The following is a 144,179-nucleotide window of genomic DNA, read 5'->3' as shown; positions in this document are numbered from 1 at the left end:
ATCTGTTAGCCCAGGGATAGGACTCATTCCATCAATGGTTGAGTGAAAAGGTTGCATTGGAAAATTAACACACTGGCGTGGAACGATGCAACGGTGCAAGACATCCAGAGAAAAGTTTAGTTAATAATTCTGGCATATATTTTTCACTAGTCAGTTCTTCACATTTACTGTTTCACTTTACGATTACAAACCGATTTGGATTATTTTCCTATTTTTTTACATTAACACATTACCAATGTCAAATTAGCAAGATGTTGCCGGAGTGTGGCAACTCGTTGCAAGCTACCCTCTGCAGATCTACTCATTACTTCTTCTATAATCATTCTACTCTTTTAAATTTAAATTCCATGTTACTAAGTACTACTAATAATGTTCTTTTAAATCTTCTTACAGGGCTGGTGATCTTCCGACTTCCAGGAACAACTGAGCAACTGATCCAACTCCCAGACCCAGATGGAAAATACCAGCGAGGCCTAGGATGGGCCCATCCACGTGGAAGCCTGCACAGGGTGAAAAGGCGACCCCACGTAGCCCCCACCATCGAGATCCGACTCCCGGACCCCACTGGAGCACACAACAATGAGACCTGAGGACCCGGAGTGAAGACCCGACTAGCGGGAGGGCCCGACGCCTACCCCTCTGTCCCGACCTATACGGAGGCCTGACCAGCTGAGGCCGAGTACCGAGGCCCAAACTGAAGTGAGGCCCGACCTGCGGGGACACCTGATGCTGGGGCCCGACACCAGGGCCCCTCTGGATCGGAAGTCCGACCCTACGGAGCACCCGGGGCCGAGTCCCAACGCTAAGGCCCCCTTGGATGCCCCCACTTACCTGCTGGGACAGGCCACTCCTCTTCTAGACCTTCAGACCTGTATGGGAACAACAACTTACCTCACAGGCCAGCTGAATCCACGACACAAAAAATTCTGCAGATGCTGGAATCTGGAGCAATACACAAAAATTGCTGGAGGAACTCAGCAGGTCAGGCAGCATCTATGGAGGGAAGTAAACATGCGACGTATTGGGCCGAGACCCTTCATCAGGATTCATTCCAGGTCTTCCAAGTCTGTTCACAAGCAGTCACTTAACTTCCAGTCCCAGTGATTCCTCTCCAGGTCTTCCAGGTCTGTCCTTAAGCAACCACTTACCAGGTGGTTCCACTCCAGGACCCATGAGTCGCACGCCACTTACGTTGGAAGTTTGGTAAGAGGGCTGGGCTGCAGCTGAGACTGAAACAGCGTGGGTACAAGAACCCCCCTCCCCAGCATATTACTAGCTAACGTCCAGGCCATTGAGAACAAAGCTGATGAACTAAGGGCAAGACTGACCTACCAAAGAGAACTGAGGGACTGCTATGTGCTACGTCTCACTGAAACGTGGCTTACACCTGCTTCACCTGACTGTGCCATACAACCTGAGGGCTTCTCAATCCACCAGATGGACCATACAGTGTCCTCGGGCAAAGTTATAGGTGGAGGGGTCTGCTTCTTAATCAATAACTTGTGGTGCTCGAACGTGATGGTCCTGATGAGCTCCTGCTCACCCAGCCTGGAATATCTAATGGTGAATTGTCGACCATACTACCTGCCATGGGAGTTCATATCAGCTATCCTGATGGCAGTCTACATCCCACCACAGACAGACGTGAAGCCTACACTCAATGAACTATACTCTGTGGCCAACAGCCTTGAGGCAGGATACCCTAGGGCCCTCTTCATTTGACTTCAACCAGGCTAACCTCAAGAGTGTGTTAACAAAGTACTACCAGCATGTCTCCTGTCCCACCAGGGGCCCTAACACCCTTGACCATTGCTATACAACCATCAAAGGTGCCTTCCGAGCCACCCCTTGCCCTCACTTTGGTAAATCAGACCACCAGACTGTGCTCCTTCTCCCTGCATACAAACAGAAGCTGAAGCAGGAGGATCCAGTACAGAGAGTCGTGCAGTGCTGGTCTGAGGAAACAGATGAGCTTCTACGCGACTGCTTTGATCCAGTGGTCTGGTCCATGTTCAAAGACTCAGCTGCCAGCTTTGACGAGTATGTCACCACCATCACGGACTTTATCAGCAACTGCATTGAGGACTGTGTACCGAAGAGGACAATACGGATGTTCCCAAACTGGAAACCATGGATGAACTGGAAGATCCACTCCCTACTGAAGTCGAGGACTGCTGCATTCCAATTAAGTGACTCTGATCTTTACAAGAAATCGAGATATGACCTCCGTAAAGCTATCAGAGATGCCAAGAGACAATACCAGTTCAAAATAGAGTCCCAGACCAACCGTCAGTGGTGGTAGGCCTTACGTGCTATAACGGGCTACAAAACAAAGTTGGGCAGCAGAGTCAACAACAGCGCATCCCTCCTTGATGAACTTAACGCATTCTATGCATGTTTTGAACAGAAGGGGATTGGTTTATCACCACCCGCCCTGATAGCCTCCAATGCAACTGAACCTGTGGTCATCGTTGAGCATGTAAGATCAGTCTTCCAGAGATTGAACCTGTGGAAAGCATCTGGCCTGGATGGTGTCCCTGGCCGTGTCCTCAGATGTTGTGCTGATCAGCTGGCGAGGGTATTTGCAGACATATTTAATCTCTCCCTGCTTCAATCTGAGGTTCCCACCTATTTTAAGAAGACCACTATCATCCCGGTACCTAAGAAAAACAAGGTAAAGTGCCTTAATGCCTACCGCCTGATGGCTCTGACATCATGAAGTGCTTCAAGAGGCTGGTCATGGCATGCATTAACTCCAGCCTCCCAGACAACCTCAACCCACTGCAATTCGCCTATCACTGAAACAGCTCTACAGTGGACCCCATCTCCCTGGCCCTATACTCATCTCTGGAGCATCTGGACAGTAAAAACACCTGTGTTAGACTATTGTTTATTGACTACAGGTCCGACTTCAATACTATAATTCCAAGCAAATTCATCACCAAACTAAAAGACCTGGGACTCAACACCTCCCTCTGCAGCTGGATCCTTGACTTTCTGATCAACAGACCGCAATCAGTGAGGATAGGCAGCAACACCTCCAGCACGATTATTCTCAACACTGGTGCCCCACAAGGCTGCATCCTCAGCCCTTTACTCTACGCCCTAGATCATCATGACTGCATGGCCAGATCCTGCTCTAACTCCATCTACAAGTTTGCAGATGATACCACCATAGTAGGCCGTATCTCAAACAGCGATGAGTCGGAGTACAGGAAGGAGATAGAGAGCTTAGAGACATGGTGCCATGACAACAACCTTTCCCTCAATGTCAACAAAACAAAAGAGCTGGTCATTGACTTCAGGAAAGGGAGCGGTGTACATGCACCTGTCTACATTAATGGTGCTGAGGTCAAGAGGGTTGAAAGCTTCAAGTTCCTAGGAGTGAACATCACCAATAGCCTGTCCTGGTCCAACCACGTAGATGCCATGGCCAAGAAAATTCACCAGCGCCTCTACTTCCTCAGGAGGCTTAAGAAATTTGGCATGTCTCCTTTGACACTCACCAACTTTTACCGATGCATCATAGAAAGCATCCTATCTGGATGCATCACGGCTTGGTATGGCAACTGCTCTGCCCAGGACCGCAAGAAACTGCAGAGAGTTGTGGACACAGACCAGAACATCACGGAAACCAGCCTCCCCTCCATGGACTCTGTGTATATCTCTCGCTGCCTTGGTGAAGCAGCCAACATAATCAAAGACCCCACCCACCCGGGTCATTCTCTCTTCTCGCCTCTCCCGTCAGGCAGAAGATACAAGACCCTGAGGGCACATACCACCATGCTCAAGGACAGCTTTAGCCCACTGTTATGACTATTGAACGGTTCCCTTATATGATGAGATAGACTCTTGACCTCACAATCTATCTCATTATGACCTTGCTCCTTATTGTCTACCTGCACTGCACTTCCTCTGTAGCTGTGACACTTTACTCTGTATTCTGTTATTGTTTATATCCTGTACTACCTCAATGGACTGTGTAATGAATTGATCTGTACAAGTGCTATGCAAGACCAGTTTTTCACTGTACCTCAGTACAAGCGACAATAATAAACTAATATCAACCAATACCAATATTTCTAAAAGCCCTCGACCTCCAAAATGAATGTGGTGAGATGATTTCTCCTTTTGCTCCGGTTTCAGAGCTCAGCAGCCATCCTGGGTGGTTTAGCAGAAGTATTTGCTTTACTTAGATGGCAAACGCAACGACCAGACTTCTGGCTTGTGAGTTGGAAGTTCCTATTTTATATTTGTATTCAGTGGGTTAAATGACTGAAGCAGATGGATTGGTTTTGAGGAGGAACAGGGTGCAAATCTGAACTCTGACATTTTCAGTGAACTGTAGTAAGGTGAATGAATCTGTGCAGGTATTTGAGACGAGTAAGTTTATTTTACACTAAGAACAAACTATAATTGGGTGGAATTGAAAATAGATTCTAGTGAAGAATCTTTTACTGAAGAATTCCAGTGAAAAGTTTTTTTCTGGAACCCATTTTGTTCCAGAACAAAAATGAATTTGTGAAAGTACTATGAGTCAGATGAATGTGATTTATCTTACTCTTTGATTCTATCAAAAAACCTTAACATGAACGACTTTTTCCCTGAATTGGCTGCAGCTTAAACTATGCTCTTGTTGGGTGCTTATTGAAATCTCCATTTTACCTGTTGATAGTAATCCGCCAGCCTTCACATTCACTCAAAGTCTGGCGTTATCCCTGCCTCCAGGTCTTTTCCGACACCTGATTGTCACATAGATACTGCACATGCAGCTAATGCAGTGGCGTTTTGCAGGATTTGATGTGTTGCTGAATGGGTTGACACGTTGGCAACAAGCAAGCTCATGGGGCAACAGTGAAGAAAAAACAAAAAATATTGCAGATGTTGGAAATCGAAAAGAAAAACAGAAAATGCTGGACCAGAACAGCACAGGACCAGGCCCTTCGGCCCACCTTGTTTGCGCCGACCATGATGCTAATCTATCCAATATTTCCACTAATAATCCTAATAAATATTTATTAATAAATATTAATATCAAAATATTTGATAAATACTAATCTCATCTATCCGCGCATGCTTGATATCCCTCTATTCCATGTGCCTGTCCAAATGCCTTTTAAATGTTGCTATCGTATCTGCTCCCTACAACTCTATGTGTGAAAAACTTGCCTTGCAAATCTCCTTCAAACTTTCCCCTTCTCTCCTTAAGTATATGCCCTCTAGTATTTGACATTTCCACCCTGGGAAAAAGACACTGACTATCTACCCTATGCTCCCTCACTGAAACTCTGAACACCTGGCCAGGCTCATTTCCCAACACAATGACTAGTATGGCCCCTTCCCTGGTTGGATTATCTATATACTGTTTTAAGAAACCCTCCTGGATGCACCCAACAAATACAGTCCTATCTAATCCTCGGGCACTAAGGAAGTCCCAGTCAATAATGGGGAATTTAAAGTCACCCACTGCAACAACCCAGTTGCTTTTACATCATTTCATAATCTGCCGACATATTTGTTCTTCTATCTCCCACTGGTTCTCGGGAGGAGTGTAGTATAACCCCATTGTGGTGATTGCACCTTTCTTATTCCTGAGCTCTACCCATATTGTCTCACTGAATGAGCCCTCCAAGATGTCCTCTCTCCCTAATCAGTTTGTGCAACTCCCCCACCGTCATTTACATCCCGCTCTATTACACTGGAAACATCTAAACCCTGTTCAAGTTCAAGTCTACTGTTGTCATAAGCATATATACACAGGTTATAAATGCTATACAAATCAGCTTCTTGCAGCAGCAGCACAGTACGTTACAAGACAATGGGTTGAGATGCTCATCCTGCCTGTTTCTCAACCAAGTCTCCGTAAAGGCCACAACATCTGTAATGGCTATGCACTAATCCAAGCTCTATGTTCATCTGCCTTGCCCGTAATACTCCTTGCATTGAAATAAATACACTTCAGCCAATCAGTCCCACTGTGTTCATTAACCTGGCCATGCCTGTTCTTCCTTTCAGAGTTACCTGACCTAACTTCTACCTTCCCCTCTTTCCCTCCACTTGCAGACTAACTGCTCTGGTTTCAAACACGCCAGCCATGCTGGTTTAATCCTTCCTGAGTGGCACCAGCAAATTTTCCTGAGAGGTTATTGGTACCCCTCTAGTTGAGGTCAGAAGCCAGCTTCCCCTCCATGGACATGCCTTGGTGAAGAAGCCAGCATAATCAAAGACCCCGCCCACCCGGGTCTCTCCTCTCCCATTAGGCAGAAAATTCCGGAACCTGAGGGCACCTACCACCAGGCTCAAGGACAGCTTCTATCCCTCTGTGATAAGCCTATTGAACAGTTCCCTTCATATAGGAGATGGACTTTTGACCTCACAATCTACCTTGTTTGACCTTATACCTTATTGTCTACCTGCAATGCACTTCCCTGTAGCTGTGACACTTTACTCTGTATTCTGTTATTGTCTTTACCCTGTACTACCTCAGTAGCACTATGTAATGAATTGATCTGTACGAACAGTATGCAAGACAAGTTTTTCACCGTACAATAATAAACCAATATCAATACCAACCTGTCCTTCTTGTACAGTTCCCACCTGCCCTGGAAGAGATCAATGTACCCGAACTGAATTGGAATTGTTTATTATTGATATTGGTATTAGTTTACTATTGTCACTTGTAATGAGGTACAGTGAAAAACTTGTCTTGCATACCAATCATACAGGTCAATTCATTACACAGTGCAGTTACATTGAGTTAGTACAGAGTGCATGGAGGTAGTACAGGTAAAAGCAATAACAGTAGAGGAAGTGCAGTGCAGGTAGACAATAAGGTGCAAGGTCACAACAAGGTAGATCGTGAGGTCAGATTCCATCTCATCGTATAAGGGAACCGTTCAATAGTCTTATTATTGTCACATGTACTGAGAGTACAGTGAAAAACCTGTCTTGCATATCTTCCATACAGATCATTTCATTAAAACAGTACATTTAAGGTAGTGGAAGGCAAAACAATATTCTTGGAGACATAGAATTTAGATAAAAGAGTAGAACGATTATAATGGAAGTAATAAGTAGATCTGCAGAGTGCAGCTTGCAATGAGTTGCCATGCTCCGGCGCCAAAGCCCTCCTTCCTGCACCAGCTCCATAGCCATGCATTCAATTGTGCTGTCTTCCTATTTCTTGCCTCGCTAGCACGTGGCACAGGGAATAATCCCAAGATTGCAACCCTAGAGATCTCATTTTTAACTTTCTACCTTACTCCCTAAAATTCTCTTTGCAGAACCTCATCCCTCTTCCTGCCAACGTCGTTAGTACCAGTATGGACCATGACCTCTGTCTGCTCACCCGCTTCTCTCAGAATGTTCTGCACCTGCTGAGACATCCTTGACCCTGGCACCAGGGAGGCAACACACCATCCTGGAGTCTCGCTCACAGCTACCGGAGAGGTACCAGTCTCCTGTCTGTGCCCCTGATGTAGAGTCCCCCACCACTAAAGCTTGCTTAAGCTTTGACCCACCTACAAAGGGTACTGGATGTGTGGTTCTAGTGCTCCACCTGGTCGCCCTTCCTGCAATCCTTCTGCGATTCACCCCTTCCACCCGTGTGCCTTCTAGTGCTTTTTATAGTTGCCTGGAATGTGTCCGGTGGCGTGGTCACACTGGGCACATTTAAAGGGCTTCCCTTGTGTGTGCTTCAATATGTGGCGCTTGAGGTTCCCGCTCTGGCTGCAGCTGCGCCGGCGGACGTGGCACTGGAGCGGCTCGTCGCTGGAGCGGACGTGCCCACACTGCTTCAGGATGGCCGCCTTGATGAGATTAGGGCAACAAACAATCTGCTGGAGGAACTCGGTGGGGCAGCATCTGTGGGAGGAAACAGACTGTCGACGTTTTGGGTGGAAACCCTGCATTAGGACCTGATGCAGGGTTTCAATCTCAAACGTTGACAATTCTCCAACCCCCAAAGATGCTGCTGGACCTGCGGAGTTCCTCCAGCAGACCACTTGTTAATAGAACCATAGAAAACTACAGCACAGAAAACAGGCCATTCGGCCCTTCTAGTCTGTGCCGAAACATTATTCTGCTAGTCCTATTTACCCGCCCCCAGCCCATACCCCTCCAGACCTCTCTCGTCCATGTATCTATCCAATTTACTCTTAAAAGTTAAGAGCGAGCCCACATTTACCAATAGAACCATAGAAAATCTTGTTGCGCCAGATTCCAGCGTCTGCAGCCTCCTTGTGTCCCCCTTGATTAGATTAAATGAGTTTATTGTCAAATACAATAGGATGCAATGAAATTCCTTGTTCAAACGCAGCTCACAGAGTAAAAGAGTATGCATGGGTAATAACAAATGCAAATACAACGACGAGCACAAACCAGCAGCGTAACTGCAGAGGGCGCAGTTGAGTGGTTTCTGAGCGGCGGGGACGGGGACCTGCTGCCGGAGCTGCTGCCCCTCCGCCGAAGTTCAGCCCGAGTATTTGTGCAGCTTGTGGCCGCCGTGTGTCTTCATGCGCCCCGCCAAGTGGTCGGGGTACCGAGAGGCAAACGGACACAAGCTTACACGAGGAAACCTTGTCGATTCCCTCCCCGCCCCGGGGTTGGTCTCAGCTCCCCCCAGCCCGCGGCTCAGGGCTGCCCGGCGGCCACGGCTTATCTGCCCGGGGTTGTGCTCCTGCTCACGGGTCACAGCAGCACTTCGGACAGGGGCGTGGATCCGTCCTCGCTGACCTTCAACCACCTCCCCCCCCCACCCCCCCCTCAACCCTCCGCCCCGCCCACCGGTGACAATGGAGCCTGCAGGTCAAACACAGGACGTGGTGTTGTCAGTGATTCTTGCAGCTGGAACACACTTTCTCCTCAGTCCCTGTTCTGCATTCGCTTCCGCACCCACTAGAGAGAGAGAGAGAGGGGAGGGAATCTCTCAGAGGCTGGCTCCTGCAACACTAACTGAAAGTCCAGGACGCCCTGGGACAGTGAACACTAAACACCCACGACTCATCCTAACACAGCACATTTGAGGGCTCCAGACGGAAGTTATTGTAGCCTACACATACAAAGCATTAGAAACCGCTTTGATTTCAATATCGGAGAACAATGCTGGCACGATAAAACAGCCGGTTTGAAATGAACAGCTTGTTTAAAATAGCAAAGACTTCACTCGTGGAACAACTGTTCTGCGCAGTGTCCTACATGTGCAGTTTATGCATTACATTTCCCTAGAATTCCATGATAAGTTTACACAATATTGAAACAATATTATTATATTGAAACAGGAAATACTGGAAGAAGACGCAGGTCGGGTGGGGATGGATGGGGTCAGAATCCATCTGTGGGCGAAAGATTCAAAATTTTATTTCAGATTTCTAGCATCTGCAGATTAAAAATATTTATAACACTTATACAGTTTAGTGTTTACAATAAATAATTTATTTCTGCACAGTTTCTCTCTATTATGTTTATTAATCTCAGAATCCTGTCCAGAGGAAAACTGTTGGTGTTGTTGGTGACATTTTACAGAAATATATTGTCAGTCATTCCTTTGCCAAATCTGTAATAACTCTTCCCACGATCTCTACACTGTATTTGGTTGTGTATTCACTGAGGATAGGGGGACCATTGGATCTTATGTGCTTTTTTTTCCATTGTTAATGTCAATAGTTGGGAAAAGGAATGTTTCCCAATTAAATCTGGAATTAGGTAAGGTTCCTTTCACTCCTCTGTCCTGTTTGTAGATTGAGCATTTTGCCGAATCCATCAGGACCTGGGCACAAGAGCAGTGTTAGCCCCAGGCAGCGAGGGCACTCGCATGGTACATAGTTGCTGGCGGCAAAGCCACGTGTAACAGCCTCTCAAACACTTCACTGGTAGCATGTTTGGGGATGAAACATTAACTGTGACATATTGTAATTAAATGTATTGAATTGCTTGGTACAGCAACGGAAGGCAATGACATGTCCTAATGGTGTTACAGTATATTTTATGAATAAAGTAAATTTTTGGGAAATAATACCTTGCTACTGAAAGAATACTTTGAATATCGTGCTGTCATTTGATGGCTCCTGTACTGTTAGATGGATGATGAGTCGACTGATGGATGAGGAAAGTTGGAATTCAAGAAAAACTCTAAATCTCTTGTACACACGTTTCCTTTGCTATTCACCACTGTGTTTGCCTCAAGTCAAGACAACAACTAACATTTTCAGTGTTGTTATATACAGGAATTACCTGGTATAAATTGAAACAGAACAGTATTATGGCAATAGCAACAGAAAATGCTGGAAATATTCAGCTGGTCACACAGCAACCATGGAAAGAGAAGCAGAGTTAACACTTCAGGTTGAAGACCCTTTGTCAGAATTAGGAGAGATAAAAAGGATCTTGGACAGCATTTTCCAGTTTTATTTAAGATTTGCAGCCTCCAAAAAAGGTGCCTGTTAACTTGTTTTACTGTTTTTTTTAATAGCCTTTTATGCGACATCCTATCAACGGCCGCCTGAAAGTCCAAATACAACACATACATTGGGCCTCTCTTATCTGTTGTGTGAGCTACAACTCTCAAAAAAACACAAATAGATTTGTCAAACATGATTTACCTTTCATAATTGCTCCTGTCTACATCAGTGGTGCTGAGGTTGAGAGGGCTGAGAGCTTCAAGTTCCTAGGAGTGAACATCACCAATAGCTTGTCCTGGCCCAATGTAGACACCACAGCCAAGAAAGCTCACCAGCGCCTCTGCTTCCTCAGGAGGCTAAAGAAATTTGGCATGTCCCCTTTGACACCAACTTTTATTGTTGCACCATAGAAAGCGTTCTATCCAGATGCACCACGGCTTGGTATGGCAACTGCTCTGCCTGGGACCGCAAGAAACTGCAGAGGGTTGTGGACACAGCCCAGCACATCACGGAAACCAGCCTCCCCTCCATGGACTCTGTCTAGGCTTCTTGCCGCCTCAGTAAAGCAGCCAACATAATTAAAGATCCCACCCACCCCAGACATTCTCTCTTCTCCCTTCTCCCATCGGGCAGAAGATACAAAAGCCTGAAAGCACGTACCACCAGGCTCAAGGACAGCTTCTACCCCACTGTTATAAGACTAGTGAACAGTTCCTCAGTACGATAAAATGGATTCTTGACCTCACAATCTACCTTGTTATAACCTTGTACCTTATCATTTACCTGCACTGCACTTTCTCTGTGGCTATGACACTTTACTCTGCATTCTGTATTGTTTTACCTTGTACTACCTCAATGCACTATGTAATAAACTGATCTGTGGGAATGGTCTGTAAGACAAGTTTTTCACTGTACCTCGGTATAAGTGACAATAATAAACCAATTCCAATAATTCCACATGGACTCTGCACAATCCCATTATGACTTTCTGCATGCCCTTTTACCACACCTTTGATGAGAGAATTGAGCATTTTCCTGCCACTAAAGATGTTAGGGTAACTGGTCTGTAGTTACCCGTTTACTCTCTCCCTTTCTTAAATAGTAAGGATACTCTGTGACCTTCCAATCTTTAGGAGTCATTCTGGAAACTATGGAATTTTGGAACATGACAATTTCTAAAAATGATATTGTGAGGGATCCATGTTAACTTTTGCTATTCTTGTTTTTATATATTTATAGAGCTTTTGCAATCTGCTTTTACATTTCCTGCTAGATTATGCCTGCATTCTAGGTTTCTTTTTCTTATCAATTTCCAGCTTCTCTTTTGTTGAATTCCAACATTTTTCTGATTCTCAGGGTTATTGCTCATTTGGCAACAGTACAAGTAATTTCCTTTGTTCTAATATCTAGCTATGGCCAGATGATATTTTCTGTTGGGTTTTTGAGCCTTAAAGGAATATATACAGTATTTGCTGTAAATTAGGTATCAATTCTTTACATTTTAGCCACAGCTCAGCTTTTAATGTCATACCTTCCTGAAAAACTGCTGACTGTTTTTGCAACACGTCCTTTTTATCACTGCTTTCCATTGAATTTGACTGAATTGCAGAACGGTGCCCCAAAATATTACTAGTGCATTGTGAAGAAGTTGACTTCATACAGCTTTCTTAAACCATATCAGATTTAACAAGTTCTTCAAGAACTGCCAGATCTCTTTGACAGCAAAACCTCAATGGGTTTGACAGATTGCAAATTCAGCCATTCATTTATCTCCTTACTGGAGGCATGAAATGAACAGTAGGAGGTGTTGTACTTCTGAAAAAGTCTTTATTCCAGGGTGTTTTTCAGCAGTATTACACTTAATTGATTTGTGACTTTTTTCATGTATATCAGCTTTTTAAAACCTGCTAACACTTTTTCTAAATCTGTAGGTTGGTATTTATTGGTATTGGTTTATTATTGTCACTTGTACCAAGGTACAGTGAAAAACTTGTCTTGCATACTGACTGTACAGGTCAATTCATTACACAGTGCAGATACATTGAGTTAGTACAGAGTGCATTGATGTAGTACAGGTAAAGACAATAACAGTACAGAGTAAAGTGTCACAGCTACAGGGAAGTGCATTGCAGGTAGACAATAAGGTGCAAGGTCATAATGAGACAGATTGTGAGGTCAGGAGTCCATCTCATCGCATAAAGGAATCGTTCAATAGCCTTATCACAAAGGGATAGAAGCTGTCCTTGAGCTCCTGTATTTATACATGGAGTTAGATTAAATTTGGCTTCAGCCAGTGAGATGCCAGTCATTTTACTGTAGTGATTAGATCTCAAAAGCATCTTCAATAAGAGTGTCTGTGGGCTCATTGGGTTTCTTTGGTTCACAGAGCTTTAAAAAGACAAAACAACTTGGTGACTGGAACAGGTTCTTGGAAATGTTAATCTGACAGCATAGATATCCATCTCTGCGCTAAGGTTTCATGGTGGAGCACCAGAAGATGATGCACCTTACACAAATTGCATGAGCCTTCTCAATAAATGGAACAGAAATTTGGACTGAACGCCTCAGCCAAGCCTAAAGCCAAGGCCTTTGGCAGCAAAGCATCCAGGACTACCTGGAGGAAGAGGACGTCTCTAGAGGGGATTTATTACCACCTTTCTCCCACCTTCCACAATTTGCAGCAAGTGTATCAGCATGCAATAAATTCCACGTGGATGCCAGGCTCCAGTATTTGCAGGTGAAAGGTGGGGAAGGAGAGGACAATTGGGTTTACACTGTTAGCTGAGGCAGAGTAGTACAAATCCAATGATGAAGTTTTCTGTCATTTTCAATTTTGTGCAAGATGGGGAGGAATTTCCCCAATGCCTTCCAAACAAAAGGACAAAGGGATAATACAGGAACTGGAAGTCAGAGAACTACTGCTGCTCTAGGAGCAGTATTTTGTAGGATTGATAAATGCAAGGCAATTAGTTGATGGCTAGGTGTCGTGTGGTAAATGAAGTTCACAAGTTCTTCAAGAACTGCCGGATCCCATTGACAATGAAACATCGATGGGTGAGACAGGTTGAGAATTCTGCCAATCATTTGTCCCTATACTTTGACGCATGAAGTGAAGGCAGTAGAAAATTGGCCAAACCAAACCAGTGAAAAGTACGCAAGGGTAATAAATTGATCACCATCAATTTGCCAGGGGATGACCAATGGATTGTCACAAGGATTGATGCTGGACCACTAACATAAATGATTTCCAGCTTGGCACAGAAACAGGTGAATTTTTCATATTGCAGGTGATATGGAATTGGTTGCAATCATTTGAACAACAGAGATAAACCAAAATGAAATAAGGAATGAAACAAAAATATTTTGTAAACTGGAAAGACACAGCAGGCCAGTCGATAATCAACTCTCTAATAGTGTTAATTGTCCTCCTGTCTCTTTTCTGATTTTTCTAGTTTCAGATTTCTAGTATTTGCATTTTTTTAAGAAACAGACATGAAGTAATTTCTGTAGTTTGGGAAACAATGGGGGAGGCAGTGGTGGGGTTTGGTTTTGGTGTTGATGAGACTGGTGAGCATTGGTGGAGAGCTCATTGAAACCAATTGTGCAATGTGTATCACCAATAAAGTGTGGTAGTCAGATCTTCGGCTGGATAGTCAGAGAGGTAGAATCATGAATCCTAGGAAGAAACAGTAGGTTTTCACCACCATCCCTGCTGGAGTACCGGGCATAATTCAGGGGATTGTGCGACCATCAATGATATATAGACATAAGTGCCACTGCAGGCAAATGTAACCAGATTGGATTGAATATAATTTGCTCCCTTGTGTATTAGTCACCCTTTCAATTAATCTGCCCCAGTAATTTATCTTGCAGATATTAGTCAGACAGCCTGTATTAGTTTTCACAATAGGCAAAATGCAAGAGGCATCATTAATAATCTCCAGTCTGTAAATATGCCAGAATTAGAGATTACTTGTTAAATCCTGACACACAAATCCATCATTGTGTAGGTGCAGGCAAAATTTCTAGTCGATAGGAGGATATAATGGGTTATGGAAGCATTTTAGGGAAAAGCTTAGATTGTTACAAGAGGTAGCATCGGAGTTAGAAAGAAATTCAGACAGCTAACAATACAAATGTTGGTGCTTGCCAGGTCAAGTGAGAGAGGAAGAGGTAGTTCAGAGGACAATTAAGAGTTAACTACATTGATGTGGCTGAGAGTTGCATAGAAGACAGACCGGACAAGAACGACAGACATCCTTCCTTATGGGGCACTGATGAACTAGGCAGGGTTTTTTTAGAAGATAAAAATAAGTCAATAACCTAATAGTTTCATGGTCCACCATTATCAATACTAGCTTTTGATCCTAAATTTAGTTAAATTCCCCAATTATTATATTGGAACTTGAACATATCTCTCACTTAATCTTCTGAGTTTCTGTATACTAATTTAACTGCTGTGCAGTCAAGAAAATACTTTAAGTTTAGTGACTGTTGCAATCCCAGCAACTAGTGTGCCACCAGACTCCACAAATGACCAGATGATTTGTATTTGGTGACATTGGTTAAAGGATAAATACTGACCAGAATCCTTGGTGATGTGCCTTTTTATGGATTTCTTTTTTCTAAGTTAACATGGATGATAATAAGCAATTGACTGTGATACCTTGATCCTGCAAAGGAGAACCTGTTAGAGTAAGATTTCCAGAAGGCTCTCGACAGAGTAACACATCAAAGGTTATGGCGGGAAGTAAAAGCCCAATGTGTACAAGTTAATACATTGGTAGAAGTAGAAGATCAACTGGCCGACAGGAAAGTAGGCATAGATGGATACGTTCCTGGTTGACAGGATGTGACAAGTGGTTTGCCACAGGGATCAGTTCAGAGAATTTTTTTTAAAAAACACAATTTATATAAATGACTTTGGATGAATGCCCTACACTATAGGAAGGATGTGATAGTCCTGGAGAAGGTGCAGAGGAGATTTACCAGGATGGAGCATTTTAGTGATGAGGAGAGACCGGAGAGGCTAGGTTGTTTTCCCTGAAGTGGAAGAGGTTAAAAGGGCACATAATCGAGGTATATAACATTATGACAGATATAGGCAAGGTAACTGCAGGAATCTTTTCTCCTTATCAGGTGAATAAAACTAGAGGACATAAATTTAGGGTAAGGGGTAAGAGATTTAGAGGGGATCTGAGGGGCTCCTTTTCCACCAGAGAGTGGCGAGTACTTGGGAAATACACTGCCTGAGGGAGTGGTGGAAGCGGGGATGCAGACAGCATTTGAGGTGTCTAGACAAGCACTTGAATGGCCTATGCATTGAAGGCTAAGGGCCAAGTGCTAGAAGATGGGATTAATACAAATGGGTGCCTGCTGGTCAGCATGGACATGGTGGGCCAAATGGCCCATTTCCCTGCTGCACAAGTCTATGACCAAAGGTACAGTTGCTAAATTTGATGATGACACAGAAATAGAGGGGAAAGTTGTAAAGAAGACAAAAAGGAGGCTACAAAGCAACAGAGATAGGTTAGTTAGGCAGGCAGAGATCAGAAAATATAGTGTAAACATGGGAAAATGTGAAATTGCCCATTCTGGAAGGACAATTTTAAAAAAGGTATAGTTTAAATGCCAAGAGGTTACAGAGCTCTGAGGTGCAGAAAGAAGTGGGTGTCCTCCTACATGGTTTGCAAAAGATGAGTTAGTATTCAGATACAGCAAACAATTAGGAAATATATCAGAATTTGTTACTGTTTATTGGGAAGGCAATGGTGTATAAAAGTAAGGAGCTTATGCTTCTGTTTTATGGGGCATTGGTGAAACATCTGGAATACTGTGTATTAGTCTATTTATGGATTGACACAATTGCACTGGAAGCAGTTCAGATGTATACCAAACGGATACCCAGAACAGGAGGGTTGTCTTAGAAAGGTTGGGCAGGCTAGGTTTGTATCCACTGGAGTTTAGAAGACTGGAGCCAACTTGATGACAACACACAAGGTGGATGTAGACAGGATATTTCTTCTTGTGGGAGAACTTAGAATTGGGAAGTCACTTTAAAAAAAAGCAGTCATTCATTTGAATCAGACGGAAGTGAAAGCTTTTTTTCTCCCTCAGCGGGTTGCAAGCTTTTGGACTTCTCTGCCTCGAATAATAATGAATGTAGTCTTTGAGTATTTGCTAAGGCAATTAAGTAGAGTCTTGGTAGGCAAGGGGCAAAAGTCACCATGGGTAGACAGGAATACAGACTTGAAGTTGCAATCAATTAGTCATTATTTTATTTAGTATCAAGCAGAATAAGGGACCAAGTGCCCTACTTCCCATTTGTATGTTTGTATGACAGAACTGCACGTTTAAAGCAAAATCAGCAAGTAAAATCAAAACTTTTAAATTGAGAAGTAATTTGAAATAATGAGAAACCAGGAACAGTGAAAATGAATCAACTCTGAATTTCCAGTTGAGGCTTGCAAACTACACAGAGCAAACAGCAAGTAGTGGGTTACAAAAAAAAACACACAACTTCCTACGCTTTGGAGGTCAGTTGCAAATTGAATAAATTTGTGATGGTCACCTAAAAATATTTTAAGATATAATTAGAAGATAGTGTTGCTTTATTACATGTATTTTTTTAACAGTGGTTATTTAAAAACAATATGTCTGTCACATGGCAGGGGTTGTATTGATGGGACATGAATTTGGCCTCACATTAACTTAGACGTGAAGAGGCCTGATGCTTTTACGCAGGATATGCTTGAGAACAGTCAAGGATAAATATTTCCCCAATGTGCATCTTCCATTGTGATTGCTTTTAGGGAGGTTTTGTCAGTGAAACCACCTGTGATAAAGTTAAATAAAGTTAGATAATGAAAAGAAAGTTTTAAAAATACTCAGCAGCATCTTTGGAGGGAGAAACGGAGTCTAATTGGTGCAGATTTAAAACTGATCAGTTTTAAATCTGCACCAATAACACCTGACTTGCTGAACATTCCCTGTTGTATGTAACACAAAAGCAGTTTTTCCCAGTTCTGAGGAACAGCCAGCAATCTGAAGCGTTAACACTTCCTTTCACTACCAACATTGCTACCAGCTCCCACATGGGTCGCCTGCTCTGTCATTACTTTCATAATTTCACCTTGTCTAGAGAACATATCTGGTTTGAAAGTATCAACTTGAATTATCATTTGGAGCAAGCCTTATAAAACAGGGAGAAGGAATTCCAACATTGTGTTTTGATCATGTAAAATGAGTAAACCATACACAGAAACAGAGAATAAAGATCCACAGTTTAATATAACCACAATTTTTTTTTGAAAGGACCTGCAATCCTGATGACATGCTCTCAGTTAAATAACCTGCTGCAGTATACAACTCAAGAGTTGACCAAGTTAACCACTTGCTTAATGGGCATGAGCATAGTAAAATGGCAGTCGAATAGGACTGCAAGGTTTGGGAGGGACAGAGCCCAGTGGAAGTGACCCAAAGCATCCTTCAAACGTGCAGGAACTCCAGGTCTAAAATGCAAACCTAAATTTGAGAAAAATTTAGAGGCTTCTCTGATGCAGGTCCGGCTTCTGCCCAGGCTTGTTCAATGAGGAGCCTAAACTCTCCTCAGTTTAGGCTTCGCAAACAAATTGCAGATTCGCCTTGACGTCTTCGGAACAGTTTACATTTCATAACAGGATCCCACTTCTTTCAAGCAAGGGTTCTACTCACCTGTTCAAATATGGGGACTCATTGAGAAGGAAATGGGATCAAGGACATTGCTAACTGACTCCTGTCAGTTTCATTAACCACATTGCTTCCTAGACAAAAGTGCAGAGTTAACATTGGCACAAATGACAGGACACCAAAGGGGTCCAGGGCTCCAATGTGTGTGGGGTCAGGGGATATGAGCAAGGTCCTAAATGAATAGAACATAGAACAGTACAGCACAGTACGAGCCCCTTCGGGCCACGATGTTGTGTTAACCTAATACTTCTCATCAGTATTCACCAGAAGGATGTGGAGGCTGGAGAGTTAAGGGAAAGGTATGCTGCTATTAAGGGGCACATCTATAAATCAGGAAGGAGGAAGCTTTAGAAATAAGGGGCGGGGAGGGGGGGGGTGGGGGTGGATTGTTGGGGCTTGAAGGGAGATTTTTGCATCTTCATTAGCCACAGGTGAGGTACCAGAAGACTGGAGCATATCTTATTCAACAAGGGAAGTAGGGGTAAGCCTGGAAACTACAGGCCAGTAAGCCTGACATCAGTGGTAGGGCAGTCAGAGAAGATTCTGAGGGACAGGATTTACATTCACTTGGAAAAACAGGGAATGATTAGAAGTCAGCAAGGTTTTATGCAGTGTGATCATGTCTCACAAATCTGATTGAGATTTTTGATGAGGTAGCTAAGAAAATTGATGAAGGCAGTGCAGTAGATGTGGTTTACATGGACTTCAGTAAAGCTTCTGACAAGATCTTACGTGGTAGTTTGGTCCAGAAGGTTAAGGTACAAGGGATTCAAGGTGTGTTGGCAAACTGAATCCAAAATTGGCTTGGTGATAGGAGACAAAGAGTAGTGGTAGATGGGTGTTATAGACTTCAGGTCAGAAAAACAAGTGGTGCACTGCAGGGATTGATACTGGGGCCTTTGTAATACATGTATACATCAATGACTCAGACAAGAATGTAGGTGGTCTGATTAGCAAGTTTGCAGATGACCAAAAAAAAAATGGAATCATGGATAGTGAAGATATTCAAGGATCCAGTGGAACATAGATCAGCTGCAAAGTTGGGCAGAGTGGTGGCAGATGCCATTTAATCCAGATGGCGTAAAGTAATGCACTTTGGGAAGTCAAATTCTGGTAACACACAGAGTAAATGGCAAGGCAGACACACCTCAGGGTGCAAGTATAGTACTCATTGCTAGAGGGATTGAATTTAAGAGCAGGCAGGTTATGCTGCAACTATACAGGGTACTGGTGAGGCTGCACCTGGAGTACTGCGTGCAGTTCTGGTCTCCTTACTTGAAGGATATACTGGCTTTGGAGGTGGTGCAGAGGAGGTTCACCAGGTTGATTCCAGAGTTATGAGGACAGATTGAGTCACCTAGAACTATACTTGCTGGAATTCAGAAGAATGAGAGGGGATCTTATAGAAACAAAATTACAAAAGGGATAGCTAAGATAGAGGCAGGAAGGTTGTTTCCACTGGTAGGTGAGACTCAAACTAGGGGACATAGCCTCAAGATTCAGGGAATAGATTTAGGACATGAATGATAGAAAAATAGGGGACTATGTGGGAGGGAAGGGTTACATAGATCTTAGAGCAGGATAAAACATCAGCACAACATCGTGGGCCAAAGGGCTTGTACTGTGCTGTTCTAATGACAGAGGAGAAACTGCTTTTCCCAGAGAGGAGAAACTGCTTTTCCCAGAGAGTAGTGAATGTGTGGAATTCTCTGCCCAGCGAAGAAGTAGAGGCTACCTTATTAACATACATTTAAGACACAGTTAGATAGATTTTTGCATAATAGGGGAATGAAGGGCTATGTGGAAAAGGCAGGTAGATGGATCCAAGCCCATGGCTAGATTAGCCACGATCTTATTGAATGACAGAGCAGGCTCAACGGGTCAGATGGCCTACCCCTGTTCATATTTCTTATGTTCTTGTATAACTCCCTAAAAATGGGAACACCAGTCACCAGGGTAATGAAAAAGGCATTTGGTATATTGGTCTCCATACAGTAGGTCAAGGCACTGCATATAAGAGGTGGGGCATTATATTGCAGTTGTACAAAACATTAGATAAACTGCATTGGGATTATTGTGTACCATTCTGGTCACCTCACTTCAGAAAGGATGTGCTAGCAATAGAGTGCAGAAGAGATTCACCAGGTCATTGCTTGGAATGGACAATTGTAGTTATAAGGTGAGATTGGATAGGCTAGGCTTATTCTCCCTGGAACACCGGAGACTGAGAGGTGACCTTATAGAGGTTTATAAAATTACAAGGGACATAGAAAGGACAGAGGGCACAGATTCAACATAACAGGAGAGAAATTTAAAGGGAAATCTGTGGGGTAGATTTTTTCCCCCTCACAGAGTGTGGTGATCATCTAGAATGAGCAGCCAGAGGAGATAGTAGAGGCAGATACAATTGCCACATTTAAAAGGCTATTGGGCAGGTACTTAGATAGGAAAGGCATCAAGGGAGATGGGCCTAATGCAGGAAAAATGGAATTAGCCTAGATAGGCATCATGGTTGGCATGGATAAGTTGGGCTAAAAAGGGCCCATTTTCGTGCTGTACAATTCTATGATTTTAGTGAAACATATCTAATTCACTTGAGCTATTAATCATGACCTGAAATTCATTAAAACATGCAGATTGTTCAGCAAGACCATGGGCAGTAATTGAGGCAAGTCCTTCCTGCCGAAGAGCCTGTCATTCTCTCTCAAATTTCAGTGATATTCAGAAATACATGTGTGAATTTGATCTATTAAAAAAAAATCAACAGAATGGCAACTTTAAAGCAGCTGCAAAGGGTTGCAGTTTAATAAAGTAAATATATTAAAGTATTCAAAGTTTACAAAAGAATAATTATAAATTATTAATGTGTAGAAATTTTTTGCAAGAAATTCTGATGCAGAATAATTGATGAGAAGGATATGTTTGAAATCAAAGTACATTGCCAAACACTATTAAGCAGCTTGTATTTGGACTTAAGCTGTTAGACGTTTCAGAAAAGAAATATAAATTGCTGATAAAACAAATCTGGAGTAAAACATGGTTTGGGTATGGGGACATTATTCAAATTTTTCAGCAAAAGCCACGTTCTCAATGAGTACCCTTATTTGTCCCTCCTTCAAGTTTCCAAGGCAAACATGCATAGGGAGATCACAGATTTGTCTGGCACTTTAATACCCACATTTGGCTCGGTTTGCTGCCATTTCCCCCTAATCATAGCGATTCCTATGCATGGATACAGAAAGCAAAAGAAAAAAAGACAGTAGAAATGGAAATGAATGCCATTAAAACACCCTTACAGTGCACTACTCAGATCTATTGACAGATTCAATGACTCTAATGTTCCCATATTAATTGAAGTGTTGAGGGAACAGATTTCATGCAGTTATAACCAAGTATCTTCACTGCAAAAAGTACAGTAACCCTTATTGTGCAAATCTGCAGCTAGAAAGATGTGCACAACTTATAAAGTTAGCAACTGAAAAATTCCCACATTGCAACACACACAAGTATTACACACAACCACCCTAGAGATCAACAAAGCAAAAACCCAAAATTTATATTGCAAAGCCTTTCCAGTATATCCAGATATGGTTTTAAGATTTCTAACATCTCAATGTGCAGATTAGTATACACAGAAGTTCTACTAATGTGTGCAATAATTTCACTTATGTTCGATTGTTGTAAATGCAAGAATTAGGGATAAATATGAAGCACTTATTGTGCATGCTACTTTCTAACTGATCTAAGTTGTGTATGAACTGGGAGTCTTATTTAAGCTATGTGGCCTTTGTCATTAAAACTTTAGAAGTGACAACTGAGTAATGCAAGAAAAGAGTTTTAGAGATTTGACCAGAACCAATCCATAGCCACAGTGCATGTATTTAAAACATATTTAAACCTAGCACATGAATTTAAATGCAAATACACAATACATATTTTAAGTAAATGAATACATCTCTGGATGACTCTCTCAGGTGGGGAGGGTGTGTGTTCCACCAAACTGTTTCAAAGAACAGCAAGGCAGTATCTATGTCCTGACCACAATTTTAAAACAATTTATCTGGCATTATAACATTGTTATTTGTGGGAGCTTGCTTTGTACATTTTGGCTATCATACCTTCTATACTAGAACAGTGATTACCTTAAGAAAGTACTTCTGATTACAAAGCTCTGAATATCCAAAAGGGGATGTGAGTGGTGCCATTTTATGATGTCTTTTGTTCTTATCTAACATTAATTACTGCACCCTGGTGTGCAGAAAACAATGAAACACTGTGGACATAAAGTTATAATCAAAGTCTATATTTGATATGCTGACTTGTGTACTGCTGAGGAACAGACCATTCTCCCTGGTTTGTTCTCATACTCCTGCAACGTAATCGGTAATTTTTGTGACATATTTGAATACTGGATTTAGGCCACCTCCATCACGACTACTAATTGCATAACAGCAGTAATAAAATTCTCAAGTTTCTCTTCAGATCCCTCCCTTTCTCAGTTGTCCCTTTTACCACTGCAACCCTCTGAAATCTCAACCAAGTTTGCCTACTTGTTGTTACTCCAGCTACAAATGCCCTAAACTCAGGAAACCTCTCCATCTTTTCCCTTTAAACCTCAACCCTTTTATCACTGCCCTAAAATCTACTTGTTTGGCTCAGTGTCAGTTATTTAATAATGCTCCTGCAGACCCCCTTACAATGTTTAACTGTGTTTGATAACTCTCGTGAAGCTCCAAGATATTCATACAAAAAATTACATCATAAATACAAGAAATAGCAATGACCTGAAACTATTTTTGTTTCCTCTTGCTTCAAAGATCTATTTAAAGGGCAAATTACAGCATTTTAAAGAGTCCATAGCTCCTGAAAGTGGCAACAAAGGTAGATAGGGTGGTGAAGGCAGTGAAGGTGTGCTTGCCTTCATGGAAGGAGGCATAAAATATAAAGAGTTAGGATCTTATGTTGCAACTTTACAAAACAATGGTTAGACCACACTTGGAATACTCTGTGTGGCTCTGGTCACCACGTTATAGAAAGGATATGGTTGTGCTGGAGAGACCGCAGAGGAGATTTATCTGGATCGAAGGACTTCAGTTATGGGGAGAGACTGAAAAAGCTGGACTTGTGTTCCCTGCAGTGAAGGAGGCTGGGAGAGGTATATAAAATTATGAAGAGGCATCAATAGAGTAGTGAGTCAGTATCATTAACCAATAGCAAAAGGTATTAAAAAGAGGACACAGGTTTGAGGTAAGAGGAAAGAGTTTTAAAGGCAATCTGAAGGGAACGTTTTCCATACAGACAATGGTTGATATCTGAAACTCGCTGTCAGAGGAGGTGGTGGAGTCAGATACAATCATGTTTAAGAGACACTAGAAAAGCACGTAAACAGGCAAGGCATACAAGTATTTGGATCCAATGTAGGAGAATGGGATTAGTATAGAAGGGCAAAAAGATCAACGTATACATGGTGGGTTGAAGGGCCCATTTCTGTGCTCTACAATTCTATGACTTGTAAAATTTAGTTAAGTTTAATGACAATAAAGATGACTACCAGAAATATGTTTTTGCAACTGTATTAATTGATCAGCCTAGGTTTATAACAGATGGGAAAATAAAAGCAGTATTTGATACAAACATTGTGAACTTCAAGTTCCAATGTCTTGTGAAGAAATTTAGTTTCCAAAACTGTACCTATAGTATCTACTACCTCCATTTTGCATGAGGAATCCTATAAAAGCCCAAATGAAATAAGATAGAGAGAATCTAGCATTAAAAAAAAGACAAAATTATAAATGCAGATACATTTTTGCTACTTTCCCCACCAGGGTAATTCTAGATTTATCATAAGCATTTGCAAACTAATAACAATCACAATCAGTAACACGTTTGTAGGTTTCAACGAGAAATAAAAAAATGTCTCAGTTTGACTTCACAGTTTAGATGGTCTAATTACTATAGTCTTAATATGGATCACAAAGTTACTGCGGCACATCCTGAAATGCTTAGAAATTTTGATGGAAGCTAACTCAGAAATAAAGGAAGGGAAAGACTGGATCGAGAAAGAAAATAAATTTTAAGGAAAACTTATTTCTTTCAAAGCTACAGAAAGTAAAAAGTGATATTAAGATTCCATGTTGCAGTTGTTGAATAAAACTTGTATAATCATTAAAGGTTCTTGGTGAGTGGGTAAGTGAAACCTTATGGCCACAAATGTAATCAACTAAATTTATTAAAAGCATTATTTTGCTAACTTTTGGCATATTTGATTAGTACTTTTAATTCTGAAGTGTTTCATTTAATTATTTCAATATTTTGCTTTATTTAAATATAGGTTTATGTCTAATACAAGGTCTGCGCTATTGATACTTTTGAGACTACAGACCATAGATCTTAAGAACATGGTTTGATTACACTACTGAAAAGGTACTACAGGTAGCTGCAGCACAGCAGCATGTGGTTTAAATACTTAACATCAAGTAAAAATTAATCATTTAGAAAATAAGATCACATTCCCTTTCAAGAAAGCTGCAAGAATAGATTGAGCAAGTGTTTCCCCCAGGGATAATTCCAAAGGCAAAGAGCTTGCAGTGTGTGAGGGAAATACATTTATTCATTCATTCATGTTTTTGATATCCAGACATTACTGACAATGGTAGCATTTATTGTCCATCCTTAACTACCCTCAGGAGCGTGGTAATGAGCTGGAGTCCTTCTGGTGGAGACATTTGCATTGTTGAACCCATCTCACCACCATTTCAAATAAATAGACCAATCATAATTCAACCTTGATTTGACAATGCAAAACTGAAAATGCTGGAACCACTCAGGTCAGGTCGTCTCTCTGAAGCAATAAAATTAATTAAGCCAAGTCAGTGTGAACCAGATCTCACATATGCAAACTTGACAAGTGGTCTGGTGACAAATCCAGCAGAACAGCTGTTTTGTACTGTTCCAGTATCTAACCACCCCTTCACTTTTGCCTTTTCTGCACTGGTTCCCAGTTCTAAATGGTTGGCACTTCTGGACAGAGCTTGTTTCAGTATTCAACTGGGGAAATGAAATTCTGTCTTTACAGGTCTGATTGATACATTACTGTCCATGTCAAGAGCATAAAGGAGATATACCATTCCTGAGCTGTTTGCACATATCCAGTTTCAAAGAGTCAGGTGACGGTGACATATCCAACACATTACCCAAAAATCACATCAAGTATCTGCCTTAGAACTTATTCAGGTTTATTCCAAAACCATTCAAACCTGAAAACTAAATCAGCACAATTTAATTTGCTTCCAGTTTAACAGTCTTCTTGCTTTCTGCAGCATTACAGCAACTGAGTTTGGATTTTCAAATCTGCAGCCCAGATTATTTCCCACAATGATGATGCATTGCATGTCATAGCGATATTGCACAAAAGAGAACCTCTGTACTACAACTAGACCAAGAAGGTTTTTTTGGTCTTACTGTCTGAAGTAGATATTCCACTTCTGGTGCATTCAGAACGAAACCAGAGCTGTTCAAATCCTAATAAAACCAAGTTTGAATCCACTTTTAGGGGATTAAATCCAAACTGGCTAATTTGCTATATTTATAATTCACAGGGAAGTTTTAAGGAAACCTCAATGATACATACAGAATAGATAAAGTGGTTTCATGGATGAACCTACAGCATGTTGTTTGGTAGGGTAACAGATTCAGAAACACATAATAATGATGAATTTTCTCTAATCATTACTAAATATATAAATAATCAAAAAATCACAACCCATGCTTTAGTATTTAATGTGATTGAACACTCTGCTCAAATTTAAACTGATCAACAACCCCAGTGTAAAACTACTGTAGTATTCCTGGGAAACCAAAAAAAGGCTCAGCCCCTCAAGAAAAAGAAATGCATGTACAGCTTTGTCTACTTAGCCATTCAATGATCACTGCTAGATTATATATCTGCAGTACCTCCTATCTGCTAATGTACATTCAATAGGTTATTTACCTGTTAATGCCTATTTACATCATTTTAAACAAACATAAAACAAGGATGTGGATGGAAGAAAAAAAAATCAGCTTCCCTCCTGTACCCCATTTGCCCTATTTTAACATCATGAATGCCCCTTATATATTTTCCGGTTATATAACCAAACATTTATCACCTTCTGAGTAAAACTCTTCCTGATATATCTACTTAAATTTGATTTTTCACTGAAAGCTATGGCCTCTGGTTTTCACTTTCTTGATTGAAATTTACCAGTTAAAACAACAAAATAAAAACTATTTAAGACAGGTGGACATCCCAAAGAGACCAGATGGGAAAACTTCACTCTACTGTGGGTTAAGCAAACAGAACTTATGCTCACACTGAAGTATTTTTAAGATTTACAATGATTTCAAGTATAGTTGAAAAGTGGCACACCACTAATGCTCTCCCCAAAATATTTTATCCCTATCGAGTCCCTTTAGTCTCTTGAATTGCTTGCACTGGAGGGCTTACATGCTCGCATACATGTCCATCACTGCACCTTTTTATGTTACATCACTGGGAAAAGTAACAGCAACATTTGCATGACTCTGCATCACTCCCTACGTCAGTGTTCTAAGATTCTGAGCGCTGCCCATCACAACAACCTGACTCGTTGAACAGGGCTCTTTGACCTTTCCAATGTAAGATTTCCCTTTATTGCACCATTGGACTTTGACTTGTATGAACCCTGGCATGTCGTTTGAGGTTAGTCATGGAAGCACACGAATAGTTGCACTGTTCACATTGGAAGGTTTCTCTCTGTAGATGGTTCCTCATATGTCGCTTCAGATTGCCCAGTTGGGCAGAGACATAGTTACACTGCGAACATTTATATGGCCTCCTGTAGTTGTGTATGTTCATGTGTCTTATGAGGTTGCTCTGGTACTGAGAGACAAAATTGCACAACTTGCAAGTGAAGACCTTCTGTTCTTTGCTAAGGCTGTTTTCATTCTCCCCTTCCGTCTTTAGCTCCAAACTTGTCACATGATTCCGTTTGTGGAGTTTAAAGGCCGCTTTGTTCTCGCACACAAACTCGCATTGGGTGCACTGGAAGGACTTCTTTCCTGCGTGTGTTTGAAGGTGTCGTTTGACATTGACCAATTGGGTGGAAGCATAATTGCACTGAGTGCATTTAAAGGGTTTTTCTCCTTTATGGCTCCTGATGTGTCTGTTGAGGTTCCCCATCTCTATAGTTTTGTAAGAGCATTGAGAACATTTATACTGTCTCTTCCGTTTCAGATTTCTACAGCTGGGAGCTTTGTCATCATTTTCAAGGCTTTCTTCCTGCGAGTATAGATCTTCTTCTCTCTCCTTTTTTATGTCCTTTTGTACAAGATCAACTGTATCAGAAGAGGAGGAATCAGTTTGGTTAGATGCTTGTTTCATATGGGTCTGTAAGTGCCTCTTCAAGTTTGCAAAATTAATTGAAGCATAGTCACACTTTTTACATTTATATGGCTTTACACCCAAGTGAACTTGGATATGGCGCTTGAAATTCCCACTTTGCTTGGTGGTGTAGTTGCAGTGGGAACACTGGTATTCACTATTGCTAGTGCTATGAGTTTTCATATGCGTTTTCATGTGCATTATGAAATGGTTGGGGTACTGGGTAACAAAATTGCACAACTTACAAGAGAAGATGTTTTCACTACTTTGACATATATGTACTTCAGTGGAAGGGGTCTGGGGATCACCAGATACAGAGTCCATGCTGTGTGTTTTTACGTGTTTCATCAAGTCATCTGGGTATTGGGTAATGAAGTCACACAAGTTGCAAGAAAAATGTTTCTGAGCAGTTTCAGTCTGGCTTTCTTCCTTGCACTGTAATGCCACTTCATTGTTCACGTGACTCTGCACGTGCACTTTCCAGCTGGACATACTGCAGGTACAGTAGGTGCATTGATCACACTTAAAAGGCTTTTTATCTGAGCAGTTCCTTTGGGCTCCCTCAACTTTTTTAGCCGCATCTGTGTGAGTTTTCATGTGCCTTGCAAGGATGCTGGGGTACTGGGCTTTAAAGTTACACAGTTCACAAGGAAAGGGTTTTTCGGATTTCACCGAACTGCTGCCTTCCCCTTCATCTGGGAAGGTCTTTTCTATATGAATTTGCCTGTGTCGCTTCAAATTTTCCATTCGGCTACAGGTATAACTACACTCGTCACATTGGAAGGGTTTTTCCCCAGTATGGATTAATATATGCCTTTTAAGATTACCTTGTTGCACTGTTGCATATGCACAGTAGTGACATTTGTACGGCTTCTCTGCATTATGAGTTTTCATGTGCCGCATGAGGTGCCCTGGATACTCTGAGACAAAGCTACACAGCTTGCAGGAATAAAGTTCCTGGGCCTTCTCATTCCCATCCTTGTCATCCTGCATCAGCAGTTCTTTCTTGATGTGACTTTCCTTATGTTCCTTTAGCTCCACTGCACTGCTGCAGGTACAGTAGCAGATGCCGCATTTGAAAGACTTGGGCCGAGTATGAGTTAATATGTGACGCTTGAGATTTCCTGACTGGTGAGATGCATATTCGCACTGGTCACATTTAAAGGGCTTTTCTCCCAGGTGAATCCGGATGTGCCGTTGCAGGTTCCCTGATAAAGACGACACATAATTACAGTATGTGCATTTGTAAGGCTTCTTTTCTCCACTTCCAGTTTTCTTTGTGTGCTCTTGTTGGTGTTGCTTTAGTTCTGTCATGTTACCACAGACATAGTCACACAAGCGACACTTAAGTGACCTTTTGTGCATGTGCGTTTGTCTGTGCCGCTTAAGGTGCCCAGATTGATAAGTTGCATAGTCACATTGGTCACATTTGAAGGGCTTCTCTCCAAGGTGAATTCGAGTGTGTCTTTGGAGGTTTCCCAGCAATAATGACGTATAATCGCAATATGAACATTTATAAGGCTTTTTATCCCCAACACCTGTTTCAGCTTGCTCGGGAGTTAGGGCTGAGACTTCATTGCTGACACTTTGCTTGTTCTCTGGATGTTTTTCCTCACCTTGTAGAAGCTTATCCTTTATGTGAGTCTCTTTGTGCTGTTTTAAGTCTATTAAGTTACTGCAGATGTAGCCACAGTGGCGGCATTTAAACATTTTTTCACGTGTATGCGTCAGCATGTGGCGTTTAAGGTTCCCCATTTGACAGGAAGAATAATCACATTTGTCACACTTGAAGGGCTTTTCTCCTAGATGGATACGTGTGTGCCGCTGGAGGTTTCCCAACAGTGGCGAGGCATAGCTACAATACAGACATTTATAAGGCTTGTCCTCACTATTTTCATTCAATGGAATTGTATCTGGTTCTGTATTTTGTAATAAACTTTTGTCATCCTTGTGATTTTGTTTATGCCTCATTAAATCGGCCATACTTTCCCCTTCGTATTCACACTGGCTGCATTTGAAGCACTTTTTCCTTGTGTGTGTCAGCATATGTCGTTTGAGATTACCCATCTGGCCAGATGCATAGTCACACTGGTTACAAGTGTAAGACTTTTTCTGGGTATGAGTTAGTTTATGTCGCTTTAAGTTTCCTGACTGGCCAGTTGCATAGTAACATTGGTCACACTTAAAGGGCTTTTCTCCAAGGTGGATGCGGATGTGACGCTGTAGATTCCCCATCAGTGATGATGTGTAGCTGCAATATGAGCAACTGTAAAATTTCTTTTCACTTCCCGCGGTGGCAGTGTCACTGCCAGCTTGCAAGGGCACAGGTTTCCTTGAAACAGTGCTCTCTTTTTGCTCCAATAAAGATTTGCGCATATGTTGCCTCTTGTGTCGAGTTAGGGTTATCATGTGATCACAGGCAAAATGACAGCAGGTGCACTTGAAGGGCTTTTTCTGTGATTGGTCAGGTTCATCGACATATCTCAAAGCCTTCTGTCCTTCATGAATCAGGAAATGATGCTTCAATTTGTCCGACTGGTCAGTTGTATAACTGCAGTAAGAACATTTGTACGATTTCCCATCATCTGGCACTTTGGTTTTGCTGAGACTTTCACAATACAATGAAGATTCCTCAAAGCCACAGTCTTCTTCCAACGTAACTTCCACGCTAGCTTCCAGGTGGTTCTGACTGACGAAGCCATTTGCCTGTAGAAAGGAAGCATCGTTGTGGTCTCGGGAAATGTTGGGTGGCTTTGCAGTACATTCCTCTTCGTCACCCACTGCCTCGACATCTGTTTGGGGATCTTTTTCAGTCTTGAGTTTTTTGCAGCTTGGAGGAAAATCACCATTGTCACCTGCACGAACAAACTCCGAGCTATCTGAACCTGCAAATAAAAACCAGCACAAGCAGTCAGTTTCCCAGATGTTGCTAGCAAGCAAATGCAAACAAGATTCTCCATATACTTTAAAAATAATTCCATTCTGTTAACGGAGCTGGAAGTTGAGATGGGCAGCAATCACAATGCAGAGTAACATTAATACATCAATGGGGCACTGGGATTTTTCTGCATTTTGATCCTATTGAAAGTATTGCAAATACATTTTATTTTAAATGGGGCATTTAACAAACTGAACTCAAATAAAAAATACTGATCGAGCTAAATAATATTGATAAGAAACTTCAGAAAAAGTCAAACAGGTCTGGACATCATTTCTCAAAAGTTTTTGCTCTCTCATTCGGGTTTGAATTCAGGCAAGAGGGAGAGAATGAAAAACTTTCATTCTGCCTCTCAACATGTTGAAGTTTACATGTTAGTGAAGAATATTTAAAAGCATTTTTGGTCCGAAAGTTCCAATATCACTCCTACTGGCCTAATAATTCATAATAGTAACTACACCTAAAAAGTGATTGACTGAAGTGCTTTGAGAATACTTGAAACTCAAAAGCACAATGTACGCGTTTCTCTCTTATGCTAACTTTAAGTCTTTTAATAGAAAAAAGATTGATTAACTTGTAGGCTTCCATGTCATAAAACTGCCAATAAAACTGTACAAAAGACATTACCATGGGTTGATCACAAATGGGCGAAGAAAATAATATTGCTGCTTTATTTGTGATGGAGGAATGCCTTTAAAGGAGTCTGGTGGGGGCCGAGACATGGGCAGGATTAAGTCAATCTTCTGGATGGAGTTCAGAGCTTTAACTTGTAGTCAGTTTGTGGCCATCAGCCAGAAGGTGTTCATCACAGGCATCAGGGGCAAACAGGGAAAGGTTCTCTCTCATTATATGGGTATGAGAAAAGTGACAAAAAAAAATGTAAATGGCAACAATTGTTTTAATAAGTTACCCTTGGGTAAAGATATTTGGCCTGGTTCTAGGGAAGAGTTCTTTGCTTTCCCAACATAAATGTTGCAAGTTTAGGTTCATTATGTAAAGATATAGGAATAAGAACTTTAACTCACTTCCATTTCATTTCTTTCAGAAGAAAGCTACAAACCATACTGATACAATTCTGTAAGCTCAAATCGTGTTAAGATACAAGATATTTATTTATTAGTCACATGTACATCAAAACAGTGAAATGCGTCTTTTTGCATTACTGAGGGCAGCCCGCAAGTGTCGCCACGCTTCCGGTGCCAACATAGCATGCCCACAACTTCCTAACCTGTATGTCTTTGGAATGTGGGAGGAATCCAGAGCACCCGGAGGAAACCTATGCAGACACGGGGAGGATGTACTAACTTCTTACAGACAGCGGCGGGAATTGAACCCAGGTCACTGGCGCTGCAATAGCATTACACTAACTGCTACACTACCGTGCCTTGGGGTCCAAGTCCACAGTTCATCGAAAGTTATAACGCAGGTAGATCGGGTGGTAAAAAAGGCATACGGCATGCTTGCCTTCATTAGTCGAGGCACTGAGTATTAAAGAGTCAGGAAATTATGTTGCAGCTACATAAAACTCTGGTCAGGCTGCACTTGGAGTATTGTGTGCAGTTCTGATCACCCCATTACAGGAAGGATGTGAAGGTTTCGGAGAGTGTGCAGAAGAGGTTTACCAGGATGCTGCCTGGATTAGAGGGTATGAGCTACAAGTAAAGGTTGGCCAATGCTAGCATTTAGGCTTTTTGCCTGGGGACAGAAATAATGCAGGATTACATGGGACCCAATCTCGCCCTCATACTCATTGGAAAAAGTTGATCGGGAGTGAGGGTCCATACCATTTTTTCCTTCTCACATGCCCAGGGTTAATAAAGCTGGGGTAATAACTAAACTGCTTCCCTAATGGAGATCAGCTAGCTGATTGCACACTGGAAATTTTAGCCTTGATTTTGCACATCAGTATAGCTCAATAACAAAGTAAATGGAATATTTGCACACAATGAAGCACTGAAGAAGCTAAATATATTAATTATTAGGCCAGTAGGAGTGATACTGGAACTCTTGGACCAAAAATACTTTCAAGTAATTCTTCACTAACATGTGAATTCAACATCTAGTCGGCAGAACAGTTTGGTAGACTGCTGTATTAAGATGGCAGTTTACTGCCATTTTTAGTGTGCCATCTGGCAGATAGTTAAAGCAAAATCGTTCCCAGGATCTTACTGTTAACTAAGCAGGGAAGTGATTACAAAGTAATGCTGGACATTCACTGGGCAACAGCCAACCAGAAGATGAAGTGACTACCTTTGCCACATTAGCAGAGAAAAAGTCAAATTGAAACATCAGTTCTGACAGAAGTATTGTTGAGGCATAGCGGTTAGCATGACACTATTACAGCATCAGCGATCAGGGTTCAATTCTTGTCGCTGCCTGTAAGGAGTTTGTACATTCTCTGTGTCTCCGTGGGTTTCCTCCCACATTCCAAAGACGTATGGGTAGGTTAACATGGGTTTAAAAGGGCGGCAAGGGCTCCTTGGGCCAGAAGGGCCTGTTACCGTGCTGTAAATAAAGTTTTATTTTTAAATCAAATTAAATTTGCACAGTTCTTTGATTTATGAAGTATAATAAAAGGCTTCCACTAGCAGCATGCAAATGAAAAGGAAGTTTTGGCTGTGCATCTTAAGATGCTAGTCAGATCCATTTTGTAAGGTAATACTCCTCTTTGGGTGGGTGTAGAAATGAGCAGTGCTAATTTTGCATGTTAGGAACTGAATTTCTGAGAATAGGATTTGAAAGGGGAAAAAAAGGGAACCGTTTGCTCAACATAGCAAAGCGTTCATAACTTACAAAATAGGAGAATCAATAGAAAGAAAGCTGGATAACTTTGAAGGGATCTCACCTTGAAATTTACTGAGCTCTATAAACTTTGCTAAGAAGGCCACTGAAGTGCACAATATTAACACGTCAAGGAAATAAATGAATTTAGAGCGAGTTAGGATGGCAATAAAGAACTGAACAGAGTAGATTGCAAGACTCAATTTCCTTCTCCTTTTCTGACTAATTCTTGTGTTAAGGTACTAAATTTCTTGGAATGATAGTTCTGCATGGCTGAAAATAAAATGTAAAAATAATTTAGCTGCGAAAAAAAAACTTAGCTGTTCAGATCACAGCTGCAATCTACCCAGCTTTTAAAAAACTGCTACTTCAAGTTAGCACAAGAATTAAATCAAGCACACTACCTTGGACAATTAAATTGTTCTTGAAAAAAAGTTATATTTTAATAAAATCTTCCAATACAAGCAAAAATAAAAAAGCTATATTGCGCTTCGGTGACTAGAAGTAATGCTATTCTGCTGAAATTTATCTTTAAGATTATCGTTTATAAACAGTGCAATTATTGTGCAAATGCCAAGCAATCCAGTGGCACTACTTAACATAGTGAATTTAACCTCAGAGTTTACTGAAGAACTGAAAGCCAAGCAGATAAATTGTTTGTTTACCTTGTGGACTCAAATATGTGGTTTTGCAAAAATCATACTCTATATGGTTATAGAACAGCTATGGCACTCTCCAATTAATAGAGAAAAAAATCTTGTAACACAAGGCCATGCAAGCACCTTCCTTTAGCTACGCAAGAAGGACACTTTACAAATACATTTGCTGTTAGATATGAATTAAAGCAGTCTTTTGCTTATGTGACCTGGACTAGCATGATAGCTTTAAACTGTGCAAATATTCAAAAACCCGCCACACTTCATAAACTCAAATCCAGCTGTGTATTGTTATTGCATTACTACCTACAATAGTCCAAACTTGTAACAACTTGACCAAGTTTATCTATCTTTTCAAATGTTATTACAATCATTATTTCAACAATTCTCACTAAATAATGGACAAGGACTATGTTCTAACATGTAGATATTCCAAAAATTTCTCACTTTCCTTGAAAAGCCATTACTGGATTACAAATTCATAAATACTAGCTGCTTATCGTTACCTTCCTGAAGTCCCATTCTTCACACATTAATTATTGAATAGCCAAATATAATGCTGGCTGCATCCTCAGTTTATGTACTCTTCTGGGAGTCATTGCAACTATGACCTCGTCCTTAATCAAACATCAGGTACCTGCCCCATCCGCAATCCAGAAACACTGCTGCCCTGTGCATTAAGTTTGGACTTAATGCAGTCACTCTTAAATCCCTTTGTTATGAATATATAACATTAAAGTATCTGAATCAGAAAAACAAAATGGGTCATTTTAATTTGAGATCCTTGCTAAAAATTCACAACAAATAGAGGTAAGAGATAACATTAGTGTGTTTGTTTAATTGTTGGTGTTTGTGTTTTAAACTGAAGAAAGAACGTAGATGAATTGAGCCTTAAATGAAAACAAAAATTGCAATAACGTGTATAGCTTTATGGTTAAAAAAACATTCAAGTTTCTAGACATAGTTAAGTGGACTGAAAAATTGCCTCTAAGCATGGTTGTATTGTGCTGATGTTTTAGCAGTTTCTTCAGCCCAAGAAAGTTTTATAGTCCAGTATAAAAAATGCATTGCACTGAAATTAAAGCAAAAGTAATTCCCTTCAAATACATACTGTTATTTGAATGTGAATAAAAGTTTAAATGTGCACAAAACCCAAAGATCATTTAGTAGGAAATATTTCCAGATGGCACTCTGCCAGACAAAATGATTTTTAAACTTTGAGTCTGATTTACGGACAACTGGGAATTCTACTGAACTCAAAACGATGGCTGGGTTGGACAATAATTGATGGCATTAGGAACTGTTGAACAATTCATGCCACACAGTCCATAAAGGTCTCTCTTGCATAAAGATTATAAAGTAATTTCCCCAAAAAGTTGAGTATTGGTTACATTAATTAATTTTAATTTAATTCATTTTTTCAGGTCCAGAAATCCTTGGCAAGGATGGCATTTATTGCCATCATGTTAGTTATGCAACCACCTTTTTGAACCACTGCAACCCATCTGGTGAAGATACTCCTGCATTGTTGTTGGGGAGGGAATTCAGGACTTAGACCCAGTGACATTGAAGGAACTACAATGTTTTCAAGTCGGGATGATATGACTTGGAGGGGAATACGCAGGTAGGGGTTTTCCCCATGTGCCTGTGGTTTTGTCCTTCTTGGTGGTAGAAACCATGGATTTGGGAGATGCTGTTGGAGTAGCCAAGGAGAATAACTGCAGTGCATTTTTTGCACATTGCAATCTTTGTGCATTGGTGGTGGAGGGAATGAATGTTTAGGATGGTGGATGAATGCCAATCAAGCAAGTTGCTTTGTCGTAGATGGTGTCAAGCTCCTTAAATTTTATTGGCGATGCACTCATCCAGGAAAGGAAAGCATCTATTAAACTCCCAATTTGTGCCTTGTAGATAGTGCAAATGTTTTATGGAGTTAAGAGTCAGATCACTCACCACCCAGAATACCGAGCTTCTGATTTGCTCATGCTGTCACAGGTATTTATGTGGCTGGTCCAGCTGAGCTTCTGAACAATGGTAACGGCAGGAGACTCAGCAATAATAATGCACTTGGAGGTCAAAGGTAAGTGGATTGAATCTCTCTTTGGATTTAGTCATCACCTTGTACTTGTGGTATGAATGTTACTTGCCCAAGTGCTGTCTAGGGCTTGTTGCACACAGCTGTGGATTGTTTCATTTGCTGTAGAGTCATGAATGGAATTTAACATTACCACTTCTGAAACTGAAAGGCCGGTCATTGATAAAGCGGCTGAAAATGATTGGACCAAGGACATGCCTCTGAGAATTTCTTCAATGTCCTGGCTTTGGGATGACTGATCAACATCCAAAATCAATTTCCATTGTGCAAAATATGACTCCAACCATTGGAGTTTTCTTTCTCCCCTTCACACCCATTGACTTCTATTTTACTGGGGGATTTTGATGCCACACTGTCTTAATGGCAGTCACTCTCAGCTCTGGAAGTCAGTTCTTTGGTCCACATTTGACAAAAGTCACAATGTGGTTTGGAGTCAAGTGGCGCTGGCAAAATATAAAAATTGAGAATTGTTGGCAAATACCAATGGACATAGAGCTAATTCCCTACAACTGTACCCTCAATCTAGGTGGTTCCTTTAACTGTTCCTAATTTGATTAAATTGATGTGCAAACTTAGTTTTAAGCTGTGAGAAATGAGAGTCACTTGATTTTGACACTTCAATTGTGAAATACAAGTACTGAAATGTCTTATTTTCACTTGGATTTTTGAAGCACAATCTTATTCCTAAAAGAGCAGAACGAGGTGGAAGAGGTAGGAAGTGCAGGTTCAAGCTAGTACCCACAGGGGAGACTGATGGGAGTGATGACACTATGAAGCACAGTACAACCTGTGGCATCTATGGGTGAGGGACTACACAGGGCAGAAAGAGTAGATGTATGAAGGCACAGAGCATTAACGCTTAAGGCATGGTGCAGGAGCTATTAGTTTCAGACTCTTGGGGTATTGGACTTGTTCCAAGGTAGCAGGTACCAATTCAGGAGAGATGGGTTGCATCTCAATCAGACTGGGCAAGCTCGATCTGAAAATGGCGTGATAGGGGTCAGAGGGTGGTGGTGGTGGTGGTGGAGGGATGCTTTTGTGATTGGAAGCCCGTTGTGCCACAGAGATCAGTGCACACACAGTTTGGATACTAATGCAGAAAGTATGATTAGAGAGTTCTCATATGATACAAAAATTGCTGGTGGTGTTGATAGTGAAGAGGTTACATCTACAGGCCAATATTGATGAGTTGGTAGGAGGAGCAGGGAAGTGATGGATGGACTTTAATCCTCAAAAATGTGAGGTGCTGCATTTTGGAAGGACCAATAGAATGAGGAAGTACTTAATGAATGGTGGGACTGTATGAAGCACAGAGCAGAGGGACAATGGTATACACATTTAAGAATCCCCAAAGACAGTGCACAGATGGATAAAGGTGGTTAAGACAACGTATGGATATGCCTTTATTAACTGGGGCATAGAACACTTGAGCAAGGAAGCTAATGGCACAACTATGTAAAACATTAGACTACAGCTGAGTAATGTTCTGTTCACCACAAAATGGGATTGATATCGATATGTACGATAACCAGCATGGGCCAGATGGCTTGCTTCTGTGCTGTAGTACTCAGTCCAGGAGATAGGGAGGGATGAAAGGGAGGAGGATGTGACAATGCTGATCAGTGAAGACTTTGCAGTATTAGAAAGAGAGGATGCCCTTGAAACAATGAGAGAGCTGATCTGGTTTTAGTAAGATGCAAGTGTACGATTACGCTACTGAGGATATACTATAGGCTTCAATTTAGTGATAGAAAATTACTGCATTGTGCAAGCAGTGTAGAGTGTAGTGTGGTGATACAGGGGGACTTTACTTGAACAGTATCCCAAATTGATATTCAGGTAAAGAGGAAGAGAAAAAGGAATTTCTGAGATTTGTTTAGGAGCATTGATCAGCTCCCACCCACTTTTGCTAACTCAGTTCTCAGTCTAGTAAAATTGGCTATTCCCCCTATTTTAAACTCTTTCTTTTTAATCTTTGCCCTTTTCTGTAATAATGCTGAATCTAATTGAATTATCATTATCACAACAATGTTCCCCCACTGATACTACATCCACCTGCCAATGGGAAATGAGGCGAGCCATGTGTTAGTGGATGAACACTCGTGTAAGATCATATAGTGTTTAGATTAGTAAAAGTAGTGCAGGGACCAATACAAAGTTGCAATGGAATTCAGTTCCACTGCTTCAAATGAGCACAAACAGGATTTGGGCAAGTCAGGAATTTTATGGAGGGGGTAAAAAGAAAAAAAAACAACAAAAAAAATGCTGTCTTCATTCTTTCTGCTTAGTTGATTTACCTAATAGATAGATGCAAGGCACAGCAATCTAGATCAGTGGAATGGACTTCAAAGTTCCCATATGGTATAGCATACTTTCCATATCCAAGGAAATGTCAGCTGGAGAAGCCTGAGCAATAGCTGGCGTCACTGTGATACATCCATAAGGCTGAGTATTTTGTGGATAGCATAATTCAGGTGGTCACCCCACTGGCCAAGAATGCAGACAGAAGACTGACTGCTGGACAGAAAAAAAAAGAAAATCTAAAAAAAAAATCTGCAGATGCTGCAAGCTGACGGAAAAAAAAATGCTGAAAACATTCAACAGGTAAGGCAGCATTTGTTGAAAGAGAAAGAATTAGTGTTTAAGGTTGAAGATCCTTTATCAGAACTGGTAGAGAGAAATAAATTAGTTTTAAGTTGCAGAGCAGGTTGGGGGAAAAACAGATAGGACAAAGGGAATATTTGTGATGGGTTGAGACCAGGATTGCTGTGGGAATGTTGCTAATGGGATGACAAGTGATTTCTATTGCAAATCGCATGTCAGGGTTTGCTAATAGGAGGAAAACAATATCTGAGCCAATATCATAGACAATGACTTAAATGTGCATTTCTGATGTAGGCAAAGAAAGTGAGTTATCCAGAAGTTTGAGAATTCGATATGGAGTTGGATCAACGGCAATACTTCAGAAGACCCCTGAAGTTGCCTTGTTTATTTTAGCCAGTTTTCAAAGTTCAATACTGATGGGACACCATGCAAAAGGCACAGGATATCCAAAACTGCATCCAGGAGAACATTCTTTGTCAGCCAGTATTCATCAAATATAACAAGAGGAGGCAGCAACTCTGGATTTAATGTAGGGAATGAAGCTTGCTAGGTGGATGTAGTATCAGTGAAGGAATATTGTTGTGGTAATATTCAACTGGATTCAGCATAATTACAGAAAAGGACAAAAGTTAAAAAGCAAAAGTTCCAAACTGGCAAATAGCCAACTTTACTAGACTGAGAACTGAATTGTAGGATACATAGAACAGTCCTAGATTCATTCCCTCAACTCTTGTTTCAGTACATTGATAACTGCCTTGGTGCTGCCTCCTGTACTCATGCAGAACTCAATAGTTTCATTACTTCTGCAACTCCTTCAAAGAGATTCAACCACCAGACACATCTTCCCCCTCCTCCCCTTTCTGCACTTTACAGGGACTTTTGTCTTCAACACTCCCTGGTCCCACTCTTCCCTTACCACCAACCACTCCTCTTATGGCACTTTCTCTTGCAATCAACCACAGGAGGTGCCTCACTTGCGCTTCTTCCAATCTAGTCTGGTCTACTGCATTGGGTGTTCACAATGTGATCTCCTCTACAAGAAACAAGACACAGATTGGGTGATTCTTTGTGGAAAATCCAGGTTTAGTCCGCGGCAGTGGGGGGGGGTAGGTACCCCAAGCTTCCCATTGCTGGCCACTTTAATTCATCATCCCACTCTGACCTATCAGTCTGTGCTGTCACAGTGAGGCCCAATGCAAGCTTGAGGAACAGGACCTCATTTTCCATGTGGGCACATTGTAGCCTTCTGGATGCAATGTGACATTCCACAACCTTTGGCAACTTGATTTCTTGGTCTGTATCAGTCATCCATATGTAATATTAGCTCAGCCTGTTTTTTTTTTCCCCTCTCTGGGACTGGAGGACATGTCTTCCTACTTTGAATTTCCCAACTCCCACATTTTTTTGATCTAGGTAATTTTGTCTGTGTTCCCACTCTCTAACTGCTTACATTCACTCATTGGCCAGACAACCATATTTACAGCTTATCCCCATGGTCACCCCAGTTTTACCCTATCAGAGACAAGCCCCTCCTCAATCTCCCTGCAATTTTACAAGCTTCTTTTGCCTCCTTTTCAGTTCTGATGAAGGGTCTCTGTCCTGAAACATTGACTGTTTCTCTTCCCATAGATATGGCCTGACCTGCTGAGTATTTCTAGTATTTTCGGTTTTTATTTTAGATTTCCGTCATCTGCAGTTTTTTGATTTTTACCTGCATGTAAAATTATAAGGTTTACAGCACCCTGACTTTGCTGTTGAAGGAAACTATCTAAGAGACAGGGCAGAGGTGGCTGCATTCTGACTTGTGAATAAATGAGGTGTGTGTTTTAATCCTGCACACATTCCTTAGATAAAGCTGCCAGCTTCCATATTGCAGAAATAATTTTAGACAGTCTCAACATATTCTGCAATGGGAAAGGGCACTTAACATTAATCTCCCCCCAGTTCAACATAGACTGAAGTCCAACAAATAAATATATAAATATCGGTTGACTTGTCAGGGAAAGATTTTCCACAGCATGTTACGGCAACTTCAAAAGAGCTTTCCTCAAATATTATGATGTTTGACCTAACCTTGAAACAATCCTGATAACAGTGTGGAAAAAGGAAAATATTGTACCCCTGAAAACTAAATCACCTACTTTAAATGTAGGTTAAAAGAATCAGAATAAATGACACCGATGTGGAACAGAATCATAATGATATAAGAGGGTATTAATGACATAAAAGCATATTAAGAGGACAGTAATTTCTGTTCCCTTTGGCTCAACTGAAGGAAGGGAGCTGGGAGAATTTTACTTACTTCAGCACATGCACATTATGCCATCTAAATTTGTTTTTAAGTTGATAATAATTTGAAAATGTAAATGCACACAAGTCTCTTGCAAACAAATCCAATGCAGCAAAATATCAATAGCTACAAATACCACAGTTGAGAAACATCAGGAAATACTACTGCCATACTCTGAAGCACAACCTGAACAGGACACTGGCATTTTCAGGTTTCACTATGAGACCTAAAACAAGGGCAAAAGGCCATTATCGAGTATTCGGCATACTGTAGAAAAGAGATTGAAACAAAAATCAACTGGTCTAAGCAAAGTGTAGTGTCAAAAAAAAATATGCAATTTACCACTGGATAAAGTGAGCTTAGATTCTTCCAGATATCAATCTATAACCTCACCATTGCCCTCAAATTTAGTTACACATTTTGATGTTCAACTACCACCTCACAACATATTTAAAAGTCCCTTCCAATTCAAATGTGACTGCAGATATAATAAATACAACTGTCTAAAATCACTGTCACACAATGTCACTTATTAAAACCAATGCAACAAAGTGTTCTGAAGAGAGTCCCCAGAATAAGTGAAAGACACAAGGCAGTAGATCCCACTAATCACATAAATTACACTTAAATTTCAGATTTAACATTGTTTCTCCCAGAATTATCTATCTTGGTTAAGTACTCTAATTGGCAGATACAAATGATTACAATATTTCTTCCCTATACCCAAGGTGCACTACAATCGATTCTACAATCATCCTCTCTCGTATTTGGGAGTGGAGATGCTTTCGTCTGAAGCTGCAGCCTGATTCTGTAAACTAAGAGCAATGAATTACTTATCACAAATTTTCATGAACACCAACCTGTTTAAAAGATAATGCAAATAAAAGCTTCCACATCTTGCATCAATATTTACTGGGAAATTACTAATGGTTTAACCTTTTAAAAATGAGCCACACAATGCCCAAAAGCTCCAAGTTAAATGTCTGGAATAAACTTTAAAATTTTAAAAGGTTGAGAGGGATGACTTTCAGCAGTTGAGAAGGCTGGACAATTTATACGTCGGAGTATTTGGCTTTTGAGATTTGTGCTCTGGTTATAGGCGCAATTGAAGTCACAACTGAATTGCTTGCTGGAAAAGTGGATACTCTGAATACACTTCATGCAAGTCTGCACTTGCTGTATGAGGTTTTTCAGATGGGTAAATGTGCATTTTTGTGAATGTTGCCAGGTGGTTCAGGTATCATGAACTGAAAGTGTGCAGTTGGGCAGCTTCTTGTCCTGCACAAAAGCAAAGTTCTCTAAGAAATTTTCTGGATTAAAGTTTAGACCAGCCATCCTACCCAGCTGTGGATCAGTCCACTGTTAGGCCACAGTGCTGGTACAAAAAAATAGATGAACATTTCAGAATTGCTTCTGCTTCCACTCTCTTGGTCTGTATGTAATTGCTTTATCCTTGTTCTTTAAGGTTCTCTGGATGGAAGGCTATTTATCTGTGGCATTTTTAATGAAACTTTATAACAACTAAACCTGAGAACAGAACTGAATAAAGTGTTTCTCCAAATACAGGACATTTCACTGAACTATGTAACATTTTAGAAAAATCAAGTTTATCCTGGATCCCATGTGATCTATCCTTCTGGATCAACCTACATGTGGAACCTTGTTAAAAGCCTTGCTAAAGTTCATGTAGATGTCTACCACACTGCCATCAATCCTCTTGGTCACTTCTTCAAAAAAAAACTGAATTGGTCTCAAATTCGATTTCCCACACACAAAGCCACGCTGACTACCCCTAATCAACCCTCGCCTTTCCAAATGCAGGCAGTTACCGTCTCTCAGAAACCCCTCTAGAAACTTTTACACCACTGACCTCGAGCTCACCAGCCTGTAGTTCCTTGGCCTGTCCTTGAAGCCCTTTGTAGCGACTCACCATCCGAGCAAGCGAACCGGCTCGGCGGTCAGGTCGTGCGTCGTTGGAGCGGTGAGGCCCAAGATGGCATTGGGCTTTCGTCTTCCCCGAGCGACGGGGAGAACCCGCGCACGGGAAAAGTTTGATGACGTAGCGCATACATCATTTCCGTTTTCGGTGGGCGGGAACCGTTTCTCTTAAAAGGCCCGCGCAAGGCGGGAAAATAAATCAGTTTTTGTTCTGCAGCCCACCGACTAGTGTCTTGCTTTCACATCGCGGTAGCAGCTGCTACACCTTCGTAAATAAAGACATAACATTAACCACTCTTCGAATACCTCACCAGTGGCTAATGATGATACAAATATCTCTGCCAGGCCCCAGCAATTTCTTCCCAGGCTTTCCGCAATATCCTAGGATACACTTGCCGATTCATCTGCTGGACAGATGAATCTTTCAGCTGTTGTTATTGAGATGAAGAGGAACAATGCTTAATTCTTTACCTTCCTGGCCAAAATCACTAAAATCTTAAATGCTGCTTGCTTTGAGTTCAGCCAATTCACCACAGACTATGAGGAATTATAGAGAGATTTGAAGGAGAAGGGGGCAGTGTCCAAAGAACTGTTAACATATCATCTGGAGTTAGGGAATTGTGTGGGCAACAACTTGGTTGAATAAGGTACAGGGAGCAGTTTCAGCAAAGACAAGCTCGAAGCAACTTGGGGAGAAAATGAGAGAAATTTAGGAGATGTTCGCTCAGGGCTAGGGCAATAAAGAAAAACTTCACTGGGCTAATGAGAGGGAAGGGGCAAAATCTGCTGCTCAGATGATATCAATTTTCATTACACCCCTGAGCACTTCACAATTGTTGCTAAAGATGATAAATTATTTATTTTTCACTAATTACACAATTCTGTGGCTTTTAAACATTCTGCTTTCGCATATTTCCTGACAGATTCCTCTTCAATGTACTTGCTTCCACCAGGATTGCTTCTTCTCAAATTGACCGCTTTTGGGCTTCCTGCTGGCTTCTCCCATCCACAGGAACTGATATCTTGTCGCCTTTTATATCCCAATTATTTACAACCAACACTGCTTGCTTACATACCACACCTGAATCACAACATCACGAACTGCCTGTTATTCTTCATTAACTTGTTTTTAAAACTATCCTCCAAGTCCCTAAGCTTGTTAGCAGTCTATTGTTTATAAGAGTTAGACACTTTAAGAATGCATTTGCCTATCTGCCTGTAATTTTCTTCAGATGCCCAACCGTCCATCATTCTTGACTGTCATATACAATCGGCTCACCCTTTTACTCATGCACAGCAAGGTCTTTTCTTATTTTACTCGGTCATACTCGTCCGTTTGCTTCCTCTGCAACTTTTCACTTTAAACTGAATTTGCTGTATGACGATAAACTCAACTTCAGCGTTTTCTGGTGTACCTACTTAATTTTTGATTTTACTAGTAATTCCAATGTTTTCCAAGCAAATTTGTATTTTGAGGTCTCAGATGCGCCTCAGTTGGCAACATGTCTCATCCGTGAGTTCAAGTCCTACATCAGAGACTCAAGCACAAAATTCATGGCTGACATTCCATAAGGAGTCTGAGGGAGTGCTGATCTCTCAGGTAGGCTGAAAGAATCCATGGTGATATTTGAAATAAGTATCTCTGTAAGCATCTCTTATTCAGCATCACCAAAACATTATCATTTTTGTTTTATGGGCACTTACTATGCACATGTCCTAAATTAAAATGGTAACTATACTTCAAAAGTATAGTATGAAATGCTTTGGGACATCCCGAAAGGGATACATGAAAGGTGCCATACAAGTGCAAGTCATTCATTCTTTTATTTGAGCCCAAATATCCCAATGGGGCAATGTAGTTGTTCACAGAAAATGCTACTTTCCTCCTGTGTAAAATTATAATTACTGAATTTTATTATCCTGGCTTTTCTTTTTATCCCCCACCCATCAGGTAATGCAGGAAATTAACAGTGTTTCCACCATTGCTTTAAATCGGGGCTGTCAATTAATCAGTTACTGCATGGTTCCATGTTCCTCTGCAGCCCCAGCTACCATTTTATTGCAGGCATCCCACACCTGACATCATCAGCAGCTACCAGATTGCCACTGACCTCCTGCCCACAAGCAAAAATTATTGCAGAGTCTACCCAGTCAACCCCTTTTAGTTTCCTTGATCTCCATTTATACCCTCAGGGTCAACTCAAAACATCGGTCCTGTTTTGGGCTCCTCTGATCAGATTCTTCATTTCATTCCACAAAAAGAAACAGACGGTTTGGTTAACATTATTCCTTGTGCATCTAGTTTTTGAAGATATCACAGTGATTTTAATCTTCTTGTCTCCTCCTTTAAGCTTCTGCCTTTCTCTTCATTTCTATCATTTTTTTCCTTCATCTCTATTACTGGATATTAACATCTAGCTTGCAAGAGGATCCTACTGAAGTAATCTCTTTGGTCTTCTAGCAAAATATCACTAGAAGTGACCAATTAATAGGCTTTCATTGCATGCTGACCCACTGCTTTAGATGGCTCACCAGTTAACTACTGGGCCAATCTTATTGGTACTCCACTTAAAATATCACTACTTTAAATGCTGGTTCTCTTGTTCCGTTCGTCTTTAGGAAACAGCTGAGCTGTCAAATGCATTGAAGGTAACTAACCAACATCAGTAGTACCCTCCGCTGCAAGGTACTTAAACTGATCAGCTTGTTTCACCTAGGCACAATGGCAAAGAACTAAAATTAATGCTACTGATCAGGGCAATTGATAGCAGATTACATTGGTATGGCACATTACAATAGTAGTTGAAAACCCAAATCCAACTAGGTCGAGTTGTGAAATTAATTTACGAGTTGGTATCAAAAGTAAAATAGAACCCTGAAAGGTTACTGATCTGTAACATGCATACACACCCTTTACTTAGGCAAAGGAATCAGCAACATTGACTTGGCCTGGCTTACAAGTGAGTGACTCTGTACATATTCTTCTCAGATGACTCAAAAGTCATGAAAACCACTCAGTTGTAAATGCTTCATCACCAGTTCAGAGGAAACAATAAAGGAAGTACAATTTAACAATGAAAACCCAATTCCACAGCCAAGGACAACCAGTAATATAAAAACTTGATGGTAAAGGTCTTCTCGTATTTGTTTCAGGTTAATGAGACATTGTACCTACAAAGTCTTTCATAAGGCCTCAAGACATTCAAAAAATTTTCTTTCTGTCTCAGCCTTTAGCTTAACCACATCCTGTTTGACCCATTCCATTGACTCTGAAAAGTAATAATTCCCTCAACTGCAAAATGGAAATAATTGCACAACCCTGCTTTCCAATTTGTTCGATTTTCAGTTTGACTCTGATTAGCCCTTCAAAGCTATATCAATTTTAACAATTTCTCTTCAAACACTTCATTTAATGTACATATACATATTACATCAACTTTTTGCATCGTTCCCTGTGGCAGAAGTGCTGCAAAAGCAAAGGTTCAGTGAATCAAATGAGATTAAAACAGAACTGTTTTCCAACATTTTAAGATACTGTGAAGCTAATTGGCTGGAGAGCAGCTTTTGCAATGGTAGAGAGGCTAGGAGAAATAGAGCTGGATCATTCACTTGGGATGGGACTTCTGACTGAACAGTTGCAAACATTTCAGCCCCATCTTTGACATAGTTGGCCCTTCCATCATTGTGGTCCTTCGACATATATCTAGTCATGAGTGATGGTAGACAAACAGCTAGCAGAAGGAGGCTCAGTCCTCAGTTTTGATCTGATCAGTTGGCTGTGAAATCACTCAGCTCTGTCCACTGGATGTTTTGCATGCATGTAAACTTGCATCACCACCTTATTTTTTTTTAAGGTATGCCTAGCACTGCTCCCAACATAGTCTGATGTGCTCCTCACTGAACCAGGGTTCGCCCTTGCCTGAGAAGAGTTGGAGGAGTGGGGGATATGCGGGATCAGGAAGTTCTGCTACACCTGATGGACCATAGCATCTCAGTGAAGCCCGACTTTAAGCTGTCAAATCTGTTTAGTGCCCATCACAATTAGCACAGTGGTATTACATACAACATAATGGGGGGGGGGGGGGTGGTAACAGCTTGGTTTGATGATACACATCTGCAAGGAACTGGAATAATATTGTCACTTGTACCGAGGTACAGTGAAAAACTTGTCTTGCATATCATTCATACAAATTCATTACACAGTACATTGAGGTAGTACAAGGTAAAACAATACAGAATGCAGAGTAAAGTGTCACAGCTACAGAGAAAGTGCAGTGAAGGTAGACAATAAGGTGCAAGGTAGATTGTGAGGTCAAGAGTCCAGCTTAGCGTACTAGGGAACTGTTCAATAGTCTTATAACAGCGGGATAGAAGCTGTCCTTGAGCCTAGTGGTATGTGCTTTCAGGCTTTTGTATCTTCTGCCCAATTTTTTTTTGGGGGGGGGGGGGCAGTGGGGAGTGGGAGAATATCTAGGGTGGATGGGGTCTTTTAATATGCTGGCTGTTTTACCAAGACAGTGAGAAGTATAGACAGCGTCCATGGACGGGAGTCTGCTTTCAGTGATGCACTGAGCTGTGTCCACAACTCTAGGCAGTTTCTTGTGGTCCCAGGTAGAGCAGTTGCCATACCAAGCCATGATGCATCCAGATAGGATGCTTACTATGGTGCATTGATAAAAACAGGTGAGTGTCAAAGGGGACATGCCAAATTTCTTTAGCCTCCTGAGGAAGTAGAGGCTCTGGTGGGCTTTCTTGGCCATGGCATCTACGTGGTTGGACCAGGACAGGCTATTGGTGATGTTCACTCCTAGGAACTTGAAGTTCTCCACCCTCTCGACCTCAGCACCGTTGATGTAAATAGGAGCAGAATAGGTTATTAAGTGGGAAGATGGGAATAGACTTGATGGGCCAACAGGCTGAAGGGGCTCTTTCCAGGTCTTTAGGAAATATGACAAAAACAGTAGCTTTCCAATGAAACTTGTTGGGGGGTGGAGGAAAGTGGGCGTTCATGTAACCAGACTGTCAAAATATCATGGACAGATACGGGAAAATATAAGTCAAAAAGGCCAATGGAGTGTAGTAATTATATATAGAGGACTAGAAATCAAGCGGGCAGAAGTTACGCTAGACAAAATTTAGTTAAAGCAGACCTGCAGTTCTGTGCATTATACTTTATGATGGATTCATTAACCTTTGAGAATTCAGGTTAAATTTTGTAGAACAATATCTACCTTCCAAGGTTAAATTACAAAGAGGGATAACACACAAAGTTATCTTCCCAGGAGATTAAAAAGGACATTTAACTGATATTTTTTCCCCCAAGAAATTAAGGGGAACTGATAAGATAGGTAAAGATAAACTAGTTCTGGTAGTTATGAAACGTCAGACAAAGGGAAGATTTGGCCTTAAGAGCATAATTAGTAAACTCCTCCACATGGAAAAGATAATTATGTTTGGAATTATCTTTCGCGAAAGGCAGTTGATGCATGATCAGTTCTAAATTTTAAAGCCTGAAATTGATAAATTTTGTTAATAAAAAAAAATTAAGGGTAAGACACCAAGACAGATGTGATGTGGGGTGAAAAAAGTCAATCTCATTGAATGATCGAACAGATTCAAGGTGCTAAGGTGCCCACACCTATTCTTAACCACTGAATTCCCTTCATCTACCCTGACTTTTTAAAATCACTGCTGACAATTCCATAAGGTTTATCAAGCAATACTAAGATCTAAGTAAATACTTATATTTCTCTTTATCTGACTCAATCTTAATTGACTCCACTATTTTCTCCACTACTGCAAATGTTAAGCTAATTGACCTATTACCACCCAGATTCAGCTGTTTTCCTTTTCATATACAGACACTGCATTGGCTACTCTCCAATTCTTCAGCATCTAGGTAGACTCAATGGAGCCTCAATACCATGATAAACTGGGAATTCTATGCACATTTAAATCAATCCATTTGAGCTCAATATTATATTCCAATACCAACCAACTTAACTTAATGAATGGCAAACTGAATTGATATGTTTCAATACATAACCACATTTGACATCTAAATAGGATGGTCCTGGGGCAAGTCAAAGTAAGACTGCACTTGGGTGGGTGTTCTCAAGTGATAGTGAAGCAGCCGATTCTTCCATCAATCCATTTTTAATTGAACACCTGAAAATGAGTTGAATGGCATCCAATCCCCCAACGTACACAAAACAAAGCTTCCTTCATTCAGAATGGTGGGTTACATTCACATCTTACAATGCAGTTTGTTCAACTAAGTAAAAGGAGCAATGCTTACAATGAAGTGTGTGTAACTGCCAGTTCTTCCCTGCCCTAGAGATATGGGTCCCACCCTACTTGTATAAATTTTCCACAAAGATAATACAGCATACAATGGCAAAATTACAGTGGAGTTTTTTTCTGTTGAATCAACATTCCTGTGCCAGTGTTTTTGTAACTTTTTATATAGTGGAGGCAGGGAGGGAATGCAGCTTCAGCTTGCTGCTCTCCAAGCTATTTTTATATCAGCTTCAGAGTTGTAACCATCATTATTCTCCAATCTCCACCTTCTTTTCCTTCTGGAAATGAGAAAATGCAATGGTATTTAACTAACCCAGAGAATAATCAAAGTGAGTAACAACAACATGAAAGGCTTGGCCGTTAATCTAAACATTTGGTCTATGAAGGCCAATAAATGCTCCCATCCTGTTATTTTGACTCACTGACATCAAGTTTCAGAGAAACAGGACTCCTATAATCACAGCAAAAAACAAAATGCTGGAAGAACTTAGCGGGTCGAGGAACAACTGTGGGAGGAAATGAATTGTCGCTATTTCAGGTTGAAACCCTGCATCGAGACTGATGAAAAGTCAACAATTCCTTTCCTCCCACAGATGCGACTCAGCCTGCTGAGTTCTTCCAGCAGTTTTTTTTTGCTTCAGATTCGAGCATCTGCAGTCTTTCATGTCACCCACAATTACATTTTGGGGATTAAAAAAAAGCATTTTTCAAATCTTCTGAATTTTTTTCCAAGCTCATGACCCTCTCAGAACCCTCAGATTCCAGCTCTTGCCCCGGCATCAGGTCACCCTCCAAGGCCAGCTCCTTTAGTCCATTGCATTCACAGTCATCCTGTCTCAACTGAAGAATTAAAATTGTTCACTGTTTAGCCAACATCTTCACTAGAATACTCTTTCACTTCCTTTATTACCTCTTCTGAGTATAGTGAACATCTGATTGAAACATAGAAGCATCTTCACACATGCTTAATGGATAGCCAACCAAAATGGGAGAAGGTACCTTAACACAATGCCTTTTATATATAAAAGCAGAGCCCAAGTGGGTGACTCGAGTGCGACACAGAAAAGAATCAGATTTATTATCGCCAACTTATATGACGTGAAATTTGTTGTTTGCAGCAGCAGTACAGTGCAAAGACAAAAATTACTACAAGTTAAATAAATAGTGCAAAAAAAAAAGTACTGAGGTAGTGCTCATGGACCATTCAGAAATTTGATGGTGGTGATCCTATGTCTACAAAGCCCTCAGTGATTCATTGGAAAGTGCATTTTTTTTAAATGTCAATGGACAAATTTTAATTCACACAACCTTTATCATTCAGCTCCATGCACAGAAGACTAAGCAGTACAATTTATGACCATCAGCATGCAAGTGCAAGATATCTTTGTACTTACAGGTATCTTTACCAGTGACGAGCAAATAAATTAAATAAATTGTGAATAGGAAGGATGCAAGGACAATACCCCATAATAGTAGAGGCCAATTTATACACAAGAACTTATTTGTGACGATGTTGACGTTGAACAAGAGAGAACTATGCCATAAAGCTGGATGACGTTAAAGAAAGTGGAGTGTACGAAGTAGTCAAACACACAAAAGGTAGCAGAAATCAAAAAGTAAAACCATGAACTGAGAAGCTACAGAGCTTTGTGTACCTTGTTTCGATGTGGATGCAACAGAAACACGACTGAAACTGGAGACAATAGGAAGAATGTGTAATCCATTATGTCAGAAGGAAAGGGCAGGTTAAAGAGAGGACAATAGTAGAAGCAGGGGAAAGGGAGCATGTTAAAAATTGAAACTTTTGGAAAGGATGTGGTAACAGTTATTTGCAAAATATAGTCATGGATTAGAGAAAGGGATCACTGTTGCCCAAGTAGACCTTGAGCTTTGTGCCAAGATTGAGGTCTTGGTTTTCAAGCACCCTTTTTCTCAGGATGGCTAAATGTAGTGCTGGCACACTAAAATTGATGGCAGCTTTTATCATTGATGTTTGCCTTTACCAAGGGGTAGCTCTCGAAATACAAGGTGATTCAAGTAAATCATTTAAATATTTGATCCCAGGTCTCTTTATTTAAATACGTGATAAGCTCCATTATGTTCTAAGGTTCTACCTGTCCTTGGTATTGTAAACAAAGGGCCTGGCCCCATTGCTGCGCAATGTTCCATTCAGTAGGACCTTGCTGCATTATCTGCTGTTCAGGGTTTCTGTGGAAAAACGCCTTTGACCACAAGTCCAGCATACAACGAAAAGTAAGGACAGTCCCGAAGACCTTGCAGGAGAAGGACGCAAATCCTGTGGGATGGTTTCTCGAGCAGACTGTCAAAGCCATTTGGCAGGATGCCTCATTGCCCCAACAAGCACCGAGACCTCATTTGGCTGGCAGTGAGAGGGGCCCTCGTCAGATCCTTCCTGCACACACCCAACACACACTTCCCTCGAGATGGCTGCAATGAGGGTGAGACAATTGTTCACCTCTTTGTGGACTGTGCATTTGCAAAGGTCCAGTAACAGATGCAAGGAGCTTGTTGAGAGGTTCATCCTGAGCAGCTGCATAATAGAGGCATAATTGATCAATGGAACATTCTGAGACAAACATGAACTGCCACTGAAGATAATCAACTAGTGAAAGACACATCAGTCTGCCCATAACTTCTTCCAGTGCAATGAGATGTCCATAAGTAAAATGCTACTGACTGATACTTTACAGGCTACAGGAGTATTTGCTCAGGGACACACTGTCGCTTGGTGCAGCCAGTGCAAAGGCTTTATGGGAATGTACTGCAATCTAGGGTCCCACCACCAAATACTGAGGGCAGGGTCATATGCAACAACCCTGCAAACACTTCATGGGTTTCTTGCTGAAAGAGGGAATAGGAATGGCTTTGATGCATTGTAAATATATTGGTATGATGGCAGAATGAATGTATTAATTTGATGACACCATGAATACAAAGAAAGACATACATTGTATTGCATTTCCAGCACAGGTGCTTTCCAGGTTACGGCAGGCTTCCATTATTGTAAACTGATCATAACCCAGTTTGCAAGTCAGAAATAAGGTCATGAATCAAGTTCCCACATGGCAGAAGATGCCTACAACCACGCAAATCCATAATGCCCAACTTGTCTATGGAGTGTACATCCCAAACACTCATTCGGATGTCCGGGCTGTAAACAAGTTGGGCAGTCGTAACCTGGGGAGGACCTTTTATAATTTTTGAATAAAGTTGATTTTTCAAAGAAAATGTAAGAAGCTCCCAAATACAACCGCATAATTAAAGTCTATGACAGTTTAATACTGGAGCACAGTATGGTAGGACATGAGCCACAGAATCTTACGAATTGAGGACAATGATCAATGCTAAAATCTCAAGTTTCTTGCACTACATGGCCTTCGCCCTGCTACGTTTATGGGAACTTCATCCAGTCAAGACTGAAATGCAGAAATGATTCCACAATTTCATTCCATTCTTTAATAAGATATTTATTAGTCACATGTACATCAAAAAAAGTGAAATGTGTCTTATTGCGTTACTGAGAATGTGCTGGGGGCAGCCCGCAAGTATCGCCACTCTTCCGGTGCCAACACAGCATGCCTACAGCTCCTAACCTGTACTTCTTTGGAATGTGGGAGAAAACCGGAGCACCTGGAGAACACGGTGAGAACGTACAAATTCCTTACAGATAGCGGCAGGAATTGAACCTGGATCGCTGGAGCTGTAATAGTGTCACGCTGACAGCTACACTTCCATGCTGCTGCAAAATGAAATTTCAGATTTTTATTTTCCCCATTCACCATGCTAAGAACTTCCTATCTTGGTAAATGGTCATTTAGGAAATTCCCAGAGGATGTGCATGATTTTTTAATAAAGCAAAAGACTCAGAGCTGTTTGGCTTCTCTAATCCCATAATATCTCCTGTTGTTGGTCTTGCAGTTCTCCAGATTATGAGCAACCAAAGCCAAAAGTTCAATTCAACATCAAACTAAAATTTTCCTATCAAATATCTGACGCATTTTAAATCATAAACATGCAAATACTTTCATTAACATGAACACCACATTGCATTGAAATCAACACAATACACATCTCAAAATAGTTTAAAAGTCAGTCAGAGGCTATTCACCTGATTGCAATAGCATCAGGTGTTTTCTAGAAGAAACTGGAATGAATCCCCTGCCCTGTCTTTTCCCTGTACTTTTCTCTGCCTCAGCCATTTAAGCACTCTTTCCTGAGAAGAAGCAAGTAGTCCCTTTCTCAATCATTCCCTAGGCTAAAGTATTCCATGCACTAACAACTTTCTGCGTGAAGAAAACTTCACATAAACTCTTTCCTCATTCAGTAACAATTGACGATTCACTTGTCAGGAATACTTCACAAAATGAATGCCCTTGAATTTAGTTATAATACCTTTGGAGTGAAGAATACAGCCAAGAGATTCTAACTGACTGGAGCCCAATTTACACTGTTTGAACTCTACAAGCTTGTTAAAAGAATCTTATTATTCTTCTTCCAATTCTGATGTCATAGCACTGATCTTAATTATCCTTCCTGAATACAACTTCTGGATCTCCTTACCTTGGCTTTTAAACAAAATAAGTGTGTCAAGCAGACAGTGCTTACTTGCATGGAGACAAATGACATGACTAAACACCAAAAACAAAATCTATTTTGCATATCCATTTTTTTTAAAACATTACCCAGCTTTCCTTTTATATCATATTTAGAAGCACGCAAGTGTCCTTTTCCAAAAAAAAGGACAAAAACATACAAGCAAAACATTCACACTTTCAGTTAAGTAAAGCATGTATTAATTCAAATTGCAGTTCTCAAAAGATTTTCTGCAGCCATCTACCGTTTCATTCACCAACATATTTTTCATGTCCTCTGATGTTCTCATCTGCTAATTTGATGAATTTACATAAGGTTATCCATGCAAATTAACAGCTAAAGCCTCTGCTTCAAGGATTGATGCTGTCTGTTCAATATACATGTTGACCCTGCTATGCCTTTCCCAATGAATGCCCATCACTAATCTCTTCAATCAATTTCTCATTCAGTTCCTGATCACTGAATTCCTAGCACTTTACACTTGCACAGCAGTCTAATTACCATGAAATATTACTACCTTTAGATTTGTTCAATGACAAAAATCTGTAATTTCTGTACTTCATAATACTTCTGTGTACTAGTCATATTAGCTGCTTATAAATGTGATATGAAATTACTTCTACATAAATGCTTATACTCCAAGCAACAAAGTCTGCTGGAAATCCTGATACAGGGTTTTGACCCGAAATATTGACAATTCCTTCCTTCCCACAGATGCCACTCAATCGCTGAGTTCCTCCAGCAGATAGTTTGTTGCTCCAGGTTCCAGGATCTGCAGTCTCTTATTTCATTTATACTCCAATACCTGTATTTGTTCATACTATACACATGATCATAGACAAATACTATCCTGATAATGAGGGGAAAACTAGTTACAAAAAAACCATTTAGATCATAAGTTCAGCTGACTCTGATCAAGTCCTGAAGCTCCACAATAGATTTGCTCAGGTACCTTAGCAGCATTGTTTTCTGCCCTCCTCTCCTAAAGGCACTGATTTCACAGGCAGTATTGCACTTTGCTAAGTGACATTATTCACAGCACTAAGTGTGACAACGAGCACTGGCAGGCTGCTGGATAAAGAGCATCGCAGCTGAATCCAATCTCAGTCTCATTCACAGACTCCACTGCTGCACTTCCAGCAGAGGTCACTCAACAGAGATCAGGAGTAAAAATATCAGGAAATTGGCCCAACCCGACAGTAATGATTTGTAGCACCTGATTAAGATGAACCAAGTGCAATGTGCAGATCAAAAATGGAATCTTTCCATTCGCAGAATTTATTTCTATTGAGTGGCACAAGAAGTCAGCATCATCACTTTGAAAGCACAGGAAAGCAAAGCACTGCTAGATTCTGTTTAATGACCACTTGCTAAGATGAGCTAAAAAAGTCATAAGAGCAGTCTTAAACTGGAGTATTTGCTTAATACAAGAGATTGGTGATGAAGGTGGAGAAATGAATTTATGGTCCACATCCACAAATAACTAAAAGCATAAGTGAACAACAAATTTAAGGAGAGTTAATCTTTATCTTGAGGGGCTAACGATTGAAAGTGAACTCAAATAGCCTTGGTCAAACTCAACCTGGACATGTTGAGCTTAGGACACTGAAAGTCACAAAATATACTAGATAGGTGTTACCAGGATGATTTACCAGAACAAAATCAATGCTGAAGGGGTTACAATATGACAGGTTACATAAACTTGCCTTCTATTCCCTTGAGATTTGTGATCTAATTAAGGGCTTTGAAATGATAAACAAGCACAATTGATTCATGGATACCACTTCCTCCAGTGAAGAAATCTTGAGCAAGTGAACGCAACCTTAAAAGTGGGAGCGACAACACAAGTGAAATCAGGAAGTCTTCTTGCACACAAAAATGTGGTGTATTCTCGAGTCCCTTCCTCTGAAAGGCTACAGAATGTTAAGTATTAAGGATTTGGAGGGAAACATGCAGAGAGTGGATCAATGATATATATCAATATATTGATTATCAATATATCAAAATATATTCAGGAAGCTGAATAGCTTAATACCATTATGTACCTATGTTAAACATTGCAGCTGCAACAGCCCACTCAGAGCAGAAAGTTAGTGGACAATTATAAAAAAAATCCCAAATGAACCAAAAGTTTAGAAAGACCAGCCATAATTTTTATCAACATGAAAAAAAGTCCTCAACTGCCTTACCGTGGTCAGCCACTCACTGAAGACTGAAACCTTGTTTTGACCCAAATTAAGTTTCAAACCTTGGTCCCTGTGCATCATTCAGACAACTTTAATTCACGCAATAAACCCACGTTACTTTTTTAAAATCTTACCAACGATGGGGCTGTTTGACTCAGGTTTTCTAATTTCTTACTTAATAATTTCCTCTTTGTTTTCCCAATATATTAAAAACTCAGCTGCCCACATACATAGAAGCAGCAGCAGTAAGTCATCTGGCCCTTCAACTGTGCTCTGCCATTCATCAAGACCATGGCTGATCTTATATCTCAGCTCTATTTTCCTGCACTATCCCCATATCCATTGATTCGCTTCATACTCAGAAATCTATTTTTAATGAATTCAGTGACAGAGTCTCCACAGCCCTGCAGGATAATGTCAAAGACTCATCACTATTAAGTGAAGAAATCTCCATCCTAAATATCTTGCCCCATATCCAAGGGTGTGACCCTTAGTTCCAGACCACTGTGCCAGAGGAAACATCTTGCTTGCATCCACACGAGTCCTGTAAGAATTTTGTAAGCTTCAGTGAAGTCACCTCATATTCACCTGATCCCTAGAGAACATGTGTCCAATCTATCCAAATCTCTCCTCATGTGGCATACCAACTATCCCCGGAATCAGACTGTTAAAATATCACTGCACACCTGCTATGGCAAATGTATCCTTTTCCATAAGGAAACCAAAACTGCACATATACTGTCTATCAAAGCCATATATAACTGCAGCAAGACATCTTTACTGCTGTACTGAAATCCTCTCATAATGAAAACCAACACACCATTAGCTTTCTTAATTTCTTGCTGTACCTAAGTATTAGCCATCAGCGACTTGGCTCCTCATTTCCCAATATGGCAAATCAAAAATACTACCATAGCCTCATTAGTCTGTTGTTGCAAGTTTGCTTAGAGTTACAACATCTCCTAATTGCTTCAAAAATCAGTTATCTTGTACTATCTTCTCACCACCCCTATTAGCTACGCAAGTCAATTAAATTGTCTAACCTGATCTCTACTAAAGCCCTCAATGCCAAGCAAAGTCTTAGGCATCGTGACTTATCCATTGCCTGATTTTCCCCTTTAATAAAAGATCTTATAGAAAATTTAAAAAAAAGATACGTTTGAAGAAAACTTATGTTACTGAGCTACTTAAGCCAATCCAACTTTAAACTTCGACAACCCAGCTTTGACTCACACCAAACCATTACGGGCCTCCATCAGCAACACCATAAGTAAAATAGAAAGTGATGCAAACAAGGAAAAAGACAGCAGGTGCAATCGAGAAACGCTTTAGAAGTGACGTTGGGAAATGGAAAACATTTCCTCTCAAATGAGTTAAGACGGCTTACTTCAGACTTTTCCCGTGTTTAACATAGCAATATTAAGCTTGCATTGTCAGAGTTGAGTTTAACAGGAGACACAGAAGTAATCCCACGCCTGCTTCTCTTTTCTTCATTCACACACGCTGCAATGACTACTTACTTTTCACAGGTTGAGGATTAGACTGTTTCCTCCTGGGCATTTTCACTTCAGCTTAAATTTTCCCTGAAACGTGTTGAGTTGAAAAAGCAACATTCGCATGCATCCAATATTCATTAACATGAAAAAAGTGAATTTAAACCTCATCTACTTCCTGCTTTAAACTATCAGCCATTAATGAAACAACAGTCCCTGAGCGTCTAAGTGCAGGAAGGAAATCCATCACTTCCTCCCTCTCCCTCTCCCCATCTCTACATGACCTCACCACGTAGGCACGCTGACGGCCGTGACGTCGGCACACGTCGACGGATTGCCGGCACAGCCTTCTGGGAATTGTAGTCTCAAAGGAAGTTATAGGCCTACGTTGCAGACATCAAGTGGTGCTGTCGGCCACGCCACGGAAGCTTTGCGAAGATCATTAAGAACATTTGCTGCTAAAAATAAAATGATTTCTACAATATTTTCCGGCCTATAAACGGGAATGGCATACTGTTTACAATTACCAGAGTGCAACACAGGCAGAAGCTCTTGGAAATCTATTTCTTTAAAGTAAAATAATCGCACAATTAATACCGGTGTCTGGATTTATTAACGTCTGTATTCTTTGTAATGACCCAACTACATTTGTCGGCCGCCGTCGCGGTCACGACCACCTTCGATGGACGCAATGTTTACCCGGAAAGTGATGACGTAAGTGGGTGCGCAGGTTCTGGTGACGTTTTTCTCGCGTGTGTGGGTCGGGACCGGAACTGGATCAGCTGTTGGGGGCTGGCAGGCAGGCAGACAGACGAAGGAGGCAGCAGTTGGGGGTAAGTGGCCAACAGGCCTGTCACTGCGCTGTCTCTGCCCGCTAATGGCAGGCCTAGTGGTGCAATTAAACTCATGCTTCAAGGTGCCTCTGAGTTAAACCTCCGACCTTGCTTTGGGAAAAGCTTGAACCCACCCCCCCCCCCCTTATAATAATTGGGGACAATCTGGTGAAACCCAATCTGATCTTATTCGCGTGTCTCCGTCAAAATTTACTGACGTTACTGATATAACCTCTGATTTGGCGTTCGTGATCTGACGACACGGGCCTTTGGCAAGGTTTTTTTTGGTAAAAGCAATTTGATATTCCATTTGCTCGATCCGCTCTAGCCCACCAGTCTCTGCAGTACGAGGGTTTCCGTCGGAGGGTAGAATACAGCAAAGGAGCCTCCGTGAGTTAAAATTATCTGATTCTAACTTCTATAAGCTATTTGGATTGAGTTTGTCATGGAGGCTCTGGGTTGAAAGTCTGTCTTTGCAGAGGCTAATATCTTTAATTCAACCTCGTGAACGAGTGCTGGTAGGAAGTTCCTAGTAATGCCTGGATGCTGGAATATAATAAATTGCTCTGGTGGATAATGGTTTGCTCCTAGTAGATAAATATAATTATAATTCAGAATAAATATATAATTCAGAATGCAAAAAGAAATGGAAGCAATTGTGCAAATAGCCTTTTTCTTTGAAAAGCAGATACTGCAGATGCTAAAAAATAGGAATAAAAACAAAGTATGGAAGCATTCAGCAGGTCAGGCAGCATTCTGTGGAGAAGAACTAGAGTTAACATTTTGGGTCAGTGATCCAATGAAGGGTCATCGACTGAAACCTTAACTCTCACTCTCCACAGAATGCTGAATGAGTTTAGGACTTTCATTCTGATTTCTTGCATCATTTGTATAACTCCCTCTCGTCTAGTATACTTAAATTCTTTTCAATAAAGTAATGATGAGGGGCAGATGCCATCCTGTTTTAGGAGCAAAAGTTCAATTTAAGAAGACACTTGTTAAAGTATAACTTATGAATGGACAGTAGCTCATTTGTATTTCATTACCAATATGCCGCAATACTAAATGCAGATCAATTCTCATCACTTAACATTTTTGATCAAACCATTGACTGGAGAAAGAGAAAATGCTTCAGTGGGTAATATTTTGGGGAAACTGGAATAAGACAATGAGGTCTTTGAAGATCTTGAAGATCTCTATTGATGCTTATGAGCAACTCTATTTTCATGTCATTTTGTGCTGGCAAATGGTATGTAATATTGTAGAACAGAACAAAGGCAAGTCTTATTGAAGATTTTATTATCCGGTGATTTACAAATCCCTGTTATTTGGAGCATGATTGGGCAGAAAATGCTTAATAATGAATTTACAATGTGCAAACTGTGGCTTGAGTACATAGAAATCCTGTTGTTTAGTAATTTAATTGCTAATTGTCATTTTTTTTCTACAGTTATGTACACGATGAGCATGTCTGTTTACTGATGAATTATGTTTATTGTTTGGGTGGAAATACTTTGAGTAAACATTATATACTAACTTTTTCCACCTCTGTGATGGTGTGTCTTTGTAACTCCACCTCCTCCACCAATACGAGCACCCCTGTCTCCTCCTCCTTCCTTGTCTACTGGATTGGGTTACTCAACAATTCTGAGTTAATATACGGCACTGAATGGGGTTCTCTGAACTCTTCAACTGGTCTTCTTCAGTCTTCTAATGGTTTCCACCAATCCAAAACACTTCCTCTTTGTCTGTAAGGCCCCACACTGTAGTTGTTCCCAGCTCTCTTAACCTCTGCTATTTAACATCTAAAATTGAAATCTCTCCATGACCTCAGTGTTGCCTTGGAGTCCACCTTCTGCACTTCACCCACCCTTTGTTCCTCTAATGGTTTATCTGTCACCTATTGTTCTTTAGGCCTGATTTTTCTGCCCCTGATCCTTTGAATTTAAAACCTATAGTTTTGAATGTAGATTTTAAATCTCTAGTTATTGCTCGTTTCCCGTAACAATTTCATATTTGCCATTCTACATACCATTTATCCTCTTCTCTCCCCCAATTGCTGAGGCGCCCTGAGCCTTTATCTACATAATTGGCTCTTTATAAATATAACTTGTTGGGAGAGCTACAAACAAGATGCTGGAGGAACTCCAGCATCTTGTTTGTTGTTCCAGATTACAGTATCTGCAGTCTCTTGTGTCTCCTTGTTGAGAGAGCTGTTCCTTCCATTTAAACATAAAGTTAAATAGAAATAGATTCTGCATATTCTTCTTGTAAAATGTGTCTTCATTTGCCTTGTATGTGGTAAGTAAAAGATGTATCTTAATTTATATTTTGTAAAGTTACAAGTTAGCACAGTTCTCCATAAATGTTGGTTCAGTTGATACTGATGTACGTTGCCATTTGGTGATTGACTAATGTGTAATCTTATTAACTTATTGCTTGGTAATATTCAAATTTCATCCATTGGACTTCTAAACCACTCTTCTTTAAATTTTAGTTGCTGCAGCTTCCAGTACTTCACCTTGATATTCACATCAATGAACACAATGCAGAATTAAAAAGGCAATATTTATTTTTATTCTCCTGCATGTCTTTCACAATTCAAGTGAATGTAATGTAGAAATGTCACAATCTCACCTTTCAACCTCACTGGCAAAACTGTTATGTGTTGGGAATCATTATTAGAAGGTTCCTTTTGAAAAGTTTGGCTCAGTGAGATTTGTACAAGTTTAAACAGAAAACTTCGTGGTTGTCATGGTGAAATTATTGAATGACACGTCTATCAGAAAAATGGTTTGATATAGTAGCTGCTGCTTATCAATTATTGGAGAATAAGCACACCATGTGCTATAAATCCAGGATGCTGATATTTCAGAAGAGCTCCAGTGCCATTAGCATTTTGTTTACCTCTTGGAATCTGCCTGGCGTGAGTATTTCCAGCAAACTTCCCAGCAATTTATAGTCAGTCAGGACATTTAGTACATTTCAGAATAGATGTCTGAAAGTATAGATTGGAGAATAAAATTATAATCTCCTCCGCCTCATTTTTATCTTCAATCCAAGGCAGGAGAATTGATTAAACTTTAGACCACTGAAAACGGGATCCCCAAGGGCAAAAGTGCTGAGCGATTGACAAGATCTTGGGTTTTCCAGTCCTGCTGAACTAAAACCAAGTATAAGATCCTTAATGCAACAGCAATCAAGAAACGAGCCTATTGGTAAAACCTTTCTTAGTATGATATGATGAAATATAAGGAAACATTGTTAAGTTTCGTCAATACTTGTTGTTTCTCCCCCTCGGGGTTAAAAAGCAGCCTAGTGCACTGATATAAAAACACATGACTCCTATGGCTTCCGAATTTTCTTCAGTAGCAGAGTTATTGGCACTTGCAGCATTGAAGGCAGGTTAAGTTTATGAACTTCCATGAAGGAAAGGATTGGAAAACTGGATGTCAACCTGTACTTTATCCAATTCTTGTTTTTGTTGTTGTGTTCTGGATAATTAGCTTGCTGTTCTTTTTGGGCTAGAAGTTACGTGGGAACCAGCAGGAAAGCTGTGCAAGAATTTCAGTGAGAAAGACAAAAAGGACAAACTTTAAATCTGTTAATATTTGAATCAATACTTCAAAAAGCAAAGTGGCATTTGTATCAGAGCTACCGTTGTGCAATGTTCCTGGAACATAACAAAAATATTAGTTCACTTTTTGTATACTCTGCAACATTTCCCAGTCACAGGCTGCTCTCTGGTCTGTATTGAAATATATTGATCTACTGTTGGTGAATTTTCAACTTTTATTGCAGAATCCAGAGTTTTCATTTTCATTTTTATTTGACCTAAGTTGGTGATTACTATAACCAGCAGTTGATCCATAACATCAATCATGACAAGCCACAAATATTACTGAGGTGCCCATTTGCCCTGAGTGTTATCATTTGGAACTTTTGGCCAGCTAATACTGTAGTTGACAGACTTATGATACTTGGCATGTTGAACCATGTGGTTTGTCAATTTTTAAAATTTCTCACGTGCATCTTTAAAATTCTGCAAAACAAACTTCTGTGCCAGGGTGAATCATTCATTGGTCCAACACTGTCCTCCTTTGCATCTCTACCCAGTACTCCCCCTTTCTCTTCCTCCTTGCCGTCACCTTTCATTCAACAATGAATGAGCAGAGCTTCAACAAGGTGTAACCACTGCACGCATCTTCCTCTTTCCTTCAAGCTATTCGAGGAGACTCTGCAATCACTTCCCTGGATCTCCTCCACTGCCCCACGAATAGCCGCTCCCATTCTCATGGCATCTGCCTCTTTACCTTTGCCCTTTTTCCTTCATGTCAGCCAGGGTCTCAAACACTCCTTCCAGATAAAGCAGCAATCTAATGCACTGCATTCAGCACCCAAGGTGTTGTTGTCTCTATATTGTGAAAACCAAACACAGAATAGGTGATGGCTTTGCAGAATATCTTTGTTCAGAACATGTGTGGCCCTAAGCTTCCAGTTGCCAGCCATTTTAATTTTTCCCACTCTGACCTCTTCCTTTGTCCTCCTGCATCACTCCAACAAAGCCCGATGTAAGTTTGAGGAGCACCATCTCATCTTCCGATGTCTCATCTTCATTATAGCCCTCGGGACTCAAATCTGAATTCAACAGTTTCAGGTAACCGGTTTTTCCTGTTTTGTGTCCAAATTGGCCAGTTCTGATGAAAGAGCATCAACCTGTAAGATTAGCTGAGATTAATGAGCCTTCACCATCCTCTTTCAGCCAGCACAGCACATCATTTTCTTCATGATCTCCTATCTGTTACAAGCATTCCCTTTGTCCTCTCCACTCTCCTCAACTTAAAATGTGCTTTTATTTTAATTTCTTTAGGTCTAATGACAGGCTGTTGACCTGAAATGTTAACTTTTTTTATCTCCATAGATGCTGCCTGACCTTCTAAGTATTTCCTGTTTTTATTCCCCTAATCATATATTGGCAAGACGGATACTGCTGTCTTTGACCTCCACCACAAACTTCATTCCCTAGGTATTGATTGCACTGATGCTATCTACAGTTGAACCGAATTGCTTGCAAACTCCATTTATTCCTGAGTTGAGCTTGCACTGCATATTCTCTTTCCATGAAAAAAAGGCTTCATTTCAGATCTGTATCACTATCTAAACTCCAGCTTTTGATCAATGGTTTTTGGTCTCTAAATTCAATTGTACTCTTGTAAACTTGAAGATCATCCAAACCTTGCTGACATTTTAATTCACTTTCAGAATCTGGAAATTGCTGGCAAGGCCAGCATTTATTGCCCATTCCCAATTACCTTTGGAAATGGTGGTGAGCTGCCATTGTGATGTTATCCAGACCTTTTGATGGAGGTACTCTCATATGGTTGTTGGGTAGGAAGTCCCAGTATTTAGACCCAGTGATAAAGAAGGACCAGTTATATATTTTCAAGTGAAGATGGCAGGCATTGTGGAAGGGAACCTGTAGGTGATGGTTTTCCTATGTATAGTACCTGCTGTCCTGGTCCTCAGTGCTGGAGAGGCAGGTTTGGGAGATTCTGTCAGAGCAGCTTGGGCTTAATAACTGCGATGTATTTAGTAGATGGTGCACTTGTGCCACTGTGTGCTGGTGGTGAATTACCTCCCATTTTTCTGTATTAAATTCCACCTGACACTGCTTTGCTCAACTTCCCAACTGATCAATGCCTAGCTACATCCTTCGATAACCTTCTTTGCTATCTTTGTGTCATCTACAAATTTATTAATCAGACTACCTATGTCCTCATTCAAGTCGAATATATATAGCATATATATTCTGAACAACAAAGGTCCCAGCACTGATCTCTGCCATCCACCACTTATTATAGATGTCAGATAGACATCTATCCGGTAGTACCCTCTGCCTGCTATGGGACTCAATAAACTTATGGCAGATCCTCTTTGACGTCACATTCACACATTTCTTCTGTGCCTTGATTCCTTTAATGTTGAAAAATCCAATAAACTTTGTCTTGAATATAATCAACAATTGAGCTAGGGATAGCGAATTTTCCAAAAGATTAGTGTTTTTGAGGGAATATCTCTGTCCTAAATAGCCAATTCCTTATTTTGAGGCTCTGATTCTTTTTTCCAGGTCCAGGAAACATTCTTGCAGCTTCTTTATTACAGGTACTTTGTTATCTCAATTAAGTCTGGCAGATAATGTTTTCATACTTCCCAGAAGGAGAATTGTTCTATTCCCTTCATGTGGCACTTAATGGATAGTTACAGATACATGGAGGCTGTGAGAATGTCTGGTAATGTTGTTTATCAACTGGATCAATAATATTTCTCATCAGTAATACAACTTGAGGAGTCCAGTATGTTTGTCATCGATGAACATGATCAGTTCCTTGGTCTGTTTTTGGCTTTGATAAAAGTTCTCCACCTGTTGGTTGATTATTTTTTCTTCTTTGTAAAATAAAAATAGTGGAGTAAAGCACTGGTCTTGGCTCTGAGCAGGAGTCTGTATAAGTACAGCTTCACTTGGAGAACTATGCAGTTTGCTCTGAGAGCCAGGATAAACTCAGTATGCCAAATAAAAGGAAGTTGGGAGACCACGTGCCAGTTCTCATTGGTAAGTCAGAGTTGAAGAGAGTAAGAAGCTTCAAATTCCCGGGCGTTAACATCTCAGATGACCTGTCCTGGGTCCAGCATATCATGAAGAAGGTGCGTCAGCTCCTTTACTTTCTTAGAAGTTAGAGGGGATTTGGCATGTCACCAAATACTCTCTCAAATTTCTACAGATGCACTGTTGGAAGTATCCTGACTGGTCACATCATGGCCTGATATGGCAATTCTATCGCCCAGGAACGCAAGAGGTTGCAGAAAGTAGTGCACGCAGCTCAGTCCACCACAGGCACAGCTCTTCCCACCATGGACAGCATCTACAGGAGGTGCTGTTCAAGAAGGTGACATCTATCATCAAAGATCCCCACTATCTGGGTCATGCCCTCTTCTCCTTGCTACTGTCAGGCAAGAGATTCTGAAGCCCGAAGTCCCACATCACCAGGTTCAGTTTCCTACAACCATCAGGTTCTTGAACTGATCCTAACCCCTACCTCCGCAATGGAACACTTTGGACCACCTCTTACACTACTGTGGACTTGTCTCTGATTGTGTCTTTTTATTTGCACTTGATATGACTTGTTTTTGCACAGCCTTTTTTTCTCTCTCTCTCTTCACGGTATTGTATAATTTGTATTCTGTGTGTTGTCTCTACTTACGTGCCTGTGCTGCAAGCAAGTTTTTCATTGTACTTGTACCTCGCCATTCTTGTGCACACGACAATAAACTCGACTTGATTTAAGCTCCTTGTACATTGTATGAAACGATGAACGGTTGTTTTCTTGTTAAGTTTATGTAAGAAATTTTGTTTTATTCTTTTCCTCGTCTCCTTAACTTCCATCTGTTATGCTGGCAACTCCACCAATGTGCAGCCTTGTTGAATACTCATCCAGGTGACTTTCTTCATCTGTGAACCTTGATGGCAAACATTGGGAGGATACCTAACAGATGCAGTCCTGCCTTGTGTTTGTGGTGTTTAAGAGCAGAGTTCTGTCACATCTTCCACCCAGAAAGTCTGAAATCAAGGAGTCAAATTACCTTTGCTCTCATCCCTCTGCTCACAGAGCAGTCCACAGCCCAAGTTGTTTACTTGCCTTTGGGACTTCTTACAGCACTTGGTATGTTTAATTTGTAATAGAACCATGAATAAACAGTTTATGACATAACTTGGAGTGAAACTGTTTGTGAATATGAACAATGTGAGTCACGCTGATTGATTGTTTCTATGCACATTCCAGCTAGCTACTTCTGAGTAATTTCAAACAGTTAATCAGTAGGCCAGTATCCCAATTTTTTTTTAAATGTTCTTTTTAAATTATAACAACATTGCCACTGGTCGCTCCATATGTAACAATTGGGTGCTCTTGCATCGAGCTGTGCATGGGTTTACCTCGGACTGTGGGAGAAAACTAGCTGGAGGTCCCATTGCTGGGATGATGTCAGATAACACTTTTGCCTAGCTGCAGACAGACTTGTTTCCAAAAAAGGAAAAGCTCAACCAGTTGGGTAATTGTGGCAAGTGAAACAATATTAACATTTTTGTTTGATAACCTTTCATTGGATTTGGTGGGGGAGGAGTGGGCATTGAGATGTAATGGGTTTGAATAAGTTACAAAGGAAATTAAATGGGTGTGGAGTAAAACATAAGTCTTCAAGTTGCTGTTAGTGTTGGGTCTTCCAGCAATCCTACAATGAAGGAATTATCAAAAATATCTTGTATGTTTGTTGTAGGCAATACACATCAGTACTTCTGCATGAGTGTATGTATCAAGCAAATTCATCAATGCAATTTTTTCCTTGGACCAAGATGGTGGAACTGTAGACTGTTTTTCAACCACATGGGGCTTTTGGCCTCTAGTTTGAATATTGTCCAATGTGATTAAATGGAATTCTCATGGAGAACAGCAAGAGTTCTGAGTGGAACAGTAACAGCAATTTCTGACGTGCACCTTATTCCACATTAGGTATTAAAATCTTAAAAATCCTTGCTCAATGAATGCCTCTGAAAAATCTGTCTGATGTTTAAATCTCAGCACAGTGCTTTAATCTTTTTTTTTGATGCTCATTGTCTACATCTGCATTTAAAAGCACTTTTATTGTGCTCTGTATTGAACCATAAATGTGCAGTATGGTTTGGTCAACTTCCGATTTATGCTGCACAGTATTATTACAGGGTTCCAGGTATGAGGGTAATTTGAATATACCTGCTGATAAGTATCTTGTAGCCCTTGGATTGCCCCTTCAAAGAGAATTGAGTACCAATCTGGCAGTCAAATTTTGCCTGGTGTAACTTACCAAGGAATAAAAACTGGGTTGGAATGTAGCATGGAAATCCAAACTTGTATTTTTTTTTAAAAGTAAATTTTACTTTTCTGTTTTACCTCTCTGATTTTGTGACCAATGATGCTAGCAACCTATGGCACCTTTTTTTGTTTTCGCTATGTGGAAACTGACTGCTAAGAGGTGCACGACAATACATCGAGTGGAATTTTCCTTTTCTTGCATCTTTTTCTACTCTATCTTTCTGCTAAGAATGATCCTGGCCGTTAAGAACCTATGTTTAAGAAGTCTTTGGTACAATAAATTTTTTATGTTCACAGGCAGCAATATCACTGACAATGATGATTCTTCCCTCCCATATGTGACCCATCCCATAATGCCTTTGATTAGAGTCAGCACATTGGTTGGTCAGATATTATGTGTCGGCCATACTGGTTAAAGAGAAAGTTTCCCATCCCTAATGACAATTGGTGGTTATTCCTACTAGCTTTTTTAATTCCAATTTTAATTAGTTACTTGAATTTAAATTCCCAGCTGCCATTGTGGGATTCAAATTCTGTTTCATTATTTCAGAATGCTGCCTGGTAGTTTGGTAACTTTACTAAGCTACTGTATTAGAGGTACCTTATTTATTTTTATAACTCAGCAAATCAATTTACATTGTAAAATTAAAATGCAATTGACATTATTACAACTGGATCAAAATTATTACTTTCCAATCAAGACTGCGATTATAATTTCTCAACCTAAAGAGGTGATTGTGAATAACCCAGTATGATAAATTGGTAATTTTCATGTTTAATGAAATAATAAGTGTTTTTATTAAAAAGAATTTATTGATTTTTATTTTATAACAAGGTTTATCACAACATATTGCTTTTATTTTTTTGAAAATTCATGGCTCATGAATAAGCTTTTTCAGAAGTATTGTTTGGTTTGAAAAGGTGGTCTTGGTGAATATTCCTTTCCTTCAGTCAAATCAAATTTGATGAGTACAACATTACTAGTATCAACTTAATCTTCAAATACGCTGATGGGTAATATCCTTTTGATATTTTTTTCAAATTGTTAGATTGTTAGGGAGTTGTCAAATGTTTGAAAGGTATTCAATTTGAAGTGTCTTATCATTGATCTCTACTATCTGGTACAAAGATGGGCTTGTGAGTTGCCTGAATACCTCATGAAAACATTTCTCAAATGCGATTTGACCAAGTGGAATTTAATTTGGACCAGGCTACCCACCCGAGCCCAAAGGGACTCAACTGTGTATGTTGAGTTTGGGTTGGATTGAAGAAGGTCTATTTTCTGATAAAGCTGTTAGGTTGGATTGATTGTGCTATGTTGGTTCAGCTTAGTACTCTTATCAATACTATATTTGTTTAGTATTACAGCTTGTGTCCCCTGATCTTTATAAATATTTGGTGTTTTGTCCTCAAACAGAATAATAGCACATTTGTGATTGTTATATCTATAACATTAGGCTGTGTATGGAAAAAAAATTATTGCCTGGCTCGTGGTGGGTTTGGATTGCACATGATAGGATTAGGTTTTAATTTTGTACTCAAGTAAACTTCGTATCTGACAGTTTGAACTGTTTATTGCTATTCATCACGCAGGCTGGTGCAAAGAGGCATGGGCCAATTTAAGGGAATGGATACTTATCTATAGGGTAAATTGGATGGATAAATGAGCTAAATCTGGTTTGTGTTTTGTTCTGGTTTACTGCCTGCAATTCCTGCTCACCCTCACTTACCTGAGCTAGTAGCAGAAGGCCTATTGATCTAATTTTCTGAAACTAGGAGATGTTTGCCAAGGCTTCAGCAGTGAGGTCCTGCCTTTGAATTCCCTGACAACCTTTAGTAGGAGGTTTAGCCAGAGGCAGTGTTTGCCTCCTGTCAAAACCTATTAGCTTATTTCTTATTTGCAGTTTTTTTTAAATCTCTCTACATTTAGATTTAAAAACCATTGGAATTTTACAGAAAATTATTAACTTTTAAAAGTAAAATAATTTAAAATACTATGAAAAAATATTTTTTTAAAAAAGTATGAAATAAATAACTTGAGTTTTTCTTCCAAATCTTTAGGGTGAGAATCCTCATTCAATTAAAGTGGGATCTTTGACTATATGGCATGCCATTTGGGTACAGTAGTGGCATGGTGGTTAATAATCTGGAATTTAAAAAAAACATATACATGTGAGTCTCATCTGAGTTAAATTCCATTGGTGAAATGGAGTTTAGGAATTGTTTTCACAAGGTATTTGGACAACAAACCTACTGGATTGTTATAAAAACCCATCTCTAATCTCATTAAGGGAGAATGTATACTATCCTATCTTGCTCAGTTTCTATCTTACTGCTGATAAGTTTATATGAGTTGAACATAGAAGCACTTACTAGCATGTTTTCAATGTTTTTTTAAAATACAATGACGGATTATGCATATATGGTAGCTATTTTGCAGTGAATATGCCAATTAGTGTTTATGGATGCTGTTGAAGGGAAGAAAATTGGCCAAGAAGCAGAGAATCCAATGCTCTTTTTGCTAAAATGGCATGATGTTTAAATTCTATAGAGAAACAAATCTTTTGATATATTTTTGAAAGGATGAAATCACTGGCAGTTTAGAATACCCTCAGTGTAGTGCTCAAGTGTTGTCTAAACAAACTTAAAAGCATAGCACTAAATACAAAGTTGTCTCATAGAAAGTGACATTAAACCAAATCATTCCAATTTGCCAAATATTTGTAATGCTTTGCTAGATGGAGGGAAATGCCTTGTGAAATAATTGGCATTCATTGCCCAATTACAATATTTTAAAATATTAAAAAAATCTTCAAAGGAAGTATTGCTGAATTAAAAGTAATTGTGACTGGCAATTGGTTGAGGTAGTTTCTCATTAAGTATTTCTATTTACTTCCACATTGTATTTTAAGTAATATATTGGATCTTTGCCTCCACGTTTTATTTGTTCACTCATCACTTGTGCCTACTGCATGGACATTTTTACCTCAAAATGGATTTGTTTTAATTTTGAGCCAGGATGTAGCCGGACATTGCTAGTTGTCGGTGCATATTGAGAAGATTCCAAGCTTGACTTCTGTGCCTTTTACTAATATCTAATATGGTAGCATCCTATGACTGGCCTTCATGCCAACATGCTTCAGATGAGGAGACAAGAGACTGCTGGAATCTGGAGCAACAAACAACTTGCTGGAAGAACTCAGCTGGTCGAGTCGCAGCTGTAAGAAGAAAGGAATTAATGAATGCAGGGTTTTGACCAGAAACATTGACAATTCCTTTTCTTCCATAGATGCTGCTTGATCCACTGATTTCCTCCAGCAGATCAGATGCTTCAGATGGAATTCCAGTTTCCAGTTCAAATTCCAGATCATGCTGAAAATTACATTTTGCACTGTTAGCTGACAGCCACTGTATTTCTTAACACATCATGTACCTTGTTCATACTTGCTATTTAGGCTTTTACGTGAGGAAAAAGTTGACTAGAATTCCTGATTGGCCATTAGGAAATGAGTTTGCACCTCAGTAGGTGCATATGGGTCCAGAGAAGGAGTAAATTGGCAAACATTTTTTTTATTTCTCGGTAATAATTCCAAACCATTTGCTGTGAAGATGTAAAAGCAGGAAATGCTGGGACACTCAGCATTTGGAATTACTTGTGGATAGAGGAATATAGATCGTGCTTCAGGGCTTGAAAAAGTTACAAAACAAATACTTTTAAAGCTCCAGGGAAGGGGAGTGGTGGAGAAAACAAAGAATAAAGAAACCAGCATTTGCAGTCTTGTGTCTCAACTGCAGAGGAACATTTTTTAAGATATCTTTATTAGTCACATGTACATTGAAACACACAGTGAAATGCATCTTTTGTGTAGGGTGTTCTGGGGGCAGCCCGCAAGTGTCGCCACACTTCCAGTGCCAACATAGCATGCACACAACTTCCATCTTTGGAATGTGGGAGGAAACCCACGCAGACACTGGGAGAATGTACAAGCTCCTTATAGACAGTGGCCAGAATTGAACCTGAGTCGCTGGCGCTGTAAATCGTTACGCTAACCGCTACACTACCGCAACTTGGTGGGTCAGGCAGCATCTGTGGAGGTAGAAGGATGGTCGAGACCCTGCATCAGGTCCAGCCTGACCCACACCTGCTGCCTGATGCACTGAGTTCCTCCAAGAGTTTGCTTATGCTCCAGATTATAGCATCTGCCGTTTCTTGTGTCTCTAAAACAAAGGGAGTGTATGAAGGACTGGAGGCCAAGGGCCTGAATGACACAAATGGGGGTGATGCTGGCTGGATGGTAAAGGCTTGTTAACTGAAGCTGATCCATGAACGTAATGGTATTTGAAGCAAAAATGATTTTTGTTTTTCACATCACCAAAAATTGATATAACAGAGGCGATAATAGTTGACAATCTTTTCTAAATTAGGAACAGAAATTTTGGATGGGGTGGGTGTGTGGGAGAGATTTCAACAGTGGATGCTCCCATAACTTTCATTAGGACAAATTGTTTTGATAATTAATAGGAAGCCCCTTGTAAGGGTTGTAATTGGCCTTGTATGTTTCCTGATTTTTGCGCTGCTGAATTATTCCAGCAACATGTCCAGGAAATTCATCACATAAGCCAATAAACCAAGATGGGCATGTTGAGATTTGAATATACAAACCGTTGGAGGAACTCAGTGCATCAGGAAAGACCTGGTGCAGGGTCTTGACCTGAAATGTTGACCATCCTTCTACCTCCACATATGCTGCCTGACCCACTGAGTTCCTCTGCAGTTGCTGGGAGACTAAACTGAACTTTTACTTTCAGCATTTAATAATGTCATTTGTAATGATTTTGGTTGCATAATTCAGAATGTGGTGCAATCAGATTTTGTTGTTATTGACCAATATATTGAAGGCAATCTGCATTTCGGTATTGGCAGTCCCCAGGTTATGTAAGGGTTCTGTTCCTAAGAATTGTCCGTAAGCCAATTTTTTCCATAAATTAGAAACATCCGTTTTCTATAGCTACCCATGTTCTATTGCTCTGTATACCTTTCCTGAAATTTAATTTCATCAAAAAATCACCCTAACATTACCCATAATTAAACTAATGGAATATATACTAAATTGTTAATGAATACCATAAAATATTTTTTATTATTGTTACTATCTTGAAAAATTCTTTAAAAATATATGGGAGAAGTTGTATAAAGTTTCCACAAGTCAGGTCTTCCGTAACCCGAATAGTCCCGTATATGTTTTATTGGGATAAAGTAGAAGTGGACTTCAGCTGCTGGTTTATTAGTGACAATGGAGTAATTTAAAATAATGTACATAAGGCAAAGTGAGGGTTTATTTTTGTAATCTTTGTTGATTGCAATTTTAATTGTTGAAGAGCACCGCTATTTAACAAATTGGGGTAGTTTGCTGTCCAATTTTTTTTCCTGCCTTTATATATTGTTTGGAACTGAAAACCAGTAAGTTGCACATTCCTGAATTGCAGCCTTGTACTGCCATATGTTTTGCAACACACGTTATAATTTAGTATGCCTGTTGGACAATACAAACTTCTCAAGGTTGATCCCTTCCAAGGTCTTATCAGTTCTCTTTTAACTGTGGCCATCAGAAAAAATGAACAAAAGAAGCATATAATGAGAGGTTAGACAAACTTGGGTTGTTTTGCCTGGAGTTTTGGAGGCTAAGGAGAGACCTGATAGAGGTTTATAAAATGTTGAGAGGTGTAGATAGGGTAGACAGTCAGACTCGTTTTCCCAGGGTAGAATTGTCAAGTACTAGAGGATGTGCATTTAAGGTGAGAGGGGGAAAGTTTAAAGGAGATGCGTGGGGCAAGTTTTTTCACACAGAATGGTAGGTGCCTGGAACAGACTGCTAGGAGTAGTGATGGAAACATAGTGTTCGGCACAGTAATTGTGGGCCGAAGGGCATGTTCCTGTGCTGTACTGTTCTATGTAAGCAGGAGTAGACCATTCAGCCATTTCTGCGCAATCATTCAATAAGATCATGGCTGATCCTTTACTTCTGTGCAATTTTCTGCATAAGACTTGATTCCCTTCCTATTTTTTAAAAAAAATCCATTGCTGCCTTGAATTTAATCAGTGATTGAGCCTCCATGGTCCCTTGGATAAAGAATTTAGAGATTCACTGCACAAGGCAAAGGAATTTCTTCATATCCTGTATGGTCGATCCTCTTATTTTGAGACCTGGCCTTGAATATCCGAGCTAAGGAAAATCTTCCTCTACCCTGTCAAGCCTTGTAACATTTTTTGTATGTATTTCAGTGAAATTACTTTTCATTTTTCTAATTTGTAGAAATATAGGCCCACTCTTTTTAATCTCTCCTCACAGGACAATCCCCTTATCCTCAGAATTAATATGGTGAACATTTGTTGCTCTGAATTCACACTTAGTTTAGAGAGACATGATTGACAATTGGTGAAAGATATACTTAGTATTATTCAAACTCCATTGTTAAAACAGAGTATAAGCACTCAAGACATGTCAAGACACGAGGTGATTAGTCTCTGACTTCTTACTGCAATCCCTGGTTCTCATGCTGATCCAGGGTTCGGTAAGGAGTTAAATCCTATTTCCAGGACCCATCCCTTCAATTCCTTCTGTTCTTCACTTATATGATATCACATTGACAATCCAGTCCAACTCCAACCCTTCTTTGTCCCATTGCAGCTGGACAGTTGGTTACCACAGTATTACCTCCATTTTCCACTTCATCAATTGTGTAGTATCTTCATTATTGGTACTGTGCCAATCAGGTACAGAGAAGCAGAAATTGATTATTGTTGACAGTTTGCTCGTGTGGTTCTCATGACCAAGTCTCACCACGTAAGTATTTTGCTGTCTTAACCTAGGCCTCTTATTAACAGCTAGGTCTTCTGTCTGCCAATGAGGCCTTAGATGCCATTGGGAATGTCTTGGGAGTGGACCCATTGTTTATTATCTCACTCTAACTACATGGCTAGTCTTGCTGCTTCCAATTTATTAGACCTCTGAGTTCTTGACTCCCAGTAAAATGAGCTAACGTCCCAGTTTATCACCGCTGCTTAATGAGATTGTTACATTGTAGCATTGTTCCTTATCTCATGTTGGTCTAGATTCAGTCTGTCTTTGTTTAATTTAGTTTTAATTTCCCCTGATGGCTTCTCAAAACAGTTCTTGATTCATAATTCTGTGATCAATCGATCATTATTGGAGAGCTATTCCTTCGATTTAAATCTTTATTAAGCTCCATGCTTATATTTTCTTAGCATTCTCAGAGAATCTCACAAACCTTTAACCAACCATATGTTTGGCAACCTCTAAATGTTGGTTCAAACTGAAAAGATTGTCAATTCTTCCATTCTGGGATGGTTGTTTATAACACTGACCACACTATGGATAGCAACTATATCTTTCCTTGCATACGGTGACCACATCTATATGCAATATTTCAGATGTAGATTCAGAATGACCCTATGCAAATGCTGTAAGGCTTTTTTTAACCCGCATACTCAAATCTTTTTGCACTAAAGCCCAGCATGCTATTTGTCTTCTCAACTTTTTGCTTGCCTGCACTTTAATTACCAGTGATTTTATCTAAGAGGACATCCAGGTCACTCATTTTAAAACTCTGCTTTTCTATTTTTACTTTTGAAGTGATGACCTCATATTTTCCTCCATTATATTCCATGTCACGTGTCCTCATCCATTCATTTCATTCCTCTATTGCTCAAATCTCCTATTCTCCTCACAATTCACTGCCATCTGCTTTTTTTTTATTGTCACAAACTTGATCTCCTCATCTGAATTATCGATAAATGATGAATGGCTGGGGCCTTATTACCATTTCCTATGGAAAAGCCTTCCAGCCAAAAGTGAGCTATCTATTCCTACACCATTAGCTAATCATTGTCCTATGCCAGTATATTACTCCAATCCCATGTGCTTTAATTTTGTTTTGTAAGATTGCTTCTTTGTGTGTGTTGCTTTATTGCAGGCCTTCTAAAAGTCCAAATAAACCACATATTTCCTATTCTGCTACATTCAATCTAAAATAAATAAAGGATTTGTCATTTGTGATTTCCCTTTCATAAATACATGTAGATTCTGCCCAATCCTATTAATTTGCATCTGCCCAATTACCATTTCCTTCATTGTGAATTTTAGGATTTTCCACATGGTTAATATCAGCTCCATGTCTTTTCTCCACCCCTGCGCCCCCCCTCGATTTTTTGATTGTTCAGTTATTATGGAGAATGGCATTGCATTGCAGGTCAGTAGGGTAAAGTTTGAACAGTACTCGGATAATATTTTCACTTGTTCCATCTAAATCAGGAAAAAAAAATTATCAGGTGCTTTCTGAGGAAATGAAGTTGCCTGGGCTGTGTCAGTGGTGGCCCTTTATTGGTATTGGTTTATTATTGTCACTTGTACTGAGGTACAGTGAAAAACTTGTCTTGCATACCGATCGTACAGGTCAATTCATTACACAGCGCAGTTGCATTGAGTTAGTACAAAGTGCATTGAGGTAGTACAGGTAAAAACAATAACAGTACAGAGTAAAGTGTCACAGCTACAGAGGAAGTGCAGTGCAGGTAGACAATAAGGTGCAAAGTCACAACAAGGTAGATTGTGAGGTCAGGAGTCCATCTCATCGTATAAGGGAACCGTTCAATAGTCTTATCACAGTGGGATAGCAGCTGTCCTTGAGCTTGGTGATATGTGCCCTCAGGCTCCTGTATCTTCTGCCTGATGGGAGGGGAGAGAAGAGAGAATGACCCGATCAATGTAACTTTATCCTCCTGTCTCTAATGTTTGGAACAAAAGAGTTAGAAAACAATCTTCAGTATGTAACAAGAATCTTCAATGTGCCCTTGTATCAATCCTAACAGGAGGAAAAACCAATTGTTTAATAAAAAATTACTGGGGGTACAATGATTAAACTGAAATGTTTTTTTGTTCCACATTCCTTCCAATCTCACATACCTCAAAAGGTAGAGATGCTGTTATTTATCTTGGTTGTATCAGTAGTTGAAAATGCTTAGTGGGATCTGGTTCTTATGTGTATGAAGAAAGGAATATTTGGAGGAGAATTTTGTCAGAGCACTGTAACGCACCTTCTGCTGGTCCTTCGATATGTTTTCTTTCCTATTTCTCTCATACTTTCTTACAACACAAGAAACCATTCAGCCCATTAAGTCTACCCACCTCTTGGAGCAATTCATTGATCCCATTCCTCTTCATGTTTCCGTGCAACCTGTTTTCTCTTGCATGCCCATCAATTGCAGTTTGGTTTTCCACCCACCCACCCACACGAGGGGCAATTTACAGTAGCCAGTTAACCTCCTAACCAGTGTGCCTTTGGGATATGGGAGAAAACCAGAGCATCCAGGAGAAACCCATGTGGTCACAGGGAAAATGTGCAAACTCCACACAAATGGCAGGTCAGGATTGAACCCAGGTTGCTGGAGCTGTGAGACGGCAATGCTTCCTACTGCACCACGGTGTTGATCTATTCAAGACCACCTTGGGAGCACAGATGATATATTTATAATTTTTAAAAGTCTTGCCTTTGTGATAAAAATTTTGACGACTTTTCCAATTTCTGTCTCTTAATGTATGAGAGAAACTCACAATTTAAACTTGTCAATTTAATGTTGTAATTGTACTTGCCTCTGGTAAAAGTTCAGCTATCCAACCCAACAAGGTTCAACAAAGATCAATAACTAATACTGATGTGAGTTAAGTCTCTGAGGGCAAATATTCTGGAATACAACAGAAATTCAAAAAACTGTGTTCATTTGCTTTTTTGAAACGTGTTTTACTAAAATTCTGGCATCTGTCTTAAAGCTGTAAAATCTCTTTTGGAGTGGACTCTTGTGAAAATACAATTTTAATTTTTTTTAGAAATTGCTCATATCAGTAATTAATGAACAGAGCACAAGTAGCCTCATTGTTAGTGAGCAATTGCAAATCAGTGTGCCAAATTATATTCTGGGGTCGGCTGTTGGCTCCTCTCCAGTCGCACGTACGTACTAACGATAACTTTAACATTTAGTTATTAAACTGAAATTAAGGCTGTAGTAAAACAGCCTTAATTTCAGCTTAAATCAAACTTCTTCAGCCTTTTTGGGAAGAGAATTTCAAATTTCCACTCCTTAGTCTGGAAAAGTACTTTCTGACTTCATTCATATATGGCCTTGCACTAATTCCAGGACCAATGCTCTTTTGTCTGGGGATTAGCAATTTTCCTTTCCCTCCCCAGACATCCTAAAATTAACGAAGTACTTACAGTAAGTACCTTCATCAGTTCTAAGGACTAAATTAGATCATCCCTGAATCTTCCAAACTCAAAATTGTAAGCCAAGCCAACTTCATGGAGACTGTTCTCGCAGTTTAATCTGTTAGGGCCATAATATAATTCTTGTCTACTTGCAGTGTTCTAATTATAAGCTCCATTTACTTTCCCTGAAGTTTGGTTTCCCAAAACTGAAAGCAGTACAGTGGATTGAATATGAACAATAAGGAACACCATTCTTTCTTCTGAATTCAACTTACCATTTTAAATGAGAAACTACATTACATTAACTTCTTGGTACACCTACACAAATGATTTGTGGATATGAACACCTAATTTCCCTGGTTCCTTCACAGCTGCTAATTTCTTGCCATAGTGGGAAAATTCTGATTGCTTTTCTTAGCTTTGATGTGAATGATTTCTCACTTACCTGAAATGAACTCCATCTTGCATAATTTTAAGTATTCACTTGATCTGTTCACATTTCTCCCTTCCTCCAGAGCAGTGCCCATGCTACTACCTCCAGTTGTGTGCACAATTATGTTTGGTATTAACTTCTTGTGCTAAACTTTATCGAATGCTGCAGACAGTTCCCAATTTGCCATGATAGATTAGACCCTTCACACAGGCCATAGAAACACAAGTTTCTATGATGAGTTGATTTTTATCCTGGTGCTTAAATGCATTTATTCTTTCCAGATTTTCCAAATAACTCAATTGCCAGTAAACAACTTCTAAAGTGTAATGTAGGAAATGTAGAAGGCAGTTGGCACACTACATGGCCAGCAATTAGCATTGTGATAATGGCCATATAATCTATCCTAGAATTTTTGATTGAGTGATATTGACAATGGCACTCTTTTGAAATAGTGCCATGGGATCTTTTGTGTTCATTTATGAAACTAGTATGATTTGAATGACAGCAGCAGTCCTTCAATACTACATTCAAGTGTTAACGTAGATTTTGCACTTAGTCTTGAGCTTGGGATATGAATGTAAATTTTCTGACTTGGGAGTGTGCTCTCAACTGAGTCAAAGTTGACGATTGAATTTGATAAATTTCAGGAATTTCCGCATAACTATTGTTAACTTAACTGATCTGTTGATTCCTGTTTTCCCTCCCTCGCTTCCTTAAGTGATGAAGTTGAAGCAAAGTTCTTGAATCTGAAGTGGAAAATTATGACTCGTGTATCTGTAATTTCCTCACTTAAATAGAGGAGCATTTTCTTCCTTGAGTCTTATTTTTCACTTGGTATATTTGTTAAAATAAGTTCCTTCTTTGAATTATATGTAGATTCACTTGCACTGCTGGTATTTTCTCTTCTTCCTGCATTCATGAAAATGAATATTATAATGTCTGTTCACAAAGATCCCTTGACTGATCCTTCCTCAATATATTTATGAAAACTGATGCCATTAGCTTTGATATCCTTTCCAAATATTTTCTTAATTGTCTTATGGACCTTGTATTTTCATTCTATCCTTGTGGCGTTTTCTATAACACAAAATGTCTCACCTTGTTAGTGTACTCATCAACAGTTTACCATGCATTTATTTGTTTTAAAAGAAAGTTCAGTGGACTTAACTTTAAAATTCTAGTTTGTGCTTTTTCCCCTCCTCTCCTCCAAAGCTAGTTTCAAGTTTAATTATATTATGATCGTTAATTCAAGATTCTCCCTTGCTGTCAGTGAGTTAACTAATTTTGAATTTTCATGAAAGAGTTGCTCAATCTGTCTTGAACTGAGAGTAGCATCTTCTCAGTTTTACAAATCAGCAAGTCGTCTTGGTGCATTTTTTCTAGTGCTTCAAAATCGCTCCTTTTATACTGTGGAGACCAGAAGTGCATGCAGCATTGTCAAATGCAAACTGTCCAAGATTCTACACAAAATCTATTTGGTTTTATATAACAATTCCTCTAGAAATTACTCCAGAATTTTGCTTACATGCTTTATTTTATCTTGGTTTTGGTAGCATGTCTGTATTCCAAAATCTCTTGGTTCCTCCACCCCATGTAGTTTCTCAGCTTCCAAGGAATAAGTGGACCTGCACCTTGCACTTCCTGCACCTTGCACTTAGAACATTACAGCACAGTACAGGCCTTTCGGCCCACGATGTGTACCAACGTTTCATCCTGCTCTGAGATCTATCTAACCCTTCCCTCCCTGATAGCACCCCCCCATTTCTCTATCCTTCATGTGTCTAAGAGTCTCTTAAATATCCCTAATGTATCTGCCTCAACAACCTCCTCCTGCAGTGCGTTCCATGCACCCACCACTCTGTTCTTTTTTTTTAAAAAGAACTTACCCCTAACATCCCCCTTGTATCTTCCTCCAATCACCTTAAAATTATGTCCCCTCGTGTTAGCCATTGTCGCCCTGGGAAAAAGTCTCTGACTGTTTACTCGGTCTATGCCTCTTACCATCTTGTACACCTCTATCAAGTCACCTCTCATCCTCCTCCTCTCCAAAGCGACAAGCCGTAGCTCACTCAACCTATCCTCAAACGACATGCTCTCCAATCCAGGCAGCATCCTGGTAAATCTCCTCTGCACCCTCTCTAAAGCTTCTGCATCATTCCTATAATGAGGCGACCTGAAATGAACACAATACTCCAAGTGTAGTCTAACCAGAGTTCTGTAGAGCTGCTCTTGAACTCAATACCCCAACTAATGAAGGCCAGACATCATACGCCTTCTTAACAACCCTATTGACCTGCGTGGCAACCTTGAGGGATCTATGGACGTGGACCCCAAGATCCCTCTGTTCCTCCACACTGCTAAGAGTCCTGCCATTAACCTTGTATTCTGCCTTCATATTTGATCTCCCGAAGTGTATCACTTAACACTTAACTGGGTTGAATTCCATCTGCCACTTCTCAGCCCAGGTCTGCATTCTATCAATATCCTGTTGTAATCCACAGCATCCTTCTACACTATCCACAGCACCACCAACCTTTGTATCATCAGCAAGCTTACTAACCCACCCTTCCACATCCTTATCCAAGTTATTTATATAAAAAAAATCAAAGAGTAGGGGTCACAGAACAGATTTCTGCAGAACATCACTGGTCACTGACCTCCAGGCAGAATACTCTCCATCTATCACCACCCTCTGTCTTCCGTGGGCGAGCCAATTCTGAATCCACACAGCCAAGTTTTCCTGGATCCCATGCCCCCTGACTTTTTGAATGAGCCTTCCATGATGAACCTTATCAAATGCCTTACTAAAATCCATGTACACCACATCCACTGCTCTAACTTCATCAATGTGCTTTGTCACATCCTCAAAGAATTCAATCAGGTTCGTGAGGCATGACCTACCCCTCACAAAGCCATCCCTAATCAGCCTGTGCCTCTCCAAATGCCCATAAATCCTGTCTCTAAGAATTTTCTCCATTAATTTGCCCACCACTGAAGTAAGACTCACTGGTCTGTAATTCCCAGGGCTATCCCTACTCCCTTTCTTAAACAAAGGAACAGCATTTGCCATCCTCCAATCATCTGGCACTACTCCTGTGGCCAGTGAGGATGCAAAGATCATTGCCAAATGTGCAGCAATATCTTCCCTCACTTCCTGTAATAACCTTGGATATATCCCGTCTGGCCCCAGTGACTTATCTATCCTAATGTTTTTCAAAAGTTCCAGCACATCCTCTTTCCTCACATCAACATGCCCTAGTGTATCAGCCTGTTGTACGCCATCCTCACAAACGTCAAGGTCTCTCTCTGGTAAGTACTGAAGCAAAGTATTCATTAAGGACCTCCCCTACCTCTTCTGACTCCAGGCACATGTTTCCTCTTTTATCCCTGATCGGTCCTACCCAAACTCTAGTCATCCTCCTATTCTTCACATACGTGTAGAATGCCTTGAGGTTTTCCTTGATCCTACTCACCAAGGACTTCTCATGCCCCCTTCTAGCTCTCCTAAGTCCATTCTTAAGCTTCCTCCTGGCTGCCTTGTAACTCTCCAGAGCCCTGTCTGATCCATGCTTTCTAAACCTCAGGTAAACTTCTTTCTTCCTCTTGACAAGATATTCTACATCTCTCATCAACCACTGTTCTTTCACTCTACCATCCTTACCCTGCCTCAGTGGGACAAACCCATCCAGAAGCCCATGCAAGTACTCCCTGAACAACCTCCACATTTCCACTGTGTACTTCCCTAAGAACACCTGTTCCCAGTTTACGCTCCCAAGTTCCTGCCTAATAACATCATAATTCCCCCTCCCCCAGTTAAATACTTTCCAATATTGTCTGCTCCTGTCCCTCTCCAAGGCTGTGGTAAGGGTCAAGGAATTATGGTCACTGTCTCCAAAATGCTCTCCCACGGAGAGATCTGGAACCTGATCAGGCTCATTGCCTAGTACCAGATCCAGAATGGCCTCTCTTCTAGTCGGCCTGTCCACATACTTTGTCAGGAATCCTTCCTGGACACACCTAACAAACTCTGCCCCATCTATCCCCTTTACACTAAGGAGGTGCCAATCAATATTAGGGAAGTTGAAATCACCCATGACAACAACCCTGTTATCTTTGCACCTCTCCAAAATCTGCCTCCTTATCTGCTCCTCAGCATCTCTACTGCTACTGTGGGGTCTGTAGAATCCTCCCAATAGAGTGATCGCTCCCTTCCTGTTTCTGACTTCTACCCACACTGACTCAGTAGATGATCCCTCCAGAACATCCTCCCTTTCTACAGCTGTGACGCTGTCCCTGATCAGCAAAGCCACCCCCCCACCTCTTACCACTGTCCCTGTCCCTTTTGAAACATCTAAACCCCGGAATATCCAGCAGCCATTCCTGCCCTTGCAACAGCCAAGTCTCTGTAATGGCCACCATGTCATAGTTCCACATACTTACCCACGCTCTAAGTTCATTACCCTTGTTCCTGATACTTCTCATATTAAAGTAGACCCACTTCAGTCCATCCAACTGATTGCAATTTTGCCCTTTCAACTGCCTATCCTTCCTCAGTCTTTCTACACTCTGCATCTATTTGTACACTAAATGCACCAACCTCTGACCTATCACTCTGGTTCCCATCCCCCTGTCAAACTAGTTTAAACCCTCCCCAACAGTTCTAGTAAACCTGCCTGCAAGAATATTGGTCCTCCTTCAGTTCAGGTGTAACCTGTCCCTTCTTTGCAGGACGCACCTTCCCCAGAAGAGATCCCAATGATCAACAAATCTGAAACCCTGCGCCAATTCCTTAGCCAATCATTCACCTGACAACTCATTCTATTCTTACCCTCACTGGCATGTGGCACAGGCAGCAATCCAGGGATTACAACCCTTGAGATCCTGCTTTATAGTTAACCTGGTTTGCAATTGTCCTTTCTTTAGTCGTTTTGTAATTTGGTGGACCACATCTCATTATTTGTTATGTATTCAATTTGGCATTATTTGCAATATTAATACCAGTCCAATTTCTGAGTCTCAATCAATTATGAAAATGTTGAACATCATTGTTCCAGAACAGATTCCCATGGAACACCACTTTGACCTACTGCCAGATTGAGCAACTTTCTTTAATTTTTGACCTCTATTTTTGGTTTTGTTAATGCCTTTTATTCTCTCTGACTGACTCCATACATCAACGATTTTAGTCATGAACTTCTTGTGGAGCACTTGAATTACACATACATTGAATAAGTTTCCTTTTAGAAATCAATGTTGACTTTTTTTTTATTATGCTTCAATATTAAGGGTTTCTTTAGTACCCATTAGATATTGGTATTGGGTTATTATTGTCACTTGTACCAAGGTACAGTGAAAAACTTGTCTTGCATACCGATCGTACAGGTCAATTCATTACACAATGCAGTTGCATTGGGTTAGTACAGAGTGCATTGAGGTAGTAGAGGTAAAAACAATAACAGTACAGAGTAAAGTGTCACAGCTACAGAGAAAGTGCAGTGCAATAAGGTGCAATGTCACAACAAGGTAGATCATGAGGTCAGAGTCCATCTTATTGTATAGGGGAACCGTTCAATGGTCTTGTGATGTTACCACTAATGGCAGTCCATTATAGTTTCTCCAAGATTCTCTTCCCTTCAGCATTCTCTTGAATAAGTTCTGAAAATCATTTATCATCAATTAATGGAGTTGATTGTGTTCCAAGAAAGTGCAATCTTGATCAGAGTACATTTCTTTTAAGATGCACTTTCATATTGCAATGTGTTTTGTGCAAGTTTCTATTTCATATTTGCACTTGATTAGCTGAAGTTTTTTTACAAAATATATATTTGTTGTCTATTCACCATTTTGTTGCCACTTTGTTTGCTTTCCCTGACTGAAGCATCCATATTCAGGTGTCACAATCTCTAAAGAAGGGCTAAGCAGTTTAGAACTGAGGTGAGAAGTTTCTTCACTCAGACCACAGTGTATCTTTGGATTTTTGTATCCCAGAAGGCTGTGGAGATTTAGTCATTGAGCTCATTTGAAACAAATTAGTAGGTTTCTGGATATTAGGGAATCAATGGATATTGGGTTAGTGTAGGAAAATGGCATTGAAGTAGAAGATCAGCCACTATCTAAGCGGTGAAGCAGGCTCAAAGGGCTGGATGGCCTATGTCTGCTCCTACAACTCAAAACTAAAACTAAAATTTTAAACAATTGCACAATCCCATAATTAAATTATTACTATTCCCAGAACAAATGTATTTATCTCCCTGCATTGGGGAGGTAAGATGCCAAGTTGAGATCACAAAGCAGTTTCTTCATTTAATGGGGGATCTCTTGGAAATTTCTCTCTAAGGCCTTTCAGTGAAGAGCCCACTCCTTTCAACATTATAGCCATTAACAGTCAGCTTTTGAAAATGCAAATAGAATAAAGTCACTGCCTTGAGCAACATTCTGCATACACTAGAAATCTGAGTTTAAACAGAAAATCTCAATACTCTTACCTGTGGAGGGAGAAAGAGATAACATTCCAGGTTGGTGATTGAGCTTCTCTCTCCACTGATGCTGCCTGACCTGTTGAAGTATTTCCACCATTTCATGTTCCATTTCATTCCCATATAACCTAAAATTTAGAAGTGGTGACAATTGACCTCGACATTACCAGGTGCATGTATTTGCTTAAGTCATTAATTGACATCGGCACTGAAAGATGGATGATAGACTACCTTTGTGTTATTTCACAGGGACCTTGTGTTTTGTTTAAGAAGCATGTGTTCTTTTTCGCACGGTGTCCATGGCATGTTTTTCAAAATTACTTTTTTCTTAATAGTGTAGGATGATAACCTCTAAGTGGTCAACCATGAATGGCGGATGATCTAATTGGAATAAACAAAATGCAGAATTGCAGAAATTACTAGTTAATGACTTCTGTTAGTTGGTATCTTTGTACTGGCTGCCTCAGTAGTTCATCTACATCAGATTCACACTGTAGTCATTAATGTTCACTGTTCAAAAAAGACAAGCCAGACAGCTGTTGAAAGTTAAGAATGCAGTAAACAGGATAATCACTTGCTTGTGGTAGTGATTTACAAAGCACAAGCCCAAATGATCCAACGTGATTTCATTATCTCAGTTTGTTCTTTCTCTTTTTAAAAAAATTGATGTTTTATAATATTTTCACATATAAAAATAATTATAAATTAGTTTTAACCTTGGTTTCTCATTCTGTTCTTTCCACAAGAGAACGGTCCACAGTCTCTTGATGAGGTCGTGTTTACTTTATATCTCTTTTAGTTTGGAAGAGTGGTTTTCAACAGCTGGTGTTTCCTCATTCATTGTGCCATTAATCCAATTCTCTTCCATTGCATTTGTTTTTTTTTAACCAAATGAAGGGAGAGACATTCTTTTAAAAAGAGAACCATCTCGAAGACAGCTAGTTCTTTCCTCCTCTTCCTGTGTCTCTCTCCTTCTGCCTCTTCCCCTCTCATCAACAGGAGTGATTGATATATACAATAGAAAGATTTTGATATTGGTTGGCAATGTGAAGCAGCAGGCATATTTTGGAATAGCTTAGTAGACCATTCACCTTCTCATTCAGGTAGCTGCTTGTCAATAAGTACCTCAACCCAATTTATGTGCATTTGCTCTGTATCCTTTGATAAATTTTACAGATGATAAATCTTTTTCAGCATCCTGAAAATTTCAGTGGACTCAGTAACCACTGCCACTTAGGGATGCAAGTTCCAGATTGCCACTCCTTTTGTGGGGGAAAAAGATTTTGATTGTTCTCCAAACTGACCATTCACTTCAAAGTAATCATTGAAAAGGATAAGGAGGGATTGGCAATTAGTGTCCTGAATTGGAGAAGGATTGATTTCAATATCATAAGAATATTATCATGAAGACCTGGCTAAAGGTAGACTGGGAGATGTAAACTTGCAGGTAAGTTTACATCTGATGTATGGGAAACATTCAAACGTGAAATTATGAGAGTTAAGGACCAACATATTTCCATAAGGGCGAATGATAAGGTTCAGGAACCTTGGGTGCTGGGGGATGTTAAAGGTTGAATAATGGTTTAAAAAGGATGTGGCAGGTAAAGAGAACTGAAAACAAGGGAGGCCTGACAGAAATACAGAAAATATAGGAATTAAGAGGGGGAATGAAATATCACTGGTGGATAAGATTCGAGAAATTCCCGAAGTATTTTAAATTAAGGGCAAGAAAGTAACAAAAGAAAGAGTATGGCCCATTAGGGACCAAAGGGGCAATCTGTGCATAGTGCCAGATGATGTACGTGAGGTCTTCAATGAATACTTCTCATCATATTCGCAAAGGAGAAGGATTGTTGTAATTGGGGGAGAGGATTGGTGAAATTCTAGATGAGTTGCCATTTTCTAAAAGATATTAGATATCTTTGTAGGCATAAAAGTGGATAAAGCACCAGGGCCTGATGGGATGTGTCCCAGGCTGTTGTGGGAGATAAGGGGTAAGATTACTAAGACTCCTTATTAGACAGATTTTTAAATTTTCTCTGGCAACCAGTGAGGTGCCAGAATGACTGAAGGAAGCAAAATGCACCTTTATTCAAGAAGGGCAACTGGGATAAGCCAGGTAATTACCGACCTGAGTGTTCAACTTCAGTAAAATGAAAGTTATTAGAAAAATTCTGAGGGACGAGGTTAGTCTACACTTGGAAAGGCAGGGAATAATCAAAGATAATTAGCATGGCTTTATTTGGGGGAGAGATAGAGGTAATAGAGTGTATTGATGAGGGCAGTGCAGTTGATGCAGTCTAGAGGACTTCAGTATATCCTTTCACAAGATTCCACATGATATTGGTCCAAGAAGTTAGAACCCATGGGATTCAAGGCAAGTTGGCAAATTGAATCCAAATTTGCCTTGGTAATAGGCAGAGTGAAACTGTTTTCAACCTAAAATATTAACTCTGTTTCTCTTTGTATGAATGCTATCTGGCCTGCTGAGTGTTTCCAGCATTTTCTGCTTTTGTTTCAGATTTCCAGCATCTGCAGTTTTTTGATTTTTCACAGCTTTATAAAACATTGGTTATTCCATAGGTGGAGTAATCTGTGCAGTTCTGATTGTCACACCACAGGAGTGATATAATTGTATTGAAGAGCATGCACAGAAGACTCACCAAGATGTTGCTTGGGATGGAGGACTTCAGTTATAAGGAGAGACTGGAAAGGCTTGGATTCATTTCCTTGAAATGCACAAGGCTGAAGGGGGATCTCACTGAAGCGTACAAAATCATGAGAGGCATTGATGAGGTAGAAAGTAAGAAACCTTCCCCCCCCCCCCCCATTGATGAAGTGTACAAAACCAAAGAACATGGGTTTAAGGCAAGTAACAGGAGGTTTAGAGAAGAAGTGGAGAAGAGGGTAATTGCAATTTGAAATGCATTGTCTGAGAAGGTGACTGAGACATATATTCTTGAGGCATGGAAGGCTACCAGCCAAGTGCTGGAAAATGGGATTGGTATAGATCAGTACTTGATGGTCAGCATGGACGTGGTAGGCCAAGGAGCCTGTTTCCGTGCTGTGTGATTCTGATTACAAATGACCTTTTGGAAGTAGAAGCATATTTTTAAAAGTAATTGAAAACAAACTGAATCATAACAGATCACCAGCCAACTAAGGCCCTAAGAGAGATTGTTCAGATACCACAGTGAAATAGTGCCATGAGTTACTGCATCTGGGAGTTAAAAATAACTCTTTTACCATTATGTATAGTTGTATAACTTTCAATTTCATCTATTTACCTAAAAGAAAAAATTAAAGATTTGTCCAATGCAAAGGTTGTCCTCTGAGTCATTCCTGATGTATTGGATAGATTTTCTTTATCCATCTCATACATGCCCCTGGAGCTACAGTAATCGTTTGTGGCACGATAGGATCAATTGTCCTAGAGGTCATGATTCTGCAGCTGTCCTTGACCAACTTGTATCAAATTACAAATTGATTCCAATATCCTCTAAGCTCTTGCTGTTCTTGATTTGTCATTTACATTGTGAGATACAATTCAGATTACTTGTTACATCAGAAAAAAAACAACTTCTGGGAAAAATTTGCACACTCACTGCTCGAGTAATGTTTGCTATTTTGTTCTGTGGACCCTGCTTTGTCCAGTCCACAATACAGAAGCAAAATGGCTATGGTATTCTTATGGAATTTCCCAGAGTTAGTCAAACATTGATGAAAGGGAATGACAGTTGATCAAGTACAAAGCACGAAGATAGTATGTCACGTGCACAATACATATTTAGCCTATAACTAGTGTATAATTTCATTTGATTAGGATGGGATTAAATTACTATGACCTTTGCAGGTACCATGAATTTAATTGTAATAATTTGAAGTCATGTTTGCATCTGTGACTGAATTCCTAAATATTTGAAAACTATTTGAATTTATTTTCAATTCCTATAGGAGCAAGAATCTGGTTTGCTTCAATCCTCTTGAGGTAAGAGGGTTGGGAATTTTCAGGCCAAGTGAAATTTCGAACATTTCTGGTTCAAATATTTACAATCCAAATAAGATGCAAAATCATTCAACTAACTACGTGTAAAGCTAATCTGTTGAGGAATATACTCGACACTTTCACTCTCCCTGAATGCTAACATGACCTTTTTATTATTCAGTTTGGAGATGAGGGAGTCGCTGGCAATCTTGCTGCTGAGAAGGTACTGGTGAATCACCTATTTGAACTATTGTAGTCGTTCTGGGAAGGTACTCCCACAGTAGCGATGGGTACAGAGTTCCAAAATCTATACCCAGCAGTGATGAGGGAACTGAAATATATTTCCAGATCAAAATGGTGTGTGGCTTGAGGAAGAACCTGCAGATGGTGGCAATGGTCACTGAATTGATCATTACAAGGTTGACTGTGGACCAACCCCTTTTTTTTTGGCAGAAATTAAAATTGCCACTTGTTATTAAGTCAAACAAGTACTATCTCAAAGCATGCCGTGTGCTTTCTCTCTAGTATTGAGTAAGCTTGATGGTATTTGTGGAAATTTGCAGCTTAAAGACGACAGGTTTTTCTTCTACTGATAGAGACTGATAATTGGGGAATGCTATTGATAAGCAATATTAAATGTCTCTGTACTCTGACAATATTGCAAAATAACAGAAGGAAACCTCTGCTGTATAGAAATGGCCATTCAAATTTCCATTAAAGTTTGCCTTTTACCTGCATTCAAAAGAACTGTTTAAAAGTATTAGCAACATATAAAAATTACTAGAACAAGTAATATATACAATTCATTGAAAGAATAGGGATGAGTCTTTAGCTGAAACCATATAGTTTCCATTTTAGCAAATGTTTTCCTGCTTAATTTGGTTGTGAGCATATAAGTTGGCCAGTTGCAAAACAACATCTTTTAGAGTCAAAATCATGCGAAAATGTTTATGAAATGAACTGAGGTTGTGAGAAAACTGCACTTGATATGAAAAACCTCATTCTCCTTGGAATGTGTTGACTCTAAAATTGCTGAAAACAGAAACTTTCTGCAACTTCCTAGCATTCATTTTACTGATAAGTTCTTCCAGTTATCAGTGCAGTTTCATTGCTACACTGGCCATTTGTCAACTGCTGTCTGCCTCACCAGTAACAGTAGGCACCTTGGAGCAGCAGCTGCAGAAAAGTACAAACAAGGAGGTGGTTTTCTGGGCCTGAAAAAGACACAGGAAGAAATGGTTAAGTTTTTCTGATATTGACAGTCACCATCTCATTTCACCAATGAACCTACTCCTGCATAACTAAAATCCCAGCTGTGTTAACCCTCTTTCTGCTCTTGTCACTATTATCATTTTTGTAGGGTTTGTATGGAGGTCAGGTCTGCATGGCATTTGAGCTTAAGTTGATTGGTGTCTCACAGCAGAAAGTCTGGATGGCTCATATACTGTCTCCATGCCTGCTTCCTCATCTGGTCCACCAACTTCTCCACAACACTGGAGCTGTGGTATTAAATATATTTAAAAATGATCATAGCAGCTCAGCAAACCATTCAATTATACAGAGTACCATTACTGCTGTTTTGCCCACATCCTGAGAATAAATTTTCAAGGGGCTAAAATCCTTTTTACTCTTCATTGATCATAATTTTAAAAGAGAAAATATTGACTTGCAATGTTTTTTCCTTAAATAGTATTTTTAAAGTGTGCCAACAGACAAAATAATCCAGTGGAATGATTGGTGGTTTGGTTTAATCTAAAGATCTTTGGTTGAAATCAAGAATGTGTTTTAACTGCCACTGAATGTAATTTTGACCAACTAATGTCATGACATAACTGGTTCTGACATCCTTCTAAATTCTGATACTTATGGATTTGCTGTTTACCTTGAGGTAGAATTCAAATTATTAGTTGCACAGGAAAAACTGCCAGCAAAAGATTGTGTATTCATCACTTTGGTAATATGCTGGTTTCTTTTTCTGGTCTCCTTATCTTCCCGTATTGCTGGCCTGTGTTGGATGATGAAAAATGTAACCTTCCTGTGCCAAGAGAAAATGGGAACCCACTGCATTTAACAGTGGTGGCACCGCCTATAGGCATCTGATATAGGAAGCTACAAAGCCAATAATCGTGGTATGTCTATTAGATGAGTGATTCTGGCAACAGCTCATTTCCCAATGTAGTACTTGCTGCAATTGAACCTCAGAGGCAACATAAATATAGATTAACATTTATTGTTGATATGAATAGGTTATACCAACATTTAAAAAAAATCATTATATAACATTTTCTTGTATGGTTGTAAAGCATTCTTCTTCAATACATTAGCAGCTGTAGTGCACTTAAGTTGATTTCCACCCCCCCCCTCCCGCAGTCATTAGTTTCATAAATATGCTTTATGGGGGTCACAATCAATTACAAGGGGGGGGGGGAATAAAAGCTTAAAATCATAAGTTACTTTGTCCAATGTCACAAACAGGACAGCATGTTTTGTGCCCAGTGTGTTTTGTTTTTGTATCTGTTGTTAGATAACTTAAGAATTAACTTTTGAAATTGATTCAAGGAATAATGCAGCTTGGATAAGGTTCAAACAGCAATTTGAACATATTATTTTTCAGAGATGCAGGAAATTGGATTAAATTGTCATTTGTAGCAATTTGATAATTGGTCATCTTGAAATGTGCTATCTATGACGTGCTGGTTAAATAAATCTATACCAATACCAAAAGTCAGCAGTGTTGAGGAAGACAAATGTAGATTTTGCCTGCATGCGATTTTCACCACACCTCACCCCCACCACCCCCCGTCAAGGATTTTTGCAGCAGCAGGGGATGTGGTGATTACTGTATCTGTGGGAAATGTTATCACTGCATCAGAGTAAATTAGTTGAGTAGATTTTCATTGTTCACATACTTGTGTATATATTTTAATAAACATTTAGTCATACTGCATTGCATTCTAATGGTGATCTTTTTAAGTAAAATTTGTTTAATGTCCTGTATTTTAGTTCTTCAGGCCATTGTAGCTAGCTCTGTAGCTTGAAGTCTTTGCCTGTTACTACGATTTAGTAATGGTGGATTTCAGAACTTGGGCTGCTTCCTATTAAATGAAGTATGCATTTTGTGTAAAATAAAAAATCTAACTTTTCCTAAGTTGTATCCAGCTGTCTATTCTTTTGCATTCTGAAGATTTGTAGAAATTATTTTGAGTTATTTTTCCCAATAGTTTTTGAGCTAACATGTTTTGAATACCAGGTATTTATTAAACTGAAGTTTTTTGAAAGCAGAATTTCAAATTATATCATGCATTGTCCTTGATCATATACAAGTAGCTGTATTTTAGATTTATTTAATTGTTGCATCACAAAAAGACATTAACATGTGGACATTGCTTAAAGAAACAGAAAAAGAGTAATTTTTTTTTGCTTTTGGCCAATAGTCCATCTAGAAACTATGAAAGTCATAATGTTAGATAATCTGTTATCTTTGAGAGGAACAATTGATTTGCATTTATTTCAATGTTAATAAGTACTGACAACTATAACATAGGATAGAGGTTGCAATGATTGTGGTCATCTGAAGCCCGTTGCAAGTAATTTTGCTTTGATCAGCTGTCCTCTCAGAAATCAAAAAATAACTGACTGCAGGTAATCCTTTAATGCTGTATGAGGAAAAAGGTCACACCTACAGGCTTGTGTTTATGTCATTGTAAAGGAAGTTGTGAGGTTTGATCTTAAGCCTGAAATGGAAATTTTACTCTTAATTATCAGTGGCATCTTCCTTTATTACTGATTTATATTTTGTTAATTTTCCAAATTCTTTTTGCTGTAGAAATAATTCTTAGTGTTGCAGCTAGTGACAAGGTAAAGATGACTATTTCCTGACCAGCTATGGTGGTACAGTGATATTTGTGTTTCAGTATTTTCTGATTGGATGCATGTGATTTTTTTTTTAAAAACTACATTATAGGATTATAATAACTTGGAATTCTGAGGCATGAAGCAAAATATATCAATGTACATATTTGTGAGTTGGGAAGTTCTCCATCACAGAAGCTTTAAAATCTTGGATTAACTCTTGATCATATTATCCTGTACATAAAGTCTTTTCCAAATCTTCTAAAATTAAGAGAATATACAGTAACTGTAACTTCTCTTTGTAAAATTTCTTGTATTTCTTTTAGAAGCATTGAAGTTTTAGCTGTAGGTAGTCCTGAAATGTTGACAATTCCTTTTCTCTCACAGATGCTGCTCAGTTCTTCTCAGTTCCCGCTGAGTTCCTCCAGCAGATTGTTTGTTGAAGTTGTTGCACTGGTCAAACACAAAGCCCTTTAGACAGTACAGAAATATGAAATTAAGTTCCAGTCTTAAAAGTAAACCCCTTTTATTGTCATCAAAAGTTATCAGGCATGAGAGCAGGGAAATAGGCAGTTGGTATACTTCATCTGTCTCATTCCATGCATGACTGCAGAGCTCTAACTGTACAATAGGGGCAGGCTAGTTTATGGATCCATTGTAAAATGTGCACTTTGATCTTGCCAATCAACAGCTATAACCACATTGTCTAAAGAACAATCTTAGTTGAGATGAATAAGGGAACTTTGTTGTTCATTTTTAGGAATTCCTGTTTTACTCATAGAGCTGATTTTTTTTTCAAGTGGAGATTTAGTGAATTCTGTTTTATAAACTGTTGTAAAGAGCTCTACTGGTGTTCTGTGATGCAGGTCCATTCTGATGACTGGGAAATGAAATAATGGGATTGGTGTATCCATAGAGTCTACTTCACTGCCTTTTATTATAATGCAAATTCATATTCCACCAAAGCAATGTTATTCAACATTAACCATGTCTTGCATTGTTCTTTAATCATGTAAAATTGATTGAGTTTCTCATAATTAACACATTTTTGTATAACTGATTATATTCTTCTTCCAACTCTTCCAGATTTTGTGCTGAAAATGAACAAAACAATGAATCTAGCAAGGTGACATCTTCTAAAGTCCACTAAGAACTTCTGTCGATTCTGGAACTACTTAGAATCTGGACTTGCTGTGCTTATACAGTCTGGGCTAAGCCATTTAAAAATCAGTTCTGTAATAAAATGCTTCCTGTCAGCTCTGTTCAAAACATTCCCTTATGTCAGTATTACTAATTAAACTTGGGAACAACTTGGATTTCCTGAGAGGAAAAAATCTTGCCATATTTTCTTTATACAGTTTGCCTTTGTAAGAATTTTGTCGTTAAATGATTTTTTTCAGAAATTGGTAAATATCTGTCAATTACTTTGGAAAGAAATTGAGAGTAATCTCTGTGATCTTTAGAGTATAATTCAAGATCATGAAAAGACCAAATAAACATCGACAACTCCAATTCTTCAGCCTCTTCAGCAGAAAACCTAAATCTAAGTCAAAGCTTGAGATGTCTGCTGTCACAGTTGAGGGAGTAAACACTAAAACAGAGAGTGAGGATGAGAAAAAGATGACCTCCTCTAATAGAACAATACAGTCCTCCAGTAACGAACAGTTGTTGGGCACTCTGGAGTGTCCACTCTGCCTTCTTAGCCAGCCTCGATCCCAGTTCCCAGAGATTATTTCTTGTCATCATCGTTCTTGTCTGGATTGCTTACAGCAATATTTGAAAATTGAAATTACAGAAAGCAGGGTCAATGTTGCCTGTCCAGAATGTTCAGAATTGTTTCATCCATCAGACATCCGTATGATTCTCAACAATGGCACTTTGATGGAAAAGTACGAAGAATTCATGCTGCGAAGGTACCTTGCATCTGACCCAGATGCCCGATGGTGTCCTGCACCTGATTGTAGGTATGTACCACATAAATGGTTATTATGATTTATTATCTTTGCACTTAATTAATATATAAATATGGGAGAGAGTATGATGATGGTTATAGACTAAACTCTTCTATTTGAATATATCTACCTTTAGGTAGCTGATAATTGAGTGTAGAGGATAATATACTCAGATTACAGACATGGTTAATAATTTGGCCATACTTATGTAAAGTGTTAATTACTTTTTTTGCCTTGAGTTTGTCTAGGGTCACACTGAAGATGTAATGGACCAGGATTTTTAGCCATGCTGAACTCTTTAGGAGGAGCTGACATACAACAGTAGCTCAGGCTCTTGCCCCACCTTCCTCCTCTACCTAGGCTCCATCTGCATGGGCTGGGAGAGGAAGAAAATAAATTGATATAGTACCTTGTGCCAGGTGAGCAACATTGTCACATGTGTACCCTGTCTCTTCAGGCTGAAGTGAATGGGTCATAAGGTGAACAGGAAAACGTAAACAATTCTGCAAGTAACTGGCAAGGAATCATGATATTGTTGGTGAATCTTGGAATAACTTCCATATCTGAGTTACCTTTGTATTCAGCTGGCTACAGGAATTTAATGAGCTGAATTGTTTTGCTTTACTTGTTCTCTTTCCCCAAAATGATTTTCAAGCTTTGCTCAGCACTTACTGATAACATAGACTAGGTACATAAAAATACCACTGTATTGTAGTACTTAATTGCTCATTATATGATTGCATCCTTGAGAAGTTATCCTTTCTTAAACTCCAATGCCAAGTACAAATGCCTGTTCTAATGGCTGATTATTAATGATTATTTCCCACCACCCTCAAAGTCCTCCCACTTTAGTTTAGATTTAATTATCAAGAAATTTCTCAGGTGATGTATCGGTCTAGCACTGATTGTTAAAGTATTACATATCCTGATCGTTTAAAAATTTGCCTCCAATGTTATCTTGATTGTGAGCTCTTAGTTTTTGTTACTAATAACAGAAATCTTCATGTTCATTCATTTTATCACTTTGAACACTTCTACCAAATTCTCCTCCAGTATTGTTTCCAGAGAATTCAGTCCTAGTTTCTCTAAACTTTCCCCATCAAAGCACAGGCAAGGAAAGTTAAATGGATGCCTTGCATGCAAAAAAAAATCTATTCTTTAGTCAACAGTTTTGCAAAGACTTTTTCAAAATTCTGTTAATGTCATGGCACATGAAAAGTAGCTGAGAGAAAAATATTCCCATTCAGAACGTCAGAACACAAGGCAAAATGCAGCATGATTCCACACCCAACCATAGTGTAATCTGGCCTGTGTGGCTTGAGGATCTATTAAATGCCAAGGTGAATACATTTAAATGTTATAAACAACTTGTTGCTCGGACAGGTATTAGTGTTTAGGAAAAGATAACTTCTTAAGAATGCAATCATATCGTGACCAATGCAGTACTATAATACAGCATTATGTTTATGTACCTTGTCTATGCTATCAGGCAGGTGGTGAGCAGAGCTTCTAATTCATGGTCTGGGCCTGCTTTTCATTCTCAATTGGACTATATGTCCATTGTATTGTGAATATCCTAAAACTCTGGCATTATGCCAAAGTTTTTTACTAAGTGTCTTTTCCTAAAATTATTATGCTTTTCTTTGGTATTAAATTCCTCTCAATACAAACTCTATTTATTTTATTTCCTCTTCATGTACTTAATGATGTATATATTCTCATATCTAGTTTCCTTTGCTTCTCCACTCTATTTTAGAAGTGTACTGTTCTAGGTATAAATTGATTATATCACTCTTTTTGTGCATTAAATGTCATCTAGTTAAACTCCAAATTTGTGTGTCCTTCTGTAGTCTTCTGCATTGTTTTTGACAGTTTTCTACATGGTTTAATATTGTCTACAGATCTTCATTTATTCCTTTGATTAAGTGCATCTGGTAGCCAAACATGGATTCTTGGACACTTTACTAGCTGCTGTCTGCCAGACTGAATGGTCTCTACATACAGAAAAGCTCTGCTGTTTGCTTTTAAATCATCTCTATATAGGGTGACGTGTCTAATTTTCTTATCAAATTGCTTCAGGGTACTTTATCAAAAAGTACCTGCAAGCCTATTGAAACTGTTTACCCATTGTAGTTTAAGACTGACATCAATGTGGTTAACAGAAGTTATTTGATTGTCAAAAGATCAATAATGGTAAGTATTCAAGTGGTAATTACCTATGAATTAATAGTACCTACTGTCGTCCTCGATTGTATCAGATGTCAGTGTCAGTAGCCAAAGGCTGTGCTTCCCCATTGCCTTGATTTCATGCAACATCAGTGTATCTCCTTGTTTCAATTGTTATTGCTTAAGTTCCTGAACTATGTACGTTTTGTTTTAAAATTCTCTGTCAGCTATTTTTGCCATGAAGTATAAATTCTAGTTGATCCATTTCTATTTTCCAAAAATAGTTCTATTTTTTTTCTTGAAATCTTTTCTAGCTGATCCATTTTGCACAGCATTTGGAACTCTGATTATAGCTACAAAACAAAAAGGCAGCCTACCCCATGTCTTTAGCACCTTCAACAACTCCTTCTTGCTGAGTCCTTTGATTGTATTCTTGCACCCTGTGTATTTAAGTGCGACAATTTTTTAATGAAAACTTCTTGTTCCTTGTGCTGGTTTCCCCACAATCTACTTCTAGTTTCTTCATAAATAGGATCCTTATTTAGCTGATGCAGCTGATGAGTATGTATTTCTGAACTTTTTCTTAACTGTTACTGTATATTGCAGACTATATTAAAATATAGCCTTCTGACATTTTGTATATGTATATTTCTCTTGGATATCCTCATTGCATTTCTTATGTGCACCAACTACCATAATACAATGAAATACTGTAATTTTAGCCAGAATGTGTTTTCAGTTAAGTCAAAAATACAGTTCTCAAAAAATGTACACTGTTATCCCTTATATAAAAAGCCATTATGTGCTTGTAAGGTCTAATAAGATTATACAGAATCTGTTTTAATTTTTTCTCTATTTTGTATCTTGAGACTGGATCTCCCTGGAATCAGGTTACTTAAACTAATTGGTCTATAACTCTATATTCAAGTGCAGTATGTATATTTGTACACTTACATGCATTATAATGTTTTCTATTAGGGCATCTTTTTCATGTAGCTACTAAACTTAATACCTAAACTCGTACTTGGCTCTCAAAGGGAACTATTCCCTTGGGGATAAGCACATTTCTAAATGCAATGCATTTCAAACAAAAATCCAGCTTGCAATAATTACCTCATAAAATGACTTGTTGGATATTTGATTTTTGAATTTGAGTTATGTCAGGCAAAACTTGTTTTCAAATTATTGGTTTTAGGGATAGCTTTAGTCATGGTATGGTGGAGTGATAGTTAACTCTTCCATTACATGGCCTTGTCAATCATACCATCACTTTCAAAATAATGCCTTTTGTTAAACTACAAATTGTCCACAGCCATGCCTAGTCTGAAATGGAGGTTCTGGGTATGTGATCTCCATTGTTTGCTTTGGATGGGTTATTAATCTAATAAATTGGGAAAACGTTGTATATAAATACAACTCCCAATGTGTTTTGTCTGACTGAGTGGACTGCTAGCACACTGGTTCTGTAAAGTAGGCTGATCTTTTTTGAACAGGCTTATTTTGAATTGCTTGCTCACTACTGTGTCATATAATGTTAAAATTGAATCATTAGTTGAGAGATCCAAAGTTGAAGAAAATGTCAATTTGTGTTGTTGTGAACGCAAATGTAAACCAATCTTAAATTTGGTATTAAAAAAATGATTTTTCACTCCATCTCCCAGGATTTTGGATCCATTCAGCTGGTGATTTAGTGATCTGGTTGGAGGCAATAAAATGAATTGAACTTGACGGACATTCTGTTTGTTTGTCTGAGCTGACCTCTTGCCTCTAGACACTTGGTAATAAATAGCACGTCTGTATTCTATCTGATGCATATAATGTCTGACACTGGTGCAAATGGATGTTTTTGGCCATTGTTGAAAGGAATCTATTTAAAAGACAAGTGTGTTAGATGTAATTTTGTAATTTGAGAATGTAATGTCTTTCAAAATACTTTACATAGTTCTCCCCCTCTGCAGATTTCTTATGATATCATTCAGCTCATTAACGATACTGTTTGATTAGCTTACATTGGAATTCAAGTAGGTGAATCTGGTTATCACTTTTGTTTCCACATATACCCATGCCCAAATTAGAAGTGAAATGCCTCATTCTCGCCTGGCTTTTTATCTGGAAACGCATGAAAGGATTGATAGAAATTTGCTTAACTTTAGCTTAAGAGGAGCAAGTTGAAGAGATGAAACATCTAGGCCTGTACTTAAGTTAATTGATATGCCAAAATTCCATAGACCATTTTTATGGAAGGTTAACTTAACAACATTCATTTTGGGAAGGTAAACATATTGATGGATCAGCTAATATTTCTGCACTCACTAATAATTTTTTTTCAATAGATTAGAAAATCAGTCAAAATTTAAATTGGAAACAGCTGATTCATGTTTTAATCTGTTTCTCCAATCACATTTCTTTGTGATTAAAAGTGGCAACATTGGTACTGTACACTTGAATTCTGACATTCCTTTCCGGATCTGATCCTCAGTCAGTCTGATAGATAAAGAATAGATAAATGTGATGCAAATTGGCACGCTTCAATTTTCCCTTATTCAAGTTAAAACTTTTCAGTCATGATTGGAGAAATGGATATTGGAATTGAAATCATTGGAATTAATATTTTCCATTTCAGAAAATGTATTTTGGCCAAGAATTTAAAAATGTATTATGTTGCTGTTTCTTTGTAACAACCAGTGAAATTCACTTATTTCTGGGAAGACAAGAGAGATTCTTTTTTTAAAAAAGTGGGTAGGCTGACAACTTATTTATCTAGAACTGTTCAATGTATTGCTGTTGGCCCAATAATCTCTGGATCTGACCATGACCTTTGCGATAAAGCTAAGTGCTCTTTCCCCTCTTTAGGACAAAAATGTTTCCTGTATAATTAATATTTTACAGCATCTTGCCTCAGCTTTCATTCAGTTTTCTTTAAACCTTTGGTATTTTATCAGTTTAGATACGATACAATTTAACCAACCAGAACATAGTTGCTTCAGAATTTCTTTTCGTGATGGGAAAGCAGTATGGCTGTTTGCAGCACAACTGCACCTTATTGAACAAACTGATACGGCTTACCATTGCATAACACTTACTATTTTGGAATTATACATGATAAATGACTATGTAATGCAGATGACTATGTAATGCAAATCATGTTATCACTGCTATGAGACTGTAGCCTCTTGCTATTTGAAACTGATCTTTTGTGCATCCTGACTCTCTACAGTTATGGAGTCATTGCTAATGGCTGTGCAACCTGCCCAAAGCTGACATGTGAGCGCTCAGGCTGTGCAACTGAATTCTGTTATCATTGCAAACAACTCTGGCACCCGGACCAAACCTGCAGCGAAGCTCGTAAACAGAGAGACGTGTTTGTGGCTGGGATAGAAAAACACTCTACCTCTCTTATTCACAGTGAAGAAACAGACAATGGTAAATACTGCCTTTGCTGGAAGAAAAATGTTTAATTAGTTAATTTCTTGTTTGAAACATTGAGGAAGTGCATTCTCTCAGAGGATCCTAAATAGATTCATCAGTATATATTTGAAATACAAATGGTTGCCATCACCAGAGGGGTTCATTAACAAGGTTAGCCACTGCTGGTATGTGGTTATCTGTTTCGTGTCCATCGTTTCTAAACCTTACCTGGTTAGCTTCACTTAAATTTTTACAACAAGCTGACTGAGCTGTGGAAGTCAATGACAGCTACAATCTATATAACTTGTGGAGGTACTCGGAGCTTGATTCTGCTCATATTTATACTTTATGTGATCTCTTTCTGAAAATCTGACAAGGAACTTAGTAGAGCAATTAATATTTTTACTAAGCAGGCAGCAAGGTCATCATAATGTGCTACAGCAGCTGAGTCATTTTATATATGAGGCTGTGCAGACACATCCTTCCCAGTTCACTGTTTCTTTAAATGCTACTTTACAATATCAAAGTTGAATCAGGCAGACTAGAGCGGCGTCTGTGCAACAAGAATGTGAACATTTAGTGCTAGTAACATTTTTGTGTAATATTTAATAACATTCCTACCTTGCATTGTATTAGAGTTGTTGGATAAAATTGTTAAGAATAGAAATGGCTAAACTCCATTTATGAAATCAGTTATTGCTCAAAGCACTAAAGTTTAATTATTGTTTCTTCTCTTCATGTTAGAGTTAGAAACTGGAAAAGAATTTAATGTGGCTTTTTTGAATAAACCTGTCACGTTCAAACCAAATTTCTTCAAGTTAATAATAGTAACTTTATACTAGATGGACTGTAGTTCATAAATTATTTGATTGATATTTTGACTTCAAGATATTTGGATATTAGAGGCAGATTTAATAGAAATGATGCCATGATTGAATCAAACTGGATTAAACCATCCAAGATGCCGGTGGTCATCAAGGTCTACATCTCATGCCACCACTATGCTGCCTTTATCTTATCTCATTCTTGTTGAGATACTAAATAGTTTTAACTGTTGCTGGCTGGACTCTTGCTTTCCCTGATACACTGTTCCTTTGTTCCCAGACCCAGAAAGAATCCTTGAATGATTCTGCCAACACTGATTTTTGCTTTCCATTTTGACACAAGACCTCCAAACCTAAATGGAAACTTGCTGCAGTGCAGACATTCCACTGTGTTTAATGCTTTAATGCTTGTTTCTCATAACTTGATTTTGACAACTAAAATAAAGAAGGGCAGATGGCTGAAATATCCTTTTGTGAGCAGAAAATTCTCATTTTTACAGTTGTTTACTTTTCTGTTTAATGCAAACAGTGTGACTAACTGAAAAGTAAGAAAGGAAGTTGGTAGGGTCGCAGGGAGATAGTAAGAAATGCATCTGCTGACCCTAGAAACTGTAATTGAGATGATGTTTCATAAAGTTTAAATGATTTTGTGGACTGGAACAAAAAAGCAAGAAATACATAAAATTGTTCCAGTATATATGCACTTTTAAATTTTGTTGGCAAAATTATAAATAATCTGGAATGATTTTATTTCCAATTCCTGTTTGTTTTCTTGCTGGGAAGCGAAAACTACCAGTTTCAATGTTTGTCCACAAGAGTCTTGGGAAGTGACCCCGACTTGGGCCAGCCCAAGTTTACAACTACTTGAGATATCCAGGATTTCTTCGGGTCCATGTCGTCAGTTGTGCAGTGCATCAAATTTTGGTGTCCATCTTGTATTGGGCAAAAAAATAGGAATAGAATAAACACAACTTAACAAGATCCCCTCATTCAGGGTGATAATATATTTAAAAGAAAATCAGTTTTTCTATAGCTGTTATTCTTATTCATTTAGGTTTGCTTTCCATGACTTGATTCGATTGATTAATAACTGCCTGTTATTATTTGCCATAAATAATAGTTAAAACAACCATGCATTAAATTTCCAAAATGATAAATTCAAATATTTGCTTGATTCATGGTACCTAATTTTTGTCTTTAGGCTTTAGACTTTTTAGAGACAGTGTGATGGTTAAATATTGACTTGTATATTTGCTTAAATTTGTCATTTTTTTTAGCGTATTATGTTATTGGATTTCATAGTGTGCAACTGTAAAGAAAGAATGTCTGAGGGAAAAAGAATAGAAACAGTAGTAAGGGGTGGTGTATGAACTAAAAGTGAATAAATAAGGTTCCCGGGTTAAAAAAGCCCAACTTATGGACACCTCTACATATGAACAAGCTCCTGTAATATTATTAAATTCATAAGTTCAACATGCATGCTAGCTTCCTTTCTCACTCCACCTTTAGTAATTGTTCTTATCAATCGTGTGCTTTTGATGCCATTCATTACAATACTGTGGAGGTATGGTTACTGTATCGAGTGATTTTGTGTATTTTCTGACTTACAGACGAAATTGACTGTAAGGGCAGAGCCCGTTTGTTACTTGGGTGGCCTGTATAGGAGAAGTAAACGCAAGGCAATTAATAAATTCTTTTTTGGACTATAAAACAATTATAAACACATGGAAAGAGTGAAATGAAATTGATGCACGGAATCCAGACTTTGGCCATATTACAGATTTTAAGCAATTAAATATAATAAATTTAGATTTTATACATGATGTGTTTTTCCTGATCAAGAATCGTGCACCACAGAAGGGCACCGTGAGATCAGTCGTATCTTTTGAAAGAGCTGTCCACTCAATCTCATCCCTTTCTTTCCCATAGGTCTGTAAATGTTTCCTTTTTGGGTATGTATCCAGTTCCCTTTTAGACTTTGCCACAATCTTTTCAGGCAATGCATTCCAGATTGTCATAGCATAATGTATAAAAAATGTTTTTTTGTCTGACCCATTTCCCATAAATCTGAATGTTCTGTTTACAATTTTGTATTTGGTCTAACAAAAGCCATCATAATTTTGAACACGTGTATTAAATCACCTCTTAACCATCAGTGCTCTAAACTAAAGAATATAAGCCCAGTCTCTCCACATAACTGAAAACCAGCACTTTTGATACCATTCCAGTAAATTGCCCTTCCTCTCTCTAACTCTTAAGGTTTATTAACTATTTGGGTAATTTGCTTATAGGTACTGATATGATTGTCTTCATACATGCTGGAGGCATGCCATCTATTTAATTAGCTTGTATTTCACTCTTGCCAGAAAAGCTAGTTCTGACTGTTAATATCAAATTTTAAATACTTATGTACTCAAAATTCTAAATTACAATAATTATCTAGCTGATCTGCTGACGAGAGATAGAAGTTGTATATAGTTGTCTATAAGTTGTTATAGAAATTATTCCTTGCCTGGGAAAGTAGCCTTGGCTTTCTGTGCAGGTGAGATCAGACACAAATTGTTTTGAACAACTTCTAGATCCTAACCATGAGTGACCTAGGGTTTTTATTTTAAATGTCTGACTGTTCCAGAGCATCCAGATCCACATATTGATGTGCCTTATGAATTGATACAAAAAAAAATCCATGGTACAAGATAGATGTTAAATGTCTTTAAGTGACCCTGAACTGCATTCAAGCATGAAACTTGTAAAAGTGAATGGCACCAATGAGAACTATTAGTGTTAAAAAAAAATGTTGGAAAAAATATCTGTAACTAGCATGTTTTTTTTAAAAACAACTTCTCTAATTAGGATATTTCAATGGTGACAGTTAACCATCAGTAGATATCAATAGAGTTTACACCTATCCTCTGCAGGAGTTTGCGTACAGCAATATTCATACCATTATCTAGAAGTATCTGATGCCTATACCATTTGAATTAATTTTGGATCTTTTAAACTTAGATATAAGATCACATTTTGGAAAAAGGGCTCGATAATGAAGTTTTGCCTTGGACTTGCTGGGTCAAGCCTTTTAATTAGCACATTCAAATGAAATAAGGCTTGATGAAATTTATGTTTGGCAAGAAAAATAACTGCACTTTTGATGTATCACTTACAGTGACATGCATTCTCAGTAACTGATACTGGTCTGATCATTTAATAGATTAAAAACATGCATGTAGAATATATTTATTTGGGCAGGTGATGTGTTTTATATGAACAAATGAAGATCCAGTTATTGGATTGAATAGTGACCTTCTGGATTTCTTCTGCACTTTCAGTTTTTCAGTATACCTTCAGTTTAGAAAAGCAACCTCTACTGCCAATTGAGTCATGTATAGTGTATGCAAGTCTGGTATTTGTTGGCTACTTAAGCATTATGCCTTTAAAAGTTCAGGCAAGAAAGTGAAATCATATTATGTTAATTGTAGCAAAATGTCACATTATCACTGACACTCAAAAAAAAAGATGAAATTTTGGCATTCTTATGCACTCAAAATTCTAGATGTACAATAATCAACTAGGTTGAGGCTGCAGCTGTGATGATTTGTATGCCAATTAAGGTGCTATTTATTGAATGTTCATGGATTTTTTCCATCAATGGCATGATGTTGAGATAAATTGTGGAAAGTCTAGACTATACAGATCTTGTATCTTGCAAAATAATCATAGTAACTTGTATTTAATGCACTTTCCATATACTGTTCAAAATACATCTATATTTTATTAAATCACATGCACATTTTATAATTTCTCATCTGTTTTTATCCACAAACTGGAAATTTTCAACTTGTTTACAGGCTTTAAAGAATAAACAGATTCCAGCTCTGCTGCCAAATGGGGACAGAAAATTGCATGGCAAATGACATCATCTCATAATACTCCCTCTCCATAACGGGCTCATTTACTCCTGTGACTACACAGGCTAGACTACAGTTTCCTTGAGCAGAATAAGTTTTATGTGAACTGAAATCTGCATGTTTAGTATCTGCCAAGTATAACTTGAGGCTGGCCATGTCTGATAATTATAGTCTGCATCATGCTAAGTGATTGAGAAATATGTGGGATGCTCACCATCTGCTCTTGTCAACAAGATAGGTGGATAATAATACCTGTCTTTCCCCCTCATCCCCCTCCCCTCCCCCCACCCCCCCAAAAGAAAAATCAGGCTAAAATTAATTGTACTGTGTTACTTGTAAAAAGAATTAATACAGTACCATAAGCAAGCTTGCATTTTGTACAGGTGAAGGTGACTTCTTTAAAACAAAGACTATATCTGCACTTCTTACAGGTTCTCTCAGTAAGTTATGTGGAATGCTGTTTGCACTGGTAAATACCTATAATTCTTTCTTTCTTAATTCCTGTTATCCCGTGTATGAATAGAGACTTGGTGAATGGAAGACTGAAGTAGTCAAGAGGATCCCTGGATCTTGAGTAAATTTTCCTTTTAAATAACATTCAAACACAGTTCTTGATTATATCACACATCTTTGCTGATTTCATTCAGCAGCGAAAACCAATGCCTCACTCAGTGTTGCTGATGCTAAATCACTTTTTCTGATAATTTATGATAATTGTCGTTTATTTTTTCCCCAGTAATCTTGAGCAATAAATTGGAAATCGCTGAAGTACCACACAAATTACATCTTTATTGGCAAACTGTACACATTAATGCCTTTTTAAATCTTTTGCTACAGCTAAATATTGCCTTAATTGATGTCTGAACAAGGCACATTTGTTCTCTATTGCAAGGTGTCTCCTCTGTTTTTGAAAGTCAGTTTGGGTGGGGAGGAGAGAACAATCTCCATTTTGACTTCGAGTATTTTAAAATTTCGTAGGGGCATTTGAGATGTGGTTCTGGTGCAGACTTCCTCCCAAATCTTAGCTTTTCTTTATGAATGAACCTGAAGAGTGTTTCAGTAAGCTATTCAACTTCCTGGGATATTGGAACTGAGCATGAACATTGGAAGTGGTATCAGCAGGCAAATCCTTGGCTGAATTTCAGTCTGGACTTTCTGCCCTCCAGGATAAATTGGGCTTTGCCAAGACCAGAAAATTCCTTGTACGCATAAATGTTCCACAAGCCAAGTACTGCTGAAGGTGGAAATCTAGAATAAAACTGGAAAATGCTGGAAAAATATTCAGCAAGTTGGGCAGTATCTGTGGAGAGAGAAGCAGTAACTGTTTCAGGTTGATGACCTTGCATCAAAATTACAAAATGTTGGGGGGGGGTGGGGTGGGGAGGTGGGAAACAAGTTCTAAGTTGTGCAAGAACAGGGGCTGGGGTAGAAAGAACAAAGGGGACGGTCTATGATAGGGTAGAGAAGAGGAATGATTGAATGATGCAAGTGGATATGGTCTTGGCTGAAAGATGGTGGTAAATACTAGTGACTAACAAATTTTGTCTGAGGAAGGTGTAAATGAAAATACATGAAGGAAATCTGAAATTGCAAGAAGAGGGGAGAGGAAAAATACTGAACGCTGAAGGAATGTAAGATATCAGGCTGCAAAGGCTAATTATCTGAAATTGTTTAATTCATCAAGTCCAGAAGGCAGTCATGTAAAAAGAAAGAAGGTATGGTGCTGTTCCTCAAACTTGATGAGGTTCATTGGAACAGTTTAGGAGGACAAAGTGGAAGTGTGAAAGAGAATTAAAGTGACAGGCAACTGGAAGTTTGAGTTCTTTCTTGTAGATTGCAAAAGAAGCTACTGTATGTCACATCACACAGTGCATTTACAAACTGAGCTCAGTGGTTGGTATCAGCTTTGCACCCATAATAATGCACTTGTTAAGTGTTGACCATTCAACAATGGAATTGCTTCCTGAATATTTGTCCTATTGTTGATTATTTCCCTCACTTTATCAAGTTAGATCACTTTGAATATGATTCAATGAACTTGCTGAGGGCTAGGGTGAGTTGGGGGAAGGGTGAGAATAAGATTGATGGTGGGTGGGTGGGCGGAGGGCACTGATTCGAGATTTCTTGTTTGTAAAGTAAGAAAGATTGTGCTTCCCTCCCCAATCCCTTCCTTGTGTAGCTGAAGAAATCAAGCCGTGTCCACGATGTGGTGCATTTATCCTGAAGATGAACGATGGAAGCTGCAACAGGATGACATGTGCTGTGTGTGGCTGCCAGTTCTGCTGGCTATGCATGAAGGAAATTACAGACCTGCACTACCTCAGGTACAGCACAATAGATTCTTAATATTTAGAACTGTTCTGAACAGGATTGTCTAACTTCTGAATAGGGTTTCAATTTTCTGTACAAATCCAGATCATTGAAGTGAATGGGAGAATATTTTACAGCTGTGTACGGCTACCTCAGCCTGAAAGATGCGATAAATACTGCATTATGCTTCCATTGTGTCTTTCTGCCCTGTGCCTGATAACTAATCACAAATAAGTAATGAGGCAAGAAAATGTTACCGGCACGTCAGCTAAATACAGTGTCAACTTGAATTTGATTTTCCTTTTTCTGCCACCCTCTCTGCTAGCTAGCAACAAGAAAGCTATTTTCAGTCGTCTTTGCTTTTGAGGTGTCTCCCCTTGTAAAATGTCATTAATGTTAAAGGTTCATTTACCATTTTGGACACTAGATCAGGCATGTATGTCTGGTGAGTCTGGCATTGAATTACACCATATGCCAACTGAAGAACCTGGATAAATATAAGAGTGCAGATTGTACATTATACAAGTTATATGTGATAAAGAAGTTAATTTTGCTTTAGTTTGAATTGATTTATTGTTAGTGTGCAATTTTCTTGATTTTTTTTTATTTTGGATGGAAAAATATCTTCAGTTCTGCAAATCCTTCTTAAGATGCTGAAAGTACATAATGGATTAATTCTTTCCACCTGCTTTAAGTGGGGTGAGGGGGTGGGGTTGGGTGGCAGGGAATTTTGGATCCCTACAGTACTGCAGACACAACTAAGCTAGGTAAGCATAATTTGGTTTATGTTTCATTCACTTCTTGTGGGATGATCTACTTACGTGCTGCATTGTGGTTCTGGTTAAAAAGGAGTACTTTTAAGGGGTCAGCAGTTTGATTCTGTATATGATTAATGTTTCATTTCTCAGTGGAAATTGAATAAGTTCATTGTACAGGAAATAAAGTTGGCAATAAAATTGAATGTTGGGAATACTCAGCAGGGCACATGATATCTAAGGAAAAGAAATGGGTAATATCTCGGGTCATTGTCATTTCATCAGAATTGGGAAATTTTGGAGAAATAAGTTTTCAGAAAAGAGGGAGGGTAGAGCGAATACAGAACATCTGTGATAGGAAGAGGGCAGAGGGGGAAAAAGGCTCTGAGTGTGTAAATATGAAATACTCAGCTGGGATTGCTGATTACCTGAAATTGTTAAATTGCAAGTTATGTAATGTGCCTATTGGGAAGATGAAGTGTTTATTGAGCTTGGATTTTGTGGAACCAGACAAAGGAGTCATAGTGAAGAGAATAGAGAATTAAAGTGATTGGCTAAGGTCACCCTTGCAGTTTGAATAGAGGTGTTCTGCAAAGCAGTCATATAATCTGCTTTTGGTTGCCCCACTGCAGAGAAGATCGTATTGTATGCAGTGCATGCTCTAAACTGAAGTACAAATAAATTACTGTTTTAACTGGGAAGGTAGTTGCTGGACTCAGTGGCTTGTGGTGGGTACCTGTGTCACTCAACTGAAACAGTCATAGATTGAGATAGACCACCTGAAGGTGAGAGCAGACTGGAAGCTGACAGCATGGATGATAATTTCATGTTCAGTGTAACAATATGAAGCAACACCAGTACAGTCACTATGTATGGGGCTTGGGGAGGGGGGAATAGACTTGAGTAGGACTGAAGCAAGGAATGTTCCATGTATCCTACAGACTTGAGCAGGACTGGTCGGGACGCCTTAGGCAGTCTTTATTCCCCTTTCTCATAACAACAAAAAACCTTAGATATTTAAGTAAACTAGGATTGTATTGTATTCCCTTGAGTTAGGAATATTGAGGTTTTTTTTAAACATTGTGCACTGAAGGGCTTGTACTGTGCTGTTATGTTCTATGACAGATACAGAAATACTTCAGAACAAGACATTAGAATCTTGACACTAGGGCTCGTTCATTTAGCAGTGTCATCATGAAGCACTCTCTCCACACATAGGCTAATGCACTGTCTCCCGAAAGTCAAAGTCGAGTTTATTGTCCTATGCATGAATACATACATGCATAGGTGCAATGCAAAACTTACTTGCAGCAGCACCACAGGCACATAGGATCAGATAAGCAACATTCACAAGAAAAACATAGATTAAACATAAGTTATACATAATTTCTTTTCCAAGAATTTCAAAAGATTGTGGGTGCCAAGCCATTAGGGTTTTCAAGACTGAGTTTCGTAAGTATTTGTAACTAAGAGATATGGAACAAAGGCAATTAAAGTTATAGGACAAATAAGCCATTACCTAAAGGCAAACAGAGTTGAAGGACTGAGTAGCCACCTTTTAATCAAACAGCCATGGGGGAGGTTCTAAATCATTCTCTCTGAGGAAAAAATGGCAGCAATGCTGAGAGGATGGTGGGTGGGCACCCAATAATCTGTGCAGAGCTGTTTTGATGAAGCAAGAGTTTCTGCTGCCACTTTGTACAGTGGTGGCTGAACTAAAAGTGGCAGAGAGGGGAGAACCATTGTTGATGATGAAGCCTGGATAATGTTCATCAGATTTTTTCACACTGCATCATAAACAAAAACTATAATAGGAGTATAAAATACACTAGTCCGTATTGAGTAGGAGTATTTGCATGAGGAAGGTTCAGAATTTGCTTTCCCCTCTTAAAAATATGTTGGTCAATTATGCGGTGATATCATTTTGTTCCTAAGAGTAATAAATTACACAGTGTCTAAGCTTAACATTAATAACCTTTGCTTTCTCCTTCAATTTTTCATTCAAGGAAAAGAATTTCAAACTAAAAATATTTTGCCAGTTTCACTGGCCTTCTGAAATCTGTCAAACATTCATTAAACTGTCATTCACTAATGTTTTCTTTGGAATAAATAACAGTATTTGTTTTCTGATGGACTACACAGAGATAATTTAGTTCAGGTGATTTAAGAGGTAGCTGAGTCAATTTTAGTAATAACATATTTTCTGCCATCCAGTGGCCGCCATGGTGCCTTGCTGTGCAGATACCAGGATGTCTGTTTAGCAGGCAGCTCTAGGAGGACAAGTGCATGTGAAAACCCAACCAGCTGAAGGAAATGCCTAAAATGAGGTAAATGAGCAGGTTTGAGGATGCCATGGTTTGGCTAAAATGGTTTACAATTAAACCGTAATCTTTTAGAGTCCATAGCAAATATATAGATGTTCTGCAGCTAAACTATTGAGTTAGTTCATAAGGTGTGTATCCCACTTCAGCTGGTCATTTGACCATAAGGGTATAGGAGCATAATGATGATGGTACCTTTTTTATTTACTCATTTTCTCAAAAGAAGCACTTATTACCCATCCCTAATTGCCCTTGAGAAGGTGATAGTGAGCAGCCTTCTTGAGCCACTGCAGACCTTCTGGTGAAGGTCGTTCCACAGAGCTGTTTGGCAGGGAGTTCCAGGACTTAGACCCAGCATAAATGAAGGCACAGGAATACCTTTCCAGGTCAGCTGGGTGTACGACTTGGAGGGGAACCTGAAGGTGGTGAAGTTTCCATGCATCTGCTGCCATTGTTCTCCTAGTGGTAGAACTGTGGGTGTGTAAGGCACTGTCACAGTGGCTTGGGTGAAAAAATGTACTGCAAATATATAGATGATATATCCTGTAGCCACTGTGCACCAGTGGTAGAGAGAATGGATGTTTCGGATGGTGAGTGCGGTGCCAGTGAAACAGGCTGCTTTGTCCTGGATTGTGTCAAGCTTCTTAAGACTTGTTGGTGCTGCCCTCATCCAGGCTGATAAGGCCTTGGAGTGTCAGGAGGTGAGTCACCCCCACAGGATACCCAGCCTCTGACCTGGTCTTATATCCACAAATGTGACCAGCAATCCCAAAGCCTAGACTAATATCTGATGGCATGGGTTCAAATTCCACAGTAACAGCTAGAGATTTTCAAATCTGTTAATTTGGTAACAGATTGTTATAAATAAACATCTGGTTTACTAATGTCCTTTTAGGAAGGAGAATCCATATCTGGTTTGGCCCACATATGATTCTAGACATAAGCAACAGTTACAAGCCAATCGTGTTGCACTAAAATGTCTTAGAAAGCCATTCAGTTGTGTCAGACTACCATGAAAAGCATCAAGTAAAACTAAGCACCAGACTGGAGAAAGGCATTACCAGCCTAGTTGACTCAGAAACAGGGGTTTTTCAGTCATGGGATTTGGACTAAAATTGGACAGAGCTATTGCGCAAACCTATCAAGCAACAACCTGACTTAGTCATGTTTTCAATTTTTCCAGCCTAGTTTATTTTTATACATCTGAAGTAATCTCTGTATGTCTTAAATTATTACTCCATCATCTCTTTCCAGCCAACAGGCATACTAGAGGTGTGAGGACAGTGGTATGTGGTGGGATGGGAGTAGCCCTGACATTCAGTCTTCTGAATGTCAGGGCTGCAAGTCCCATTCTATCAGATTATAGGTTTTTTCTTGCCATTTTCCAATTATCACTTGCTCTCCAATGATATTTCATATTGAAAACCACTTGGAAGAAGCACTGATCAGAAACGTCACAGGATTTATTCTGATTGGTAATTTCAATCCCCCATCATTAAGAGGGGCTTGATAGCATCATGTGACTAAGCCATAAAGGACATAGCTGCCAGACAGCCCACAGCAGGTGCTGAGGGAACCAGCATAAGGGCAAAACCTATTCATGCTGATCAGTCTAAGCATTATCGTGTGCCTGCCCATGATGTCATTGGTAGAAATGACCATTTAATTTTCCTTGTGGAGACTTAAGTCTGAGGGTACCCTCCAAAATTGTGTGCCATGACCACGATGCTGAATGGGATTGACTAAGAAATGAACAAACAGCAAAAGAACTGGATGTCTGAGGTGCTGTGAGACATCAGCAGCAGTGGAAGTGTGATCTCCCACTGTCTATCACCTTGTGGCAAGCATGTCACTCAGTGTTCCAACCCAGGGAGTCAATCATAGCTCAGAGGGTATTATGGAAGGATGTGCCAGGAGTAGTACCAGATGCATCTATAAATAAGATACAAAGTAGTGAGCCTACAATATAGGCCTACTTACATGATGGAAAGCAGAAACAACATGCAGTAGATGGAGCTGAATAGTGCCACAACCAGCAAATTAGATCAAAGCTCTGCAATCTTTCCACATGCAGTAGAGAATGGGAGTGATCAATTGGATAACTGGAGGAGGAGAAAGCTTCCACAAGCATCCCTATCCTCAACTGCTGCAGAAGCTAGCATATACATAGAAAACAAATATTTGCAGCCGCCTTCAGCCAAAAGTGCTGGTTGGATATATCATCTTGACCTTCTGTGATCCCTCCTTTGCACTGAAGCTAGCCTCAGCCAATTGCATTAACTGTTTATTTATTGTTCAATATATCAGATGCAGGAAAGACTTTGGGTCTTACCAATATGCTGACTGTAATACTGATGACATGTTCCATGATTAGCCCTCCTTTAGCCCTACTGTTCCAGAACAACTAAAACATCAGTATCACTGGGAATACAATGCCCAAATGTATTCTGTTCCCAAAAAACAAAGCATATACAATCCAGCCAAATACTATCCCATCATTTTCTCAAATATCTACAAGTTGATAGACAACACACACAAAAGGCTGGAGAAACTTGGCAGGTTAGGCAGCATCTATGGAGGGAAATAAACAGTCGAAGATTTGGGTCAAAACAATGTAATTTACAATGCCAGAAATAGCATGCATTGTCTGCAAGCAATAGCATGCTCACTGATGTGCATTTTGGGTTCTGTAGAGCCACTGTTAAAGACCTCAATGCAGTCTTGATTCAAAAATAGATAAAAGCTAAACTCCAGAGACAAGCCAAAAGTGAATGATTATGATACAAAATCAACAAGGCAAAATGTGGGGTCAAGAAGCCGCGATGAGATTGATGTAGATGGGAGTTGTCTTGGGATGTTGCTGCAGTTCAAACACTAAAAAAACAGCTGATGCTGGAAGTCTGTTTTTTCCATGGCCGCAGTTCCTCAGGGTAGAGTCCCCAGGCCCAACCATCATCTGTTTAATTATTGACCTTTCCTTCATCATGATAGAAGTGAGATGTTTGCTGATGATTGCACCATGTTTTATTTGTAACATCTAAGATAATGAATGTAGGAACTGTATTCAGCAAGACCCTTCAACACTCAGGATTGTGCTTGTAGTGGCTTAATGTTCTGGTGTGTGGCTGACAAAATTCCTTCTCCTGCAAAAAGATTCTATTGGAGGATAGTGTTGTCCAGAGGGTCACGATAATAGATCTTATTTTTAGTGAATGTTGAGTGTTAGGCATTATCTCCTACACTTTAAGTGGGCAAGTCAATGATATGAAGGTTAACCTCCAGGTGTGCAAGCTTTGCTGCAAACTGCAGTTTAAGTACTGAAACTGAGGTGACCTTTGTCCAGAATGTAGTTCTAATAGGTTGAATCGTTTCTCATTAGTTCTGAAAATTAGGTCTACTCATGTGGAACATTTATCGGGGGGAGGTTCTGCATTGCCGGAAGAAAGATCAGAAAAAAATTTGTTGAGGGAGCAATGTAATATTGTTTGACACCAGTTTCTCTCTGAGATTGGCTCTGGCACTGACCCATAACTAGCAGACCATCATGAAACAAACACAAGATGGAAAACTATTTCTCTGGTCAACAGAATTTGAGAAAAGTACTTCACGGTCCCTTTTTGTTGATGGTTAAGGGCTTTTAATGAGGTTGTAAAAAGGCATCTGTAGTGGTTGGTGCTGTTCCCTATGTTAGAGCCGTCGTGTGGTGAAGGTCACATCTCCACTGTGCCTCTAGATGGGTGGAATCCACACTGTGATTTGAAGAGCAGCTGTTCAGCCACTAAGAGAAGGTAATCGAGGAGGATCCCAGTGAAGACTGGAGGACTGCGACAGAAGATCGCAGACTCTTAGCGTACGCATGCATGTGCACACCTAGAAATGAGCGTAAAATGTACATCAATGCTTCCAACATGACAAGTGTGCACACCACCACCTTGTATGTAACTGGAACTAGCCTTTTGCCTTGGGTTTTCTATCACTTGTTTGAGGTCCACCTCCTGAAGTACGATTTTTTGAAAGCATTAACCTTCATTCTGTTTTGCTCAAGATGAGCATCTACATGTGGCTACCGTTAAGCAAATGAGTACCTCCTGCCAGAAGCCCCACCAATGGTCATGAATGCTTGCTTTGTCTGCAGGCCACTGCTAACATTCTGAATCTATAACTCAATTTCAAGTCAGCCTTCAATTTCAAGTCCAATTTCTGCTTTACTATTAGTCCATCACCTATTTTGGTTTGAAAAATGCTGCAGTATGTACTTCTACCCTAGTATTTTTAATATGCAGCCTTGTGTACTCTACAGTTTAGTGCTTTTGAATCTGTTTTTAAATTCTCCCGGGTAAAGAATTGACTTCAGTACCATTCCAATTTAAACACCATTTTACTTACCTTTTAAGTGGGTTTGTCTGCTGCTGCCCATTGGCTTAGAAACTGAGTTTAATAATCTGATATACTCATGTCAGTTATTTCCATGCATTCATTGGCCTCTTATAGATGTTTTTGCAATTTATTAACTCGTGCTTCCTGTATTTAATGGTTTCTGGAAGTCACAGTCTTTGTTTCCAAAGGGAGGTGATCCATTTTAACTTAATTTGTTATCCTTGTGTTTATAGTCCCTCTGGCTGCACTTTCTGGGGCAAAAAACCTTGGAGCCGGAAGAAGAAGATTCTCTGGCAAGTGGGCATGTTGGTTGGTGCTCCAGTTGGAATTACATTGATTGCTGGCATTGCTGTTCCGGTTATGATGGTTGGTCTCCCTATCTATGTGGGACGAAAGGTAAGGAGGACATCAAATGAAATCATACACGGGCCTTTTGCATTTGCAAGGTTACCTTCCTTTTACTTTAGTAGAGTTTTGGTAAAGCAGTATGCATTTAATTATTGACTCAAAACTGTTGTTAGACTTGGCAGAATATGTAAATGTTTTTCCTGTATTTATTTTGCAAATATAGGGGTGGGGCGATTTTCTTGTATGTTTTTACTCTCTCCTCTCTGCCAATCCATTCTAAGCAGAAAATAGGCTCTCACAATGTGGGAATTCTATCTCTTTCAGTCCATCTCCCCTCACAGTGAATTAATATGGATGATTGATTCTCCATTTTCCTGCTGCAGCATGGCCATCCCAACCATCCAGTTGCTTTTGTCACTCCCTCCAATTAAGTAGTATTCCAGCATGAAATAAAAATGGAAACATTTGAATGTTCACAGTAGGGGAGACAGATTGAGTTGGAAGCAAAGTTAATAATTGGTTTCCTATTGATGTATTTCTCTCATTTTCTCCTGTGATCATCTTTACAGTTTGAGTAGCTTTCTGTATTTCTACATGCGGCATATTTCTTCTGAAACAACGCTCTTCCTAATGTGCCCAATGAACTTGATTGCAGTTTCTGCTGGAAGGGTTCTAGTGTATGTGTTGTGCTGTTAGGTGGATTTTACTGGTTGCATTTATCAAGCACGACATTATAAGTCTGTAGTACTTTGCTTAAAGGCAATATGAATGATAGATTTTTAAGATTCTTTAAAATTGAGTTATTAAAATAACACAATTATGTGTTTACTCTTTACAGATTTATAGTCGTTGTGAAAGTAATAAGATATCAAATCATAGACGAAGACTTGCTGTAGCTGGAGGAGTTGTTCTGTCGATTATCGTGTCTCCTGTGTTAGCTGCAGTGACAGTTGGTAAGGTTTAACATGGAGCAATAACATCAAGTTAGCTAAATTGTTTATTAGCAGATTTTGCAGCATAAATTTTGCTTTTTTAAGTGAGGATGAATGTTTAGGACCCTTGTATAGATTATTTTTGATGTACAAGAACGACATTTTCTCAGTTTGCAACCGGTCGAAGACCAAGCAAAAGCTATGAGGTTTTGTAAAAAAAAAAATAACTCAAATAATGTGTGCCTCCATGCAAATATCACTGCTGGCATAATAGTGAATGATGTTATTCTCTGAAGCAAAATATTTCAATTCTTCTTTTTGTATTTTTTTTAAGGTATTGGTGTACCTATAATGCTTGCATATGTTTACGGTGTTGTCCCAGTATCACTCTGTCGGAGTGATTGGTGTGGAGTTACAACTGGAAATGGAAAAGGTGTAAAGATTGAAATAGATGAAGATGCTGCCTCTGGTAAGTATAACTAATATTTATTCAAGAACTAAAACCTGCCTAGTTAGACTTATTCTACATGTGTTCTAAATATTTAGCTCCCTGATTGTTCATAAAGTTTGTCATGTATCAAAGATGGTGGAAAAACTCTCAAGAGTAGGAGGAATCCTTTTATCTGGCCTATACTCATTGCTCTAGCTAACTTCTGCATTGTCCTTGTGACAAGTTATTGCATGTTGCAGAGTAAAACAGCAATCAAGGAGACATACAGACAATCATACTTCACAAGAATGGCCCAATCTAGTCCACGTTGCATGCGCAAGCAAAGAAGATTGATCAGCTTTTCAGCATAACAAACAAAGTCATTCCCTTTGTCACAGATGAACCTTCTATCATCTCACTATATTGTTACATGTCCTCCTTTGAAGCATCTAATTCTCTCTTGAGCACATTTGTTTTTCAGTTATCTTTGCTGAAGAGGGAGTTGGCATCAATGGTCCTGATCAGTCATGACTTTATTCAATAATGAAGCAGGCTCAAAAGGTTATGTGCCACAAAAAACAGGGCGCTGGAAGAACTCAGCAGGTCGAGCAGTATCTGTGGAGACAAAAGGTGTATGCTGACCATTTGGGTCGAGATCCTGCATCAGGACTAAGGGGGAGGATTGCCAGTATACAGAAATATGAGGGAGGGGTGGTAAGTGACACAAGGAACCAGATGGGGGTGGGGTGGGGGGGGGGGGAAGATAAGCAGATGGAACCAGGTGGCAGAGGGGAGGAGGGAGGGTGTGAGAAATGTGAACAAAGGGAGAAGAACCCTAGGTGGAAAGGTGAGTGTGTGTAGGAGAATTTATCTGGTTCCACCTTTCACCTACCTGCCTCTGTCCCATCCCTGCCTTGCACTTCTGTACACTGGCAATCTTTTCTCTTCCCTCTCAGTCCTAATGCAGGGTCTAGACCTGAAACCTCGACATGCCCGTTTTGCTGTTTGACCCACTGAGTCCTTCCAGTGTTCTGTTTTTTTTTGTTCCAGATTAGCCACTGTAGTCTCTTTTGTCTTCAAAAGATCAGATGGCCTCCTGCAATTGCTTATCTTGAACACTGTGATTCTTTAGGTGGAAAAGTTATTGCCTCATTTGCCACCTTGGTTCCTGGCTACAAGAGATCATTTATGAGCACCAACAGAATAAATTTGCAAAATCAATCAAATACTTCAAATCTTCCACTTCCATTATTTCTCTTCTTGCCCAGAAATGCAATTTTCAGAAGTTTTATAGACCATGTGAAGAATGATGGTTTATTCCCCCCAACCTCGACTCCTTTTTGATAGAATTTTTGAACTGCGTGCACTGTGAGGACTATTCCTTTTCATTGCTTTTCATAGCCTGGCAATATGTTTACAATAATATGGTTTCCAAAAAGCCAAAATACTTCCCTTTTAGTCAAAATTTAGTTTGGTCTGAATATTTGTATATTGGGACTGGATTCATAGGAAAAATCATATGATCCAAGAATGGCCTCTTTTTATTCAAAAGAATTTCTCTTTTTCTGTCTGTTTTTTGCTTCCTTCCTCCTATTAAATTTTCTATACATTCTTTGTGATTAGATTAGCTGCCACTTTCTTCATCTAGGAGCTCTGTCAACTGCTTCTGAAAGAAGTTATTTTGTCTTTGTCTTCGAACTGCCTTAAGCAACTGGAACGCTTATCTGCGCAAATGCTGATATACCAAAAGTAGACAATTTGCTTCAGGTTGTTATTGTCTGTAGATAAACATAATCAGAGAGAAGAAACTGTTAAACAGTGTCATGCCAGACAAATTCTAAATGTCAAAGCTTGTTTGACCTTGTAGCCATCCCTCTAGATCAATCCACACCCTCACTACTTTGATCAGATTAATTATTCTTAACGTGATTTTGACAACGCTGTTTTTTGGCTTTAAGGTAACGTCAGACATTATTCTTATTCAGCTATAAGCTTGTTCAGTAAAATGGAAATTGTCAATTCAGTGGCGTTCTAACACTTATTCCAATCAAGGATATAGATTTCAACATTGGGACTAGGCAGAGGCCTCTACACTGCTTTGTTGTGGTTAGCACAATGATTTATTCATACTATTTGGAATAATTTCAACATTAGATATTCTCATGTCAGGCATCCACCAGTTGGTTAAATGCACTGTGTTAGTTTATTTTCATTTGATTTTATTTCCTTCCTGCACATTTCCCAATTACCTTTTACTTTAAAGCTGCTGTATGATGTTAACATTTGCAAGGGATGTTTAAATCCATTCCATCCCCACCCTGTCACTTTTATGTTAACAAGTGATCATTGCTAAAATCAGAAGACATTCTGCAATCTGAGTGAAAGGCCATCAGAGCTTCCTAATCTAAAGTGCACTTTTCATGAGATCAAACTCTTTCGTTTGATTTAAGTGGGCTGCAGAGAATCTCAGGTTTCATACTGAAGCACAATTTTATAACTTGTATGCATTTTTATTTCCCTACCATCTTCTCCCAGATTGAGACTGGAATATGCCCATGGTGTAAGTCAGTTCTGTCTTGTATAATTTTATTTACATCCTTTCAAATTTGACTTTTAACTCATCTATATGACCAATACTTATCTGTACTTGTCTCCTGCAATATTGCTGTACTTGTGCTGAAATGAGAACTGTCTTTATTTTGTTTGGAGGGCAACATTTCTGTAATTTCTTTTAACTCTGCACTTTTTTAATGTTGGCCTTAAATGGAAAGGTAAAGCAGAATTGCATTGTAAATTGTACATTTAATTGATGAAACCATTATAAAATTCTTTATTTCAAAGCATGCAGCTTCTTAAAGACAACAGTATAACCTCTGTGTTCCAACTGTATTAAGTGTTGATGCTTCATGTCTTCTCCAGTTAATGAGCCACGCCCAAGGTTACATAACCACAGTATCAGTGGTAGCAGTGTGCAAGAGGTAACCAGTGGTCTGAGTGCAAGTGGAAGTAATCTGGACAGAGCAGGAGTAAAACTGGAAAATGAGCAATCGGCAAGCACAGTAGCACTAGCAGGAAGCATGCTTAGCGCTGAACAGGATTCTTCAAACAGGTGAGTGGATAGGAAAGTTACTTGAAATGTCCTTGTATCTGGGGGTAATTTCCACAAGCCAGTTTGTAAGTCTTTGCTGAGCATAGAGTTATGGACAACATTTAATAGCATTCTAATTGTGTTACTTACTTTAATCATTACTTTTATTAATAAATCAGCATGTCAACTATGAGGTTGTTTGATTTACAATGCAAGTTTGCTGATTGAACCAGAACTCTGCCAAATCTAAGGGACAAGTTGGTTAGAATCCCAGAATCGCAGCCCCCCCCCCTAACCCCCGCCACACCAATCACAATAAAGTAAGGTGGTTATTCCATCCTTTTGCTTCTGTACTTTCACCCCCTAGGTAACAGTAAGCAAATATTTCCATTTGATTTATCAGAAATAAGAATGCTTTGCGTGTATTACTGTATTACAAAATTCCCTAATACTGCCAAGACTGCACTTTTTTCATATGTAGAAAGAGAAAATTTTGGAAATACAACAGGCCAGCAATGTTCCAAAAGAATGCCCAGCTCTTCTCTGCCAATGTTTCACCAGTTCCCATACACTGTTATCCAGATTTGATTGAGTATTGCATCAAGGAGTCCTGACTGAACTGGAGTCAGTGGGAATCAGGGAGAAAACCCTCCACTGGTTGGTATCGTACCTGACATAAAGGTAGATGGTTGTGGTGGCGGGAGATGAATCATCTCAGCCACCTGACATCTCTGCAGGAGTTCCTCAGGGTAGTGTCCTAGGCCCAAGCATCTTCACTTGCTTCATTAATGACCTTCCTTCAATCATAAGTCAGAAGTAGGGATGTTTCCTGATGATTGCACAATGTTCAGCATCATTCGCAACTCCTCAGAAAACCGAAGCAGTTCACAGTCAAATGCAGCAAGACCTGGATAATATCTAGCCCTGGGCTGATAGGTAACAAAGTAACATTTGCGCCACGTAAGTGCCAGGCATTGATAATGTCCAACAAGAGAAAATCCAGTTCTCACCCCCTGACATGTAATGGCGTTACCATCACTGAATCCCCCACTATCAACCTGGGGTTACCATTGACTAGAAACTGAACTGGAATAGTCATTATAAACAATCTGACTACAAGAGCAGATCAGAGGCAAGGAATCCTGTGGCGAGTAACTTGCCTCCTAATTCCCCAAAGCCTGTCCACCATCTACGAGGCTCAAGTCAGAAGTGTGATGGAGTACTCTTACCTGAATGAGTACAGCTTCAATAACATTCAAGAAGCTCGACAGCATACAGGACATGGCAACCTACTTGATAGGTACCCCATCCATAACCATTCACTCAGTCCACCATCGATACACAGTAACAGCAGTTTATACCATCTACACGATGCACTGCAGCAACTCACTAAGGCTCTTTAGACAACACCTTCCAAACCAACAACCTCTACCAGCTAGAAGGACAAAGGCAGCAAAAACATGGGAACGCCATCACCTTGAAGTTGCCCTCCAAACCATTTGCCATCCTGACTTGGCAATATATCACCATTCCTTCACTGTCACTGGGTTAAAATCCTGGAACTGTCTCCCTAAGCAGCATTGTGGGTATACCCACACCTCAAGGACTGCAGCCGTTGAAGAAGGCAGTTGCCCTCCTCGGGGGAAACCAGGAATGGGCAATTCAATGGTGGCTCAGCCTGCAAAGCCCACATCCCTTGAATGAATATACTAAAAATAAAGATGCTGATTGACCTAATGTGTCCAGTCAGTACTTTTTGATTTTAGTTTGTCTCTTTTTTTCCATCATCTGTATATTTTTAATCTTCCCCTTGAATTTGTGGATTTAAATGTATTTAATAATTATGCAATGCATCATGGTTTTGGCAATCTATACTAAATGCTGCTTTTGTTATAGGGAGGGAAAGAACATAGAGGTCCATGTGGATATTGAAACAGAGCCTGGTGGGGCAAAAGACCGCAGCAGCAGTAGCTACTTGTCTGTTCACAGCTTGTCCATGGAATCACCACACTGTTCTCGAGAACTGTTATGCAACACTAACCCAAACACCGAAAGGATTTCCATTCAGACCTGTGTATGAAAGGCTTTAAACACTATTCTTTTCAGGTGCAGTAATTTTTCTCCCATTAATCAAAACTTAAAATTAAAGTATTGTTGAATTGCTGAGTTTTTACAGCTGTAAACTCTTGTATCACAATGCAGATACAGGCAAATGACTGTTTCATTTCTAGGCTTAAACCTTGCTCATCTGACCAATAACAGATGTACTTTTCTTCAGAAAGAAGGAGGTAACATAGTCAATGATTTTAATGAACATCACCAGCCTGGATAACAACAGAGTTTATTGTTGCAAAAACTCAGTCTTAAAATGGCAGTTTATTTCTAAAGCCTGAACTTTTCTAATGGTGACCACTGGAGGGGGTGATTGTTCATAAGAATACTGCATTACTTCACTGACAGCAGTAACGGTGGTTTTCTTATTTCATTCAGGATTGAATGTGCCACCTTCTGCCTATGGCTGGTGAAAATCCACCTTTGATCTCTGTGCTCGATTTCAAACCATGACAACAGCAATTTGACGTTTTAATTACGATACTGCTGTGACATTTGTCTTCTGAGATGGATGCTGAAATACAAACCTGCAGTTTCACCACTGGCTGGCTCTGGAGTTGTATGCGCAGTGTAATATTTGCCAATTTTAAAGGCCTTTTGCTGCAAAGTATCACTATTGTTTAACTGGAAGTACCCAAGAAGTATGAAATCAGTTAGTGTAGAGTTTTGTACAGTCTCTGATTGTGATTCCCTTAAATCCAGAGACCACAGAGTGCCAGAAATGTTTGTTTTGGTATGTGGAATTATTGGAGAAACGGAACAGAATTGACTTCAATAAGACTTAAAGCACTGCAGGAATATACACCGATTATATTAAAAGCTTCTAAGTGCTCAGCAGACAACGTTAGCCTGCAAGAATTCAGAACAGCATGTTTAATATCTCAAATGTGCGCAATAGCAGTGAATAAGTTACCAGGTGTTATTGTTGAATTAAATGAGTCAGCTTTAGCTTTGTATCAGCTGGAAGAAAGTGTTATTTTGGTAATTAACCTCAAATTTTGGAGCTAAATAGTCAGATGGTCCCTTGATAATCTTTGTAAAATGGGCACATTATAATCTTCATTCTAAATTTTAAACCTTGATTGCAGCACATTTTGAGCATGTCCTATCAGAGTGGAGGACCCTTATTTTGCTGCTATGTTGAATTGTGCACCAAAGATTGACTGGTTCCATCTGCAAAAACTGGTTCCATATCTTAAAGGAGCATTCCTTCATAAACTGGACTCTGAGCACACTCGTATTGCTGCCATCATACAATGAAAGCAGTTCCCTGAAGTTTCAAGAGTTGATTTTTATGAATAGAGCTGAAGAATTACAGAGCTCCAAATATGACATTGCCAGGCCCCCATTGTGCCATGTTCTTGCACCCAAAGTGCTATTGCCTTAGTCTTTGAGGATTACATTACAGAAACTGTATGTCACTTCCAGGTTGCAAAGGCAGGCTTGCCAAGCCTAACAGAACAGTTGATTCTTGAAAATAAAAGGATGCCTTGTATTAGAATTTTTTTTAAATAATAAATATTTTCTTCATCATTCGTAAACCACTAAGTGAATATTTTGCAGTATTTTCAATGTGTTTTGTAAAGTCTGTTGTCAAGGGATGCTCCTTTTAAACTGCATGATTGCTTTAATTTAATTTAGAACATAATCCAATTTAAAAGCATATATTGTCAATATTCATTGTAACTTCTGCTTTGCTGTTGTATGAGCATAACCAATGTGCACATGTCAATATGGCAGCTGAGATATTAAACATATTTGCCATTAAACCTGGTGTAATTGTAAGCTGGACCTTAAGACCTTAAGATCATATAAGAGCTATATGTATCTTTAATTCACTAGATTGCACACACAGTGATTGATACAGTCAGAAAAGATTATTATAGTGTGGCTCTCTGCTGTAAAACACAATAGGCTATATAATATATGGATATGAAATGAAAATGCTTTCAATGTAAACAGACAAGTGAGAAATGTTGAATGCATGTCCTTGCCACCCGCAGTGTCTCAAAGAAATATAAGAATGACTTTGTTCTGGTGGGGGCTTTAAAACTATTCAGTGTTATCATGCCCTGTACTCTTTAATGATGTGATCACAATAAGTTGTAAATGTGCATCTATAAGGATATTTGCTAAATATCCAAAAGTATGAATTTGAGTGAACTTTTTCACTATTGAATGATGTCACCATTTAGAAACTTGAATAACTAAGTGTTTAATTTCCATTTCCTGAGACTGGTTAAAATCAATGAACTGTGCAAAACTGGAAATTGTGTTCAGTTAATCAGTTGTTGTGCAGTTTCTGGCCAGGTTCAACACATTCAATTTACTTTAATTTATTATTTTTAAGTTAAAGGTGACATGTCAATTGTAACTTGAATGGAGGAACTTGAGTTTAGAATATAAATGATCCATGTGACCTGCGGATGATTGATGTTATTGGTTATATTTTTAAAGTAATCTATCTTAGCTGTCCCTTATCTTGATGAAGTTACCTTGAAGTATAGGGAATATAGATACTTATTCATAGTAACTTGGTTTGTTTTCACATTCAAGTTTGTTAAAATTGTCTTTCCTCATCAGAAAGGAAAGAATTAAATCTCTTGCTAATGTTGTTCTATGAACACTAACTTGCTAATTTTTAAATAGAATACCTAATTTTTTTTGAAAACAATTTTTCAACAATTGAGTTCCTTTTGAAGACTGGAAATGTGATTACCCTCCATTTTAACTAGTCTTGATCTCAAAGCATTACATGCATGTTTTGTTTCAAGTAACACCACTTTAACGTAATTCTCACTCCATATATAGTTTTGGAAGCAAAAATGCAAGAAATTGTTGAACACCTACAGACTTTTTTAAAATTCTTATCATTAATAAATTTCTTGATATTTTAGTTTTCTGTTGAAAGCTTGATAATTTAAGACTTTTAAGGAGATTAATTTGTATCTTGGCTAGCCAACGTTGTCATAGGGCCCACAATACGTAATACAGCTCTTCTAATCTGTTTGGCCACTCACTCAGATCATGGCAAATCTCTGTATCTGTCTCCAGTCTTAAATTTCAATTAATATGGCATTCACAACTGTTGGAAACGGTTATGTTTTTCAGCTACCTTTTGTATGGAACTTGCTCTGTGCTTTCACTTATAGATGACCCCTCTCCATCTTTGAGATAATCAGCCCTAGTTCCTAAAATCCCTTGACCCTGTTAATTTTCATTATCATTTTAAACATTTTAATTAAATACTACTTGCCCTCTGAAACTTGAGGCAATACAAGCCCTTGGTCCAGAGAATTTTGTGATATCCATTCTGCTAAATTATATGCATAACAAGATCAGATTTTTTTAACAGAATGAATAAGAGAAGAAATGCGTGGGCTCGTAGTGGTGATGGTAGCAGTTGCACCTTTCTGCTGAATTTAAGACAGACTGAGTAATCTTCCTTGCCTACTGGCAGGCAAACTCTCATCTTCCATTATCCGTCAAAAAGATCAAAGTTAAGTATTTTGTTAAGTGAACCTTGATTTCCTTCTTTCCTCGGAAATGTAATTACTCTCTCTGGATATTTTTAAAATAACTCCTTCTATCAACATTCTGATTGTACAGATATTTTAAAATCAAATCTGATTTGACAATGATATGTCACTTCTTTTGGACCTTCCTTCCATTTTAGAAACAATGTATATTTTTGCATGATCATAAGTGGCTAATGACTTAACTTTTTAAAAAACTTTTAAACATTAAGTATCTTTAGTTACCATGATAATTTACAGGGCATTCCCAGGTTACGACAGGGTTCCATTCATTAGACCTGTTTATAGCCCGAATTTTTCGTAGGTCAGAAAGGAACAGGAACAGTGTGTGGGAGAGGATCACAGAAGCAGTTGTGATGGGAGAGTGAACGGGTACAGGAAGTGCAGCAGCCAGCCGGCCTCACTGACTTGGTGAGCGAGTGAGTCTGCTCAGCTCAACCCAGCCCTCCGTTGTTGCAGCTCGGAGGTGGGAGGAGGGGGCATGCGGCAAGGGGTGGGGGCGGTGGTAGAGAAGACACACGTTCCCACCTGGCAGAAGATACCTGTGACCCACAGCTGCCAGCAAATTCATTCCACCAGCCTCCCAAAGGCTTGTTCACATGTATGGGGTCTCCATAAGTCGAGTGTTCATAACCTGGAGAGGACCTGTATGTGAATATATTTTCTAATTCAGCCATTGGTAAGATAAGATTTCTTTATTAGTCACATGTACATCGAAACACACAGTGAAATGCATCTTTGCGCAGAACTTTCTGGGGGCAGCCTGCAAGTGTCGCCATGCTTCCGGCACCAACACAGTATGCCCACAACTTCCTAACCCGTATGTTTTTGGAATGTGGGAGGAAACCGGAGCACCCAGAGGAAACCCACGGGGAGAACGTACAAGCTCCTTACAGTGACGGGAATCGAACCCAGGTTGCTGGCGCTGTAATAGCGTTACGCTAACTGCTACACTACCGTACCTGCCCGGTAGTGATTTGAAGCATCAAATTAGAACAGTATAATTGGCAGACAAGATTGAAGTAAATCTGGGGGTATGTTATAAGTATATTAAAGGGCAAAACCAGGGAAAGGGTAGGACCCATTATGCACAATGGGGACGATCTATTTGTGGAGCCAAAAAATAAAGGTCCTAAATAGTTCTCATCAATATTCACAAAAGAAACCGAGTCAGCAAGGGTGAAGGTGTAATTCCAGTGCAACTCTCCATAAAGAGGAGGTACTTGAAGCTTTGACAGGCTTAAAGGTGGATAAATCCCCAGGGCTGGATGAGATTTATCCCAGGCAAGGGAAGCGATTGCTGGGGCTCTGGCTAAATTTTTTTTCGTCTTCACTTGCCATAAGAAAGGTACGGATGACTGGACCTTGCTGCGCAAGTGTGAAGATCCTTGAAGGTGGCAGTGCAGATAGATAACATGGTTAAGAAGGCAAATGGGATGCTGGCCTTCATTAGTTGGGGCATTGACTACAAGATCAGGGGGGTTATGCTCCAACTTTATAAGACATTACTCTGACCTGAGCTAGAGTGCTGCGTGCAGTTCTGGTCCCCACACTAATGGTGCAGAGGAGATTCACCAGATGGTGCCTGGGACGGAGATGATACCAGCACGAATGACCAAGAGCTGGGTTGACAAGATAAGTTTTATGTAGCATCTTTTAGGAGTGAAAGAGGAAAAGTGGCTTCAGGAGGCAAGACAGAGAGAGGTAGAAGAGGGGAAGTTTAAGAAATAAGTGACTGAACTTTGGATTCAGTCAGCTGATGATATCAATGAAGTGATGAAAAAAAAATTGGGCATGCTGAAGAGGTACACAAAGGAATTTTGAGTTACAAGGCTGGAGGAGGTTATAAACACGTAAGGGAGAGACCATGGAGAGAATAAACACCAGGCTGAGAATATTAAAAAGAGGCATTACTGAACTAGGAGCCAATTGCTGGTCGGTGAGATGCGGTCGGGTGATGTAGACTTCGTGCAAGTTAGCATTTGCACAACAGCATTTAGAATTACTTCAAGCTTACAAATCAATGAGTAGGTCCCATTATGGGCAAGAGGGGCGATCTGTTTCTGGAGCCAAAAAGTAAAGGTCCTAAATACTTCTCATCACTACTCACAGAGGAAACTGGCTCAGCCACGGTGTAAGTGAAATTCCAGTGCAACTCTCCATAAATAAGGAGGATATGGGGTTGGAACTTTTATTCAGGAGCAGATAGGATATCTGTTTTATATATGTTTCAATTCAGCTGTTGCCAATAACCAGGTGGAGGAATGAACATGGAGGCTAGAGAATATTTGTTGTGGAGAGGACTGAAATATTTAATAGGAGGCAATTCTGGTTGTTGCCATGCGCTGATAAATCAGAGGAAGGGAGCTTCATTTAGGGATGTGTCAGTGGCTTTTCATAATTCAATAACCTTAAACTAGATTTTAAGTTATTCTAAATTACTTACAGCACAGGAGGCCATTTAGCTCATTGTATCCATGTTGACTTCCCACAGAACTATCCTATCAGTCCCACTTCCCCTCGGCTTTTTTTTTCCTTCTCCCATGTCCATCAATGCCACTCCTCCTTTGACTCTTTTGCCACTTATCTACAACTAGGGATAATTTACAACTGCCATTTTACCAACCAGCATGATTTTGGGATGTGGGGGTAAACCAGAGCACCCAGCACCCACACACCCAGTCAGAGGTAGAACATGCAAACTCCACAGAGAGCACCCAAGGTCAGTATCAAACATAGGTCCTTAGAGCTGAGAGGCAGCTCCAGTCTGCAAGTTTTATTTTGGTTTCAGCAGCCTGCTACATTTAATTATAGCAAACAAACAATTTGTATGTTTGTAACTACATGTGGACCCCCAGTTCTTGCAAGTTTGGTACTTCAGCCTGATTAACTGTTACATCTCTTCGCATACTCATTCAGGGTAAACGTGCACAACAACCTACTAGTAATCAATTTGACTGAGTCAAAGGAATCGCAGGTATGTCTCTGAGTCTAAAAGTTCGGGAGGGATGAGAGCAAAAGCTATCAAAATAATTTTGCACAGGAAGTATGTTTTAGAAGCAGTGGTTAAATGTGTCATGTGCTGATACCAAACAATGACATGAGACACCCTTGCAAAGGCAGAGATAAGGAAGTTTGTCAGTCCTGTTATTGTGAAAGGATGTTTGCTCATTGCAGAAGTCAAATTATTTGGTTCTCAGCAGTTTATACTATACTGTATCTTTAACCTTCCCAAAATAACTTCATATACCATGGTCCCTTTTCCACTAAATACTACCCTAAAACCTGAACTAGTTAATAGAGATGACGTGCTTTCTTTTACTTACATTTACTCTGTGGAAGAAGCTGCAAAATTAATATCAGTGACATGATATATTGCATGAGTCAGAATTTCATATTTTGTCCTTTTGGATTGTGGCCAATGGGTTAGGCTGAAAGCCCCAAATATCTTTCCCATATGGAAGAACAAACAATCCGAGCCAGACCACACTTGTCTGGTACGTAATCCAGTAGAGGTAATATGTTGTTGTACCTTAAACCTCCCAATACTAAGGACAGAGAGATAAAAGGATAATGTTGAATTTCAAAATCAGATCAGTTTCCAGCTAGGTGTCAAAACTGGAAAGGTATCAAGAGGCAACTTTTTCCTGGGTTTGGGGTAATGGGGGTTAAAGTGGTGCTGGTAGTAGAGCATAGTAATGCAAGGAATGAATAGAAAAGCTTTCATATCTGGCCTCTGCCTCAAAACAAACACCTGAAAGGCACAGGGTGATGTGTTGGTGTGAGAAAATTGCTAGATACCCTCCTGGAAAGGCAAAAGGATGATTTGGTAAATTGGTTTATTATTGTCACAGGTACCGAGGTACAGTTTAAAAAAAACTATTTTGCATGTTATTCATATACATCATTTCATCACATCACTAGATTGAGGTAGTACAAGTGAAAAGCAATAACGAAATGCAGAATATAGCGTTACAGTTACAGAGAAAGTGCAGTGCAGGTAGACAATCAGGTGCAAGGCCATGACAAGGTAGATTGTGAGGTCAAAAGTCCATCTTATCGTACAAGAGGTCTATTCAGTAGTCTCATAACAGCAAGATAGAAGCTATCCTTGAGCCTGGTGGTGCATGCCTTCAGGCTTTTGTATCTTCTGTTCGATGGGTGGGATGAGAAGAGTGGTGGGAGGGGTCTTTACCGAGGCAGCAAAGATATAGACAGAGTCCATGGAGGAGAGGCTGGTTTTCGTGATGTGCTGAGCTGTGTCAACAACTCACTGCAGTTTCTTGCAGTCTCAGGCAGAGCAGTTGCCATACCAAGCTGTGATGCATCCAGTTAGGATGCTTTGATGCATCTATAAAGATTGGTGAGAGTCAACGGGGACATGCTGAATTTCTTGAGCCTCCTGAGGAAGTAGAAATGCTCATGAGCTTTCTTGGCCATGGCATCTACGTGGTTGGACCGGGACAGGCTATTGGTGATGTTTACTCCTAGGAGCTTGAAGCTCTCAACCATCTCCACCTTTACCATTGAGGTAAACAATGTGTGCATTGCCCCGCTTCCTGAAGTCAATGACCTTCTCTTTTGTTTTGCTGACATTGAGGGAAAGGTTGTTGTCATGACAGCATGCGTCTAGGCCCCCTATCTCCTTCCTGTACTCCAATTCATCGTTATTTGAGATTTGGCCCACTATGGTTGTGTCATCTGCAAACTTGTAGATAGAGTTGGAGCAGAATCTGGCTATGTAGTCATAAGTGTGTATAGGCAGTAAAGTAGGGGGCGAGGATGCAACCTTGTGGGGCACCAGTGTTGAGAATAATCATGCCGGAGGTGTTGCTGCCTATCCTCACTAATTGCAATCTGTTGGTCAGGAAGTCAAGGATCCAGTTGCAAAGGGAGGTGTTGACTCCCAGGTCTAGGAGTTTGGAGAAGAGATTGCTTGGAATTATGGTATTGAAGGTGGAGCTGTAGTCAATAAATAGTAGTCTGATGGACTGCATGGAGATTGAAGAAAGTTGTATAAAAGCACTGTCATATGAATGATAACTTGTACTTTTTCAAACTCTTTAAAAAAAAAATAAATTTCTTGATTTCTGTATGCCACAAAATTCATGTGGCTTTGGGGGTCAGGATATTTATTGAAGGATCAATTTTAGTAGAAAGGCATGCATTTTTTTCTATTGGATAATTTTAATCCTGTTTCAATAGTTCTGCATCCTTTTTCCCAGCTGGATTTTTAAGGTAAATGCACATTTGTTGTGTTTTTGTACATGTTCACCAAGGTGGGAAATACTGGGAACTTTCTTAGCCAAATACTAAGCATCTGATCAGATATTATTTTGATGCAACATCAAGATTTCAGGAAAGCATATCTGATCTCATGATGGCAACTTTTCCTACAGTTTTTTTTCTGTGGTATTCTGGGAACTTTTGCCTCTACATCTCCCTTACCAAAGATTCATTAATTAGAAAGACATTTAAAATAACTGGTGGAAGGATTAGAAGCTAGTCGAGGAAAACTTGAGTACACCCAGATGGTGATGGGGAACTGGAACTTGATGTCTGAAAGTTTGATGGAGGCAGAAGATCATCATCATGTCAACTTTGATTTTGAGGTTGCAAATAGTCTGGTTCAGTTTCATACAGACATACATCAGAGGGTAAGAAACTGAGTTCCTGGTGGTAACTGGAAGTTGGAGGGAAATTTCTTCTCCTTTAGTACTGAATATCAGACAAGTAGTGTGAACATTTGGAGACAGGTTTAAAGTGATGTGCATGTGGCCACATGAAACATGTTCAAGATAGGTAAGGTGATGAAAAAGTCTAAAGAGGTTAAGAGGCAGATTCTCAGATCAGCTTGACATGAAACATTTGCTGAGGTGCAAAATGTGTGTGGGTGTCTCTCTACTCCTGATACAATAGCATTCACAGAGAAGCTGCATTAGAGATACCCTGCAGCTGTGAGTTATACAAATGCTTGTGATCGAAAAATGAATAGAGATATCTGATTGATCGAGAGTTTGGGGTGTATACCAATGATAACTAATATAGAGGGAACCCCTTCATTTAGTCAACAACAGTAACCCTGAGCATCCAGTTGCCTGTCACATAAAATTTTCTCTCCCACTCTGACCTCTCTTTGTGCTCATGAACTGTTTCAATGGAGACCTGATGAAAGCTCAAGGAATAGCACCTCAATTTTCATCTTTGGCCCATTGCAACCCTCAATATTTAATACACACCATCCCCAGGTTACAGATGCCCAACACGCAAAGAAGCTCCCAAAATATTATTAATTTCAAAAGTCTGACGTATGTATATACGTTCATTTCTACAAACAGCAGAAATAGTTTCCTCTCTCTGCACTTTTATCAGTCTTGTGTGCTTTTGATGCCAGTCATTACAGTACTATGGAGGTTTTGTTACCATGACTAAATTGACTTTTGGACACCTGTAACACTGAACCCATTCGTTACCCGGAGACAGTCTGTACCAAGCTTTTCCAGCTTGTGTCAGAACTGGCTAATGCTTTATGTTTCATTACAGAAAGTCTCCTTTTTAAAAATGCCTTCTAATTTACTGAATCTCACTTTTTAAAAAAAAAACAACTAATACCCTAATTTACTTGATGATCCACAAAGAAAAATTCTAAATAACCAAGAATGCACTCCAGTTGGACCCTACACCACCAAATACTATACAATAGAAGGACATTTACATAATGCCTATATATTGTAAAATACTCCAATACTTATGAATTGCATATCCTCGGAGCTACTATGAGCAATCGCTTGGGACACCCACTGAAAAGAAATTTCAAGATACCATTAATACACTGGAAATCTACAATCAGCTAAAATGAACATTTCTTAAGAAATGATGGCAAACTCAATTAATTTCCAATTTAAAGGACTTCCAGTTAAATTCAAGAAACAATCTAGATACCTATAATTACTTTCATCTGCACAATCTTTTCTGAAACCCACAGCTGCAGAGATCCCTCGTGCAAAACTTAGTGAATCCGAGTGAAATACACATACCCACAAATGTTTCATACCTTGCTGTGGTGTGTTTCACAACTGGCCATTAATCAGTATCATGAATCTCCCTTGTAATGAGTGAACCATATCTAATAATGGTACATGGACAATAATTGTTTCTTTAATGCTTTGTTGCAACAAATTCTGTGTTTAATTCTGTGTTGCAACAATGCAGTGTAGAAAGTTTAATACGGATTGTTTCTGGTGTGATATCTCCTGTGGTTGTATGGGAATGCTGTAGAAGATGCCACTGCTGTCCATTTACCTCTTCTATACCTACCACCAAGGGACCTAATCTAGTGTTCACATTGTGGTCTCCATGAGATTGGAGAAACCAAATGCAGATTGAGTGACTGCTCTGCAGAGCACTTGCATTCAGTTCATGGGGGTGGCTCTGATCTCCCTGTTGCCTGCCACTTTAATTTTCCTGCTCTAACCTACCCAATTGTGACCTCCTACACTGTTTTAAAAAAAAAGATGCCTCATCTGTCTGGGCACATTGTAGCTTTCCAGACTCAATATAAAAATTTTCCAGTTCTAGGAAACTCATCTTCTGTCTTTATCAGAAATGGCAATTTCTGCTGTCAGTCATCATCTGTAATCATAGCTCAGTATTTCTCTCCCCATTAGCACAGCTGGACCTGCTGGGCATATCCTTTGACTCTGGATTTTGCACTTTTTTTCATGTGCCTTTATCTGTATTGTTGCTCTCTAACTCCCCTCATCTCATAGCTTCGTTCCATTTTTGTTTCTCTCCAGCTACTTCATTAACCCATCAACTGGTGGATAATGAGGGCAATATGGGAACTGCAGATTCTTCCACATACAGGACAGGGTGGTCAGATGGGTAGTTTGTGAGGTGATGCTCTCCGTCCACTGCTTGTACGAGGCTTTTGTGTGCTCCTGACGTGTGGCTTTTCTCAATGCCAACCTGAATGTTCCTTCCCCACTTTGAGTGGTCATTATTAAACACAAATTCTGTGTTGGAGCAATGCAGTGTAGAAAGTTTAATACGGACTGTTTCTGATGTGGTATCTCCTGTGGTTGTATGGGAATGCTGCAGAAGATGCCACTGCTGTCAGTTTACCTCTTCTATACCTACCACCAAGGGACCTAATCTAGTGTTCACATTCTGGTCTCCAGGTGATTGGAGAAACCAAATGCAGATTAGGTCAGTGGGGATGCTCCATTTCTTTTAAAAGGCTTTGAGCACATCCTTGAATCCTTTCTTCTGCCTGTTTGGTATTTCTTCCCTTCTTTCCGTGACAGAGCTCTATTTCAGGAGTTTGATTTCAAACATGCAAAACAACTTGGCCTGTCCATCATATCCAACTGAGTGTAACTTGGGCCTCATTGCTGGGAATGTAGGCTGGGGAGAGAACACTGACATTGATTTGATTACCCTACCAATGAATTTGGCAGATCTACATCACAACAATGTACCCTGCTTCAACAAGGTTAATTTTGATATTGGAAGATCTACATCGACAACAATGTATCCTGTTCCTAACAAGGTTAATTTTGTACACCCACTTGATGGATTGCCATCACAATATGGTGCAAGGGCAACCAATGACATTATTGGTGGTATTTTTGTAAAGCCTTGAGTTCCCTGCCATAGGCAGCCCGGGGCCTCTGAAGCAAATAGGAGGGCAGAGATCATTACTGCTGGTAGACCATGAATTTTGTGCGAGATCTTCAAACTCCTGTTTCCTCAGTTGACCAAAGGCTTTGCTGGCTCATTGAAGATGGTAGTGAATTTCATCAATGTATTGGCCTTTGCTGAGAAGTGGCTCCTGAGATATGGGAAATGGCCCATGTTTTTCAGGGTCTTGCCATGATCCTTTATTATCAGAAGGTAATTGTCAGCAGGGGCAATTTGGTAGAGGACCACAGTCTTATGTTTATTGAGTGTAAGGTCCGTCCTAAGCTATGTCTCAGTAAAAGTACTGGCAATGGCTTGAAGGTCAGCCTCTGTGTGCACAAACACAAGGATGGTCTGCATAGTGCAGCTCAATCACTGAGTTTCACAGAATCTTGGTTCTGGAGTGTAGTTGCAATTGGTCGAACAGTTTCCCAGCAGTTCTGAAGATTAGTTCCAGTCCCACTGAAAGTTTGTTGGAGGTGAGATGCAACATTGCAGCAAGAAGGATTGAGTAAAGTACTGGGGCAATGAACCAGCCTGTTTGACACCAGCATTCACTGAGAATGGTTCTACTCCAGATCCATTGGATAAGTCCACAGTTTGAATATTGACATGGAGTAAGCATAAGATGGAGATGAATTTCTGTGGGCGGCTGAATGATGTTCCACAGTCCCTTCTGATTAATGGAATCAAAGTTTTTAGTGAGTAATATAAGATAAGATATCTTTGTTAGTCACACGTATATCAAAACACAGTGAAATGCATCTTTTGCGTAGAGTGTTCTGGAGGCAGCCCGCAAGTATCGCCACACTTCCAGTGCCAACGTAGCATGCCTACAACTTCCTAACCTGTACGTCTTTGGAATGCGGGAGGAAACCAGAGCATCCGGAAGAAACCCACGCCGATACAGAGAGAATGTACAAACTCCTTACAGACAGTGGCCGGAATTGAACCTGGGTCGCTGGCGCTGTAATAGCATTATGCTAACCGCTACACTACCGTGCTGATGCTGCTCCCTGCATTTTTTCTTTCAGTTGTTGCACAGTGAAGATCATGTTCACTGAGCCTCTGGGTGGATGGAATCTGCAACTGAGATTCAGGGAGCAGCTCTTGAGCCACAGGGAGGAGACAGTTGATAGTGACAATCATAATGATGACTTTCCTTATGGTAGACCCCTCTGGAGTTAGCACCAGCAGACTTGTCTCAGTTCTTGAAGATAATCACAGTTATGGCATCTGTGTCTTCTCCTGGTTTATGCTACTCTTTCCAGATATAGGCAATGAGATTGTGGATTTGAGACTGAGGCTTTTCTTCGCTGTGTTTTAGGATCTGAGTTGGGTTATGACATTCTTGACTTCTTGTTGGGCAGGAGTGATGGCACGATGGGCCTGACGAGGTTGCTGTGGGATGGAGTTGACGGTGCTGATGTGGAGATTAGTCAAGATTAAGAAGTGTTCTTTCCAATAGATGTTGATTGCCCCCCCCCCCCCCACCCCCGTCCCTGAAGAGTTCAACCTTGTTCTTGGTTCTGAGGCGGATAGGGCCTTGGGTGTTTGGGTCAGAAATACCTTTTACTATGTTGAAGAACCCAACATATAATGGCTGCCAGTGAGTTGCTGAGCCTCCAGAGCTTTCACTATCCCCCATCCTGGGCTTTCAACTTAACCTCTGCCTTCAGGGCCTGTTGAAACTGTTTCTTGTCCCCCAAAGTAAGGGACCCCTCACATTGTGGTTTATTAGCTCCTCAGTCTTCTGGTCACTCTCATCAAACCAGCCCTTCTGCTTTTTGTGACAGAAGCCAAATATGACCCACTTAAGGGCAGCCTATAAACTGTGAAAATTCAGTGGCTCTTGCTGGCTGGGAGTTGAGAGGTTGTAAGCTGCTATGTGGGCCAACTTTGTGGCAATACTTTTGTTGATGCTACGGTTCTGGAGCCAAGGTGACAGAGGTAATAGAGTGGGTTAGGCACTGGTCAGTCCAGCAGTCATTGGTGTCTGTCATGGCATGGGTGATGCTAACTAGTCCCTTGCTCAGATGAGCTCTTAATCTAGTAGATGCCAGTGCTTGGATCTAGGGTATTGCCACAATATCATGTGCTTGTCCCTTGGACAACATAGTGTTTTTATTGTGATGAGATCATGCTCCAACCACTTTGTCAAGGGAAGGGCCATTTGGAGTTGCCTTTCCCTACTGCTTACTTGACAATCACTCCTTGTCAGAGGGTTGTGCTGATTCCATTCTGCTTTTGAAGTCCCCAAGGAGGTTCAGTTTATCTCCCTTTAGGATTTGGACAGGAAATTTTTCAAAGTTGGTGAAGTCCTCCTTGGTTTTGTCCAAAGCTTCCGGGATTGCCCTTATTCATTTATCACCATAGCATGTTAGTTCAGTGTGCTGAAGGGTCATGAAATGTTCACTATGTCTTCAGGGCAGTCGCTAAGACATTGAATGAACTCATTCTTAATGGAGAAACTTACTATGTGAAGATGGCATTTGTCTTCATTTGCCTCTGCCAAAGATGGTAAACCCATTGCCTTTTGCTTTAACTGGTCATATCTGGCAAGATGCGTCTAACTCAATGCAGTAAATTGATGTCAAAGCATCCCGAGCTTTGATAGCAGAACGGCATTCAGATCTGTTGCTATTGAGATTGTCCATTAGGGCCCTGATATTCCAGGTCCCAAACTTTATATTGTGGAGCTGAAGTTGCTTGTGTGTGGTTTCTTTTAACAAGGGATTTCTGTTGGACACCTATGACCACGTGGGATTCACAGAGCAATAACTTGGTGGCAATGAAGGCCAAGCTGACTGGAAACTAGGCTCGTGTGTTGGCAGGCACATGTGCAGGTGCTACCCAGATTGTACATGCATGTTTGCTCGGTCATAGAAACCCTTGCCCACTGCCTCCTTCCAGGCTTGTTGTTCTCTTCTTGCCCATTGCTCCTGGCTACAGTCCCTGGCTCTGGCCATACATCTAACAGAATTCCCGGTCTCTGGTAATGTCCTGCACCTAACTGAGATCCCAGACTCCGGCTCCAGCACGTTCCTGGTCCATGGTTTGGGCTGCACACTTAAAAATGTTGGTCCTTGACTTTGGCCCACTTTCCTGGTGCCTAGCCTTAGTTACACACCCCATGCATGCAAACACACCTACATGTATGCTCTACCACTCCAGTTTGTTCCCACAGAGGTTGTGGCCCAGATGATAATGAGGGTGCTGATGATCAGCTAGCTGGGCAGAGCTCTGCAACTCATGCTAAGAACAGAGTTGTCTTACTGCTCTAGCAGCTCCTGCAGGTTAATCTCACTCCTCATCTCATGTTTCCAGTGCCTTGTCTTTAGACACTACTGCTCTCACTGTACCAAACATACAAAAGGACTACAAGTTAAACCTCCCAGGTTTAACCATTACAAAGTTAAAATTAAATTAACCATTACTATTTCCTCTGGGTTACACCCAAGGATCTCTCTCAGCTCTGCCTCCTCCAACAACACCCCTTTAAGGTTTGAATGATGCAACCAGCTGTTCTCTGTGTTGCAACAATGTGGTGCAGTAAATTTGGAAGAAAGCTGTAATAGACAAAATCCTGGAAGCATTCAGTCGGATGAGCCACGTTGCCAAGGGTTGATTTTTGGGATCAGGAGTGCAGCATTTTGTTTTTATTTCAGATTTCCATCAACGGCTGTTTTTTGTGCCAGAGGAAGCAATGCTGGTTGGCACTGAAAACTCTTTTATTAATAAAGTACATTTGTTATTTCAATTATTGACTATTTCCAGTAGGTAGAGGTGTGAACTGAAAGATAATGAGATACTTATCACCTCACCTTGCTTGGGTGCAGTGTACAGGAACTGCAGACATGCCTCCACTTTCATTGTGCATATTGCTGCAGCTATCTTGGTAGGCAGAATGGTGTGCTTCAGATACAGGAGGAAGGAGCATTTATAAAGTCTAGGATTGCCAACACCTCTCCAGACTAATCAGCACAGTGTTTAAACGCAAGTTTAATATGACCCCACCACTTATTAATGCATTTGCATTTTATATATAAATGGTATATGGGTCATAATAGAATATAAGCAGTTTGTGAGTGAGCCATGAAGTGGCAGGTGATTATTATGAGAGATTATTCACTCTGCTATGAAGAGGTGCAATTAAATATTTTCCAGTGGTATTTGGGTGGCTTTAGACCTTAAACGCCATAGTATATAGGCAAGTTGAGCAAATGGAATATTGACTTTCACCATCAGAGGATTGGAGTACATGAACAATTGTGAAGGTTATTTATTGAGCCATACCTGGATCATTGTGTATATTTTTGGTCACCTCGCCTAAGGATAGATAACTTGCCCCTTTAGCGTGGTACAGCCTGGATTTACTTAATTATTCCTGAATGAGGAGGTTGCCATATAACATGCCATTGGGTACAATGGGCATTTACTGGAATTCAGAAGGTTGATACTTAAAGTTAAAATGAAATTTCCTTATAATTTTTGATGGCTTTCCATGCTACTGTATAAACAAATTTAAATTGCCATTCTGCTTTTGCTTGCTATATCATGTTAATAACTTTCCTAAACTGTAAAATTGTCATGTTTCTTCATTTTGATAAAATTCATTTGGAGCGGTTGTGTGTTGCCTCAGATATTTAAAAAATGTTAGAATTAAGTTCTTTGTGAAAATCTAATTTGATTTAATGACTGCTGCTTTTATTTAATCTATGCATTTTGAACTATTTAACTTGCAAATCTTATCACTTTTATTTCATTAATATTGTTTTCATCAAAGCCAATCTGATAGACGTCTCTGATTACTTCAGAAATTCTGGTACATTTTCAGAAGTACCACAAACTTTCAATCAGATAAGAGGTAAGAGACAGGAGATCTACTTGAATGGGTTGAACATTTGGAATTTAACTCAATGTTGCAACTGACAACGTCCAGCAAATCATCAATATTGAAGCTAATTCGATAGATATGAAAATTAATATTATTAGTAACAAGGTTTTGCTAATTACTGTGTTATTTTTACTGTAATGCATTCATTCAGTATTTATACAATTGAGTACCATTAATCCTCCAAGGAAATTTTAGCAGCAGAATAGAGCAAGGAAATTGATTTATATCATGCTCCTTGTGGAGAATATTCTTTAATTCCTTGTAAGAGATGGATGCATGTAAGCAGTATAGCATCTGGGTATGGGGAAACTAAAGGCTTGGTCAGAGGTAAGAGCTATAGAAGAGAGAGATATAAAGGAAAAACAGTCTTGCAAGTGTGTTTGTATGGCTAGGAATAGCTGAAATATCAACTCCAATAATGGAATGAAGGGCAAACAGTTGCCTGGATGCCACAGGTCACATATTCTAAATGGAATAACTTTTACAGATTGATTAGAGAGGTGCCTGTGGGGTTTAGTGTAGTAAAGGTACTTTAATTGGGCACAAGGAACAATAAGGCTGAGATGCAATGAATGCATGGTAGTTTATGTAAAGCCCAAAGAATGGGTTAGTGGAAGTTTATCAAGGATGCAGATGGTGAGGCTGCCTGGGAGAGCATCAGAAATATTGATCCTGGAACTGCTGCAGGTACATACTGTGCTTTCACCAGTATAGGATGAAAGGAAGAGACATATCCTCAGAATGTGTGAAGGCAATGAATCACAAGCGATGTAAAATGTCCAACCCAGAATAATGCATTGATTAAGCAGGCAGAGGTTGATTGAATTGGTTCCAGATGCATATGGGTGCTTTAGAATGTTGAACAGCTCAAACTCTGCCAACAATAAATGTGTCTGTCAACCAGGACTAATGCAGCAGAGTTGAAGGTGATAGAAGGGAGGTAGAAGAGGCGAGTAATGTGTCATTATATATATGGAAGCAGAAATAATTGTGATGGATAGAAGAAGATTTGAATGGAGCTTATGATATATCAAGTGAGAAGAAAACATTGGATGAAGCTATGATTTTGTTGCTTTGGATAAGGATAGCACTGGTGCAGAAATGGTCAGTAGAGGAGAGTGAAGTGTTTATCACATCCAAAAGGAGAGGAGAACCAAGTGGCATGGTGCCACAATTGTACAGATGCTACTGGTGGTTGGGAACAGGCAGTCTATTCTGTGGGTTAAATTGGAACTACAATAAAAAGATTTGAACGGACAAATGGTTTTAAAAAAAGTCATTGGGCGGCCAGGAAGTTTTTAAATACAAAGTGAATGGGAAGGAAAGAGATAAGAAGTACTTAAAAAAGATAGTGAGGCTAAAGGTAACTCTTTTAGAAGGAGGTAGGGGGTGGTGGGTGAGCACGGGGTAGAGTGACGCCCCAGCTTTACATGGGGTGGGAACACTGCAGGTTGGTGAAATATGAAGTTAATGATAACAAAATGCATGGCAGGATGTAAGGGAGTTTTGGTGGTTGGAAACAGGGCTGGAAGGAAAATAAGATAGTGGGCTCTGTGGAAGTTATGAGTCAGATGAGACCAACGTTATGTTTATTTATGAGAAGGGTGCTCAGGTGATAGGGTGGCAAGAGGAGGCTGGAGATAGTGGTTGAATGGAGTTAGTGAAGCATTAAACAAGAGAAGGCAGGAAGGGCCAAATGTTTGGTCTCAGTTTCTGAAACAGTGCAAGTTGAAGAAGATAATGAAGAAGAGAGCGGAAAGAAGGGAGGACAAACAGGTCACGCTGGGCAGGAAATGGGAGTTAATGTTAGTCCTCTCTCTGTCTGCAAAGCCTTTTTAAAAGGTATCTTTTTATATAAACATTAGGTGCCTCTTCTTTATCCTCTCCTACTGCTTGCTGTCCATTTTCTTCCACTTATAGTGTGGTGCAAAGTTTTAAAACTCCAGAAGTGCTACACGATTCAAATTCATACACAGGAGTGTTCGCTACTAACAGAGATTTACACTAGATGTCAGCATAACACTACTCCGACAGCTGCCTGCCCCAGTAAAGCTTCCAGCATCCTTGAAGTAAAGCACGAGGACCATATTAGGTAAGATTAAATGTGGATTAAACCTAAAATGTAGTGGTGAATTTCTATATGAAGTGATAGACTTGGTTTCCATCTTATTCAAGCATATTTAGAGAGATTTAAGATGAAGTATAAAAATACAAATTACTAGATAATTCACTGGAAAGGCTTTCACAATAGTTTTATATGATGTAAATATGATGTAGTTTCAAAGCACAAGGTTCCCTGAAGGTTGCTGTGCAGGTCAATAGGGTTGTTAAGAAGGCATATGGTGTATTGGCCTTCATTCGTCAGGGTATTGAGTTCAAGAGCCATGAGGTAATGTTGCAGCTCTATAGAACCACACTTAGAATATTGTGTTCAGTTCTGGCCACCTCATTATAGGATGGATGTGGAAGCTTTAGAAAGGGTGCAGAGGAGATTTATCAGGATGCTGCCTGGATTGGAGAGCATGTCTTATGAGGATAGGTTGAGTGAGCTAGGGCTTTTTTCTTTGGAGGGAAGGAGGATGAGAGGTGACTTGATAGAGGTGTACAAGATGATAAGAGGCAAAGATCAAGTGGACAGTCAGAGACTTTTTCCCAGGGCGAAAATGGCTAACATGAGGGGGCATAATTTTAAGGTGAATGGAGGAAGGTCTCGGGGGATGTCAAAGGTAAGTTTTTTACACAGAGAGTGGTGGGTGCGTGGAACATACTGCCAGCAGAGGTTGTGGGGGCAGATACATTAGAGACTCTTAGGTAGCCACATGAATGATAGAGAAATGGAGGGCTATGTGGGAGGGAAGGGTTAGATTGATATTAGAGCAGGATAAAATGTAGGCACAACATGTTCTATAAAAGCTGTGTAAATAAAAAAAATTATCAAGAAACACAATGAACTTATTGGTGAATTAAAAATAAAAGTTGGCATTGATGATTAGAGATTCTCTTGGGAGTCCAGCAACTGATTGGGATTATGCAAATGTTTCTTTGGCATTGACCACTAGCTATGTGTCAGATAGGGCTTTAAAGCAATCCTGCACCCTTGTATTGGAGGGTGCATTTGAAAAAGCATGGCCTAATTGAGGACAGTCAGCATGGCTTTGTGCAGGACAGGTCATGTCTTACTAACTTTTTTCAAGGTGGTGATAAAGGTGATCAATGAAGGTAGACCAGTGGATGCTGTCTCCATGGATTTTAGTAAGGTATTTGACAAGGTCCCTCATGGTAGTCTCCTCCAGAAGGTAAAGATGTGTGGGATCCACAGTGACTTGGCTGTTTGGATTCAGAACTGGCTTGCTTATAGAAGATAGAAGGTCGTGGTCAATGTGTCTTATTCTGGCTGGAGGTATGTGACTAGTGGTTACTGGGACCTCCGCTGTTAGCAATATATATAAATGACTTAGATGAAAATGTGGATGGGCACGTTAGTAAGTTTGCAGATGACATAAAGATTGGTGGCCTTATGAATAGTGTAGAAGATTGCCAAAGGATACAACGGGATATAGATCATTTGCAGATATGGGCGGAGAAATGACAGATGGAGTTTAACCCAGGCAAGTGTGAGGCGTGGCATTTTGAAGGATAAAAGGTAAAGGGAATGTACACAGTTAATGGCAGGATCCTTAACAGCTTTGATGTGCAGACAGATGTTGAGATCCAAGTCCATAGCTCCCTGAAAGTAGCCACACAAGTTGATAGGGTGGTAAAGAAGGCGTATGGCATGCTTGCCTTTGTTAGTCGAGGCACTGAGTTCCAGGGTCAGGAAGTTGCATGACACCTTTATAAGACTCAGGATAGGCCGCATCTGGAGTATCGCATTCATTTCTGGTTGCCTCATGATAGGAAGGAAGTGGAGGCTTTTGAGAGGGTGCAGAAGAGGTTTACCAGGCTGTCTGTATTAGAGGGCATGTGCAATGAGGAGAGGTTGGACAAACTTGGGTTGTTTTCTCTTCATTATAAAATGATGAGAGGCATAGACAGAGTAGACAGCCAATATTTTTTACCCGGGGTTGAAATGTCTAATACTAGAGGGAATGCATTTAAGGTGATTGGGGCAAGTTCAAAGGAAATGTGCGGGGCAAGTTTTTTTACACAGAGAATGGTGGGTGCCTGGAATGCACTGCCAGGGGTGGCAGTGGAGGCAGATACAATAGAGGCGTTTAAGAGACTCTTAGATATTGATATTGGTTTATTATTGTCATTTGTACCGAGGTACAGTGAAAAACTTGTCTTGCCTACCTATCATACGGGTCAATTCATTACACAGTGCAGTTACATTGAGTTAGTACAGAGCGCATTGAGGTAGTACAGGTAAAAACAATAACAGTACAGAGTAAAGTGTCACAGCTACAGAGGAAGTGCAGTACAGGTAGACAATAAGGTGCAAGGTCACAGATAGGTGCATGAATATGCAGAGAATGGAGGCATATGGACCATGTGCAGACAGAAGGGATTAGGTTCCATTAGCTTAATTAGTTCAGTATAACACCGTGGGCCAAAGGGCCTGTTCCTGAGCTGTACTATTCTATGTTCTAGAGTGTCCTGACAAGGGACATTAGCAATACTTTCCCAAATATGCACTTACCTCTTCAGTAAGAGGATTTAATAATTCCATGATTCCGTGATATTTGTGAATATCAAGGCTTGCAAATAATTATTCAACAGTGTTTTGGAATGTATTAAAGCAAATATTTAAAATAATGGAAATAAGAGTATCAAATGAAATTCTGTTCTATTATTAAATTCACTGGTGGATCTCTTGTGGTGGTGCTTGGAGAGGAGGTAACAAAAGGCAACCATTACACCAGGAAATACCCAGTGCATTCTTGTATTCTTCAAGGCCAGTCAGATGCACACTGTCCCATGACTTCAATTAATTTCTCACATATTGCCTTGATATTCAGTGAATACAAAAATTATCGTCATGTCATGTGTCATGGACACACTGAGTCATGGAGCTGTGCAGTAACTCTGAACTCTGGGTTTTCCCTGTTTACGTGTTGTATTAGTAGCCTTGCACTGAATTATATTCCATTTCTTTCTGTGTCAGCTGTAGCTTAATTGGTACTGGTCCTCCCTGAATCTGATGGTCCTGGATACTAGGGGTCAGGTACAAAAAGGAATTGAAAAGGAGGAAAAAGGTGCAAAGCAGCTCAGGAGATGGAAATAGCACAAAAATAAAAAATAACAATTCTTACACGGGACCAAATTCAGAAAGAGTACTGTATATGGAAGGGCTATGATAGACTTAAGATGCACATACATAAATGCAAGAACCACATTGAAAAGGTGGTTCTTGCATTTCACCATCTACAATCCACCATTTGGGATTACAATGTTATTCTAAAATAGGACAGGAATAGGTTCTAAATATTCCTGGATACAAAGGAGTTCAGGAAAGATAGGAAGGAAGGAAGGGTATGCTTTTGTGCTGAAGAAATCATCCTGGAACAATCAAGGGCAGAATTCTATGTTCTTAGTATTCATTTTCAGGATCTGGGTGTCACTGGCGAGAACTGCATTTATTGCCCAACCCCAACTGTCCTTGGGAAAGTGGTGAAGAGTCGCCTTCCTGAACTCTTGCAGTCCTTTGGGAAGGTAATCTCACACTGCTGTTTGCTAAGGAGTTCCAGAATTTAGATCCAGTGAGGATAAAGGAACAGTGATACATCTCCAGATTAAGGTGGGGTTAAACATGATGGGAATCTGCAGGTATGCCCTCACACCTGATTGCCTTGTCCTTCTTGGTGGTGCAGGTGGTGGGTTCAGGAGGTGGTGTCAGAGTAGCTTGGGCAAGTAACTGCAGTGCATTTTGTAGATAGAACACTACAGATACCGTGGACCCATGGTGGAGGAAATGAATGTTTAGGGCCGTTGATGGGGTGCCACGATGGCAAGT

General features: G+C 39.7%; 2 protein-coding genes across 9 annotated transcripts; one reads left to right on the top strand and one right to left on the bottom strand.

Annotated features, from left to right (window-relative positions):
- Positions 1–24,464: 24,464 nt before the first annotated feature.
- LOC127575443 (zinc finger protein 836-like) lies at positions 24,465–57,787 on the bottom strand. The gene is made up of 2 exons (XM_052025320.1): positions 57,448–57,787; positions 24,465–30,410 (listed from the first exon to the last, which is right to left on the bottom strand). Exons 1-2 carry the CDS (start codon positions 57,485–57,487, stop codon positions 26,794–26,796), a joined length of 3,657 nt encoding a protein of 1,218 aa, XP_051881280.1. The 5' UTR covers positions 57,488–57,787; the 3' UTR covers positions 24,465–26,793.
- A 401-nt stretch (positions 57,788–58,188) lies between these two features.
- si:ch211-278j3.3 (E3 ubiquitin-protein ligase RNF19A) lies at positions 58,189–123,871 on the top strand. Of its 8 annotated transcripts, XM_052025108.1 has the most exons (11): positions 58,233–58,253; positions 58,582–58,643; positions 93,270–94,147; positions 99,519–99,724; positions 106,618–106,762; positions 114,435–114,597; positions 115,388–115,502; positions 115,816–115,950; positions 118,831–119,020; positions 120,896–121,105; positions 121,490–123,871. In XM_052025108.1, exons 3-10 carry the CDS (start codon positions 93,663–93,665, stop codon positions 121,077–121,079), a joined length of 1,623 nt encoding a protein of 540 aa, XP_051881068.1. In that variant the 5' UTR covers positions 58,233–58,253; positions 58,582–58,643; positions 93,270–93,662; the 3' UTR covers positions 121,080–121,105; positions 121,490–123,871. The 8 variants fall into 8 exon arrangements, with proteins under 8 accessions (XP_051881066.1, XP_051881068.1, XP_051881070.1 ...); XM_052025106.1 differs by lacking the exon at positions 58,582–58,643 and having other exon boundaries at positions 58,189–58,253; XM_052025110.1 differs by lacking the exons at positions 58,233–58,253; positions 58,582–58,643 and adding an exon at positions 58,266–58,540.
- Positions 123,872–144,179: the final 20,308 nt, after the last annotated feature.

Source organism: Pristis pectinata, chromosome 10 (assembly GCF_009764475.1).
Source record: "Pristis pectinata isolate sPriPec2 chromosome 10, sPriPec2.1.pri, whole genome shotgun sequence".
NCBI classification, from domain to species: Eukaryota; Metazoa; Chordata; class Chondrichthyes; order Rhinopristiformes; family Pristidae; genus Pristis; species Pristis pectinata.
This window is presented reverse-complemented; position numbering and strand designations above follow the sequence as displayed.

Bases quoted from the DNA above. Each gene is read 5' to 3' on its own strand.
- LOC127575443 (XM_052025320.1), bottom strand. From the start codon at position 57,487: ATGCCCAGGAGGAAACAGTCTAATCCTCAACCTGTGAAAA. The intron at 30,411-57,447 runs GTAAGTAGTCAT...TTTTATTTGCAG, and splicing joins TAATCCTCAACCTGTGAAAA to GTTCAGATAGCTCGGAGTTT.
- si:ch211-278j3.3 (XM_052025106.1), top strand. From the start codon at position 93,663: ATGAAAAGACCAAATAAACATCGACAACTCCAATTCTTCAGCCTCTTC. The intron at 106,763-114,434 runs GTACAGCACAAT...TTGTGTTTATAG, and splicing joins ACAGACCTGCACTACCTCAG to TCCCTCTGGCTGCACTTTCT. The intron at 114,598-115,387 runs GTAAGGAGGACA...TACTCTTTACAG, and splicing joins CTATCTATGTGGGACGAAAG to ATTTATAGTCGTTGTGAAAG.